A 133617-nucleotide genomic window follows, 5' to 3' on the forward strand; every position below is an offset into this window, starting at 1 on the left:
TTCTGTGTCTCTAAAGACCATGCGCTGGACACCTTCAAGACTTGGAAAGCCCGTGCAGAAAAGGAGACCGGAAGGCCTCTGAAAATCTTCCGATCGGATGGTGGTGGAGAATTTACTTCTCAATCCTTCAAGAATTACTTAGCATCAGAAGGGATCAAACGTGAGGTCACAAACGCGTACACACCTCAAGAAAATGGGGTAGCAGAACGGGCAAATCGAACATTGAACAACCTTGCTCGTTCTATGATTGCCGACGCGAATGAAGTTTTAAAAGCCAAAAACCTTCCAGCAAGCTTTTGGTCATTGGCTGTTCGCCATGCCTGCTGGATCAAAAACCGTACTTTAACACGCGCCCTAGCAGGGGAAATCACTCCCTTCGAAGCTTACTATGGCGCTAAACCCACACTCCTATCCCTCCGTCTATTTGGCTGCCGCGCATTCGCCCATATCCCCGAAAAATACCAGACAAAATATGGTGAACGCGTAATCGAGTGCGTCCATGTCGGTTTTGCAGAGGACAAGAAGGCCTATCTGCTCTATGACCGGGTGAAGCGGCGACTATTTGAGTCGCGCGATGTTACTTTTGAGGAGGAGGATGAGAAGGAGAGGGAAAGGGTGGTGGTAGAAGATGATAGTGATGATGGAGATGAGGGAAGGACTAGTACAAACGCAGGAGATGGTCAGAATGGTGACGATTCAGAGGGTGGATCAAAGGGCGATAAAAATACCAAAAACGACGGCATACCGGTCGAAATCGCCACACAGAATCATCAAGATTCCACTCCCATTGACACTCCCAATCCTAGCCCACCAGATGCTTCGAAATCGACGCCCAAATCGACATCAAACACTCCAGATTCATCAAATCCTCGCAGATCCGCGCGCGCAAATAAAGGAATGCCACCCATCCGCCCAGACCAAGATCCGAAACTGCAGCTAGGCTCCTACTCAAGGAAAAAGGACGATAGGGCTGTTGATACGACCAAATCGACAGCTGCTGCAGTGGGTGGAAGTGGAGAAAGCGGCAATAATGACAGCGCGAGTCCACAAGTTGGAGAAAATGCGGAATCAGCGTTTATTGCAATGGAAGCGCCCCATGACTACCATGAAGCAATGAATCGACGCGATGCGATGGATTGGACAGAGGCGATTGTGGAGGAATATGAGAATCTCCGGCGGAAGGGAGTCTTCATTGAGGTTGATGAACCTAATGATGCGAGGATTCACGACGGGCGCTTAGTCTTTGCTGAGAAAACCGGAGCTGATGGAGAGATAACTAAGAAGAAGGCAAGGGTGGTTGCTAAGGGCTTCACAGAAGTGTTTGGGGAGGATTACTTTCATACCTATTCGCCCACACTTGGCCGCGACACCCTGTTCTCTTGTCTAGCCTACGCTGCCGCGCGCGATCTCGAAATCCACCAACTGGATGCGGTGGCGGCCTATCTCAACAGCGACCTCAGGGAGGAGATATATATGAGACCTCCTATCGGTATACCTGCAGCTCCGAGAAAAGTTTGGCTGCTGAAGAAGGCCCTTTATGGGCTGAAGCAAGCCGCTCTCGAGTGGTACCGCACCCTCCGTGCACACATCATCTCTCTAGGCTACAAACAGTCGGGATATGACCCGTGCCTATACACCCATGACAAGGACCACTTCATCCTTGTGTACGTTGACGATCTTCTGGTCTTTGCGTTGCGAGAGACAGTGGAGAAGAGAAAGAAGGAGATTGCCGGAAGGTACGAAATGAGAGACATGGGAGAAGCCCACTGGTTCCTTCAAATGGAAATCATACGGGATAGAGATAAAAGGACGATCACTATCAGTCAGAAGCAGTATGTGACGAGGATCCTAGAGCGGTTTGGCATGGAAAACTCCAAGCCGGCCATAACACCGATGACCGCTGATCTCAAACTTCCCAAACTCGAATCTCCAGAAGTTAATCCTCGACTCTATCAGTCTATGCTTGGCTCGCTTATGTATGCTGCGATTAGCACTCAACCAGATATCTGCTTTGCTGTCGGTTACTTGGCTCAGCACGCTATTGCCCCGGGTGAAGAGCATCTTATTGCACTTAAGCGCATGTTCCGATATCTTAATGGAACCAGAGACCTTGCGCTAGTATACCATGGGGAGAAATTCGACAAACTGGTCGGATTTTCTGACGCCGACTGGGCTGGAGACCCAAATACCCGCCGATCTGTGTCAGGATATTGTTATATATTCTGTGGCGCAACTATTTCTTGGGCTTCAAAGAAACAACCGACAATTGCGCTCTCAAGTACCGAGGCCGAGTATATGGCCATGACGCATGCTGGGAAAGAAGCGATTTTTCTTCAAAACCTTTATGGAGACGTCGGCATCCCAATCCAACTTCCCCTCTATCTTCTTGTCGACAACCAATCAGCGATTCATATTGCCGAAAACCCGATTTTTCATGCTCGGACAAAGCACATCGAGGTTCGACATCATTGGATTAGGGAGAAAATCGAGGATGAACTTCTAGATATAGAGTACATTCCTACAACGGATCAGGTAGCTGACATTTTTACCAAAGCCTTGGGTGCAGAGAAATTTCTGAAGTTCAGAGATGCCCTTGGTTTGGTTTCAGTGGGTGCGCGCTGAGTGGGTGTGTTGGAAAACAGTGCGCTAGCGCGGCCGTGCGAGTTTTCGTACAGCCACATTCCCACGGCCGAGCGAGGAACTCGCCCGGCCAGCCACATCTATTTATTCATTCTTTTGTATTCATTTCGGACTATCCCGCTCCTAAACTACATGGGAATTACCGCTCATTGAATAACTTTTTCCCTCAGTTCTCTTTCGCATTACTTGCTTGAGACTGAGGTTAGTAACATCATTCCTTCATTTCAATCTACACTTATATACTGTATATTACCTCTAGTTGCCCGCTTTGCTAGGTAATATATTCTGAGTTCTCTTTCGCATTACTTGCTTGAGACTGAGTTGCCCGCTTTGCTAGCAATCTCATATTACTTTAATAAATTACCTACCCCATGAAGTAAAATACCAAACAGGACAATGGTAAACGGTCAGTTTACCATCATTAAACAGTTAAAAAACAACAAAAAGATGCATCTTTTACTCACGCTATTGTGGTAATGGAACCTTGGTAAAACGCTTCACGCTTGATGGTAAAATACTACTCAACTCGTGGTAAAGATAAAGGTATTTTACCATCTTTAAAGTAGTTTTTTACGCTGCTCTAATTCCCTCTGTGTGTTCATCCAGGATCACACACACCAGATTTGGCCATGTCACTCAACAGTTTATATAATGCTCTTTCGGATCTCGGACAGCACTCGGAGGCGCTTCCATTCATTGAAGAAAGCATCAACCTCTACCACCAGTTGGTTGCCATTCACCCAGAATCATACACACCGGATTTGGCCATGTCACTCAACAATCTACGTAATGCTCTTTCCCATCTCGGACGGCACTTGGAGGCGCTTCCATTCATCGAAGAAAGCGTCAAACTCTGCCGCCAGTTAGTTGCTGTTCACCCAGGATCATACACCCCGAATTTGGCCATGTCACTCAACAATCTACATAATGCTCTTTCCCATCTCGAACGGCACTCGGAGGCGCTTCCATTCATCGAAGAAAGTGTCAAACTCTGCCGTCAGTTAGTTGCTGTTCACCCAGGATCATACACACCGGATTTGGCCATGTCACTAAACAATCTATATTTAACTCTTTCGGATCTCGGGCGGCACTCGGAGGCGCTCCCATTCATTGAAGAATGTGTCAAAATCCGGCGCCAGCTAGTCGGCGTTAACCCAGGAGCATACACCACAAAGTTGGTCGATTCACTCGAGAATCTACGTGATGCTCTTTCCAATCTCGGCCGTCATTCCGAGGCACAAATGGTTCACATTTGAGCGTGTTCTCCCCATCATTGTATTTCCTATGTTCCTACTGCACACGACAGGCAAGGCTGAATTGGGTCTTCAGCCCGAGAACACCGACCAATCTGACCTCAATTTTCGACCGACAAGTTCACTGGCCACGCTGCACCCATAACAGATCACAGTCGCATCTTACAATTTTAATATCAAGGGTATTCATTCCCCCCCCCCCAAACACATTTCCCCTCCCATCGTTCATGGTGATGTAGTGGTCCATGCGTGTTTCTGCATACCGCCATAAGCGATGATGTTGAGGTTTGGATGGATGATGAGTGGTGGTGACTTGGGGAAAAACGCAAGAAACCTGATATATACTATTATCCCGCCAAGAAGTACATGTGTCTGTCGAATCGTCGCCATTGCGTTCGAATGGAGCATCAAGTCCGAAGTGGGTTCGTTGTGGTGACGTCAATGTGAGTGTGTCGGATTCGACTCGGCAAACTCGGCGCATTCCCCACAGCCCCTTCAAACCACCTACGTATCACCACCAGCTACAATATATCAATCCCCTCCTTCAAAGACCCACCTGTTCCTGTTTCTTCCCAATCGCTCCTCTTCCTATCCTTAGGAGAGCTAGGGTGTCTATCGCTTTCCTCTGGTCCGATCCTTCCATCGAAGCAATCATCGACGAACGAATCGTCCCTCCACTGCCCCCTTTGCCCTCTGGTTCTCCTTCATCATGCCGTCGTCAACGCTGCATTTCAATTCGTTAGGTCTTTCGTCTACGGCCAAAGTAGGTGGTGGTGGCGGGTTTGGTAGCAGCCAGGAATGAGAAAAGGAGCAGGGAATTTTTACTTTATGGATGACTCGGCGGATGCGGGCAAGGAATCATGTGCATGATTCGACCGATGTGTTGACGGCAAGGGCTAAGACGACGAAATGATAGGAGGCGACGTTTAGTATGGTCCCCCTTGGCATTGCGTGTTTTACCTAATGATTTTCTTCCCTTCCCTGCGTCCTTCGCCACTTCAGCATATTCAACGTAGACGAACAATGCCCTATACTTCCACTCTTGGCCCTTCCTCACTTCTCAGCACTCTCTCGTCTCCTACGACCTAACTCACGCACACGCAAGTCCCCCTTCTTCACACTCGCCGTCACGCGTTCTCAACTCTTACTCTGAATAGCACGCCGGTTGCGTGGTGGATACGTGCAGGCGTACACTCTGCGTGTTCATATTCTCGGGGGGGAGATATCGGCAGTCTAGTAATACTAGGATCCGAGTTGTTTTTATTATTCATTCTAGTATGTGAAATTGGCTCTCACAACTGGCGCAATTACGCTAAAAACCTAAACGCCTCAACGCATCTCGGATATTTTTCTCAGGACTTCGGTTACTGTACATGTACAGTCGCTCCCATCTTACTATAATATTCACCTGAACCGTGACAAGTTGGGTCGGCCGCTTGATTCCCTGGCGTGGGCATTTTGCGCCTGGACCAATCCGTCAAGTCACTAGTCCGATCGCTTATTTTTCGAGTGTCCCTAGTTGCGAGGTGGGGAGGAATGGACTTTTGTTCGGGGAGTAAGTTAACTGTTATAGTATGACGTCAGAGTGCATATAGTCGGAGTGTTTGAGCTATGGGACTTCGTGTTTATGAAGCTATATTGGATCTAGCGGTGCAGACCGTGTAGGTCCGAGGCAAAAAGTGGCTCACACATGTCCACCGTGACCGAGCGGGTGATGATCGTTCGTCTCAGCGCCGCATATGTGCACCATCGTCAATGTCATGTCACGCCTGCTGCGCAGGCTATCCCACTCTGGGGTTATTGAGGAGGTTTAATTTGTCATCTCGTCTGTCATATTCATGCATGGTTGAGACAGGCTAGCTCGAAAGTGACTTGATCACCTCCTCGCGCGCAATTTGAATCCCAGAAAAAGAGAATCCCCCCCCAGCCCGAATCGCATCGAAGCCATACCAAGAACAAATACGCGATGCTTACATTTCTTTCTCGAATCCTTTATATTTACAACAAAGTACAGAGTGTCGGATGCAACGATGATGATGGTACTCAGCATTGGGCACCGTGGCGGCGACTTTGGACTAGCGGAGCAATGCGCGTATGGACATCCTCCTACTTTTGCTAGATAACTACCACTAGTAGTTACTATCGTACGCCTCGTGAGCTTGCTCTCTATATTTGAACGTGCGTCAGTACAAGTCCGCCGATTAATTACCTCCGAAGTAATAAACAACAACAATGATTTTTTTTTTTTTTGGTTATGAAACGTGAAGGACAGACAGCCTGAGGATGTGACACAAGGATGGGCGGGTGGATAGCGGCGAGAAGAGTAACAAGTTGGGCAACAAGCGAAGGGAAGGAACGGAGAACGTACTTGGCGTGACGCTTGGCCTTTTCCCTATCGATGAAATCAAGTCCTCTCGTCTCAACCTCACGATCGACGAAGGCACCAGCAGCGGCCGCACTAGATTGAAGAGGGGGGGGAGGGGATCGAGTTGTTAGTATGATTGTTTCTTTGGGGGGACAAACGATAGCTAAAGATCGGCGCCCGATCCGTTCCCCCCCGAAGCCCTCTCAACGACAAAACGACGTTGTGAAGAGGGAAAAGGAACAGATTTTCAAAAGAAAAATAATCAGCGCTCACATGAACTCCTTGGCCTTGGCATGACTATCAAACTCTCCGTTCGCCTCTTTATGCTTCTCATAAGCTTTAGCAGCTTCAAACGCAGCCGCTCCAGCGATCAGTTCGTGGGACACGCTGGCTTGGTGATGTTCCTGGAGGTTTCCATATTGATCGTAGTATTCACGTTGTTCGGAATCGTGGCTGAAGAAACCCATGATTGTTTAAAACTTTTGGTGTTTGGTTAGGTTGTGTTGGTAAGGTTTAGTGAAGGAGCGGGGGGTGGGCGATCATCGATGGGATGTCTAGGTTTATATACCCAAAGGGGGGGTAATATGTTATCCAAGTTATCACTCACTGCGCAATTCCGTTATCAATAAACGTCATTACGCTATATATATAGTCCACAACCAGTACTACATGCATGGGAGTGTGATAGCAAGATGCTGTGTTATGTACTCACGTCCTCAAACGAGAAAGCCAGATGACCTGTCTCTATGAGGGTGCGACGTCATCACACATACCTAAAATGTAAAGGTGGTTTCCAGGCTAAGAATAGCATCGACTTGATTGTCTGCAGTAAAACACCCTCAGCCTCAATCTCATCCCTACAATCAAGTTTCTTTCGTCTTGGGCCGCAATAACTTCATTTTCATGCCAACTTGCGCAATCTCAATTTCGTGTTAAAAAAAGAAAGTTATGACACATGGGTTCTCACGGAACGGCAGCCTCCTTGCCGTTATTGGATTTGATTTTCCTCGCAATCGTTCTTCGTCCCGCACACTCCTCCTGCCCCTTCTAGTTCCAAAAATCGCATACATAGTACCTTGCATAGTACGTAAAGGCTCGCGCGGAAAAACTAAAAGTAGTATACATATATATTGTTTACTCAACCGATGATGGGCTTTTCTCCATCATGTTTGGGACAAATCCGAAATATGCTGATAGATATGAACCGAACCATCTGATCGTCTGCGTGCTATGGAGCTAGGGTTAGACTTGGCAGTAGTTCTACTAAGTACTACTAGTGTAGACTCGGGGCAAGGAAGATGGTTGCGCGCTCGGCCGGCCGGGGGACTTCTACTCCGTTATCACCGTGTTATGCCTCCTTGCACCATTCTGGGGTATTGGTAGTTTGTCTCTTGGTTGTACGTAGTGCATGTAGGTTGGGTGTCTCGTGGCTTTCAGGATCGCCGTCCCTCCCACTGTTGGGATTCAAGCCAAAAGCATGAACCTCCCACTGAGTCGAATCGTCCCAAGTCCCGGTTATATACACAGTTTGTTTTTTTATTCCTCACAATTTCTTTTTCGAATCCATATATTTACAATGAAAAATCCACAGGGTGTGTGTTGCGAGACGCAAACGATCGATGGCTCGATCCCGGTATATATTGGGGCACCGGCCCCCCGCGGACGACTGTGGCGCAACAACAGGCGTATGGGGGGGAGGAATTCGTCTACCGTCGCAAAAGTTCCTACTCGAACTTCTCACTGTACGCAGCATTGGCTTGCTCTCTATAATCGAACATATGTTAGTAACGAGTCCACGATAATGATGAATAACAGATATTGATTTTTTTTTGATCACGGGTTGGGAAGGGTTAGGGTTGGAACAGGTGGACGGGTGGACAGCGGCGAGAGGGAGCACACACAGTTGTGACAACCAAGTGACAAAAAAAAAACAAGAAAACGAGAACGTACTTAGCGTGGTGCTTGGCCTTTTGCTTATCGATGAAATCCAGTCCTTTCGTCTCAACCTCACGATCGACGAAGGCACCAATCGCGCCCGCACTGATTGAAGGAAAAGAAGGCAGATCGAATGTCAGTAATGATTGTTTCTCTTTCGGAAACAAACGATAGATGAAAGATCGGCACCCCGATCCTTCCCTAGGGACCGCCCCCTTCCGTCCCCCCTTTCTCAACGCGACAACTAACTAGTGGCACACACGACAACTCGAAAAAAGAAGAAGACCCTCAACGTCCAACTCACATGAACGCCTTTGCCTTGGCATGATCGTCAAACTCTCCATTCTTGGCTTTATGGTCGCTGTAGGCTTTAGAAGCTTGATAGGCAGCTGCACCAGCGATCAGTTCGTGCGAAAACTTTGCTTTGTGTTCTACAGGGTTGAGGTCGTTGTACTCATTGTGAGCCTGAGCTTGGTCGGAGTCGTGGTGGAAGAAAGGCATTGGTTTGGTCTGAACTTGGTGTGCTTGCTAGTTGGTGGGTTGTGCTGGGAGGTTGGAAACGAGCCATCATGTCTTAGTTTATATACCCCAGAAGGAAGAGTGATATGTTATTCAAGTTACCATATCACAGGTGCAATTTCTGTTACTAGAGGCGGCGCTGCATGTGGTTGCTGTGCATGTGGAAGCCAAGCCAAGCACAGGACCTTGAACGTGCGTATGGCGTGCTATAGTGCATACACACGCGAATTCGTTCATTCATGCTGTGTACGATAACGCATGGGCTATGCTATGTCTCAAATGGAGTAAAGCAGATGACCCCAGCCTGGGGGTGGCCGAACCTTCGATTGTTTCGATACATACAATGGACTGATGAAATTTCCTAAAATAGCAAGGACTTGGACTGCCGTCGCTCATTACATATGGATCAATAATATTCCAATTTCGCTTATGTATTGAAATCTTTGTTTGAGGAACAGAGCTTCCGTTCAACCCCTATTCGGCGCCGCTAAGATGAAATCTCAGTCACTTGCTGACTTCTCAACTCAACAGTATGTATTGTAGCGGAGTTGGCCGAATATATTTGTCTATTTGTCTATTCGTCGTATCTTTTCATCCGATGGTTGAATAGGAGTGTCCCCCCTGATGATTGGTATGGTTCTTCCAAGTATATGCGCGTGCCGCTAAATCAGGTGGCCGGCGTATCCATGCCCTTGAATCGAGCATCAATACACCAATGCTAGTATAGTTATCTCTACTGTACCAGCATTGCATCCACAACTAATTACTAATATCGATCATGCCGTCAAGTCTAGTACTTGATCGCCTCAAATTGAGACATGTCGGGGAGTGGAGATCGGGGTAATTTACTAGTTACGAATCAATTCCTAGCATGGAAGGAGCTACATGCAGACACGTCGCTGGGAAGAGATCGACTTCTCTGAGGTTCTACCTTTCATTTAAGTGAAGTTCTGACGCCACCTTTTATTTTAGTTGACCACTGGCACTATGCATCCTGTGCATAGACCTTCCACCTCCCCCCCGTTCCCCTCATTCGACGTAGCACCCGTGAAGGTGCATCCGAAGCATGAGACAAACGGGTAAAATCCCCTCGATCGCCAGTGTTTCTTCATTTTGGTTTCAGCGTCGTAAACCTATATAACTCACTGATCACCTCGTGCCGGTTGTCTAAGAACGCAGATAGCTGGAAAGCACTCCACATTTCTTTCGGTTGGTTTGGTGTTGCGACCCTTCTGTTGCAGTGCCTACCGAAAAGCAATATACATACGCGGCATTTTGTACGTTCTCCAGTGATTTGATGGCCCCTTGATGTGATGGAGTGAGCGGGGAAGTGCGACCGGTTCTTCTGAACTCACTTGGGTGGCTTTAGCCCCATTCCTCTATTCCTCCGCTTCGGCGCATCGAAAATTCTCTCACAGTAGGTGGATGGCTGCCTGTCTCAGGAAGAGAGCAAAGATCCTTGATCTATCCTGCCGGGGGCAGTTGAGATATGCGGCAAACCAGAGCCTGGATCAGCTGCGCTGAGATTCGTGGAAATGGCCATGTCATGGATCCGATTCGTAACTCCGACCTGCTTTGGGAGTTAGGTCAATATCCGGCTCTCTCTAAGGTTACGCGGACGCAACCCTGAGGACGAATGATGCTCTGACACCGACCCCAAGTACAACATGCACTTGTGCATACGCATATCGGGCCCAGGCAAAATTTGTACTACATTTTCTAGTTCCGTAAATATAGAGCTGGAGTTGTATGTAAGGTAATTCTGGACGACTAGCATGGGTCCTAATAAATGGAGACAATGGGGAGCAAAAAAAAAGCAGGACCTTGAAAAACACCCCTACGTAAATGGGGGAAGGATTGATGGAGTCGAAGGGGCACGAGCAAATCAACAAGCGCGCTCGTTTTTCAACACAACCCATATTTTCATATGAAGGCAGTGAGTGGCGTAGGCAATTCCCTGAATGCGGCACAGTGCCACGCTTTCCGCTTCGCCCCATAAATAAATCTAAAGCTACAGGGGAAAATGAGCATGGCGTATGTTAGATGCAGATCGATTGCAAGGCAAAGAGTGCAAAACGACAATGGTCATTGGAAGTAGGCTAAAAAAACGCGACGAGTTATCCGGGGGGATTCGGAAGAGGAATCCGGTTGACTCTCGATTGCGTGGGGGTGGACCGTTTGAAAACAGCCAGCCGGTATGTATCAACTACTCGTGTAAAAAGACTCGGACGACCCATGACCAACGACCACGACCAGAAGGTCTATTCGTCTCTTCATTGACAGGACTTCACTAGGTCCCATCATCATCATCATCATCCTTGCTTCGTGGTGGCACATCGGTTCCTTCGTCGCCAAGTCCATCGAAATTTGAGACCGGGAATGGTTTAGACGAAATATCCGTGGCAGGGGGTTCAAACCTGATGCAAGGTACAGGCGAAGGATCGTATACAAGATCTTGAATAGATGACTTCGACTTATCAACGGTCTCCTGGGAGACAGGCTCCTCGGGTGACGTAAGCTCCGCATGGACACTCTTGGCAGGCGACGCCAGCAATGGTGTGCCAAGAGCCGCCTCCAACTCAGCTGGAGGCTCTCTCCGAACAACAGCCGGAGTGGGTGGGTGATGCCGAGCCTTGATAGAGACATCGGAAGCGTCGTCGGGAGTAATTTCTAACACAGTATCAACCTCTGGAAGGGCGGGGGTTTCTTCGATGTCGCTGTCTGCTTCATCGTACTCGTCCTCATCGTCAAGGACAACAGAGTGTCGGCCTTTGAAAGAGTATCCATCAAAAATGTCCACCGCCTCCTCGTTTGTGTCCTGCTGTGAAGCGGTGTTCACTCGACCGGAAAGAGATCCAGAAGGAGTTTTCCCAGAGGATGAAGTATCCGAATCCAGCGGTTCATCTTCCGTACTCTCTCGCTCGGAATCGGTCACAGGTTCTGAGCCATCATCCGGAGTGGGGCTCATGTCAAGGAAGGCATCATCGAAATTCTGGGTGTTACTGGCATTGGATGAGTCAATGGGGGGGATATATGGTGCTAAACACAAATATATTAGACACGGAACTGAAGCCAAGTGGGGCACGCACGAATATAGCGTTTGTAATATACGTGCGACCAATCACTATCATAGAGAGAAATTTAAGACAATTACAACCTATGATTGAGACTGAAGTCCACACACGTCATGGAGAAATAGGAATGTGTCTTTATTCTTGGCTCACGAGTACGTAATGTCGGGTTCCGTTGAAGAAGCTATGGGCAACTTCGCGATCAGATGGAACCGGTAGCGTGTTGAGGTATGCTTACGCCGCGGATAAGAGCCTTTGTATCTTGATCAAAGGCCTTAACTTTTGGGAACTGCAATTCGTCCCGAAGGACACGAACATACATGTCTGAGTGGTTGTCTGCCCAAAATGGAGTCTGATACCGAGGAATCAATCAATGCCGTTCCATCGCTAACCGAAAGTAGAACAGCGGCTCACGACACCGCTGAGCATTTCGTAGAGCATGGTACCAAATGCCCACCAGTCAACCTCGTAACTGTATTGCAGACCCTGGATAACCTCCGGAGCAAGATACTCTGGAGTGCCGCAGAAGGTATCAGTGAAATCCTTGTTCGACAAATCGTCATTTCGCCAGCTGTTTGGACTTTGGTCAGGCGTCATCCATCTGGGCAAGACGGCTCCATCCGTGGCTGTCGAGGATCCCGATAGGTTGAGATATGGCGAAGGGAATTGCTTCGACAGACCGAAGTCAGTGAGGACGAGGTGTCCATCGAAACCGATGAGAACATTTTTTGGTTTCAAGTTGCGATACACGACACCGGCGGCGTGCAAACCCTCCACCCCTTCCACCTGGTGTGATTATAACATTAAAAACAGTAATGGAAGGGTACGCACTGGACTCACAATCTCGGCGGCATAGAAGCGAGCTCGATCGCGGCCCAGTCGACCCCAGCGAGCAAGCTGAATGCCCAAATCTCCGCCTGGATGAAAATCCTGGTGAGTCAGTGAGAAATTAGCACCATTTGGAACAGTCAGGGGAGTAGATCATATGTACCATGACGAGGAAAAGATTTTCCTTGTCGTGAAAACTCCACCATAGTTTGACGACGAATGCATTTTGGCTTTCATCAGTCATTCGTTTCAATACAGCCTGTTCGGTTAGTGTATGTCCAAGCTCTTGTTGAGCAAGTACATCTCGTTTTTTGATAGCTTTCAGGGCATACAAGGAACCAGATGCCTTATGTTTGACCAGAAGAACCTGGAGCGCCTGTTTAGAAGGGGAAATTTCCCAGAGTGGTGTCATGAAGTCATACCTTCCCCGCGGAACTTATTCCAAGCATGCGCATCATCTCGAAATCGCTGACTGTGATTATCCTGGAGGCGCGCTTCTTGTGTGGCTTGATAGGTGTAACGATGCCGGTGTCGGTGGGACGTTCTACATCGGTATCGAAAGTAGCCTCAGCCTCAGTGTCCTGCCCATTCACCTGCTTTGGCTGAGAAGGTTTCCGACTAGAATGTGCGCCGTCTCGCACGGCACCACTACTACTAGCCGAAGCAGAGCGAATATTTCTTGCGTGTTCCGAGGGCTGAGAAGGGTGTGCCTCTCGCGAAGGAGGGGAAGCTAGCGCTCGGGAAGCTGGAGTTAGTGATGATTCAGCCTCGGCGGGAACAGGATCCATTGGGGATTCCGGAGTAGGAGGGGAAACGAAAGTGATATCGACACCAATGGTACCAGGCTGTCTAGTTGTTTCTCCTGCCTGCACCATCTTAAGGGATTTGGCCGAGACATCTTCCAGCAACAGGCCGGGCAACGGCTCCAGCCCAAGGACACCATCTTGAGCTTCAGGGGAAATGGCGACGGACGCTACTTCTTCGGTGTTGAAAAGTTCGGGCGTCATCTTCGGCAACGGCTGAACCTGTTTCTGTTTTTCACCAGAGATCCCATTTTGAAAGTCAGGAGAAACGGAAACAGGAGCCACTTGCCCATCAGCTTTAATTTTAATGGCCGCCTTCTTGAATGACGTTGCGAGTTTCGGATCCGCACGATCTCCACTCAGTGCGGAGAACGAAGCCACCGAGCCGTCGGTGAACCCCGCTGGCGGCAGCAGCTCTGTTTTGAGGTCAGGTATCTCAGAGCTTGAAGATGAGTCTAGCCGAGCACAGGTATCCACGAGCGATCGAAAGACTTCCCCCATCGTCAGTCGCGCATCAGGAGAGACTGCACAGCAACTAGATAGTATTTTCTCCACTGGAGAAGATTGCTTCCAGTCCCAAGGCGATCGACCGGATTTTAAAGCATCAAATAGTTCAGCCTCCTTTTTAAGCGAAGGGAAGGGGCTTTCATCAAAAAGGATCTACTTAAGTTTCAGTAAAGTGCAAGGAAGTCATGCTCGCAAACTATCACGGCTCACCATGGTACAAGTGCAGGCGAAGGAGTAAACATCACTGCATGTCGTCTTGATATCGCTATCAAAGACTTCCGGGGCGCAATAGCGCGAGGTAAACGCAGGTCCCGATGATGTATACCCTGTCGTCAATCCGTCCGCGATCCAAGATAGCCCGAAGTCACACAACTTGGCGCGCTCCGCCTCGCTGATTAATATGTTGAGCTATATGTTGTCAATCACTTTTAAATCAGCTTCCTAGACAATTCACGTTGACCCACAGGTTTGAGATCGCCGTGGATTACAACAGGGTCGTGGTCATGAAGGTAGGTCAGACCACGAGCGACATCAAGAAGCTATTCCATGGTGTGCATCCATTCAGTTCAAAAAGGCCAGTGTTGTCACTAATACCACTCACCAGGGGCAACCGATCGCAGGATGGTTTACGACGCAGGTATTGAACAAGGTTGCCGTTTGAACACCATTCGGACACCAACGCCGCTTCAAGTACTGCACCGCGAACCTCAATCGCGAAACCGATAAATTTCACGATATTTCCATGGTCTAAGTCCTTCCATGCCTTCATCTCTCTCTTCAGGTGCTTGTGCAATACGTGGGTCTTCGATGCTGTCAATCCGGCCGAAACAGTTCCTCACCTTCATGGTTTTCCTTACTTCCTCTATGATAGATGGCATGTCACTGATAGGTGGTTTGAGGACTTTGTAGCAGACCTCCATAGAAGAAATGAATTGAAAGGTCGACATGTCAGTCCAAGAGAACATACATTCACAGGATCCGGAAACCCAGATTGGACCCATTTTGCACAGTAGACCTCGGAATAGCCGCCTCGTGCAACCAGGGTCTTGGTACCAAACTGGTGACTAAGATTCTGAACATCTCGGATTTCGGATAAAGCTTCCATCACGGCTGACGAAGCGGGATCCATTGCGCGATTAACTAGGATAGACAATGACCGCCCCTGGATGTACGGATGCACCAGGATGTGGGTTGAGAGGAGGCTCTTTACAAACAGCGACTGCTACTGAACTCAAGGAAAGCAAAGTTGTAACCGAGATCTCCACGGGGAAACTTTGGACACCTTGCATGCCCAAATACGAACTCATTGGCCGCCTATATGTGTCGGATTCAAACATGAACACGTTTTCTCCATATGACCCATCCACGGGAAAATGCCAGAGGCAAACTCAAAAGGCAACAATATGCGCGCGCACACCGGAAGCACTGCAGATATTGTCTGATTGTACCTTCGCTCTCGTGGTATGCCGTGGTACCCCGGGCGCTTGTTCCCCCTAAAGAGAGGCTGGTCACCCGCCTAGGCGCTTGTGCAGATCCAGCGTCGGACCCATTAATGCGCCTAGTTGGTGAAATCTTATGTAATCAATCGGGAATTTCTCACGTGAATCCCACTGGTTGTCATCCCCGAGAGAAAAAAGTTGTCTCCTGTCTTAGGCGGAGCTCAATACACTCTCGTCCGATTCGGTGCCAGAATAAATCCAACCTCCGCATTTAAACCGCATTCCCAACTCGAAGTGCGCATGTTCCTGTCACGGTTGAGCAGATTAGACGGGGATGAACATCGACATGGAATCTGTGCTAACCCTAGCTGTCACCATCGCTACATCCACAACAGTACTGCCTGCACTCGCGCTACCATCGATCATGATTTCAGGATTAAATTGGGTAGAGGATTCACGAGTTCTTCCATGCTAGCCCTCCCTCAGGTTCCTCACAGTCCTCTAACGTCACAACATGGTCCACGCCTGGTCCTGTACATGGAGACACATTGATAGAAGAGATATCTCATCTCAAGCTCCACTCTCCGAGGCGAGTACCCGCAGCCCAAGTCAATTTGATGCCATCTTCCTCCCGAGTCGACCACTTTTCACCCCGTGCAGTTTTACCTGCCAGCGGCATACCCTTCCCCACAAAAGTCTCATTCCTTACTTCTCTTCTCGCCATCACTTCCGACTCCCACTCAACGCGTCGCTCGTCGCACTGGGCTTAGTACCTTCCATCCATGAAGGAGCATCCTAACCCAGGGACAACCGGGAAAAATCCTCTCGGCCGCCATCGCAATTCGTTTTGGTTTTGGCGTAGACAGTTCTCATTTTAAGCGGGACTTGGTCGACTTCTCACGCCAGTTATCTCCTTGCGGAGGAGTCGGACAGTTTGCAACATCCACTCTTCCCTCAGTTGATCTCTGGCCATTCGATGTTGATCTGTTGCAGTGGCACCGGCGAGCAAATACAGGGGGCACTTTGTCTGGTCTCATGTGGTCTGACGCGCGGCCCCTTGGCATGATAAGGTAAACGTGGAGGTGCAACCGGTTTTTCTAAACCCACTCGTATGGCAACTTATCGCCCTTAAATCATTCTCCGCCCCCTTTTTTACTCGCATTACGCCTCATTGCTCTATGATTTCACTCGCTGCTTGCACATCCAAAACTCTCCCAGTAGGTGGCTGGCCCTTCCGGGAGACGCCCCGATCTTTCACGTTCATTGGTTTATCCTGCCGGGGCAGTTGAGGCATGGGACGGACTAGAACGTCGGCTGCGCTCGGTTCATGAGCTACGTGGAAATGGCCATGTGCAACCCTCGGCCTGTTTTGCAGTGATGTCAGCTCCCGCTCCGCTTTCTGAAGTTATGCGGATGCCGACCCAAGTATAGTAGCGCATTTGTGTAAACATATTGGGTCCAGACAAGGTTTATACTACACTTTCTAATCCCGTGAACATAGTGCTGGAGTTTGGCTACACTGGAGGAGTTGTGCGCAAGGTAATTGTAGGATGGGCCCTAATAAATGGAGACAAACGGGAGTAAAGGACATCGACAACATCACGTACGTACAAGTGGAGTCGAGCAGGCACGAGCAAATCAATAAGCGCCACCCGTTTTGCAGCATGAACTCAGTAGTGAAACTACCAGAGTCATTAGTAACGCCCCTTTTGAGACGTCAATCATGGGAATTTGACTCGAGTGCCCGATCAGACCCGACAGCAATTCAAATTTCCGCTCCGAGATTCGTCCGCGCCAATCGAGCCATCCATTTCCCTGCTTTTCGATATGGCTGGAGACAGCGGCCCTCGTAAGTATCCGCGGATCGATCGATGTACTTTCCTTGACAGCCTTTTGGCTTGAGACATGGACACCGATTCGCGTAAGCCACGCCACCCGAATTTGGTATTTATGGATGAGGAGGGAGGCTTAAGATTCTGGGTTCATCCAAGCCTCCCTGGAAGGCCAGAAATCACTGATCGAATCGAGGTATTTTCCATTAGACAGATCTCTATGATCGGATTTGCCTTATACTCATTCATCCCTCCTGATCGGTCATCCATTCACTTAGCGCCATGGTGGAAAAGTAGTGGATAGCATTCGCCCTGCGTACTTGGCCATCACAGATGACGAGTTCTGCGACAATAAAGAACTACGCGAACATCCTCTCCGCACAATAGGAGTGATGCCGCAATGGGTTCAGGACTCAATTGATGCGTGTAAGATTCAAGACTTTGAGGATTATTTAGTGGTATACCATCGACCCGATACCGAGGAGGGTGCATCGGGAATAGAAAGCTCGCCTGAAAACGAACTCAGAGCAGGAACCGTCATGGAGGTTGACGGAGGTGACGACAACGACTCGGATCCCGATCGCTCTTCCAACGAGGACAGTGACTGGGTGGTTCAAGCAGCGAAAGACTTCTTCTCTGACTCGCCCAGAGCCACCTTGGAAAGCTTCTACCGTTGGTGCGCAAATAAAGTAGGTGTGATTTGTGTTTGTGTTGTTTCGCTACTTCCCGAATTTCTGATATTCCTCACTGTCTGTTATAAGCGGAAGCATCGTTCAGAGGATTATTGGAAAAAATTCATTAGTGAGAAGCCACTTCAAAAGACCGTGGATGGGATCCGTAATCCCTACTCCTTGCGTACACCGTCAGAGAGGAAGTCAGATGAACCTCCCACTACGACGAAACAGAGAGTCAGCAAATTTCCCAGGGGTTGGTCCGAGAAATTACGGGACGAGATGGTGTCGCACATCGCACTGAACCCTGGACTCCGCCCATACACGTTGTGGAGAATCTTTCATGAAAAGGTATGTATGTTGTACTTTGAGGTTAGGAGCAGGTTGGATTCTATTTCTGTGCAGAACCCCGACAAGTCGCTATTCACCTACTGGAATTACCACCAGAAATTCGGCGACTATTTTTCCAGGGCAGTAAGCCTCTACCTTGCGAAACATAAGAAACATCCAGCGAGAATCGAGGTGACGGCACCAGCTCCAAGCCACACCCAGAACAAGCGTCACCCAAGTCCTCGAACGCCCTCTGTTGGCCCCAACTCGAAAGTTGACGAGGACCACCCCACCAATCGAATGCTTCCTTCCGGGGGCCCTGTGGCCCGTAGCATGCGCAACATAGATAAAATACCTTTCGCACTCCATGAACGACGGCAAATGCAAGCATTCTATGCAAAGATGCGAACGAAGTGTCGGTCTGAGTTCCAGGTGTGGAATCTGTTCTCGCAACTGGTGAATAAATTGGATTCATGCTTAGGTGTCCAAAAAGTGTTGCAGTCACTCACCAACATGAACTCTTTTATAGCATCCCTCTAGGAGCCCAGTATCTTATGCCTCACATGCCCGTAGACATCCTGAAATTAAGACTCTCGGTCCCACGAATCATGAAGGAAGTGTAGGTGACAATGAAGAAGACCGAGAAACTCCAGAAAGGACCCAATGCGGAAGGAAATCCCCATCCCACGAGGGTGACATGCCAGATGATTGTGTACAAAAGAACCAACTTTCGACAAGCAATAATAGGTCAGACACGGAGGGTCGCTCCCAGTCACAACTGACTTTCTCGCAAGATGAATGGACTGCGGCGATACAATGGGTCATGACCAGGGGGGGTCCGTTAAGCGTGCATGCGAATGTTGAGAGTTGGCAAGCGTTCAGTGTGAAGGTATGCATCGAGTTTGGCTGCTGTCGATAAACTGCAAATGAACACGGCTCTAACCTAACCCGACCACAGAATCCGTCACATAATGAGCTCGAGTGGATCGGGCTCTACTATGCGTACTACGACTTCTTCCAGGGTATCGAACACCAATTCACTCAGCACGACATGAAGTACTTGTGTTGATGAGCGCAGATCACACCCAGTCCCATCTAGATCTCCCCCCTCACACTCAACCAATGATCTGATCTTGTACGCTAAATGATACATGTAAGAACATCTCAAGATCGAGATTCCTGACTGATGCTACTAATGCTGGAACGCAATTGGACATTGACTCCACAGACCCTTCTGATTTATCTTGACCGCTGTTTAGATAATGCCCATTAGGCACACCTAGTGCTGTAAGGTGTATGCCGGAGCAGGTCTCGAGCTCGTGGAATTCTTCTGTTGTGCGAATAATGATCGCTACACCATGCATGAGGTAGGCAGGTGCTGTTGTTGGTGAAACCTGACTCTGAATACGACATCAATAAGATGTGCGTCGTACTCCTCTATCCGCGAGCCCCTTAAGAAGAAAGAAAGGGCGCTTTGCGCCTAGGCAGGATCCCAGCTTCTACTAAAGTTCGCGCGAGTGCGGCTGCTTAGGTAGCGGATTGCCTTATACGAAAGTCCTACATCATAAGACCAACAGTGTGAGCTGTAAGGCAGACACCGTTAGAGCATGCGAATTAGATCGCGAGAGTCACGCTGGTCGTAACCCGAAGCATGAAAATTCGGCCAGTGGTTAAATAACCCGTTGATTGAGCTCGTCGAGCATGAGTAAATATGTAACTCCATACAAAGTGCATGCATATTGAGCACTGCTCGCTCGGTGCAGAACAAGACCTGTGCAGAGCGAGTCCAGGTTGAGCTCAATTCTGAAGAAAACTCTGCGAACGGGTCGCTCGATCTGTGAATTCGGCCAACTCCGTGCGAATTTTACGTGCTCCGACCCATGGCGCGTACTTAACATATATCTGTTGTTGAATGCCGCGCTAAATCCAAATGATTATTCCTTTGGACAGTGCTTCTTCCCTGTAGGCTCTGTGGATATATCAGCCTCCGTGGTCTTGTTCTTCACTCTGCCCATTGCGCCTGCAGCGGGCGACTTGAGGGACGCGAATACGTGCTTGTTGCCAGTGTGACGCTTTTCAAATGTCTTGCTACTCAAGTACATGGGCTGCTCAAACAACGTCATCTTTGCTAGCCGACAAAGCCAGCTGACCCCATGTTTACAGATTCCTTGTGGCCCAGCCTACAGTGCTCAGGCTGGTCGACCTCCTACGAATGGTGTATGTGATTCCCGAATGCGGCACATGCACAGTCCTATGCTTTCCGCTTCGCCCCACAAGTACATCCAAAGCTACAAGTCAACGTGGGCATGAGCGTGGCGTATGTTGGATGCAGATTACAAGGTAAAGATCGCAAAACAATAATCGATCGTCGCTGGGAGTAGGCTGAGTTGTCCTTTGGAAGCGGGGGATTCGCAGTGTCTCCAGTGAAGCAGTCTACGATTTAGATGACTTTCTCAGCTCCAACCTTTTGTTGAAGTTTTATGGATCTCGTCTGAGGGCTTTAATCTCCTGAGATTCTACCGTGCCGGGGGATGATGTGAGAGACCTAACTGCACAGAAGTCGCGCCTTTATCGAACTTGAACGAGAGGAGCAGTTCGCGCACCGGCGATGCGCTTGGGGTTGGGGACGAACCAATTGGCAATTTTGTCATATCACTCACCACCAGGCTAATATCCAAATCAGGTCGAACACCATGACAATAAGTGGCGGAATTCGGCTATTCGCAAGAAAAGAATTCTTGCATATTTTGTTGCCTGTACCTGGCAACTAAGGATGGGGGTTCCATGCGAGCAACCATCCCGCCTGTCATGAAAAAGGAAATTTCAACGGGCGGGAAAAACTAAAAGTGGACGAGCTTCAATCCATCACCCAGGTCGTCCCTTGGGTCTTGGACCTGAAATTGAAAGCGGGGTTTGCAGAGGGAGGTGATATTATTGTGAGACCTGGAAGGAAGAACCGAGCCAAGTCGAGTCCATTACATTTACATAATCCCGGCATCTTCAAGCCCATTTTGTAGTATCATCTGCGACAGCATACCAAACAAATGATAATATATAAGAACAAATTAACATTTGTCGTATCAGCGGCCTGGGTCACGCTAGAAGACCAACCAAAATCACCCTACATGCATACAAGACCGAACAAAAATTTAGTGAGGATAAAACTCAGCCTCGCCTGCGAAAACTTCCACAAAATAAACTTGGCTGCCTTGTTCATATTCCTCCCACCCGTAGTACTGCTTTACTCTAACGGCTCCCTCAAACCCCTCACACTCCGCATCCTCACCGACCATCCTACCCTCCACACTCCCACTCTGCCTTCTCGCACCACCCGCATCCCCGCCACCCTCTGCTACAGCCTTCCCCACAATCTTCTCCATAAACACTGCACCCTTACTCAGAAAAAGGATGATACTCGTCGAAAAGAACCAGCTCGGATTCACCACGAAATCGAGCAGCACAAGGGACTCCATCTGATTCTGAGTAGGATTCTCCGTCAAGGGGTGATCTTGATCCGATAATGCCACGCAAAAGTGACAGATTCAGAACAGTAATCCGCTTTTTTCACGCTTAGGGCATTGATCGTCCACGTTGAATATGCTGAAGTGGCGAAGGAGGTGAGGAATGGAAGGGGGTAAATCATTATGTAACACACGCAATGCCAAAGGCGGATCATACTAAACTTTGCCTCCCATAATCCCGTCGTCTTGGCCCTCGCCATCAACACATTAGGCACCTGCACCTTCTCCCATTCCTGCTAACAACCTATTATTTGCATCAGTCCGCCACTACTACCATCTATGGAAGTAGAGCCCGCAGACGAAAGACCAGACGAATTGGAATGGAGCGTGGACGACGGCACAGAGGGAGACGATGAGGGGAAATTAGAGGGAAATGGGTTGGGGGGGCGATTCGTTCATCAATGATTGCTTCGGTGGAAGGATCGGACGATAGAGTCTAGCTTTCCGAAGGATAGGAAGAGGAGAGGTTGGGAAGAAACAGGTGGGCCTTTGAAGGAGAGGATTGATATATTGGAGTTGGTGGTGATGCGTAGGTGGTTTGAAGGGGCTGTGGGGACGTGGGGAATGGGAATGGGAATGCGCCGAGTTTGCCGAGTCAAATCCGACACACTCCAGCCAGCCACCATTGACGTCACCATAACTCACCAGACTTCACGCTCCATTCGAACACAATGGCGATGATTCGACAGGCACATGTTACCTCTTGGCAAGATAATCAGCTTGTTGTACCGCTTACGTTTTTCCACCAGAACCTCCACATCATCGATTATGCGGTATGCAGAAACACGCATAAACCAGTACATCAGTGATGGGCGATGGGAGTAAAAATGTGTTAGAGAAAGAATTTGCAATTGAAATTGTAGGATGTGACTGTGATTTGTCATGGGTTTGGTGTGGCCAGTGAACTTTGAGAATATGGCATTAATAGCTTGCAATCAAAAATTGAGTTTAGGTTTGTCGGCGTTCTCGAGCTGAAGATCCAGTTCAATCTTGCCTGGCATGTGTAGTGGCAAAGTGGGAAGCGCAATGATGAGGGGAACACGCTCAAATGGGAACCACTTGTGCCTCGGAATAACGTCCGAGATTGGAAATAACATTACGTAGATTCTCGACTGAATTGACCAATGTTGATGAATGGGGGCGGCCGTCGAGAATGGAAAGAGTATTATGTAAATTGGTGAGTGACATGGCCAAATCCGGTATGTATAATCCTGGGTCAATGGCAACTAAATGGCGGTAGAGTTGGACGCTTTCTTCAATGAATGGGAGCGCCTCCGAGTGCCGTCCAAGATCCAAAAGAGCCACATATAGATTGTTGAGTGACCCGGCCAAATTCAGGGTGTATGATCTTGGGTCAACAGCAACTAACTGGCGGTAGAGTTTGACACTTTCTTCAATGGATGGGAGAGCCTCTGAGTGCCGTCCGAGATTAGAAAGAGCATTATGTAGATTCTGTTTCTCGCCAGAAATCCCATTTTGAAGGTCTGGAGAAGTAGAAACAGGAGCTACTTGTCCAACAACCTCAATGGCCGCGTTCTTGAACAACGTTGCGGGTTTCGGATCCGTACGATCTCCACTCAGTACAAAAGACGAATCCGCCGAGCCATCGGCGAACCCCACTGGCGGCAGCAGCTTTGGTTTAAGGTCTGATATCTCGAAGCTCGAAGATGAGTCTAACTCGGCACACGTATCCACAAGCGATCCAAAAGCCTCCCCCATCGTCGGTCGTGCATCAGGAGAAACGGCACAGCAATTGGATAGTATTTTCTCCACTGAAGATTGCTTCCAGTCCCAAGGCGGTCGACCGGATTTTAACGCATCCAACAGTTGAGCATCATACTTAAGCGAAGGGAACGGGCCTTGATTAAAGAGTATCTGCTCAAATCTCAGTCAAATGCATATGTTGGAGAAGCACAACGGCTCACCGTGGTGCAAATGCAGGCAAAGGAGTAAATATCACCAGACGTCGTCTTGTCACCACTCTCTACAAGTTCCGGGGCACAATAGCGCAACGTGAATGCAGGCCCCGACGATGTATACCCTGTCGTCAATCCGTCCGCAATCAAAGATAGCCCGAAGTCACACAACTTGGCACGCCCAGCCTCGCTGATTAATACGTTAAGCTAAATGGTATCAATTACTTTAAATCGACTTCGTGGACAGTACATGTTGACCTACAGGCTTCAGATCGCCGTGGACTACAACAGGTTTACGTTCGTGGAGGTAGGCCAGACCACGAGCGACATCGAGAAGCTATTCGGTCATATGCATCTTCAGTCCAAAAGACCAGTGTTATCGCTGATACCACTCACCAGGGGAAGCCGACGGCAGGTCGGTTTTTCATCCAGATATTCAACAAGATTCTTGTTTGAGCACCATTCGGACACCAACGCCGCTTCCGGTACTGCACCGCGAACTTCAATCGCAAACCCGATGAATTTCACGATATTTTCATGGTCTAAGTCCTTCCATGCCCTCATCTCTCTCTTCAGATGCTGGAGCAGTACATGAGCCTTCATTGCTATCAATCTAGCTAGGGAAAGGGCCTCACTTTCATGGATTTTCTTATTTCCTCTACGACAGACGGCATGTTGCTGATGGGTGGTTTGAGAACTTTGTAGCAGACCTCAATGGAAGAATTGAAACGAAACAGTCAACATGTCAGTTCAAGAGAACATACATTTGCTGGAGCTTGGGCGCCAGATTGGAACCATTCGGCACGATAGACCTCGGAGTAGCCGCCTCGTGCAATCAGAATCTTGGTACCAAACTGGTGACTAAGATTCTGAACATCCCGGATTGTGGATAGGGCTGCCATCACGACTGACGAAGCGGAATCCATGGCGTAATTGACTAGGTGGGAAAATGACTGTGCCTGGATGTACAGGCGCACCAAGGTGTGTGTTGAGAGTAGGCTCCTTGCAGACTGCTACTGCTAGAGCACCCAGCTATGAGAGCTTCTCGGAAGGAAAGAGCTCGGTTGATGAAGTTGTAATCGAGATGTCCAGCGAGAGGAAGTTGGACAGGCCGCGTGCCCAAATATAATCACATTGGCCGCCCACATGTGTCGGATCCACGTTTTTTCCATGTGGCCCATCCACAGGAAAACGCGAGAGGCAAACCCAAAAGGCAACAATATTGAAAGCTCGTATGCGCGCGCTTACGCCTCGTGCCGCGGTCCGGCATCCGGGGCGTCCGATTATATTTCCTCCCACCGTGAATCGGACTTCCCCTCCCGTGCGAAGGAAGATGCAAATTCTCTCCTGTCTTAGACGCCACTGGATTAGGCAGGACTCCAGCCTCTATGACAAACAAACAATATATAGAAGTACTCGATCGACCCATACTCGTCGGGGATCACATCGGAGGGACCAGAGGATTGCGAGTGCTAGCTCTCCTCAGTGTTGGAGGAACAACTTCGAAGCCTATATTTACTATTATCTGTATCGACTTTCCTAATTCAAGAGTTTGCATGTCGCTCACGATTGATCTTCAACTATTGATCTTCAACTATTGCCTACGCATGATCTGTCACGCGAAATAATTCGAAGAGATCGTCTCATCTCAAGCTTCACTCTTCGAGTGAGACCCGCAGCCCAAGTCAATTTGACGTCACCTTCCACCCGAGTTCACGACCGTCCATCCCGTGTAGTTTTACCCACCAGAACCAGCTTAGCCCCCTCAATTCTCAAGCCTTTGGGGCCGATCGCTCGGCACCACATTCCCCTACAACCACGCAACTTTGGCCAACATCCGACCTGAACCCTTCATTCATACGAGGAGCGCTGGCAATCAGATCGATGACTCGGAGCGACTAGCTTGGCATCGCCCTCCCGGTTATTAAGGACACTTTTGTTTCAAACTACTGCTATGGGGTTCTTACACTGTTTATAATACAAGTGTGAGTGTGAGAAAGGGTTTTGGCCTTTCATCTCTTCACCTTTGCTGCGGCCGCTCCCTGTTAGCTCGTCTCAGTGAGCAAAATCTATTGACTCAGACTGACGCAACGTTCAAGTTATTGCCGCTTGCTGCCCTTGCCAAACGCCATTTGCTATCACACCAGTTCACTGTCAAGCCGGCGCTCTTGGCCGCTGTGTCGCCCCTTTTCCTCCCCCTTAATCTTCACGACGCTCCACCCCTTCTTTGATCTGATTCGTGTTTTGTTGATGGTTGCTTCCCTGTCTCTTTGTTTGCTTCGTTGATTCTACGTTGACTGCTCCACTTGCATCACCAATGACCGCTTGCTCGCTCTCTCCTTGATTCCTGTCTGCTTACCTCGTTGCTAACTGCTTCAGTTATTTGGCTGCTCGTATATTCTCTATTTCCCCCCTATTGCCGCCTGCTCTTCATGCACTCTGTTTGCCTCGCTGTCGACTGGTTTTCCATGTATGCGGGTCACGCATTGCTAGCATCACAATGGCCGTTTTCCGCTAGAAACCTAGTTTCCCCCTCGGTTAGCAAATCTTGTCTCGAATGTGTACCCACATCTTGATAAGAACATACAACGGAATTTGACCTTATAAGTATTGGGTGCCTAAGTAGGTCATACGTACACGCCCAAGTGACCTCAAACGACAATGAACGAAACCGAATCAGTCAAGTCAAAAGCTTGCCAAGAGGATTATCTTAGCAACTAAGATCACCCAAGAAATAACCCATGCGAGTTCCTACATGGATCTCCTCCGCATCGGTTAGGGCAGGATATCCTATTTTAAATAAGGGGGAATGTAGGTTTCTAGCGGAAAACGGCCATGGTGGTGCTAGTGATGCGTGATACGCATACATAGAAAATCAGTCGACAGGGAGGCAAACGAAGAACATGGAGTACGCAGAGGAGCAGGCGACAATAGAAGATACGGAATACGTAGCGGAGCAGCCAACATGAAATAGCAACTGAATTGACAATGAGGTGAGCAGACAGGAGTCAAGGAGAGAGTGACATCGATGAGATAAGCGGAGTAGTCAACATAGAGCAAAGTGAATCAATTAGCAACGAAGCAATCAAAGAGTCAGGCAAAGAGCAGGTAAGCAACCATCGACGAAACACGAATCAGATCAAAGAATCGTGAAGGTTAAGCGGGACGTACGCGAAGGGGCGACACAAGGGCTAAAGCGCCGGCTTAACAGCAAACTGGCGTAATAGTGAATGGCGCTTGGCAAAGGCAGCAGCGGCAATAACTTGGACATTGCGTCAGTCTGAGTCAACCGGTTTCGTTCGATCTCGCTCACTGAGATGAGCCCACAGCGAGCGGCCGCAGCAAAGGCCAAACCCCCTTTATACATGCAGTGTAAGAACCCCATGGCAGTATTTTGAAAAAAAAAAAAGTGTCCTGAATTGAGTACAATAACGGGGAGGGCAATGCCAAGCTAGTCGCTCCGAGTCGGCCAGTACAGCAGAGACGTTTCAAATGAGGACAAGTGGTTTCCAGCCTCGTATGAGTGCAGCGTTGGGGCCGGATGTTGGCCAAAGTTGCGTGGTTGTAGGGGAATGCGGTGCTATCAGCCCAACGGCTTGAGGATTGTGTGCCAAATCGAACAACGACACATTGGGTCGGAGATGGAAGTGATGGTAAGAAGAGAAGAGAGGATGAGACTCAGTGGGGGAAAGTGTATGCTAGTTCTGGCGGGTAAAGCTATGCGGGATGGACGGTGGTGAACTCGAATGGAAGGCGACGTCCCATGGGTACTCACTCGGAGAGTGGAGGCTGAGATGGGACGATCCCTTCACCTGACAGATCATGCGTGGGCCACATTGTGATGTTGGAGAATCGTGAGCTACCTACGGAGAGCCAGCACTCAATCCTCCGATCCTTAGTCCCCGATATGATTGAGTCGATCGAGTACCCAGAGATCTAGTCATGAAGCCCTGATCGATACTAGCACAAGTGTAGGTAGTTGTGGCGATGGCGACGTGATGGTACACTATATAATTCGAAGGCATGTGCTCATCATCAGACGCACAAATCTCATGTGCACTCTGAGTCCGTGGCGCCTAAGACAGGAGAGAATTTGCATCTTCCTTCTCACGGGAAGGGAAGGGCACAATCACTCACGATTGGTCCAACCTTAACAGTCCAAAGTATGGACGGGTTCAGGTGAATATTATGGTAAGACGGGACCGGGCTGTAACCGTATTCTAAGTCCTGAGCAAAACATTCGAGATGTTGGGTATCGCGTTCTCCAAACTGTGAGACGCGTGGACGAGTGTGACATCCAACTTCACATTTTAGAATGAATATAAACAACTCGAAGCTTTTAGTATCACTAGACTGCCGATGTCCCACCCAGCTCGAACAAGATTCAAGGGGCTTGAGCGGACTTCGGGAATTCTTTTGTGTGGATATTTAACGTGCACGTGGAGGCTGCCCGATTAGGGCGCCAAGGGCACGCAGACGCGTGGAGCGTGCCTCTTGATGCTTTGGATCAGGTGGCTATGTCCCGTTTGGGGGGAATGCATATGGTCGCGTGATATAGGAGTGATGGGGTATGAATGTGGTCAAACGGGGGTGGCACTGCCACCACCCACTACACCTGACCTCCGTAGACCTTGCGCAGATTACACCGTTTGGGTTATTGAGGGAAGCGGCCTGGGCCCCACTGTCTCTGCCGACACACACGATTCAGATCCAGGGACATTTCGTTCACATGCCGATTATTTACATTGAAACCCTGACCGTACTTACAATACAAATAGCGGCTCCGATCGCGGCCTGCTCGATGTTCCGGAGCGCCACTTAGAGCTCTTGCACACTGTGTTGGACCGGCGAACAAGTCAAACGGGGTGCTAAAGGGGAAATCGGCCTGTAGTTGGTTGCAGATGGGTGTAGATGTGCAACATTGAGGAAAGGGTCTGAATGTCCAATTTTCCATTTGAATTCTGTGTCTGCTACCTGATACAAGGTTGCAATGTAGACCATGGGTCGAACGGGGTAAAGGCTGGTGAAACGGCGTAGATACAAATTCCTCTCTTCAGGCTTGTTGCTAGATCAAAATTGATAGTTCGGATGCAAATTTGAGGAAAATTTTCCGTTCCCCCCAAACCAAAAATCACTGGTAGAACAAGAAATCACCCCAGAATGCCTTCCCTCCCGCAGAACGCATCTTCAAATGCATTTGACTCATCAATTCTGACCCTTCAGGCCACTTTCTCCAGTGGCATGACCTTGTTGACTACGGCTTCCACTGCCAACAACTTCCTCAGAGCTACAGATGGCCCGTTCGCAGAGTTGAAAGAGCTTATTGCACAACATACTTCCATCGAAGACAGGCCACAATTCCAACCACTTGTCCCCCCGATCAAATTGTGAAGGGGATTGTGCAGAAAATATGGGGTCATTCATCTATTGAGACAGTCGGAGATATTGGCGATATACTGGAGAAGGGACTCGTTACGGATGATTTGAGCCTCGAAGGTGCGTTGGTGTCTTTGTTGCTTACACCGTTTAGAAATACTCAAGGACCCCCTGCAGTTTTTTTAGAAGCTTGCATTGCCGGTTACGCACAGAAAAAGGGGAAGTCCCCCCAAGAAGTCATGAAGAGGTTCCGTTTACACAATCCCACTGAAGCGGGCCAAACGGCTTGGCAAACATGGCTTAAGCTTCACCGTAAGTTAACCACATACTCGCAAGATATTAGGAACTAATCATTTCCTAGCTGGAATTGACAGTCAAGAAGCAGCATGCCTGCGTAAATTACAGCAACAGGATATCGATAGGAAGTACCCTGACCAGGCAGAAGAAGCAAAAGCGTTCTATGATAAAATTCTGATACATTGCGGGGACCTTGTTTTATCGAAGGACGAGAGGGAGGCTCAACCAAATGAAGGCCTTTATCTGTTGCAGAAAATAACGGGAAAATATGCTGCTCAGGTATAGTACAGAATCCAGTAACTATCGCAATCGATTGTACTGAAAAATTTGCTGATAGCTCGCTGCACTCAGCTCCATTCATCCTGTTGGGGTGGCGTTAGTGGGGTTCATAGCAGATGACAAGCTTGCCCCTCAGGATTCGACTATCGCATTTACGAGCTCACCAATGATTGCGGAAATGGTCAAAGCTATGGGCCTACCCCTCACAGAGGATAGTGCCTTAGCCATGAGGAACTTCTACGACGGGATAAAGGCATTCAGGTACAAGGTTTATGCAGGAAAGGCACAAATAACTTACTCATATCCTTCCAGCCCATATCAACCCAACCCGACGCCATTAAAAACAGAGGTGATGGTATGAGCAATTTTGTGCTCCTCCTAGCCCGCATTGGCCTGAAAATAGCGATCCTTGGCTGAAATAGGCGCAGAACCTTTCTTCAACATCTTGGGGCGTTTACGAAACCCCGATAAATCTACCAGCGAGGTGTTTGGTGCCTCAAGCCTCATGAAGACCGTCGTGATGCACATGAAGCAAAGTGTCCATTTCAGCGATGATCTGGACAGGTATTTGGGAAATGGAACGGGAAACACGGCCATCAAATCAGAGGTTGAGGGCGATGCGAACAACGTGGATTACCACACACCCGCATTAAAAAGGAAGGAAGGCCTCGCCTTTGCAGACGAGACCTACGGCTCGCATCCCCAACGCCGCACTGAGTGTGCTGGGCGGCTTAAAGCAATCATTCGTATGTCCTTTTGCCGTGCCGTCTGATTGCTCATCTGACATCTACTTGTAGTGGAGGCAACAGGGATAACTGAGCTTGGGCACAACTGGAGAGTCGCCAACATACTTTCATTCATGCTTGAGCATCGTCTCCGTTTTGTTGGTTGGCATCGTGGTGTCCCACGCTTGAACAAGTCACTACCGTGCGATTGGACCCCACGCGAGTCTGCACGGTGTATAATGCAGCTCACTCACCAGGATCCGGAGCAGACGTTGAGGGTGGAACAAATGACAGATGGTGAGGAAAATGTCAATGAAACTTCAAAAAAACACAGCTCACCGGTTTGGGCTTACCAGACGAGTACCTGACGCGTGAGGTGCTACACTATGCACCAGATGCGAAAGGGAATATTACGAAATACCTATTGCCTGAACACGAGACAAGGAGGGCAATTGCGAGGACAGCGGTCGTCCCCGCACGAACCCAAAAACGTAAGGACAGCACGCCAAACTCCCCAACTGTGGAGATGGAAGGAGATTCGGTTGGTGATAATCAAATATCATCCCCGTCTTCCAAGCGACGCAAGAAGTCCAAAGCCACTCGCGCACGCACCCTCACGAAGGCAAAACCTCCCGTGTGACACCTGGGGGCCACAACCAAATGAAAGAAGCCGCGGTACCAGAGAACGAGGTGAAAGGTCCACAGGACGATGGCATCGTACCCGAGACACCACCTCGCAACTCACCTGAACCGGGCGGGTCTTCATCATCATCAGTAAAGTTAGAGGCAATAAACCTGACAACGTTCCCATCGGGTGTACGCTCAGGCTTCCGGCAAGGGCGTGGACCGCAACTCCCTGATGACCCAGAAAACGACGTCTTCATGGAGCAAGCCGTTCCGGAATCACATACGCCAATGGTCATCCCTCCAATTAGGCTCATCCATCCAACACCGCATAGTACTCCCCTCAAAGTTCAACCAGTGTTGAAGATTAATGGAAGTACGCACCTCACTGTGAACGAAGGTCCAACGTCCCGGGCACCGTCGGAGGCACCGTCATCCGTATCAAGCCTAAGCGGTGAGCCTCCCACCTTTGACACCTTGTTCAGGTGTGCACGAAACTCAGTGTGGCGGGCTGCATCGAAAATGTTGCCGGCGGTTCGTTTGAAGGCGCTAATGGAAGAAAACGTTGAACTCCTAGTCAACATCGACATCATTGCCCTGCACGTTACCGAGAAGGAGCCACCTCCTGAAGTCTTAGATGTCACTCAACACTGGAGAATGATTAGCGCCGTTGGAAACGAGCTTCGTGACAGGGGGGCTGATGTAGGAAAGGTTGCCAGGAGGGTGGTCCAACTGCTTGACGAGTTGGAAGTGAACGACGACGAGGATGTGATAGCTACGTGGATACAGATGTTGCCCAGTTGAGTGACCCAAACATCACAACCGATCATTGGAAGGATACGTAGGTATCTTAAAATGAAAATATTGCACGCGTCATTATTAAACCTATGGGCTGGGCACAAGTGCAAGGCGTAAGCTCAGCAAACGTAAAATACATCGGGAAGTTATATGCTACAAATTATTCTAGAGTATATACAAAGTGAACGGAAAACGGTCACAGACAGCTATTGCGTGATGCTCTCCGACTACTACTTGCCGCTTAACTCTTCTGGAGTCGGCTTGTTTGGGGGAGCAGGAGGGCTCTCTGCAACTTTGAGCGCAAAAAGACCAGTTTTTGGCTGTCAGACATGAGCGAATGGACTCAAACTCTTCTTGAGGCGGGTTTTCCTGATCTCTTCAACATCTCGGTTGATCGGAATTCGATGCCCTCGAAAAGCTGCCTCCCAGAATCGGCAATGAAACGGACAACACGAGGGTAAATAGAGTCTTCGGCAGGGTAGATCCGCTGGCGGAATGCGCGTTTGAAGCGGTGAAGGCGACAGAGAATGAGACAAAAATGAAGGAGGCCAAAGTACTCTTTTTCGCTTAACTCGAATGGCCTACGCAGGCATATTTTTTTTAACACTTCGCATTTGAAGGTCACCTCCACCATATTGAACGGCATACGCCCTCGGCTGGTTGTCGTTGTCATAATCCGGAAGCGATTGTATTCGAAGAGATCCTGTGAATACATGCGCGTCCATAGCTCTGTTGCTTCGGATGGTAATGTGTCGGGGCCCTGAGGGATGAGCGGGGCTGGTGCGTGATCCAGTAGGGTTTTGATTGTAGTTTTGTCAAATCCATGAGAAAAGACTTCACCAGTATATCCAAGCTCATAGACGCCAATGTACCCGCTTGGGGTATAATCCTGCATATTGATATCTCTGAGAAGGGCGTCAGGAAATCTTGCTTGGAGGTACCGCTTAAGGCTTTGGCTTCCTCCTGTGTCTTGCAGAGTAGGTTAAGACAGTGCATCGAACCGTCCCACCTGTCCACTTTCTGATTCACCGTGCAGTCACGCACTTCTCGGTAGGCAAGAACGCCCCGCTGCTTGACCGCTTCCAAGTCATGACGTAGCTCCAGCGTAGGGCCTGACAGGCGTATGGATATGCCTAGCCATGTGTCAGTGGCAGTACAGAGCCGGCCTTGGACAACAAAATAGCACTGGACGTGCCAGTAAAGGGTACGGACTGATTCGACAACGGAAGGGGATGTTGAGGTTGGTAGTACGAGAAAGGGATTTTGATAAACGCCGCCATCAGTGGAGCATGCGCACCGATGGGGAATGGTACTCTCATTTTCTTCCATTTGGCCCCTTCCAAGGCCGTGCTCAAATGCAGGCCCTCCTCGTATTTTAAATCCAGCCAGACTCCTTGAAGCACACCCTTCATTAAGGTAGAGAGGTTTTTGAACGGAGTAGGATCCCCCTCAGGGGCAAGCGCTTTCAGACATTGTTCCATGGCAAAGCGCTGAGTAGGGGGATCATCTTGTGGAGCTGCAAGCAGGAATTGCTGTGGGCGGGAACATGTAACGGTTTCCGTAACAACAAAGTCGAATCCCACAGTGATATCCCCCTTCATGATGCCGTTCGAAGCCTTGGCCTGAGCACGGCTCCGTATCTCCTGTTGAAGGGCATGTTCTGCTGCATGATCATGCAACGGTGAACATGATCGACAGACTGCAAAGCATTTTTCACCATATTCCACCCTCCAATGAGGAACTCCCCACCGTTCCAGAGTGAGGGCAAAAGCCTGAGCAGAAGCACTGAGGGTGGAGTCGTGGACCTCGGTGTGAGTGCCGTCTGAGCCGTCGAAGATGGTCCCAATGGCTAATTTTTGAATTGGCCACGTCGGAAGTTCCATACCACCCAGTATGGCGCATGCATCGAGGGAAACGAGGAGGCAATAACGAAGATAGCCTCGTAGCTCTCCAATCCGACGTTCGATCTCACCAACCGTTTCATGGTGATAGTTCTCGGACTCTGCAATCATCCGGGATTGAAGCAGCTTCTCAAGGTAGACATCTGATTCATGCTTGAGTATCGCCATAGTTTCACGATGTGAAGGGAGGATTTCTGTGCGGCAGAGATGAGAAACGGTAGTCCGAACGTGGCGAAGAAGTTGTTTCAGCAACGAGTTCGTGCCTATAATCCGCTCCCTCCACTCAGACGTTGGGAGCCAATTCAAACCGTCAGGGGAACGTTGCAAGTCAATATTAAGAATAGGCAACGGGATATAATGAAAAGGGGAATGGCATTCGATAAGTGGGAGGTGCAGGTGGAGCGGGTCGAAGCTGACTGGTCTCCGACAAAAGTCCACAAACTGTCAGAGACAGGCCAGACCAGGACCACACTGGAGCCTCTTTGCCAAAAGGCTGACGTTGACTGACCACTCAGTCAACTTGGATCCTGGTATTTATACAGGTGCTAAGATGCCACTTTTGCACTACTGTCACGACCCGTCGTTCCTGTGGTCAGACGACCTCCTCCCTGACCTTCTCCCATGCCCGAACACTCCCTGCACACTCCACTCGCCGCCCGTCGCTGTCTAGCCCTTCCCGCCATCTCTCCTAAATTGTCGTTGAACGACCTGTTGTCCCATGTTTCGCCGCACCTTGTTATCTTGCGGCGAAGGTCATGTTCGACCTTCGCTGTCTTGGACATGTGCTCTTTGTTTGTTTTCCTTCTTCTTTCCTCCGCCCGCAATCTCTGCGAGATCTGGCGACTTATTCCCTATTCAGTCCCTTAGCACTTATATACAGCTTGTAACTAATGCTTGTACTGTAGTTCTAAATCAACTAGAATTCACCCCCTAAGCTTACCTCTGTCCCCCGTGAGACCTCCGACCTTCTGAAGTATCGGGACCGTGTTGAGAACGAGGCACAACGCTCCTCCTCGAGTCATTGAAGCCGAAATCCCGGCTCACTCGCCTAAGTAGCCTCGGCCTCGAGATCGGTGGGGTCTATCCCTCGCTAAAGCTTGGTCGGGTGTAGGACGCCTTTACCACTAGTGGGCAACGCTCGGTTGCCTACAGCTACCATCGGCAAAGATTTGCACGGTTCTGACACAAACTCGCGATATCTTTGAGAGGTGTTAAGGACACTTGTCCTCGTTGAAGGGGTGGCGTTCACCCATGAGGCGTACGATCCATCGTAGGAGCACATAGCATGGGTGTTCACTGCCATGATACGAATCAGCATCTGACGGTAAGCGCGCTTCACGGTGCCACCTAGGACATCCTTTATGTATTAGACTGGGAATGAGGCGATAGCGATCAGCTTATGGGATAATTCTGTTCTCCAATTTTCAACGTGGGCTGCAGCCTCGGGGTGGGGGAAAGTGGCTGAACGGGTCGAAGAGGCGCACCTGGCGAAAACATCACACTGTGTGAGAATAACAATTAAAACATTCCTAGACATACTATGCATACCTCAAATAACCATAGCATCTCTTAGCAAGGACGTTGTCCCTCCATCCTGCACCATGATCTGTTCAACTGAGATGAAGCGTGCGATATCTGGTGGTGGTGCCCTTAGTCTTGGTGGTGGATCGTAGGAGGAGGGCAGGGGGAGTGGACGATGGGGCAGGGATTCTGGATGGTACTGCAAGATGGGGACTGGGGTATGGGCCGATGGGATTTGGGCTTCACTGAACCGAACGTCTTCCATGGATGGGGGAGGGTGACGACGTTCTGGGTCATACAGAGGTGCTGGCGGCTCCGCAGAGGATGGCAAGGGAAGTGAACGAGAAGGCTGGAATTCTGGTCGGTATTGGGGAATGGGAACGGAAGCTTGGGCCAATGGCATTCGGGCTTCATGGAATCGACCTTCCACGGCTGGAGGCGGGGCGTGGTGGCGTGGTGGAGCGTATGGAGGCTTTTCAGGCCCATGGCAATGGCATGCAAAGGTTCCGGATCCTGAACGGTGCGTGAAACGGGAAGAAGGACGAGAGACTTCGTGGGGCGAAGGTGATCTGGAAGACACCAGACATGGACGCTGCTCACCCTCTCGCACCTCAGAGCGATGGTACGAATCTGGTGGGAGACCAGGTGATCCTCTTCTTCGTGCAGGTGAGTGCTGGTGAGGGGAACGGCTTCGTCGATGCCACTGGTGAACGGAGCTTGGCCTCTGAGGGGGGACCTGTGGACGCGGCAAATGCCCCCTAGGCCTTCCACCGTGCTGGGAGCGGAGGCGAGAGGTGCATGATGTTGATAGTACAGGAGAATTATCCCTTTCTGAGGCTGACGCAGAAGGCTCCTCTTCATCCCAGTCTTTCTCACTAAGGAACTCTTCTGGGTTGGATGAAACACCATCATCATCCTCCGGGCGGCGGAATGGATGACCATGGAATCTCAGCAGGATATGTCCATCCTGTGTCAAAGTGTACAGAGAAAAGAACCGAACCGCCCCAGGAGGGTATGTTGGTCCGGCGGGCCTGTAACGGTTGTGATAATGGGTATCATCGAATATTGAGGCCATCTCATGCAATATGCCGAGCGATCCTGATGCTGCATAATCGATATTCTCTATGTAGTGCTGCACGCAGATGCATTCCGCAATACCCTGGTCATTGTCCATTGTTGCCTTCCTCATAGACTTTGTCCACTCGGATGGGTCAAGCCTCTTGAGGAAGACTTCTCCGAAAGTCTTTCCTACAGTCCAGCTGGCTTTACCGTCAGGGTATGCGAAGGGAATAGGCTTGGGCGATGGTATAGGCGGCGGCATAGGATGAACAAAACACTGCAAATACCGTTGCGCTCCATGGGGAAATTGGTTATATTCTGGAGGAAGGAGTGCAGAGTCATTTTGTATACATGAATTAATCGCATTTTGAAGCCACGGTCGGGGAATGAGGATTAAGGATGGAAGGACATATACATCAAACACAGCATGGTAGTAATGCGTTGAGTACGATGGATCCAGTTTACATCTCTGAAACGTTCCATCCAGTGAATGATCCACAACAGGACTAATCACCTCCTCCACCTTCGCAATTCGTTCCGTGCCTGAAAGAAAGCGATCAGGACGCAGTGGGCCGTCCTGTGTGGGTGGCCCAAGTGCACGAATATAGAATACACCCTGATGGTTTACTTTCCAGCCTTGGTGAGCATGCTCAGCATTGGGAACAGGGATAGGCGATGTCACAACAGCTTCAGAACTCATGTTCGCAAATGTGAATGCAGTGCAAGCTGGAGGAAAGTGGCTTTGTGGAGGAAGGGAGTAAGATGGCAGTTGGAAGATCAGCCGTGTGTAAAGCCAGGTGTGGCCTGGTATCAGGCTTCGAGCTAGGGTGCTGGGCGAAAAGGTGCAAAGGCGACAAACACAGAGATATCTATTGTACCCTGGTACAGCAGCATGTAAGCACTCTGCACGACCTGAGTAGTTGGAGACGTGTCGAAAGCCGGGTGTGGCCTACCGGTGGGCTTTGCCCTGGGATGCCGAGCAAAGGGAAGTCAAAGTGATACCGCAGTGGAAAGATCTCTCGCACCCTGGTACAGCAGTGTGTAAACACCCCGCACGACCTGAGTGATTAGAGTGGGCGGGGGCATCTGATGTCTCTGTAATAGCAGCGAGTCGCTAGAACACTCTGCTTTCCAGAAACACCAAACACCGCTAAGCTGCGGCTCCTCTGTTTCAAACGGGAACTGTAGAATATATTAAGTGAGGTTGTTAATTACTTGATGATGCGGCTATACGTCTGGGACCTGACTGAGAGAAAAGATGTGACACTGGCCATGGTGGCAGAGCCACAAGGTGAGGAAGCAAGATGGGGAGAGGTGGAGCGGGCGAACAAAACCACTGGCTTGTGACCTCTATTGAGTTAATCGTGACAATATTGTCATGGACAATCAAGGGGGATGCCACCCACCTCTTCTGATGGTTCTTTAGTAGTGTATTATAGAACAGATGTGCACTAATATTTAACGGCGGGGCTCAGAGGCGATATGCATATTCGAAAAGATAAACAGTGTTGAAAACGGTGTTTGATCTTGCAGGCTCGTGACTTCAATTGGCATGTGAAGTTGTCATAATAATTCTGAAGCTGTCGTGAATACTCATGAGGTGCTACCTGCCTCTTCTGATGACTCTTTAACCGCTGATATAATGTATTATAGGATGGAAGCACCGTATCAGCTGGTGTTGTGGAGAAACGGGGTCGCGGACACCCCCGATTGTACACAACAGCTGATGAGCGCCGGGCAGCTAATACACTGAAACAACGCAATCGTCGTGGAAGACTCAAAGTGTAGGAGACAATCGTGAATGTCAGAAATAGATTGTAGGCTAACATGACGTTGAATAAGAGAGATCGGGCTTGTATCGGAACCCCTGAATGCTGCAACCAAGGTATCCGCTACTCATTCAATGGGAACTCACAAACCTGAGCGGTAAGATGCCTCGCTAATAGGCAAGACTGAATACTAAGGAATACTAAGGCAGGCCAAACCAGCACTACATCCGGTACTGCGAATGGCGCATTCAGGCACGCTAGAAATGGATGACGAATTCTCAGCTATGGAACGTTGGCCTGCCATCGGAGAGAACCCAAAGTGCCCCCACTGCGGTGTCAATGTCAACGAGTATGCATGGCTCGCATCGAGATGCATGGAGCTGGAGGCAGAAGTTACTGCCCAGGTTCCGGGTGTTTGTTGGGGGGAGCTGAAAATACATTATGTTGACACGTTTTAGCCATTATACATCATGTGTGCAAATGGACAGAGCATGGGCCCGGACGTACAACGATAAAAAGAAAGGAAAAACTAACAAGAGGAGATAGGGGAGGGTGGTAGCGCCGATACAGAAGATGTGAAAGCCCAGGTTAGAAAGAGAAGAACCCACTTGTAGATGACAAAAAGGAAGGGCAGTCACAGCACAAACTCATTCGGGGCCCAACTTGCCGAAACCCACCGAAGATAGCGTCTTCACCATTGGCAAGAATGAATGACTTACTGTATCATGTGGTGAAAGGCGAGGTAGGAGAGAAGCAAGCCAACAAAAGAACAACACGCTCTGAGGAAACACGGGAAAAACTAAAAGGTACAAGATTGTCAGGGACAGCTCCGAAAGTGGCGAGGTCCTGGTGCGAGGGACTCGATGGGACAGGTGTCGGCTATGCGTAGCAGCGGTCCCGTCGTGGGGTGAGTGTCCCCGACCACTTAGGCTGAAGTGGGAAGTTGAGTTATCATTAAAAGGGGAAAGCTATGGTACTTACCTGAAGTGGGAAGTTGAGAAGAAGGCTGCTTCTTCTGTTCCCACCCCAGGCACTATTATATACAGGCGGTCAGGGTCACGTGGGAGAAGCCACGTCATCTCCGCACACAGCCGCGCCCCCCGGGTGTCTCTGCGGGAGATCCCGGAGGTGGCCGCTCAGTAGGCAGGAGTGTGTGCGCGGCACGTGCAGCGATCGGGGGAGCGGGGTTAGGTACATAGTGGTACATGGAGAAAAGGGAAATCGACCATAGAATAGAAATAGAGAGAAAAGGGGAAAGTGAGAAAGGAGGGACGGGGGGTGATAGCGGGGAAAGCGGGGTAGGGCAGTATGGCATGGGGTGCGGCACAGGGTCAGGCGGGTGTGCCCTGACATCACCCCCCCCTTAAGCCGCTTCGCCTCGAAGTGGCTGGGCAGTTCTCCTTCTCCCTCCCCGGGGCGTGGGGGTGTGTTCGGTGGAACTCCTCAACTAGGTCGGAGGCGTGGGTCAGGTGGTCGCGCGTGAGCCATTGGTTTTCCGAGTGTGGCCAGCCTGTATACTTTACCAGGTACCGGAGTTTTCGGTGTAGCCACTTAGAGTCCAGGATTTTCTCGACCTCATACTCCTCTTCTCCATCTACGAGGTCTGGGCCCGGGTGGGGGTCAGTGGGGCGTTCTGCGATTTCATCAGGGCAGTGTGGTCTGATGTTCGTCACAGATACAACTGGGTGGATCCCTCTCTGTCGGGCGGTGAGCCGGAGTTTGACGGCGGCGGGGGAGACGACTTTAATGATCGTGAAGGGGCCAGTCCATTTATGGTCTAGCTTCTTGGTTGGGCGATCAGTTGTATAGTTCTGGGTGCTGAGCCAGACCCGGTCACCTTCTTGGTACGTAGGGGCCGCCTCGCGGTTCCGGTCATAGTAGCGGGCCATCTCGTCTGCCGCATGCTCTAGTGCCGCCTTCGCCTCTTCCTGCATCTTCATCATCCTCGATGAGAAGGCGTCAGCGGCTTCTACCTCCGATGTGTGTGTGGGCTCTGTCCCCATCCTGGGGTGTTGGCCAGTATCGAGCTCAAAAGGGGTACAGCGAGTAGAGGAGTGGACGCGGTTGTTATAGGCGAACTCCGCTAGTGGGAGCCAGTCCGCCCAATCGTCTTGGCGGTGGTTGACAAATACCCTAAGGTAGGCTTCCACTTCTTGGTTTACTCGTTCCGTCTGCCCATCTGTTTGGGGGTGGTAGGGGGTTGAAGGGGTGAGCTTGATGCCGAGGAGGTCCGCAAGTTCTTTTGAGAAGCGTGAGACAAAGGCGCTCCCTTTGTCACTGAGGATCTCTTCCAGGAGGCCGTGGTGCTTCCAGACATGTTCGAGGAAGAGCCGCACGATTCCCGCTGAGTCTACCGTTGTCACTGTTGGGACTGCGTGGATGCGTTTGGATAGGCAATCCACTATGACCAGCACAGCATTGTAACCCTTTGACTCGGGGAGTTCTCCAATCATGTCCACTGAGATCACTTGCCAGCGGCAGGTGGGGATCTTGTTCAGGATGAGCTTCCCTACTTTACGGGAGGGGAAGGATTTGACATGGTTGCAGGTGTCGTATCTGCGTATGTACCGCCCGACATACTCCGCCATCCGTGGCCACTGTCAGAAACTGTGTTCGGGATGATCGCGGGAAGCGGAGCGGAGTACGGTGGCGTAAGTGGTTACTTAGCTAGAGAGCTACTCCGTTGCAAGGCGTCGTGGGGGTTGGGACTTCGGCTTCAACGACTTGGCCAGAGGGTTGCGCCACGCGTTCTAGGCTGTCCCATATTTCACGTAAGCGGGAAAGACCTTGCGGTGACGTTGACTTAAGTGGGGATGAAGTTGAGGGGCGAACTTAAGGTGAGGTTACTTGGGGGGAAATTCTAGTCGATATTCGAACTGAGGTACATCGACAGTAGACTACAAGTATAAATACGCAAAGGAGAACAGAGAAGGGGCCGGTCGGCCCGGCACGGGACGGGAGCAGGGTGACAAGTACTAAAAGAGCGATGAGGACCAGGGAAATGGAACAGAAGGAATGAATGGGACAGAGGATGGCAAAGTTGGGAGGCAGAATGGATAGCCCGAATCTAGGCGCCAATATGGTGGCGGATCCGAATGTCAATATACGAATAAATCAGATGTCAATAAAGGAATAACCAAGTGTCAATAAAGAAATAAACCAAATGTCAATAAGGAGCGGATCAGTGGCGAACATATCAACCGCTAGTTAGCTAAGCGAATGAATAGGAATAAAACGGTATCGGCCGAATGGCTGAGGAACCCAAGTGGTGGCGGGAGAACGAAGGAGGCGCTGCTACAGGGCCGTAGAACGGGAATCACTGTCGGCGCCGCTAAGTGATGGATAATGGCGTGAGTAACGGGCACGAGTAACGGGCGCAAGAATGACTTTGCGGGGGCGTGACAGCCACCAGTAGTCGCAGGAGACGAGTTCCAGGGTTTTCCACCGCCCTGGGTGCCCCGTCGCCCACACGTCGTGGTGGAACCGCACCAAGTCATGGCGGAGTTGCGGATCTTTCGGCACGTATACCTTTCCTCTGTACAGAACCAGCTCTCCTTGCCTCTCCCACTCATCTGACCTCAGCGTGCCTTCCCCAAGTTCTCACATCGCCTTCACCACCTTCTCATCTAGGTCTTTTGCCCTGCTGATCCTCTCAAGGATAGTCATCTCTTTGCCTTCCACTAAGACCGCCTCCGCCACGCAGGCCTCGAACCAGGCGGGTTGGAGGAGAGTCAGCCCTTCATTGTCGTCTTTACCTTTTGGGTGGTCAGCACGGCGTGAGAGCACGTCGGGTTTTCCCATGAGTTTCCCGGGGTGGTGGATGAGGGTGAAGTGGAACTGGGAGAAGAAGAGTGACCACCGTGCTTGGCACCGATTCAGCCGTTGCGCAGTGTGGAAATACCCTAGGTTGCAGTGGTCGGTGTAGACATCCACTTTCTCCTCTGCTCCTTGTAGGAAGTGCCACCATTCCTCGAGGGCGCGCACTATTGTGAGCATTTCCTTGTCATACACTTCATAGTTGCGCTCTACATCTGTGAAACTCTTGGACATGAAAGCTACAGGGTGGAACTCCCCGTCTGTTTGGAGCTGGGATAGGACCGCACCAGTTGCAAAGTTAGAGGTGTCGCACTCAAGCTTGAAGCAGCCTGTATCAGTGGGGAAGGCGAGGACCGGGGCGGAGGTGACAGCGTCTTTAAGGGTGCGGAAAGCATGGTCCTTGTCTGGTCCCCAGGCCCACGCTTTGGTTTTGTGGGTCAGCATGTGGAGGGGGCGGGCTGTCTCAGAGAAGTCCTTGATAAACCGGCAATAGAAGTTGACGAATCCCAGGAAGGATTGTACTTCTTTGACCTTGGTCAGGGTTGGCCAGTCAAGAACTCTGCGGACTTTCACGGGATCCATCGCGACGTTTCCCTCGGAGATGATAAGGCCGAGATACTTGATCTGCTTCTGCTCAAACTTACACTTCTCCGGCTTTAAGAAGAGTCTCCGCTTCCACAGCGTCTCTAGGACCTCTCGGACGACCCTCCGGTGCTCCTCTAGGGTGGCTGTGAAGATCAAGATGTCATCCATGTAGCAGATGACGACCTCTCGATCGATGAAGTCTCGGAGGATGTCGTTCATCATTGTCTGAAATGTCGCTGGGGAGTTACACAGGCCGAAGAACATGATGGTGGGCTCGAACAATCCCCTGTTGGTCGAAAACGCCGCTTTCCACTCATCGCCGTCCTTGATGCGGACATTGTTAAATCCCCAGCACAGATCTAGCGCCGAGAAGTATTTGGCATTTCGGAGGTGCGTGAGGACGTCCGAAATGAGTGGGAGGGGGTATGAGTTTTTGACCATGATCTCGTTGAGCTTTCAGTAATCTTGGACTAGGCGCAACGACCCGTCCTTCTTCTTGACGAAGAAGACCGGCGCTCTCATCGGGGATTTGGACGCCCGTATGTGCCCATTCTGCAGGTTCTCATGCAGGAACTCGTCTAGTTCCTTCTGCTCTGGCCGTGACAGGGGGAAGGTCCTTCCTCTTGGGAGCTTGGCATCCGGCACTAGGTCTATTGCATGGTCCCAGGGCTTCCGCAGAGGTAGCTGGTCGAAGGCCTCTTTAGAGAATACGTCTCTGAAGTCCTGGTACTGTTGTGGGACTAGCGCTTCGAACGGTGCCGGGTCCGCTCCTGGCTCGCGTGCCTCCTGGGCCATCCACTGGGATGGCATCGTGGTTGCTCTTAGCTCGTGTCCCCACCCCGGAGGGATGATAGCGGTGTAAATCCCATCCCCAGGTTCCACCACAGGGTCTGGGTCAGCCCGTCCTCGCACCGACTGGCAGGAAGACGGGCACCAGGACATACTGACCTTTTGCCGTGTCCAGTCTACCTCTGGGTTGTGGTGCAGCAACCACGAGTGTCCTATGATGAGGGACTGCTGCCCAAGGTTCGCGACGGCAAAGCGGGCCCACTCTGTGTGCCGCCTGAATGTCAAGAGGGCCTCCAGTTCCTCAGTTATGGCTCCGTTCTCGTTTGGGGTTCCGTCAACATTGCGAACGGGGATGGGCTGGGGGAGCAGGGTCGTCTCGAGCTTATGCTTCCTAATGAACTCAGGGCTTACAAAGTTCCCAGTGGCTCCCGAGTCTAGGAGCGCTGACATGGAGACGGTGGCAAGGGAGGTTAGGGTGGTCAGCTTTACAGCCATGTTGAGGGATCTGGGGGTTGCTTGGACAGCACATAGATGGCGGGTGGCGGGACCGCTACCTTCGGCGCTGTACTTGGGGCTTCTTTGCCCTTACTACTTGAGGACGCGATTTTCCTCTTTTTCTTGGCAATGACTCGGTGGAATTTGGACGTTGGCACTGGCTTAGGTGCCTCACAGTATCTACACGAGCTACTACTATCGCCTACAGGCGGCCGGGGTGCATCCCTCACCGGTCGCCTTCCTGAAAATCCTCTTGGGGCTCTGTCTCTTGCCCGTCTCCTCCATCCGCTTCTGGTTCATCTACCAACTGCCTTCTCAGCCCTTCCATGAGTGCCCTAAGGTCCTCTGGGTGCATTCGCCTGGCTCGGCGGATTTTCGGTTGCGGGCAGTCTCGTGCGACGTGCCCTGGTGCGTTGCAGTTATAGCACAGCCCGTTCCATCTTTGGTCTATCCTCAAGCGGTCGAGGTCCATGGGCTGCGGTCCCCCTCCCGCTGCAGGGCGCACTGCGGGAGGTGGCGGTGTGGCAGTGGCTGAGGGGCGTAGGGGTGGGGGAGCTGGGCGCGCTTGCACGAAGGTAGTAGGGAGCAGGGATCTCGTGGGTGGGAGTTGGGGTCTGACTGGGGGCAAGTGGGGTTGCATTGCCTGGAAGCGCCGCCACTGGTTGTCGAGGAGGGTGGCTTCACGTTTCCACTCGGCCCAGGTAGTCGGCATGGGGCGGAGGCGGTAGATGCTCTCTCGGAGCCGGGAGTTGATCGCTTGCTCGAAGCGGTCTACTAGCCCTACATCTCCTAGCCACGAGGCGGGGCCAAGGATCTCGAACTCTTGGATGACCTTGTCCACAGAGTCGGTGCCTTGTCGCAAGGTGGCCAGCTTCTGCCTGGCCGTGGCTTCGCGGTTTGGGTCTTGAAACATGGCGTCGAGCTCCGTGTTGAACTCGTCCATGGTAAGCCTGGGGGAGCCTGTCGTCAGCAGCGTGATGGTACGCTGCATCGCCCATGCTCCCGCAGTCCCTCCCTTCATGTAAGACAGGACAAAGAGGATCTGGGAGAGGGCATCGGGGAACTCCGCTGCCCGAACATGGAAGTAAATGCCGCATTCAGCCTTGAAGCGGTCAAGGTCTTCGGTTGCTCCAGAGAAGGGGGTAGGAGGGGCAACTTTGGGCGGTTTGGGTCTGGGGGCGGGTGTGGACGCCGGTGTGGGCGCTGGCGCCGGTGTGGGCGCAGCTGGGGGTTGGCTCTGGAGTTGGCTCTCTACGATGGCCTGGAGCTCCTGGAATCGGGACAGCAGCTCGTCATACTGCTCTTCGGTCACCATAGCGGGGGAGATGGGGGAGGCAGGGGAAATGAGGTTAAAGCCTTCTTCTGCTGTCAGGGACAGCTCCGAAAGCGGTGAGGTCCCGGTGCGAGGGACTCGATGGGACAGGTGTCGGCTATGCGTAGCGGAGGTCCCGTCACAGGGTGAGCGTCCCCAACCACTTAGGCTGAAGTGGGAAGTTGAGTTATCATTAAAAGGGGAAAGCTATGGTACTTACCTGAAGTGGGAAGTTGAGAAGAAGGCTGCTTCTTCTGTTCCCACCCCAGGCGCTATTATATACAGGCGGTCAGGGTCACGTGGGAGAAGCCACATCATCTCCGCACACAGCCGCGCCCCCCGGGTGTCTCTGCGGGAGATCCCGGAGGTGGCCGCTCAGTAGGCAGGAGTGTGTGCGCGGCACGTGCGGCAATCAGGGGAGCAGGGTTAGGTACATAGTGGTACATGGAGAAAAGGGAAATCGACCATAGAATAGAAATAGAGAGAAAAGGGGAAAGTGAGAAAGGAGGGACGGGGGGTGATAGCGGGGAAAGCGGGGTAGGGCAGTACGGCGCAGGGTCAGGTGGGTGTGCCCTGACAAAGATGTAAGTTAGCATAATGAACATAAGAGAGAAGTTAAGCCGAAATGTATGGGAGACGCGGGGAGATCGCTGCAACGGGGTTTATGAAGTAGGAAGTTCACCCATTACACGCTTGGTGATGCGAAATGGTCCAGCTAGAGGTTACAGGCTTATATGACGGATGTCACTGCACCTCATGCAGACGTCGAACACCCCAGCTCACTGTTCATGAAACCAGATGGCACACCATTCGAAATTTTGAGCGTTTTGCAGTGAGGATGGTTATGAAGTGTGGTTTCGGGCCGATCTGGATTTTGAGCATGTGGACTGCTCAAAAGCTCCGGAAGGGACGATGTCCTACAGGTGTACACATGTCCATTTCATGCAGTGTTGCAGGAACGAGAGCAGCAAGAAGTCCCCCAATACAGGCAACCTTCTGAATAACTTCACTTAAACGAGCATAGTACCATGTAGCACCACCAAATTTATACTCGCCTACCACTTCCTGCAGTTCAAGTCACCAAAAGACGATTCAGATGGATTGTCTTCCACTTTGCCTGCCTCGATGTGCTTGTGGAGTACTGGAATGTATGTCCGCTTAATTGGGAATGCAAGCTGTTTTCGTACCGATTACAACTGACAGTTCTTCAAAATGACGGAACATAAGCTAAGGAGGTTAAGAGTGCCTCCTGGCGTCCCATGTCATCGTTTCCAGGTTGCTGCTACCTGGCATCGGCCTAGAATGCTTGACTCTTGACTGGTGCATCAAGTATCTTATTAGGAGAGGCTCAACACCGGCATACATAAACTCTGCTAGTCAGTTAAATCTATTTTTTCCTGTTCATTATCTAACACTAAAGGAACGTCCGTATGATCAATTCCAAGCTGGGCATAATCAACAGGAAAGTTTGCGGCCACTTTAGCGGCTCGGCACCGCAGTTCACAAATAAGGTCAGGATTTAGGGTTCTCCAGGTAGGCTGCCAGCTCGGTGTTAACAGAGGAATAGAAAGGATTTGGTGTTTCACCCTATCCCGAAAATCATCGATGTTCGTGTCTTTCGGTGCAGCATCGAGCCCGATGTGTATAGCTTGAATGTCAGCCATGGTCCAAACCCCACAATCATACCCGTTCCATTGGCACTGTTCCATCTAGGACTTGTAATGTATATGATGTTCATACAGCAAGATGGCACACCTACAGTGATTACTCTGGTGGACCAATTGGACCAGTTGTATCCATGCTCATCATCAGGGTGAATGAACAACCAGATGGCATTAACTAGGCCTCGAAGTATCTGAAGAAAGCGGTAACATTAAGACTGGAATGTAGGCTAGAATTAGGAAACGCACTGTAAACACCCACTGTGGACCGTGGCGATTGATATGGGCGCTTTGTTGTAGAGGTATGCTGTCAAGATAGCACAGCTCTCGTTGTTCGAAGTTGACAACACCGAGCAGCCAGTGACCATGCCTCCTTGAGTAACACGGAATCGTCCAACTGGTTGCATCGAAAAGATCGGTTCGGACTTTCTTTGTCGCTCGCTAAAATATTGGTCAGTACAGATTCCATCGGTGTATTCCCACATACATCCAACAGGTGAACTGCCATACAATGTCTCATTCCTTCACACTGGGTAGGAAACATAATCACACAGGGATGAGTGGTCTTGAGTATGTCCCACAGCTTTTCGTCTGTAAGGTCTTTCAGCATCTCAACATAGGCATCGATTATTGCTCCATGTATCAGCCACCAGCGATTGACTGTTGGTAGTGCATCAGGGAAGATCGCAATATGTTTGTAATATCTTGCTTTGTCTCTGGTCTTGCTGTCGTTCACTATCTAATGAGACATCAGTGGCGTCAGTCACAGGGGAACTTGGAAACATTCTTACTTTTTCAGTCTCTTGAGGTAAATGCAACTCCGTTATTTCCTTCCAGATTTTTGTTGGCTTTTGTTGTTGGGTAGACTGGGTGGGTGAGTGGATGGCATCGAAGATTGTTCTAATTGGAGGAAGGCTTTGGGGACGAGGGTTCTCATTCCAGAACCTCTCCTCAATATCCTCGTCACAGCTGGGACTATCCACATCTCCGAACCCACTAGGAGGGACCAAGTCGGTAAGAGGCTCAGCATGTGTTTCGACATTGTCTGTGGGGTCCATTGTCTCATCTGGTCATGTCTCAGGTTCGCTATCTGGAAGGTTTACCGGCATCTCAGGGCCGAGAGTATCGCCTGGGCCACTGCCACTGTCGGTAGACAGGTAGGGCTCAACATGCTCATCGTCATCAGCTACACCCAGCTCTGGGCTCATCCTGATAAGTCCATCAAGTGCGCTTAGCTCATTTCTAACTTGAGAATCATCTTCGGGGTCTATGCCGTTGGTTCCTGAGGCCAGAGTGGCAGAACCGGGGGGGGGAAGGTGGAAAGAAGAATACTCCACGGTACTCAGTGCAGCTTGGGAGTCTGTCAGGGCACACACCCTGACTAGCCCGGACCCGGACCCGTGTCCGGACCCGCTTCCACCCACCGCGCTTCCCGCATGCGCGCACGCTCCGCGCGCCGCATGCTCCGGGCCCGGTTCTACTCCTTCATGTGACTTCCGGGTATCCCCGGAAGTTTTGCTGATATTGTGGCCACTGTGGGAAGATGAGAAGTTAGCTTCCTTCTCATCTTCTTACCCACAGTAGGCAAGTGTATATACTTGCCCTTCTTTTATACCATCTTCTTACCCACAGTAGGATTGTGCCCTGGATAGGGCTGGCCAGACCCGAGGCTGTGGGCCATAGGGGAGGGTCATGGGGACCCGGGAGTCGTCCCCTGACAGAGTCTGGACGTTCTAGGTTTGCTAGCAGATAGTGCAGTGATGCATGCCATAGATTGACATGAGGAAACGATCTGTTCACGATCGTATCACGGCATTTGAGTAATGACTTTAGGCGGAGTTGCCATTGATATTTAAACAGGGCTGGGATCAAGGACAAATCAGCACATTGGTAATGTGGAATTTGTAGGACATACAATGAATATCGTCCATGATCCGAATCAACAAGTCTACCGATTGGACAATCCAGGTGCGCGCATTAAGTTCCTCTCGAGCAAGCCTAAGCTTTTCCTCCTCAATATGAGCGAGCGATAGCACCGCTACTATGCCATGGCGAACCTGTTGGTCGATGATAAAAGCTGGTGGTTTCTCATCCAAGTTCCAGTTGGAATCCCACAGGCTCTCCCACATCTTTGTCCACTGTTCATCACTGGGATCCATGTTAAGCAGCTCCTTGACATTCATTTTGGCGTGTTTTAAAGAGTCCGGGAGCCAGGATGGCCTAACAGAACACTCAAGGCAGTCGACAAGCTTGTTATATTGCACAACATGGGTGGAAATAATACAGGCACGGTCATTTGCGCTATTGAACACTGAGACCATTTTCAAATATCCTCAAAGTACCGGATGAATTTTCGAGCACATCAGAATTCGCCTCAAATGGGGTATGCTTACCGACTTTTGTAACCAGCCATCCTCCACGCCGTTGTGAGCTCTGAATAGGGTTAATCTCGTCCTGGTACTTGGCTAAGCGGATAAGGATGGCATGTTTGCAGAATCAGGCCAGAATGTACTTCTCCATGTAGTCCCTTTCTGTGCTAGACGGATTTTGCGGAAGTTTCAAATCGGACAGGCCAATTTGAGCTGTCAGATCGCGTAGGCATTCTTGAGATTTATCATGCAACGATCATACACGCTGAGCAGCTTGGAAATGCTCCGTGAGGTCGATAGGACTATGGGACAGTGTTCGTGCCAAGCTGATTCGGTCCAGCTCCTTCTTTACGGCGTCCAATGCATCCGAATGTGCCTGGGCTGATCGTTCAGCTTCCAAAAGTTTGGCGAACTTTTTCATTCCGGCTTGATCATTGTCTAGGGCATAACAGCATAAGTCAATGCCGAACATGAGATCGGGAATGGGCATACAGGCTCGAACAGAGAGCTGCAAAGACTTTTGCTCTTCCCACTGGGATTGAAGGAAAGGAGTTGTGAATCCCCTCTTACTCTTCAAATCTTGCAGGAGGTTGGTTAGAAGCGCCTCCTCATGAACAATGGCGGCCAATTTGGACCTAGCCAATGAAGCAAAGCGGTCTCGGCCACGGCATGCGATCATCTTGATTTTGTTGTCGATAGTTGTGATTCGTTTTGCCGGCTATAGTTTTGGGACAACATTGCATAAGAGAGGGTTGTCAACCGAACAGTGTTGGGACTCACACTCATTATGCATTCAGGCGCAATTGTATCAACAATCAAGGACCATAATCGCTCATTTCCTTCCCTGTTTGACTTTCCGAACCCATTTCATTTCCAGGGGTGAAATGTGATTTGACAACAGAATTGATGTGCGTAGGCATGGAAGACTGAAATGGCGATGCTCAATCTAGGAGCGATTTCGGGGATAAGATTGTACTTTGTTCAAATATCAGAGGTTGTAGTTGCAGACCATGCGAGGCCATACCTTGGCAATCGATCGATCAAGAACACACCCAACATCATACATTAATCCAATAGTGGCATTTGAGGGTAGTTGGCGGCTAAGTGCAAGGAGCATGGCAATCGAAAAGTGCTGCTGTTCACCCAGAGTGCATACATCGCAGAGGAAAAGGGGGATGTCATGACGGCATATGGTTGCCATCAGGCCCTTCGAACGGAAGGTATCCGTTTTTGAGGCTGACTGCTTTCCACATTTTGTGGCTCTGTGTGATTCTTCGCATTCATCAATAGCACCATCTGGTACAAGGGATGAGGGACGAGATACTTCCGAACAGCCTCTAGATGCAGCTCGTGCATCAGAGATATGGCGGGCAGCTTCCTCGATTTCGGCATCGGTGAGGAATGTGCAAGTTTCATTCCAGGGAAGAATCATCTCTCCTCCAACGAACATGTATTGCTTATGTTGCATATTACCATCCATGGCGATGATGACATCAGGATATCTAGGGAATCGCTTAGTATACCTGTTCCCGAAGCATATGTATGAGAGGACTAACTTGTTGGCTGAATTGCCCCACATCGAGCCTCCAAAACATTGCGGGCATCTCGTGCGGAGGTATGGACTTGCGCTGCTGTCGGATGGGTTGCGAATCAGCTTTGTTTGCTCATGGACCATCGATGGAAGGTCCGGTGACGTCCCTATGGAGGTTGGGATGCCGTGGTTAACGGTCATCACGCCATGGGATGCAGTGACCGATGGATCGCCGTTGTGGGCAGGAGCAACATGGGTAAACGCAGCGGACTCGACTGGCGCGGAACAACATAGCGGTGCATCGGGTGCCGCAGGGGATGTGGGTAGGAGAAACTCTCTCTCCGTTTCAACCTCTACCGAGTCATGTAGGGCTTGAAACCATGTTATCGCCTCGCTAAACGACTGCAGAAAGGGGTCCTATATGCGTGCCGGATCATGAAGGTGCCAATTCCCGACATGCAACAAATAGATCTTACGTTGTGGGTGAATTCGTAACCGTTCTCTCGTAACATGGCAAACAAAGCGGCATGAAAGGAGGCAATCGGGGTGTACAAGTCCACATGCAAAGCTGAATACAGCAAAAGGACGTTGAAATGAAAGGCAACTTGGGGCGTTACAGGTGACCCTGGAAAGTAGCCAGACTGGATGATGCTAAGCGGGAGAGTATTGGACGGACATTTGCAATATTCGAACGTCCACCGTGTGGCACCTGGCTCGGGGTCATTGGGACACTGCTAAGGGAGGTCAGAACGCAAACGTACCTGAGAATGTGATCGTCATGAGTGAATGAAACTGGAAAGATGTATTGCAGTGGGAGCACAGCGATGCTGCTGGTGTTTGCAGTTTTCCGTTTCTATCATACGATGTCTCGCTGGGGGCGGCAAGGGGCACGCATCCTGCCTTCTTCGCCTCTAGACCTAGATAGATTTCCACCGCTTTGTGTATTACATTGTGGCACCAATGGAGCCATGCAACTTGCTTTTGTGGATTTCGTAATGCTCTCTTGGCCCGCTTTCGGGAAGCTGACCGCAACAGTGTAGGGGACAGAGCAGTGTCTGGGCCCGAAGGAGTGGGCTCTGCGATATTTTCCAGCCAACCCTGAGGGGATGCTTCCCATATTGGTGATTCCTTTTTTAGAGCTGGCGTTGAAGGGGGAGTCAAAACATTGCTGGCATCCATTGACATTGCATTTCCTACGTGATTGTGGCGATTTGGCACCTGCCACCAATGCGTAGGCTCAATGCCAGGCCCCCAGCGTTGCATCATCACGGTGCTGCTGGCGTTTGCTATCTCAACACGTTGTGACACCTGGGAAATAGGGACTTCAGCGGCTGGGACGTGCTTATGTCCTTTCTTTTTGGACGTTGAGGGTTCGGATTCAGGTGCGGATTGGGGGCCAAGGAAATCGGCATATTTTTTAGGTCTTTTTAAATTATATGGCTGATATTTTTTCACAGGCAAAGTAGTAAGGGGTGGAATTACAGGCTTATGCCTCGGCATGGGAGTAGCTGCTAAAGAAACTAATGGGTTCGGGTCAAAGGAGCAGAACAGGATAGGTCTCCCCCAACAAGTGTGGGTATATCGGCCGAGTTACGCCGGTAGCCAACCTGTAAGAGAGACATGCACTCAGCTGCATATTCATGTGTGTAGCTGTAGTACATACCAATAGGAACGGACACCAAACAGGGCGATTTGCGGCGAAGAAGGGTGATTACTGGTGCTCGCTCGGCGCTGAGGAATATATGTATAGCACGGGCACTGGTCTTATAAAGGTCTTTGGGTATTGGATATTCAGCGGCAGGCAGTGGCGAGGGCACACATCGGGTTGAAGTCCCAGCCCAACTGTGCCGTTTCTGACATCGCTTTAGCGCCAATTGAGGGGTGCATGGTTGCTGGACAGCGGATATGAATACGGTCCCACTGATACGGATTGGACAAGAGGATAGTGCGCGATACGAGAGTGTAGAGGATCGTGGCGAACACCCAACAATTCTGAGATCTTTTGATGACAAAAGACAATGCACACAGCGTTTGTCGCCGTTTTAGGGATGTATGAGCGCAGATGGCGAGATCTGAGGGTCAGTGCGCAAGCAAGCAGGGAGGGGAATCGCGTGTCAGTGCGTAATGCAATACACCATTTGGGTAAGATGTTCTGATGGGGGCCTAGGAAGGTGTGTGTATGATACGACTGGACAGTGGACAGCGAATATGAATACGGTCCCACTGATACGGATTGGACAAGGGGATAGCGCGTAATACGAGGGTGTAGAGGATCGTGGCGAACACCCAACAGTTCTGCTCGCTGAGATCTTTTGCACCCGTTCGATAACAAAAGACGACACACAGAGCGTTTTAGGGTGTATAAGCACAAACAGCGAGATCTGAGGGTCGGTGTGCAAGCAAGCAGGGAGGGGAATTGCGTGTCGGTGCGACCGTTTGGGTAAAAGATTTTGATGGGGGCCTAGGAAGGTGTATAGCTGTCGATGTATGGCACGAAATCGGAGCGGGGGATCGGTTTTTGCGGCGGGTGGCCCAGACGAACCAAACAACCGTGAGTACCAGCGGTGCTAGGTGCAACCTCCGGCCCTCTGCAGGTGTCTCCACGGACAAGCCCCAAATCCTCGCGCAGAATATACAGAACGGCCTGGAGAAACCGTTACTCTATGTAGACGGTGTACTCAGAGGGCTGGGTTGATTGGGGGGATCCCTGTTGTTAACCGTGGTGCACTAGCAACGCGCTAAGCACCTCCAGTGGATTTCAGTTAAATACAAAGAGTGGTCCTTTTTAATGATATCTATAACGAGATTGGAGGTGAACGTAGTGCGTTCTGTTAGGTGCAGGGCTGGGAATGATGCCAATGACGGATTTCGAGCTTACCGAATATGCCACTTATGGCAATAAATAGGAAGTAGGACACCCAAGGAGTAGAGGACGGGTCTGTAGTGCAACGTACGGTTATCCTGATGTTGAGGACGTCGATCGACGCGCCTTACCTACAACGACGTTCACGGTTTGTGAATGAAACGGCTGGCCCGGCTTTGGCCGAGAGCCCGTTTCGGGGACATGCATACCCCACGATTGAATTGGTTCTCACGGGGATGAAGGTGGTCAAACGGGTCAATATTTAGTGGGTCCACATATATATCTCGCAACTACCAATGGATGTGGTAATCATTTCGGATACTCTCGTAAGGGCGTTTTCCAAGGAAATAGGCGAGATCCCAATTACCAGTCGGTACATAGAAAGCGCGGAATACCTGTGACGATGTACACCCGAAGGAAGAACCCCGGGCTGCGCCAGAACTTCTGGAGGGGTGTATCTTAAGGGCGCATAGTGTGCGTCTTCCATCTTAAGGTTGACGAAATCATTGGTGAGGATTCCCCGCCGATTCGAGGAACGGGTTGCCTGTCACCGACATTGTAGTCGACGTGGACGTTGCTCTGAGAGATTCTTTACCATGCGTTTTTGCAATGAGCTGGTCAGATCATACGAACCGGATTAAGATTACCATGAACGATCTCGTTAGAATGCAGATATGAAAGCCCTCGACACACTCCAAGAACCTAAAGAAGGAGCTTAGGATGGCCAGTACATGCTGAAGGCACCGATGGCAGATCCCACCAACTAAACCTCGGAGTGAGCAACTGGGAAGGAGTCCCACCTGCCTACCACCCATCCCTCCATCAAAATTATGTTACGACTTCCCAAAGATCAGGCCAGATCAGGATGTATGGTATCACAATGCTTAGGAGGGGGGATTGGCGCTAGCAAAATTATTCCATGGGGAAACGGGGGGGGATGGAAAGGACCAAATTCAAGCCAGGGTTATAGCACCTAGCTATTGCCAGTCAGGAACCTTCAGCTTCGGGGGCGAAACACCAGATTCTGATGTCTCCATCATCGCTACCAGAAAAGATTTTATCATCGGTGAGTTTAAGACACGTTACAGCAGCTTGATGCCCAACAAGAGTATGCTTGCATAGCGCCTCTTTGCGATCCCAGATCTATTGTATCGTCAGAGAGGATATTCGCGTTAGTTCTGAATGGTATCGAATAAGCATTTGAAACCCACTTTGATTGTTCGATCATGACTAGCCGATACTAGATGTCTCCTATCTACATCAACAGCCCACAAGCCCTCGGTATGCCCAAAATATGTTTTCAGGCAGGTTGCGGACTCTATGTCCCACATCTTCATCGTGTTGTCCAAGCTTCCCGACATCAGAACAGCATAGGGGCCACGTTTCCGTGGGGAAATGTGTTCCCCGACAGTAGTGGAGGTAGGGGATGCAGATCCCCCCTCGTTCAGATGCGCTGCGGCCCTTTCCTCCCAATGAGTAACAGGGCGGGTAACGGGAGGGCCAAGATGAAGACTGCTAATCGATCCGCTCTCGGACCCACCGTCGTCGTCAACATATGCGAGTTTGATACATTGCACTTGCGCCATATGACCGGTAAATTCCCTAATGCATTCCCCCGTCGACAGGTCCCATAAGCGGATGGTTCTATCATCCGAAGCACTAAAAAGCAATTTCTTCGAATCGATATCGGGCACATCGCACTGATCGCCAGGGGTTGGAGCAGATTTCCCATCCCAAAGCACAACGGCATTAATCCAGTCCCGATGTCCATGAAAGGTATGGGACCCTTCGGTTCGGAAATCCCAAATTCTCACTGTAGCATTAACACTCCCGCTCACAAGCACATCATTATCGAAAGTCAGGCAGGTAACCCCCTCCCCATGCCCTTCAAGGGTGCGTATGCATTCTCCGGTTCGCCAGTTCCAGATTTTCAGCGTCTTATCCATGGATCCGGTGATGAGTTTCACTTCGTCAAACTGTAACGCGCGAATCGCCCTTTGATGACCACGAAGACATCCGATCTCTCGACCCGTCTCTACATCCCATATGCGAACAGTCCGATCGAACGATCCCGTCATCAGGATTGGGAAATTTGGATGGTTGAGCGTTTCGCTGTACTGCAGACACATAACGCCATTCGTGTGCCCCTTTAGGGTCCACGCGAAGTGACGCCAAACTTTTTCCCGCTCGCTATACACCTCCTTCCAGGGTCTTTTCGGAGTGTCTTGGATAGCGGAGATGCACGCTGCTGGGCTCGATTGTGGCGCGAGATCTGGAGACTCAGATAGTTTGCATCGTTTGGTTGAAGGCGAACCATCTGACGCCGGCCCATCTCCACCACAAGACTGACACTTTTCGAACCCGGGAGAGGGCGAACTTGAGGCTTGTATTTTCCACGACTTGAGTCGCTTTCTCTCGAGCAAAGGTAGTCCCCAACCGCACCGTTTGCAGGTCTGTTGTTCGCACATGTTTCTCCACAAAATGTCGTCATACGCAATAGATTTCCAGAGTTTCGACACCCGGGCAGCGCGTGTGAGTGAAGTGGCGTCAAGATACTTCAGCACTTGTAAAGAGACCTCTCGTGGAAAAGCGAGAAATGGGTCGATACAAAGTAATTGCGGAACTTGTTCGTTAAGAAGAGAGAGTTGACTTGAGCAACATATGGTGAGTAACCCCTGTAGGATGATCTCCCGGTGTGCGTGGGTCAAAGAACTGAACATGGACCATAAGGTACTGACGGTTTCCCGCTCCGAGACAGGCAGGGCATCAAGAAACTGTCCGTTAAGCAGCAAGGCGGTTGCAAAATTTTCCATAAGCAAGGCATTCCAGTGAGCACTTAACCCCCCACTCGATTCAAGAATCAACAAACCCTCACCTTTTGAAGCTTCAGATTCACCCCTTCGCCACCCATTCCTTTGTGCCTAACACAAAGCTGGCGTGGAGGTGGTCGATTGAAAAGCCCAGAAGCAATACTAGTAGCCGCCGTAGTGGAATGAGTATTGTCACCATGAGGTCGGTTTTCGCCATGAAGAGGTGAGTTGTCCCGTTTGCTACTGCTTGCTTCCTCCGGCTGAGGGACAAGCGAGCGTGGCCCGAACCTACCTGGTCGGGCAGCATGAGGGAGATTAGAGGGAAAGGGCAGTGTATTACAGGAAAGCTGTTGTTGAATGTCTTCCATGTGGCCAGGGAACGCGCCTGCAACCGTATAGTCATCTCCAGTTCTATCTCCAATTTGGAATCTATCCGTCAGATTGCGTTCATTCACTTCGAGAGGCTGGGGTTCGTATTCTGGAGGAGCGACGACCAATCTAGTACCGAATTCCAGGTTCACTCTAAACGATGAAGGAAGGGGCCTACGGCTTACTCTAAACGTTTGGCGATGTCACTGGAGGTGGTACGTCGAGAAGGGTCATGCACGAGGCAACTCCGAAGTACCTCATAGAAAGAATCCACAGAGTCCCACGCATAGGGGTCCACATGTCTCGCGACTACCGATGGAATGTGGTAATCATTTCGGATACTCTCGTAAGGGCGTTTTCCAAGGAGCATCTGAAATAGGTGAAATCCCAATTGCCAGTCGGTACATAGAAAGCATGCAATACCTGTGACGATGTACATCCGAAAGACCAAATGTCACCTTCCTGGCTGCACAGAACTCCCGGCTGCGCCAGGACTTCTGGGGGGGTGTATCTTAAGGGCGCATAGTGTGTGTCTTCCATTTTAAGGTTGGCGAGATCATTGGTGACGACGTAAGAGGATTCAAACCCGCTAATTCGAGGAACGGGTTGCCTGTCACCGGCATTGTGGTCGACATGGACGTTGCTCTGAGAGATTCTTTACCGTGCGGTTTTGCAATGAGCTAGTCAGATCGTACGAACCGGATTGAGATTACCATGAACGATTTTGTTAGAATGAAGATATGAAAGCCCTCGACAAACTCCAAGAACCTAAAGAAGGGCGAGCTTAGGATGGCCGGGCACATGCGGAGGGCACCGATGACAAAACCCACCAAGTTCCGACGATCTGCATCTGAATTGGCGTTGAGATAAGCCATGACTCTCCCTCCTTCACAACCCGCATGGACAGCTTTCGCGCGAAGCCAAGATTCATCTTCGAGCTTCACCATCCATCCTTGAAATCGAGCAATGTTGGGGTGATGTAAACCGCGAAGCATTTCTAATTGATGCCCAACGCGCTATTACAAAAGAAGATTCAGCTGGCTCACCGATGCCAACGACTTAACCGCAAACCTGAAAAAAGCGCTCCTCCGCCTCCTTCGAGTCCTCCTTAAAGAGATCGACCTCGTGCAAGACTTCGATGAGAACGTCGTTCTGGTCCAGCGCTTCCCCCTAAACGTGACACAAGACTCTGAGGGAAACTCGACCGAAGTGACCACATTATTCTTACCCCATGGATGGTCGGGTCTAGCTCACTCCTGGGAATGAACTCGATCGTGCCTTGCAGATTGTGTGGGTCAGCAGTAGAGTCGCGTACCATAGTCAATCTGGATATCATGTCCGACATCTTTGCCGGCATACAATGTGGAGGAATGGCACAAGAGCGAGATGTAGTCTGGAAGAAAGTAGTATATTTCGGAGCAGCCCTTATGTGAGCTACAATTCGTTGGCGTTGGATCCGAAATATGCATTTGAAACTTATTTGGGAGGTCAAGACCAACTATGACGGAGGACACGTTCATGATATTTCAGATTCGGGCACTTGGGGCCATTTGGTAAGAGTCTCGTTATACAGACCCACATGCATTATGTATTGAACTGAATCGAGCTCTATTGACCTGTGACCTCTGGCCTTACAAGATAAGAATATTCTATTCCCCCACACACGGCACAGCACTATCCCCTTCACCTCACGCAGAGTGTGGAAGCCATGTCCCTCAGCAACCAAGCGGAATCCTCACGACAAGCTGTCATCCAGAGGCTGGAGCAAGTTGACTCTCGGAACCTTGACGGAAAAATCAAAAATATTCGGTGGACCCAAAAATGGGGAGGGTTTGGAGTAATATTCAGGGGTTTGTACAACGGAGTTCGTGTCTCTTCGCGAGCGCTTCGAAATCATCGTTCATGCTTTCGTGGCTTCCCCCTATCTCTAGAGTGTGGTTTGCATCAAGGCATTCAAGAATATCGATATTGACCATGCTGACAGCGCCTTCCTTAAAGTAAGTTGGCTGGGACGTGATGGTCATTTCACTGTCATTCACTCGTAATCCAAGCGACTGGCCCGTGAAATGACAGTGTGGCGCAAGTTGACGCACGAACATGTGGTTTGGCTTCACGGTTGGATACCTTATGTCGAGAGCCCGGAAAATTTATGCCCGAGTTTGGTGTCAGACTGGTGCGACGAAGGGGATGTTACAACATTTCTAAAACGCAGTCCTCACGCTGATCGCGAGGCCCTGGTATATAAATCCTCCTTCTCAAGCACCCTGTGAATCATTACTCATTGGCGTGGGGTTGGCATTTTAGGTTTGCGGAATAGCTCATGGTCTGGAATATCTTCATTCGGAGGAAATTGTGCATGGCGATATGAAGCCCGTGAGTCGTTTTCATGTTACACGTCGGTATGATCAGCAACTTCTTATGGATACGAACTCACCGTTAGGACAATGTGGTCGTAAGTGGTGGGAGAACCCCGCAGTTGTGCGATTTTGGACTTTCGTTCATTGTATCGGACACGTCAACATACATCCATGCATCGAGTCTACTCGGAACAGCGCGATACGTAGCGCCAGAAGTGTTTGAGTCTGAGGAGCCTTTTCGAAACAAAAAAACCGACGTCTGGGCATTCGGATGTACAGCTATGGAGGTATGAACTCCAATTTTGAAAGCATGTTTGAGGCTAGCAGCCGACCGACAGTTATGCCCAGATCCTTCGCAGCGAGCCACCATATCCCACGATTAGGAACGACCTCGCCGTTTTCAAAGTTATCGGGACGATACTGCCGTTTAATCCTTCAGCAACCCAGCCTACCGAGGAGACTCTTGTCCGCTGCTTCGATCTTGATCCTGAGGGTCGAATCAATATGGGAGACGTCATAAAATGCCTGAAGCAGAATGCATCCACTCTGACAATTTCGTAGCGAACACAATCTTTCAGTCATACACTTCGATTTCCCAGCGCTGCAATTCTCAGTACCACATGAGCGAGGTCTGTTTGCTCGATCTTGCGCTGTGGGTACACGGATCAGAAGTGCGGACACACATTGTCTGGGGGGTCGATTACGTTTACACGCCGGTGAATCTCTACTCTAAGTTACAATCCAAGGCGACTACCAGGAGTGTTGCCAAAATTAGAGCGAGGTCGTCGAGGGAAGGGGATGGAAATGCATACGTCGGAGCGGCTGGCACAGTACATCATCCTGGACTGGAGGGCTCATTGTGTAATGGGAGATATCAATGTAGCACAGATATATCATCACCCTTGCTCACATGAACGAAGAGGCGTTTGATAGTAGATATTGCTGCATTTAGGAAGCACCTCATGGAAAGGTCTGTAGAGTCCCACGAATAGGGAGAAACATGTTTCGCGACTGCGGACGCAATATGTGTGGACTTGTTTGTCTTCGGTACAGTGGCTCTCTAGTGCGTTTGAAAATGCCTGAGATTCCATATACAAGTAATCAAAGCGCCACTGATCCGAGGAACGGGATGCCTGTTATCGACGTCATAATCGATGTGAGTGACGTTGCCCTAGAAAAATCTCTAACGTGGGGTTTCGTAATAACGTCATACACACCAAAGAATGCAAACTATAAGCAAAACTGAGGCACCGATGAACCCATCAAGTTCAGACAATCCGCATGTGCATTACCGCTGAAAGAGGCCGGCCGTAGTAACATCCCCTTCCCCGCGACTGGTATAATAAACTTTCGCATGATGTCAAGTTTCATCCTCCGCCATCCATGATCCTTGAGCAAAGCCACAACGCGAAGCATTTACAATAGGCCTCACCAATGCGCTGTTACGTGCCGAGGAAGATTCAGCTGACGTACTGCTTGCCCGATTGAACCACAAACCTGAACAAAGTGCTTGCACCACCGGCTCTGAGAGTTGAACTTCGCGTACGACTCTTCGCCTTAAATATGAGGGAAACAAATCGCGCATTATGCATACTCCATCACAAGGATAAATGAGGGGTTTGGGTCGCTCCCGAGATCGAACACGTCAATCCTTCTTTCTGGCTAGAGTGCCACGTAGGTCCGAGTGCATGCCATCGCTGCTAGCTCTCTCGAGTCAGCTTTGTCATCTCGGCTGGATCCTGCAACCCTGACAGTAACTTTGAAGGGTATTCTACGTAACATCCTAGGGCACGACTCCTCGTAATTATCCTGAGACATTAGAAGCAAAAAAAAATTCCAATGGAGGAGTGTTGGGGGGACTCGGACCTAAACTCTAAGCATTAATCCATTCAGCCATCAGCCATCGTGAGTTATGCATCGGTCGTATGAGATATCCTTTGCTTGCTTACCGAGGGACTAGGCTTGGTACATGAGATACCACTTGTGGAGAAAAACATCTGTATACGCCTCATGACCCATCCACTATTCACTTTGCGGAATGTATTCGTGCGTCGATTTTCGCGTAATAGTAATAAAGAAGGTTCATCGTGTTGGTTCCTATTCGACGTCTGGATACTGTGTATGGATGCGTATGTGTTTTGTGACTTTAACTGCCCCTCGTGTTCAACCAATTCAGGACGCGGCCAACGCACGGCTTTACCTTGGCGCAGTTCCGTGGATGCTCGAAAAAACTTAGTTACAAATAGGGCTCCACAGCACGCAGAGTCACACAAGGACCAAGCTATTCAGGACGCAATGAGAGAAATGGGAAGGAAGCCCAGAACTCTAAAATTAAGATAGAGAGACGTAGTGAGACGAAATGGAGAACACCTACAACATCATGAACTGGAATTCAGAAATTAGTTTCCATCTCGGATCAAGCTGAGACCATGTGCGAACAAATTAATTTGAGCAGTGAAATTAGGGATAACGTAGTGAGGCACCATAACTCGGTTGTCAGAATCCGAATCCAGCCCCAACTTGCATCTGCAGCACCTCGCGGGCTTCATTTGTGGAGAGGCGTTCACTGAGATCCTGGTGGTTAGAACGATTCGAGGACGCTTCGTACATCCTTTCGCGAAGAAATTCATGATAAAACTCAGGGACATTGGTTTCCGGAGAAGCGAGAAGGGGCTGTTGAAGCACCTGCTTCAAATTTTGATAAAACAACTTGCAAGCCTCCCAGTTGATCGTGGCAACATCATCCCGGATGGCGTGGAACACCGGTACAAGTCGTCGCAATCGGTGGTCTAGATGGTCTTTTAGCCTGTGGTACTAGAGGGGAGTTGCTGACAAACCTAACGGAGGAACTTTTGCCGGGACTGTGTCGGGGGGTTCGGGGGGTTCGGAAAGGCGTTGCAGTGCCTCACGAAGCATTTCTGAGCCTCCTGCTGACTTCTCAGCAGGACCCCGAATAAAATTAAATTTCCGAATGTATTCCCCACGAAGAGCACAGGCGATGGCCTGGGAACTTGCAAGATTCCCTAGCTTTTCGCATTCCTGCTCAGAAAAATATTAGGGGATTCTCATACCACGAAAATATTTGGAGGGGGAGCAACTTACACATGCCAGAAGGTAGAACAATTGGAAGGCCTTCTGCCGAGCCGAGTAGCGTTTATTCAGGCACTCTTCATTCACCCAGTCTTGTATCTGAATGCAGAATGGCTCTCAGACTGTTTAGGGCTGTCGGAAAAGTCCCAAATTACCTTTTCAGCCAAGGGAGAGAATGGCTTAGAATCCAGCGTTATTTGTTCGTCCCGCCTTGCTGACAGGGACTTGACAACATAAGCCATGGTAAGATCTCCCCAATTGTCCATTTCCACTTCGAGCAGAGCCCTTGCTAACTCGGTCAGATCTTTTGGCATAATTTCCACGATGGTCCTCTGCCTGGTTTTCCGTTGGCCGCTTGAAGTGGACGAACCAGTGATGGCGGATCCGCTCGATGTTTCGGCTCGGTACCTTACAGTGGGAAGACGCCGTGCCGGTCTTTGCAGTGCGGCTTGAATCTCTTGAAGTTGGCGAGAGAACAGAGAGTTGCCTAAGTGTTCATGCGCAAAACACATGACCCCCGAATGGAGGGAAACGTCGAGGAGTCTGCTCGACACCCATATTTCCAAAAATCTGACAACCCCCTCCCTGATGTGTGCTTGACCATCACCATCCGCATCCTCGAAGATTGTCTTCAAGATCCAGAACAATTCCGTCGAAGGAATGGCAGACTTATGTCCAACAATCAATACATTGTAATCATCGACCCTATGGGTCGCCACAACGCGCTGCACCAGATTGACGTTTACAGGGTTTCTTGGTGCCGTGGTGGAAGACGTTGGTTCTGTGATAAGAGGTGGATGAATAGAGCCATGCTCAGAGTGAGTTTCTGTCGACTCAGACGGCAGAATCTGGATGCAGCCTGACGAGTCCATAATCGCCGAGCCTTCAACTGTGCCCCACTGCAGCAAGGAATGAGAAGGTGCCAAAGTACTTTGACTAAACTCACATGAACTCCGTGGATGGCTGCAGAGGATTGAGGGTCATACTGGTTCATCGGATTAATCGAAGGGGGTACCGGACGAACCCGGTGGATGGCTGCAGAGGATTGAGGGTCATACTGGTTCATCGGATAAATCGAAGGGGGTACTGGATAATACGACGTGCTGGTATCGTAAGGAGCACTTGACATATTGTAAGGGGCACTTGACATATCGTAAGAGGCACCTGTCGATTCGTCGATTCGTGCCTGATAGGCGTGCGGGACTGCTAGAGACGGGGGCTGCTCTGCAGCAGCCGTAGCATGAGAGGTGTGCTCCGTCAGTACGGAAGCACCACGGGGCTTGGCAGGGAACTTGGCAAGGAGAGGAGAGGACCCGGCCTCTCTCCACAGGACAGGCTTGACCGAAAGTCGACTGGCCCCACCAAATTCCTCTAGGAGTTCCGCACTGCGTAACGACGGGGACGTGAATGGGGCAGAGAACAAGCCTGAAACCGGCCGACTTTGCGATGAGGTAGCTTTCTCCGAGGACTTCTGCTTGACTTCCTTCAAATCATCATGGATCCCTTCATGTCTGCGCTCACTCAATTCGAGAAGCCGGGGCTCGGATTTCGGAGTGACGGCCCGTCTACCGAATTTCAGCTTCACTCTGCATGATGAGCGAAGGGGCCTACAACTTACTCTAAACGTTTGGCGACGTTACTGGAGGTGGCACGTAGAGAAGGGTCATGCACGAGGCAACTCCGAAGCATCTCATGGAAAAGATCCGCAGAGTCCCACACATAGGGGTCCACGTGTCTCGCGACTACCGATGGAATGTGGTAATCATTCCGGATACCTCCGTAAGGGCGTTTGCCAAGGAGCATCTGAAAAAAGCGAGATCTCAATTGTCAGTCGGTACATAGAAAGCGTGGAATACCTGTGACGATGTACATCCGAAGGACCAAACGTCACCTTTCTGGCCACACAGAAATCCGAGCTGCGCCATAACTTCTGGGGCAATGTATCTCAAGGGTGCAGAGCACGCGCCCTCCATTTTAAGGTTGACGGAATCATCATCTGTGATCGTGTACGAAGATTCGAAGCCGCTGATTCGGGGGACAGGACGCCTTTGGACGTCATAGTCGATGTGCACGTTGCTCTGGGAGAAACTTTATCATGAGGTTTCGCAATGAGCGGTTCAAAGCACGCGAACCGGATTGAGATTCCCATGGACTATTCCCTTAGAATGAAGATATGAAAGCCCTCGAGAAACACCAACAACCTATGGGTGGGCTCGGGATAACTGGCACACACTGAGAGCGCCGATGGCAGAACTCACCAAGTCCCGGCGATCCGCATTGGCATTGATGCTGAGGTAGGCCATGACTTTCCCTCCCTCACATCCTGCATGGACTGCTTTCGCGCGAAGCCAAGATTCATCTTCAAGCATCACCATCCATCCTTGGAATTCAGCAACGTTGACATGAGCTAGACCACGAAGCATTTTCAATTGACGCTCTACGCGCTATTACGAACGAAGATTCAGCAGCTCGCCGATGCCAACGAATCGACCGCAAACCTGAAAGAAACGACCCTCCACCTCCGAGTCCTCCTCAAAGAGATCGACCTCGTGTAGGACTTCTATGAGAACATTGTTCTGGTCCAGCGCCTCGCCCTAACCATGACACTAGATGAGCGAAATCCAACCAAAGTGACCGCATCATTCTTACTGCATCACAATCGGAGGCCGGTGGGTCTGGGTTATGCCCCCGATCAAACGTGATCCTCCCCTCCAGATTGTGTGGGTCAGTGGTAGGGTTGTGTGCCATAGTTGATCCAGCGATGTTTGGGGAGGTCTTTGTGAGCTGTAAGCTCTAGACTCATACTAAACTTATTTGGGAGGTCGAAGACCAATGAGAAAAACACGTTCACCCATGCTGCGTAAGCAGCTTCCAGGAGAATGGTCCTAATTATATTGGTTTTGGATCGGCTATTTGTCAATGTTTCCGAATCGAGCCAGGGGCCCTAGCAGTGACCGCTGACCTTACGAGATAAAGAATATGCTGTTCCCTCATATGCGGCACGGTACCCCCTCTTTTTCGCCTCACAAGAATGTCGCCCGATGAAGTGGAATCCTTACGACGAACCATCGTGCAGAAGCTGGAGCAAGTTGATGATCGGAACCTCGACGGAATAATCGATATCGGAACCATTCAGCGTACCCCAAAACAAGGGTCATTTGGGGTAATATACAAGGGAGTCTACAACACGGCTCGTATCTCTTCGCGCGCGCTCCGCATTGTTGTTCATGCTCATGTCCTCCCCCCTCTCTCTAGACCAAGGTTTGCATCAAGGCTTTCAAGGATATCGAGAGCGATGTTTCGCGTCCCGAATTCCTTAGAGTAAGTTGACCCAGGCATGATGGACATTTCGCCGCCATTTACTCCCAATTCAAGCGCCTAGTTCGTGAAATGAAAGTGTGGTGTGAGTTGGCGCATACACACGTAGTTCAGCTTCACGGTTGGATATCGTACCTCGAAAGCAAGCAAAATTTATGTCCGAGCTTGGTGTCAAACTGGTGCGGTGAAGGGGACGTTGAAGCTTTTCTAAGGCGCTGTCCTGAAGCTGATCGCCGAGCCCTGGTACATGAATCTAACTTGCGCGTTGTGAATCACTACTTATCTGCATGGGGGTGGCATTTTAGGTTTGCGGAATAGCTCATGGTCTGGAGTATCTTCATTCGAAGGAGATAGTGCATGCCGATATGAAGCCCGTGAGTTATTCCTATGTTGTAAATGGAGATGATTCTCATGAATCCGCATTCATCGCTAGCAAAACGTCGTCGTGAGTGATGAGAGAACGCCGCAGTTGTGTGATTTTGGACTTTCGTTTATTATATGGGACACGTCAACCCATATCAACCCGTCGAGCCTGGCTGGGACATTGCGATACATAGCGCCAGAAGTGTGCCACAAGGAGGAGCCATTTCGAGACAAAAGAACTGACGTCTGGGCATTCGGATGTACAGCCATGGAGGTACGAATAACTGGACTGAATGCATGTTCGAGACTTGGGGCCGACGGCCGTGTTTTAGATACTCCGCAATACGCGACCATATGGCACCATTAAAAACGAATTCGCCGTCCACGGAGCTATTGGAGGTTCCGTGCCGCCGTTTGCTCTTCCAGCGGCTCAGCCTATCGAGGAAATTCTTCTCCTTTGCCTCGAGCCTACTCCTGAGCACCGGATTAATATGCAAACGGTTACCGAACGCCTTGGGCAGAATCATTCCGGTGGTGGGCAAGCTGACAATTCCTCAGCGACACAATCTTTCAGTCATTCGCATCAATTCCTCAACACTGCAATTCTTAGCAGCACATGAGCCCTAGAAGAGCTTCTGCGCAATCTTAAACTGTGAATCGTGCGAGGAATATTTTGTCTGGGTTTTTTTGGTAATTTATTGGGGTTACGCATCGGAAAGTCTCAAGTATGATCCAAGGTGGCTTCAAGGGATGCAACCGATAATTAGAGCGAGGTCCGCCAAAAGAAGGGGGCTAAACTGCATGCACCGGCCAGAGGGATGGCAAAGAGTGGGTTACAGCACGACGTCTCGGAATGGAAGCGGCGACATGGGAGTGATGCGGCAATGGCGAGTTGTATATGTAGCGCAATATATCATTGCAAGTTTTACTGTAGTACCGAAAATGGAGGCCAATAAAAGCATTCATTAGCAATCCAGTAATCGGTGGCTGGCGCAAGCTTGCGCAATCTCGATCCCCTCGCCCCGCAGCACATCTTAGTAGCACTTGGTTGCCGATAAATGCCCGCGCTGGAAGTGTAACAGAAGCTGCACTGGTCATCGCCCTATATATCATAGAATGTGGTTACAAGGCAATCTGGACATTGTCAATATTTCACCCATAAGAATAAAATTCCCCTCGACCTTTGGAAATTAGCCAGAGGTCTGCACAGAGTACAGAAAAACACAGAGTGGGACACGGATGAATGGACATCAGAAACGAAATGCACAGTTCCAGGCCGCTTTGATATTCGAGCACGGTCTCAGAAACATTGTTTAAACCGCGAGCCGAGGAAGATGGAGTAGTATGTGGAATACGACAGGACCAGGACTGACGTAGGTCTGGTGATACCAGGTAGGTTCTTGGACAATAGGATACTTTCCTGCCTCCATCTCGAGCGCAGCCTTAACGCCTGGCATCCAGCAAAGCAAATAAGTGGTACATGTAAGAGAAGCTCGAGAGACCACAGAATGAGGTGATATCCCGAGGAAAACGTTGTCGTAAGTAGTGAGAATATCGCAGTTGCGCACCATCCATTTCATGGGATGCATCGACAAGCTTGTATGGGGTGTTTAGGACTGAGAGACCCTTTCACAATGGAGGAGCGGGAATGTGCAGACATAAGAGGGATGACCGAATATGATAAACTACTGAGTTCAGATGCCGTCAATACAGAGCGGGGAGGCAACTGAACTAGCAGCAATGAACACTGATTATTGCAGCAGGGGCCTTGGAAAGGGTACGCCTGCCAGCGAAGTTGGTGATATTGTACCTGAGGGCTAGTGAGTCCTTTCCTAGGAGACGCCTCGTTGCTGTATCCACATGCAGCAGCCATAAATTAGCCTAGAATTTCGAGTGGGCATTACCGACTCGTCTGCGTTCTCGTTTGCATTTGACACTAAGATAGATACGGGGCTTCACAATAAGCGAGACACCTTAGTAGCATTCCTCGCGACCGGTATAGTTAGTTCTGGCACTGAGCCGGGTTTCATCTTCCGCCTCGGACAAATAGACGAATAAATTCGGCCATCGAGCCATCCGTCAGCGGTCACCTGACCACTACCGCCTCAAAGAGATGAACACCAACTGGGATGTTGATCTGAGCCAGCACTTCACCCTAAATATAACGCCAGACGAGGAAAATCCAACTGAGCCAATCACGTATTATGCTTATCGAGATTCAATTTAATCCGGGTCCCGGTCGGTCATGCAGTTGTGCAAGCGAAGCTTCTTGAGCCTGCTGAGGTCACTAACTTAGCTTGGTCCTGGTGCCATTCGAGCCATACCTCTTCGGTCACAAAAAGTCGCCCAATCTATTCTTCGTCAACAGATCCGTTTTTTTTTTCCGGCATGGTTATTCGTTCAAACCGGGGGCCGGTGAGCGAAATTGCAAAGTTGTCAACACCAACGATGGCATGCCTCTTTTCCAAACCACGATCGCTAGCCTCATTTTTTTTTCCTACTTTCGCACTCTCCTTCTGACCATGTCGAGCTGCACCCCTTCCAACCAAAACTTGGCTGGTAATTCGTCTCCTCAGCTGATTGCCCGAAAGTCATCTCACCAAGCGGCACTATAACGTACTCACCCATAGACCTATCCTATCTCTTGTCAATTTTTTTCACTACCATTGCTATTGTTTCTGCCGCTCCGTAGCGGGTCTTGCAAACAAATTCTTGCGAAACTTTATAGCAAATCCTATTGAGTTGTCCCCAGTAGGACATGAACCTCATTTCTCCTTCCCTCTAATCCACCAATTGAAGCTACGTCCCTTGAATAAAAGCCACCCGTATTGGGGGAGTTTCACTGTTTTACTATGAGAAGAACACACTCCAAACCCGCCCGTTCTCGTTCCTCCCTTCACCAATAATCCGTGCCTTCACCAATGTGATTCGATTTTGTTTCCTTTCGCCTGAGCTTACCGACCCCGCAAGCGTCTGTGCACCCCTGCTTCGCGTGATCTACTTTGCTTCGCTTCCACTCCGCACCTCATTTGCTTTATCTTTGGCTCATTATTACGGTGTTCCACCGGAAAGCTCATAAAGGCGCGGACGGATGACGTCTAAAATATTGGCATTCGAGCGAGAAACAGTGGGAAGCACACATGGTAGTCATCAAGAGTCCAAAGCTGTGTTGCCGCGCTCGGTTTGTGTGGATAACATCCGGCGCCGTCCGTACATCTTGAAAACTCGTTTGGGGAGGTCCAAAACAATAGCAGAAGATGCGCTTGCAACAGCTCAATGCCATCTACTTGAGAGGTCAATTTAATCACAGACAGGATTCTCGTCGTGTGTTATTATACTTACAATGATTAAGTAGATGACGCATCTCTGCCAAGATGTTGACATCTGTTAGCTGTGGTTGAGGCTAATGCATCTAACTTCTCAGCTATACAACGTTGCGTAGTAAGCATGGACGGGTTTTTTAGTATGAATATGCATTTCCAAATCAGGCAAGAACGATAGCTTATCGAATGAAGGTGGGCTATTCTTTGCACGCGCAGTTACACCAGCATTGATTCGCTCCACCACCCTCTTTGGCGTTTGCTTCTCAACTATCTCCGTCCCTTGCGTCTCATAGATTGAAGCCCATGGAGCCCGCCGACAAATCCTGGCAACAAGAGCTTGAGGAGAGGATGCTGCAAATTGACCCTCGGAACCTCAACGGGGTAATCGACACAGACCCCCAGCGTGCCAGAGAGCAAGGATGTTTTGGGACAATATACAAGGGAATCTACAACAACGTTCGTGTCTCCTCGCGGGCACTCGGAATCATTTAGCTACCTTCCCTCGCATCTTTCCAGCGCAAGGTTTGCGTAAAGGTTGTCGGGGGTTTCAGCCGGTCCTTTGAGGTAAGGAGACTCGGACATGATGGGCATTCCACACCCGTTCACTCTCAATCCAAGCACTTGATTCGTGAGATGAGGGTGTGGTGCCAGTTGACGCACCCACACATAGTTCAGCTTTATGGCTGGATATCATATATCAAGGAAGATTTCCGACCGAGCTTGGTGTCAAATTGGTGTGACGGAGGGAATGTGAGGGGTTTTTTAGAGCGGCATCCTAATGCCGATCGTCGGGCCTTGGTGAATCCAACTTCGCGTCGTGTTCATCGCTACTCATCTGTTGACACCCTAGATTTACGGAATTGCTCATGGCGTAGAGTATCTTCATTCAGAGGATGTAGTGCATGGCGATATTACACCCGTGAATCATTTTCATTTTACATGTTAGTGCAATCAGCCCTTCTTATGGGACCATCTTCATCGTCAGGCGAATGTCGTCATGAATGGGAATATACCGCAGTTGTGCGATTTTGGGACATCGTTCCTTATATGGGACACGACAACACGTCCCGGTCCGACGGTCGTGGGATACGGGATGGTCTTGAGATACACAGCGCCGGAGGTGACGGTTGGTGAGTCTGGTTCAACCAAGGAAAGTGATGTGTGGGGATTCGGATGTACAGCCATGGAGGTATGAGCACATATTTGTTAAGGTTAAGTATGACAGCTGTACACAGATACTTCGCAACGAGCAACCATACTCCACCACAACCATACTTGTTGATATGCACAACCCTGCGGCTCTTGCACAGTCCAAGCCACCATTTACCCCTCCTTCAACACAGACTGAGAAAACTCTCGCCCCCTGCCTTGAATTTAACCCTAAGAATCGAATCGATATGGGGACCGTTATCGTATCGCTCAATGGTTGATTGGAACTGCACGCTGTGAGCGCCCTATTTGTCGCATATATGATTCATAGCTTAAGGAATGTAACCTACAATATTTTAGAGGGGGATCTCTCGAAGGAAGGGATCAAAACTCAGGCACCAAACCAGACAAAGAGGAGTGGGCTTGCAGGCGCACGCGCAGCTCTGCACCGCCCTCTGCTACGATCATGGCATGCATTGTTCTCGTTGCATGTATATATGTATGGTTTGAGACGGAAATTTTCTGCACCCCTTTCCAACATGACATGACAACCGAACTCCATGCTCAAAAGCCTATTATTTGTGCAGTATGCACAGAAATAAGTTTCTAAAAAACCAAGAAAGAACCAGAAAAAGTAATCAAGCTGAGATGTGACCCGAGGGATTGGCGACCTCATTGAACGAAATAAATTCCGGATCCTGAGTAATCTTGGGGCATCACACATTGTCTAGTCCCTTTGTCTTGGGAGAGGCTCTGATTGCTTGAATAGCCAGAGAATTAACTTCGCTACCTCCTACGAGCAGTTCTAATCCATTTGCGGTTCATCTTCCCACGCGGTTGCTAGACATTGATTACAAAATCGTGATATGTTGTATAGTACGCAGTGCTCCATGAGACGTGAGTACACTCAAGCTTGAGAACCAAAAACGGAGGGGAATAAGAAATAGCAAGCTTCATAGGGATACTAAACAACTTCGCTGATATCCACAACGATTGGAGCTTTCGTCCGGCCCTGGAGCAGAAATCGAGTCCCATCCCTGCTGGACGAAGGACGGTAGGAGTATGTGAGATCATCGGGCACTCGATCCCCATACCAGCTGACCCTGCTTTTGGCGTTGTTCTGGATCGGTTGATAGTTTCCTGGGACTACGAGCTCCCTCTCACCATTAAACCATATTCCGGACGTCATCCCAACCGATTGTAACAGTGGAGTTCTGCCTGTTGCAAATGAACGGACATCATTGTGCATGACCTCTCTCATGCTCGGTAAGAGGTCGTAGAATGGGCGCTTGATCCAAGACTCGTCCGCGTTGAGCCCTGAGTCCGTCTCTACGTCCACAGTATCATCTCTCAAAGGAAGCGCAGGTCCGGTGGACATGGGATCTGAGATGGAATATGGACAAAGGGGGGCGGTGCCGGGATTGAGAATCCAATACTCTAAAGCCGTAACGTGATAACGTGCAATGAACTCGCGTGACTCTGTTGACCAGACGCAGGCGCTGATCCCATCAAAAGCGGCAACATATCGTGCTCCTGGAGAGAAACCGATCGTACGACGGTGGGGGATGGCTAACTTGGAATCAGGTTGGGAGGATGGTGTGGAGGTGTCAGAAGGGGGAGAGGCGAGAGGTTGAACAGACAGGTCATCCGAAACATATAGGAGTGACATGTAGTCGTACCAATTCCTCCCAAGATCCTGCTGAATTCGTGCTATTAACAATCCATTGTCTGACACTGCAGTGACAGGTGGATAGCGCCCACTGGGGAGAGTGCTAAGCCTCATGGCTCGTATATCACGGCTGAAAATGGTGATATTCCCCTCACTATCCTCTGTAGCGATTCGGTGGTTGTCATGAACGAACTCGACCCAAATTAGAAGACGAGGTGGATCGCATTCAAACCGAGTGACCGTGCGCTGCTGGTCGATGTCGGCAATCTCGACAATACCACTACCAAAGGCAAGTGCAATGTGGTGGCCATCTCGAGAGAGCGCAGCGCACGTCACAACACCATTCCGAACATCAAGTTCACGTAACTCAGCTTCATAATTTACCCATTCATTATCCCATACACCCATCTCTGGCAATGGACTTAGCTTCGCCTCCATGAGCCCTCGAGCACTGAGAGCTTCGTCGCTTAATGGGATCGTGCGACTAGAAAACTCGCCAGAAGCACTGAAGATGCGAACAGGGTCAGAAAAATGGCCATACAATTTGTAAAGGGGTGATGAGGGCGGAGCGAAAGGAAGGAGCGATCGGTAGAGATGCCAGGGAGTGAACTGGACTCTGAAATGATTTGCCTTTCCAACTTCTTTCAGAAGCTCAGTTGAAATGCGATTCTGCAAAGCAACGTCATATCATTCAAATAAGCGTTGCATGTGAACAACCATTTGGAGTCTTACTCACAGTACTGGGCTGAAGCAATTCACTCGGCACTTCAGTTCCAACAGGGGACAACACGATGAACGCAAGAAAGTTTTGTGTAAGGAAGTCGTTAAACTCTTTCTGCAACTCATTGGGTTGCTCTGAAAAGAGTTGAGAGGGGTCCAGGTGGAAGAGCAAGTTGTTAATCTCATAATTGACAAGCCGGGGACGGTCACGTCTCTTCCTCAAAAAATTATCCCACTTGTTTTGGTCTCCCAGAGGAGGATTAGTGGGTATCCCAAACACACCCTTCTGACATCTGTCGTTAAAAGATCTAAGCAGCGGTAATCCAAGGAAATGCCCCTTCGGATCATCTACAAAGAACACTTCGTCAAGTTCGTCTCCAATTGGCCTGCCAGTAATAAATTCTTTCGCCGTCGCGTGGTAGAAGTTGGGGCTCCCGGTGTTCTCCGAGGGAAAGTTGACTATTGAACTGATTGGTTCCAATATTGCATGCGCCTCGAGCTTAGTAATCTTCATCAGTCGCCACATGTCTTGCGCGCTGAGTGACTCGTGTGCTATAATGATTGACCCAACAATGTCACGATACTTCCTGGCTGTCTCCGGGGTAACCCCACGGTACTTTTTGGCTATCTCTGGGGGTACCTCACGATAGCTCTTAGCTATCTCTGGAGGAACCCCAGGAAAGTACGCACGTTGGAGAATGCGCAAGTACTCCTCGTTGACATCAGCGGGAGCATCAACGAGATTGCAAAAGTATTTAAACTCGGATTTAAGTGTTACGCCACGACGAGTTCGTGAGCGCACATCCCGAATTCGGATCGAGGCAATAATGGTCAGTTCACGACAAGCGGAAGCAAAGGAGTTGAGTTCTGCTTCCGATGGTTTCCACTTGGATTGTTGGATGCGATCCTCGAGCCCTTCCTCCACCATGTGACGAATCGTAGAGAGAGTTTCACGTTTTGGAATCTTATCCATATCTTCGGATGTTACGGGATGACCCAGATCGAGAGCTTCAGTCCAAGCTAACTCGACTTCTAGGTCTGGCCGAGAACTGACTAGTATGGCAAATGGGGCTGGCAGCTCATGAAGTGCAAGTACCAGCTTCATTAGTGCCTCGAGTACCTCTTGGCTTCCACACTCATCTAAGCCATCCAGAATAATGAAGAAACGATCGCCGCTCGAGGATAGTAACTCCTTGAGATCACTCATCGGCTCGATGATTAGAGCCTTTATCTGTTCTTTCAGAGGGAGTTTATGGATGAATTCAAGATCTGCGCGCTTGAGGCGTTTGATGAGCGATCTCTTGAAGGCATTGTTGAAGCGTGCAAGCTGATGGGCAAGTGTAGACGGAAACCGCTCGATAGAGTCCAGCCCGGATCCCTTTTGGTTCTTGTCCCAAAAAAATGATGCCGCGAGGGTACCCTGCTCCTTAAGAACGGATGTGATGCTTAAACATATTGCGGTCTTCCCAGTACCTGGTGAACCACATAGCCAGACAAATCGGTTCTTGGCTTCACGTAAGTGATAGAGAAGGGATTCTTGCATCTCCTTTCGAGTCTCTGGGTGGCACTTCGACTTGCTTGTTACGTAAATGTGCTCAGCAGCGACATGCCCAAGCTTATCGAGGAGGGCTACAAGTGCAGTCAATAAGGTCCCTAACAGCACGCACAAAGTGACATACATTGAGTTGATGACTTGATTGCGTTGAGAAGTGCCAAAAGTTGTGTCCCTGCCTGTCGAAACGTTTAATCAGCTAGGAAACCGCCTTGCGTGTAGTTGGAAACGAACAGAGAACGAGGCAATGGCCTTGTTGATGCACGCCCTCACATCGCTTATATTCTGAGTCACATCTGCTGATAGGATTTTTTGTAGGAGGTTTTGACTCTTGAGTAATTCGATCTGCCCAGACTGTTTCTCCAAGTCCCTGTCGTGGGTTATTGAGATAAAGTGAACGATTGACAAAGATTATGCACGCACGAATGCAGTGCCTTGACTAGAGATTCAATTTCAGAAGGGATCTGGTCCTCCCACATTTGGAGCGGGACCAAGATGTCGGTGTAGGCCGTTCGGATGTCGTCATCTAGACCTCTGAGATTCTCCTCATTCCCGTCAACACTCTACATGTGATCAGGCACAGATGGGATGAACGTGAGCTGACATGAAGGATTTCGAATTCAAAACTGGAGTCCAACCTCGTAAACTTCAAGTAGTCCCAGAAGCAGATCCGTGACCTTATCAAGATACGGAACGGGAATGACCTTGAGACCAAAGGCCGCAGCGAGGAGAACACCACGTGAACCTTTGATGAACTTTTTCTTCATATCACTGGCTGAAGCTGAGGAAGACTTCGTCGGCTCCAACAAAGAATCATCTAATTCCACACCCACGCGTTTTAGTTGTGCCCGAAAGTTCGCAGGATTACTGGAGGCCGCGTTTGAGCCGGGCGTCGCACGAGGAATATCAATTTTGATATCAGAGGTAGAAAGGGATGAAGATGGTCGCGATTCATCAGGGTACGACTGGAGGGGGGTAGCGGGAATGGGCTGTTCCAGATGGGACACACTTGACTTGTTGCCCTGATTAGGACCGGGGCTTGGGCTTCTCCAAAACCGCGCAGATATACTGCTTCGAAAGGAGGATCCGTTTTTTGATTCTCTAGCGCCGCTGCCGATAGAAGACGGAGTTGCTGCGGAGGTAATAGGAGGCTCGAGAAGAGATCCGAGAAGAGATTGCGCGGATCTGTCATGATCTCTACAAATCGTTCCTTCGATCAAAGTAGGGGAAGCGGTGATCTTGATCCCGGGAGTCGGGGAGGCGGAGGTCCGTGACGAATCATTGGGGTGTCCAGAAGGTTCCTGCCTAGAAAATGGCGACAAAAGCCTGGAGGGTCCAGGTTTGCCGAACATCGTGCGAGTGCAACTGGCGATCACGCTAGAGCGAACGTTTGGCGGATCGCTCGGCCTCACATGACAATAGCTGAAAATGGCTTTGTCACGCAAAAAGCAACAATGAATTGGCAGCACAAGTACTTGCCAAAGTATAACCATTAGAGTCCTACCTTGTTTAGAAACTGTTCTCTATGTACGATTGTTTACATGAGGTGGCGATGTCCTTGCGATCGACAATTGAGGGGCGGCAAGCTAGGGTGCGCCAAACATATATTACGTTGCCGTTGTGGCACATCATTTAGTTTCACCGCGATTTGGATGGATGATACAAGCGCTGGTAAACGGTCAATCGTGATTATTGGGTAAGTGATGGCCAGTGGCGAGAACCACTTACACTGGCTCGCAACTTGCGCAATCTTGATCTCCTGCGCCGACACATGCATCATAGCGGGGGCATCATAGGTACATCGATAGCATACTACCTGTCTCGCCATCCAAACGTTCGTGCATCAGTTCCACTCAAAGATGACGATTTCCTGGAAGACACGCCTGCATACCGATTTATCTCGTTTTACTAGATAGGAAATACTGCAATTCATCTTATCGAAGCATCATCGATCGCGGCTGGAGCGTCAGGAAAAGGCGGTGGCTTTATTGCTAAGGATTGGCACGCTGAGCCAACTGCTTCGTTGGGCGAACTCTCTTTTCGACTACACGAGGAGCTTGCCGATGAACATAATGGGCAAGAGAAATGGGGTTACCGAAAGCTTACTACCTTGGGTATAGACAGAATCATTGGGAAAGAGCAGGAGGATGGTGGGAGCAGGAGAGTCGCAGTGAATGGACTTGAGGTTGAGTGGCTTAAGGATGCCGATAGCCTCGTCCTTGGTGGAGAGCATAGTACCGCCCAAGTTCACCCTCTCCTAATGTCTGAGTCTTTGATCGAATTAGCGATGGAGACGGGACGAGTCAAAGTGACCATGGGGGAAGTGAACGGTATCGAATCTATCAGCCTGGGTTCAAACATCGTCAATGTCCGCTTACAAAGTGGAGAGGTAACTGAACTAGGAGCGACGGATGTCGTCTTTGCCGCAGGACCTTGGACAGGCAAACTGGCGAAGAAATTACTTGGAAGAAAGGCTGATGCTGCTGGTGACATTGTATCTAGGCGAGTCTCTTCTCAAAAATATTTTGTGACACTGTTACTGACATTCACAACCAGCAATCTGTCAACATCAATAGTTCTCTCACCACCATCATCTCATAGATTTTCTCCACATGCGCTATTTTGCACGCTTGTGCTTCCAAACGGCCAAATTGCACAGCCAGAATTCTACCCTCGCCCCGACAATACGCTCTACGTATGTGGTGCGGGGCTCACAGACAAGACTCCACTTCCTCTCAGCTGCGCAGACGTCAAGTATAACAGCGAAGGCGAAGAGCGACTGAAAGAACGTGTTCGACAAGTGGTCAAGGATGAGTGGATCGAGGGTGCATTTGACCGCTCAGATTTTATCGTTCAGGCCTGCTACAGGCCTGACTCGAGTAAGACCGGTGCCCCGATCATCGGTAAGGTTAGCGAAGGGCGAGTGCATGTTTGTAACCTTTTTTCTTGGCCTGCTCTTATCTGGGTTGGCAGAATCTGGATAGCAAGTGGGCACCAAGTTTGGGGTATTTGCTTAGGCAAGTAAAATGTCTTCTCGCAAGGTCGCTGAGAAGTGATACTGGGAAATCCACAGCTCCGGGGACTGGGAAGGTGATGGTGCGTTTCCAGCTCCAATTCATCAGGCCAACGGCCAATATCAACCAAAGGCAGAGCTGATGATCGACGGGGAAGCCATCTCTTCCGACATAGAATTGCTGAGGCCTTACTGAACAAGTGCTCCACGAGGTTGGAATAGTACCTCGTTATTAAACGGTTGGAATTCAAGTACAGTCCTCCCTATAGAAAGTTCAAAGGAGGCGGTAGCACTGCACGACGTTGCATGCAAATGCACATTCCTTCTGTACAATACAAATCAGAAGAGAATGTTCACGAATGTGAGTGGGTTGACGAACCCCTTGATTCTTGCAGGATTCCCTATGCGATCTTGGGATTAGCCACTGTGAACCGCGTGCACTGGGTAGGCATCAGACACCACATAAGCTCGGGTCCATGGAAGCAAGCATCACAAATCGCCATGCCTCGGTCGTCAAATTGAACTATCGTAGCAGTCATGTGGTCACAGGAAGGTCATTGACATTTCTCCGTAGTTGAGAGCTTCTTGGCAGCTGGGCCATTGTTCATGACACCTGAGAAGCTCTTTTGTCGACCGTGCTACTCTTATCTGTCCCGAACATCATATTCGGCCATTGGCACGCATCCAACACCTCGAATAGCTCGACATTTTCACGCGTTCAGGGGAGGTCAAAACCTCTCAGCACGCTTCTCTCATGCGCCATGCCCTTCACAAACGGAAGAATCGTCAATAGATGTGGGAGTTTCGAAGCTTAGTGACCAAGGACTGGCCAACGAAAGCACTAAGGCTGCTGCGTCAAGGCTAGTTAGAGGTGGTCAGGAGTACACGTCATTCCATGGTGTCAAAGTTCCGAAGAAGCCAACCCCTCCTACTGCGGACGGTCAGTTGCGTCTTTATTCCACAGTGTTGAATGTTCCTCAATGAATGTCTCCTTGCAGAATGTTGGCAAGTACTGGTTTCCGTTATCCGTGTTTGTACCCTAATTACTCTTGTTCCCAAAAGCATGTCAGGCTGCGCTGTATGCGTATACGACATCTACATGGACGCAAAAAAGTCTTTCCGTATTAACCTCACCTCGGCACTCGCTAAACTCGAGTCTTTACCGCAGTCACAGGCATGGCAGGAACATGAATGGCCCGATGAACTCCGCAAACTTCGTGAGCAGCGGAGAAAGACCAAAGAACGGACGAAGATGTCTTCTATGGTGGGAGGAGGCTCCGAAAAGCTCACCGTTCCGCTGATCGACGATCTGGAAGATGCACAAGAGACGGCGATTGATGCGAGCATGAAGGCCTTTGCAGCTCTGGAAAGGAGCCTGAAACACAAGGGATAATTCGCTGCTGTCATTGGAGGATTCCCTGCGAAATGGGGCTACTCAGGAAGCCTAGGATAAACGCAATGTTTTAAAGGCCTGTTTCCCCAGTTTTTCCCCAACGCTACCTCGCGTGCAACTCCAGCATAACGCGGTCGAGGGGGCTCCGACCGGACGATGTTGTGGGTGAGAATTAAGAGTTCATTGTTGTGCTCTATCGCCGTGATCAGCCGCAACGTGCATGTTGAATGTCCCGACCAAAAGCACTAGCACTCTCTACTCAGTTTCACTAATTTTGACATGCTGATCGATCTGATTGCTGCGCCCTCTACGTCTTGGTACGCGCATGCATCGTCTGCGGGGTTTCAACCTGGCTGCTTCACCAGAACTTCTACGAGCTACATGTGTGCACCACGGTACTCAATTAGGGTGCGAACGACAAACCCCTTCGGGGAGGATGTTCAGGTGGTGCTCCAGTTTACGGCACCATTTTTCGGGTCCTGGTGCAAATGAGTGTTCACTTGTATTTGATAGATGAAGAACGCATACCTACCAAAGCAACGAGGAATGCTGCCTGTAACTCCATTGACACGCCTCCGGCGTCAGATCCTCACGACACCCGTCGCTCCAACGGTTTGGCACGACGACCCGCTTCAATGGATCAGAGGTGCGACGCGTGGAGTTGTTCGGTTCCTCCATCTGCTGGGGCGGAAGTTATGCTGGTGCATCATCATTTGTCAGCAGCAGGCATTGATACGCCATATGTCCCTAATTTCTTCCTGCGCTCCTTCACTGATGGGAGGCACATCTACGCCTGCCGGTATCGAAATGCGGGCGTATCCCCATTTATGCTTCATACATCGCGATTCTACTGGCCAGGAACCTCTCCCCTCACAAATTGCCAACACCGTTGAACTTCACGCCAAAATGGAGGACATGGGAAGTGGTCCTAAAAGGGAGAGAACTCACCCAGCTTAGGGATGAACAATAGTGACTTCAGTCTATTGGGGAACCGCTGATCCTGCTCTAGCAAACGGTTGTATGGTTATTGTTGAGGCGAATTACTGTGTCATTTCGCTTACTTTTTAAGCCATTTGGACAGGACTCATCGTGCAACGCTTGGTCAACATGATCGCTATATCCAGCGAACTTTTGGATGGCTAAAGGCCAATTGTCTTGGCTCCTGAGGTTGAGTCCACCCAGTGTGCGAATGTCGTTTATAGTTCCGGCAGAGTGAACTTAGCGCGAGGCGGTTCAGGATGTGAATGAGCAGCGCAAAAGCCACACGAAGATGCACACTTGCCTTTTGCAGTCGAGACCGTACACGTGCCAAGGCGGTGCGCTCTACTTACCAACACACAAGCGATCAGCCTTAAGGTAAGTCAGATGAAGCACTTCCACTCATTTGCTGATCATTGGCGCATTAGATGGCATCTGGAGGCCATCACGTAGTCTTGGACCTAGGAGCCCCCAGCAAACCGCCAAAGAGCCTGAGGGATATGCCCTGTGAGGACTCGTGTATGGGGTATATTTTCCGTGAGCTCGGGTATGCACTGATCTTGTCAGATAGGTTTGCTGCCGACAAATGGAATGAACTATGTCGACATAACGAAAGATCGCAGTATCACTGGCAATTGGCTGATCGATCCTCACGTGTCGCGACCCAAATTCTACAATGGTGTACCGCGACCTAGACCTAGTGGACCAGAGTATGTAGAAATCAATCAACTCTCTTGCCTTCCACGTCTCATACGCTACTACGCCACTACAAACCAGATCTGATGGACAATGGATTGCAGAAATCCATGAGTGGTTCCCTCGGACCGGAATAAGATACAACCTCAAGCTCCAGTCAGCATCTTATATCGATGCTTCCTTGCAGATTGGTTCCAGTCGACCTTACGGGAATGTCTGCACCCAGGAGTCTGGAGGAGGTATCCGTCATGATCACGTTACGGTTTTTTCCATAGCACAAAAAGATATCATTCTTCACTTGGTAAGTAGTCACTTTGTTGTTCTTCGCATCGAGTACATTGTTACATCGTTACCTTAGAGCAGGAGAGATGAGCATGCCGTGCGACTATTTGCGTCCAGCAAATATGGTGATGTACAAGTGTATCTCCCTGACAACTTCAGCGGCGTAGTTGTGCACCAAATGCTCAGCAATGTTGACATTCATGAAACTTGTTCATCTCGAGTGGTGGAGAGCCTATATGAATACGAAATCCAATCCACAGGATTAACGAAAAGCTGGCTAGGGGATCGTGACAGCGATAGGAGAGAGGACGAGTTATATATCTTTGCGCCGAATGGCAGAGTACACATTCTCTATCATGGGGAGTCGATCCTCACTTCTTATCTTCTTGCCTGGAAAATTCAACAATGCCTCGTGGAGTACGTCGGCCCACTGTTTGCTTTTCTCCTGTTCTTTGGGTGCTGTCAGAACCATGCTTCATCATCTTTACTTCCATTGTCAGGTGGATCTTTGTATAGAAACCGATTGTTACTCGGAATGTTTACAACCCACAGTAGCACATTAGAATGGCCCTGTCGGATCGTACTGCAACGTGGCTGACAGGACAGCGGGGTAACTACCATCATCTCCTTATGACATTTTCACCCGAATATCACGTTTCTGCTTGCTGCAGATCACTAATGAATGCGAGAAAAGCTGCTCGACCAAGCATTCTGTGATCGAGAGACGCAAATCGATTTTTTAAGGACTGACCACAAATCTTTGTGGAATCAAGGTGTGTACGAGGTGGGGACTGATCAGCTAGGGAATGAACTGAAAGTTGGTTATCCGGATAAGTTATCCAGTTTGTCGTTGGGCTCAGACAGGCAGGGAGAAATGACAGAGGGTCAAAGCTCGGTTCAGGTCTTTGCTGCGATGATGGGGAGTCAACCGCTATATGTAGGCGCCCCTCTACTGGTATGAGAGAGGCCGAAAGGGTTTGCTGTGTTAAGTTGCGGCATGTGCTAAGCCCGTCAAATAGGTTGACTAATGATGAACAGAACGAACTATGTGCATGGACTGGCATGAAATGACTCGCAGCATCACTGACAGTTGGCTGATTGATCCCCACTCGTCACGATCTAGAGTCGGTCAACGAGGGCGTATAGTTAGAGTGCAGAATCCTTACGCCTCATAGCCCAAATTTCACAATGGTATACCACGAGCCAGATCTGGTGAACAAGGACGTGTAGTACTGGTTGATGAGGGGCTTCGTTGGGACTAGATAACCTACAACCTGAAGCTCCGGTCAGCCTTATGGGGGAGCTTGCGACGAGGGGCCGTCACAAGGGAATCGTGATCTTATGCAATGCAGGCGAAGGTACCATCCTCCAACTTGTAAGTCCCCTTCTTTGTTGTGACGTGAATTCTTCACTTCGAGATCCCACACTATGACTTAGATCGAGCATGCTGTACGATTGTTCATCTTCAGTAAATATGGTGATGCTGTAGTGTAGTGTACCTCCCGGACAACTTTTGTGGCAAAAACTACGCACCAAATGCTCAGCGGCGTTGACGTGCACGAGATCTTGTCATCCCGAGTAAAGGAGAGCCTCGAGGTACAGGATTTACCCTGCGGCATTGACGAATAGTTTGCTAGGAGATCGCAACGGAAAGGGGGCGATGAATTATGCATCTTCGCGTCGAATGACAGAGTATACATTCTCTATCACAGAGAGTGGATCCCTACTTCTGTGTTGGGGGGGGGGCATTGAGGTTGGTCTCACCAGGAAGGCTCAACAGTGCATGGAGTGGAATGGGTTCCCACTGTTTGCTTTGACCTGCGCACCATCGTTTTTCTGGTGAGGTCAGTACTAAGGTGGTTGACAGAGCTTGGGACTCGTTTTGCGTATTGTGGCGGCAGTGGTTCTACAGCACCTTGCTGGCCTTGTCGCATTGCAAAGCGACTACCCCGTCTGACGGCCCTGCCATTTACACGTGTATTTTGTGATCGGGAGACGCAAACTGATTCGTAAGGACATGCACGACGGTTGATCCGAATCCCAGAATTATTTTCATCCGTCCAAGGTGTATGCCAGTGGAGGTGAGGTCCGATCAGCTAAGGAATGAACTAAAGTTGGTGGTCATTTTCGAAAACCCTTGAGTCAGGATAAATCATCGGGCCTATCATTGGAGCTCATTAAATGCTCAAAGCTGGTTCAACCTTTGTTGTTAAACGCTGGGTACGAGCACCGTATAAATGATATGACAGCATTAAGAAGAGGCCGAAAGTCAGGAAGATTGTTCATCCATCTGGGTCATGGGTGGTGGTCGAAAGGCTTTAATGGGCAGACCATGCACCACTTATCGGCCAGATTTGCTAATCAACGCAGAAGTGGAGACGCCAATAGTCGTGCATAGACCAGATTCCAATCTTCAGTATAGTGTTGAGATCGTACAGCTTCCTAGCCAACGAGCATACATCATGGTACGAAGGTCGAGCCCAACAGCCATTGTACATAACCCCATCTGCTAAGGGAGACAAAACCAATGAAGATGGTAACTTGCAAGTTGTTCTACCATTCATCCATTCCCCCTGATGAAGCAGCGATGTTGTAGTCGGTCCAGAATCAAGAGTGCGGGTGTCGTTACAGGGATTCAACCTGTTCAGCTACTCTAGGTCCAAGTCTAGCTGCTCGGTCGAAGGGCCAAGCTCAGGGCTCTTCATATAAATGCAAGGCAGTAAGATCAGGAAGAGAATCAACCTAAAGCCTGTGCGCTCGCCCGAGTACACAGAGCCTGATTATATCACGGATCTAAGTCTTTATTTATAAATCGCGCTTTCATGCATGGCTGAAAGCATGACCAGATCCAGAATATCACTTGGCCGAGGAGACCATATGCTATTTTACCCTTATTTTTGGGTTTGTGTGCCGTGGTACAATTTTCGGGAAAAACGGTGACAACAGCGACCTTGCTTGCTGCTGTCGAAAGGAGGTGGGATGTAATTTTAGCCGCATACGACAGATGCCAATTCTTCCTTAGTTCTCACTTGTTTGGTCATTTCCTGCCGAAATGCCGAAAAAGTTGGTGACTGCCAAATTTCACCTACCCCTTCTGTCGTGAGAAGTTTCGATCATGATAGCGGTCACTGGCAAAGGGTGTGTTCAGGCACACTCTGCGGTATGTACCATATTGGTAGCCGCGTTGGGTTTGCGCCACGTGCCACGTTTGGTGTGTCGTGAATCGAATTCGGTACCATATCCTCACAGGGGATGGTGGCGCCCCTGCCTAGCCCTAGCTATATTGTTACGAAGCCATAGAGGCTGGAGCCCTACTGTCTAGCCACACTGGTTTCTCTGCTTTGTTACTGGTTACGCGCTAATACAGCGATACAGCCATTTGACTGCCGGAAGCGACTTGGTGTTGGTTGGGTGTCGGACCCGCCAGACTCGTGCCAATCGACAAGCCTCTGTCGTGATCATGTCAAAGCCAGTACGATGTGTCTTATAACCCGTGCGATGCTGTAACTCGTCGATTGAAAATGTGGCAGCCTTCCTCCACTAGGCAGATTACCAGCCTCTATTCGCTCCACTCCACACAATTCGCTTCCGGTCCGGGCGTGTGGATAGCTTCGAAGACCTCCTGTAGTTTAACGCCCTGACCAATTCATTTTGGGCAAACCATGATCATGTCGGTCAGCGCCCGAATGAATGTTGGGAGTGTATGAATGGCGAGCACTAGATAATAGATATTATGTACCTGGTCAGACATTGATTTCGACGTCTGGCCTTTGCTCTCGTATCACCCACACGGGCAGAGGAACCACCAACACGTCGGACAACTCCGCCAAGGCGTGACCTTACTTGGTTCGATTACATCTTCAAGCGCTATAACACTATTTGATTTATTGGCCCCTGAGGGGTCTTATCGGGCAATCCAAGTCATCTTGCCTTGACCCTGTCCCAGCCGCGAGCACAGATCTAATGAGTGAAGTATGTCAATGTCGTTCTTTATCTGCACCTGTCTCCAACTACTAAGGCAACTGTAGGTGGTATCTGAAATGCAAGACACGTCCTCTTCGAGGCCTTCTTCCGAGGAACTCGATCGCGAGCCTAACGACGAAGGTATTGGATGCGTTAATTGTTGAACCATCTTTCGGCATGTGCTGATTCCACTGATAGCTTCCTCAATGTGGAACGGGGTCAATTACATTCACATTGAGACGACTCGACGTATCGCTGGGAAATGGTTGATCGATCCACACATTTCACGACCTGTCTTTTCCCCTGGGGTAAGGCGAGCCAGTGGACTGGAACGACTACGAAGTGAAGCGGAGGGGATCCTGTCAGATGAGGGCGGCGCTCCTTTGGATGGAATCAACCTGAATCTCCAGTCTGCATCCCAAATTGATGCCACTGTGGGAATTGGCACCAGTCGACCCAGTGGAGAGGCCTGCCAGCCCGAAGGTACCCATCATGAATCGGCTGCGATCTTCTGTGCTGCGGAGAAGGATACAGTCCTTCGGATTGTAAGTATTCTTGAACAAGTTGGTTGCTCCTCATCGATTAACACACCTTGGAATTCTGTTCGTCTCAGAGCAGCAGAGATGAGCACGCCGTACGAATGCTCTTATTCAGCAAATACGGTGACGTGCAAGTATATCTCCCCGATGATTTCCAAGGCCCCATTGTGTATCGCATGGGGAGCGACGTTGATCCCAGGACCACTTTTTCACCCCGAATAATGAAGAAGCTGGAGATATACGACGTCAGAGGGTCAACGTACGGCTGGCTGGGAAAGCATGATGGACCCGGGGGACGGCACGACGAGTTATATGCGTTCGCTTTGAGTGGCAGAGTCTATATCCAGTATCACGGAGAGACGATCCTCCCCTCCAAGCTATTGGTTTGGAGGGTTCAACAGTCATTCAGACTCTTCGCAAGGACCGCTCAACTGTACCTTGGGTCGCATCGTTCCCCGATATTTGCATTATTCGCGTCTCTTCCCTTACTTTATACGACACTTTGGGTATTCCAAACATTGGCATGGCTCCTGTCGCGGATATTATTGTGGGTGGAAAGACTTTCATTTGTCCAGTTGATTTTCATCTTTGTTTTTCTTTTGGCGCTTGGATTGTCTCCGAACCCAACGAGGCAGCTACATTAGTATCGTGCCTTTCATTGGCCTCTGTAGACTGGTATTGCCACTTGTGACTTGTGATGTCTAGAACTCAAGTTGATCAAATCTATGATCGAGGGAATACAATCAATTTTGTTGAGAGCATGCGAGGGTTTATAAACGAGCGTCATGTTAAAAGGATCGTCGTCGGTCGGAGGTATTTTGAGTAAAATTCTAAGCAAGAAACCTTTTCTTTCCAAATTCCGGAGTAAAGAATAAGACGTTGTAAGAGTAAGGTTGGGATTATGGTGGAGCGTGAAGAATAAGTTCAGTCAGGCTTGAGCTGACAGGGTCGCTTGGAGTATAACAAAACCCACACAAGAACCGGCAAATAAGAGAGGGTGTGCGTGCGGACACTCACGAACGAGAAAGCTGTGGCGGCCGCAACTGAATCCATTCAATGGACAAAGAAAGCAACTGTCAAGGTGAGGCGATAATAAATAAAGGAATCAAAGCCTTGGGGAAAACAGACTGATAAAATAGATACACGATCGAATGCCACTGCGATGATTGAAGGTAAAGGCGAGAACGGGTGCGTTCTATAACAAAAGGACAAATGGCGCCCCCACCACCAAGTTTCGAAAAACGAGTGGATGCCAGCTGGCAGCGAGATAACGTTAGAAAGTATGGCATATTTCTGATGCGGGACTTGGAGGAGAGGTCACAGCCTGCAAAGGGAGCGTGTCAGTAATCTCCCATTCAGGACTAGATGAAGCTTGATATACTCACGCTGTGCCCGGCAGCACGTCCGCGTCCGCATAAGCACTTCCACCTCCGGAGACTACAGAATGACCACAAGACCCAGCGGTGCTTCTGGGACTGGGTCCGTCCATCAAACAATTCACAGGGACAAACCCTCTCCTGACTAACCCGGTGTCAGGTTCCGTCTTCTTCACAAAGGCCCACCCTCCCCCGGTGTCCTGACCAAATGGACTTCCACGCCCGAGGGTCGAATGGCAACTGATAACACGTACACTTTCACCACAACTTACAGCTATCTCCTCTGGAGCTGTGGGGCTCCAGGGGCGTACAACTTGTGCATTGGAAGAGCCGTTTCTCGAACTCGACATCCCTGGTCCAATAATAGCTCGGTGAACACTGGTCGGCAGGGAAGTGGAAGAATGGTTAGCCATGACACCGTTGCCAAACATTGATCGTTCAGTTGAAGAAGGTATAGGCGAAGGCATTGCATTGGGATAATCAGCGAATGGATCCTCGTGAACCGATACACCTTCATGCGTTCGAGGGATGGGTGCCAATCCATCAGATCCCAATTCTGATGAACCCTGAGAACGACAATATGACGGTCTCTCACCACCTTGGCTTCTAGGCGTCATTCCAAGGGTAACAGAACCAGGGGGTGTGGGAAACGCCGTCAAATCCCCAAATTCAAACGACATAGGGGAAACAGTGCTCCCATCATCGCTGCGTCTATCGTGTGGACGGTCAGCGAAAGGGTCTCCATGAAGAAGCCCCCCAGTAGCGGGGAACAGCGAAGTAGGAGAGAGCGTCAAATCAGCAGTACGACACCTCCCAGGAGTCAACGAACTAGAAGCAGGAGGTGGAATCTGGATCATCTCGGGTGAACCAGATCTCGCGCCTTCTACTGTCGATAACTGCTCTCGTCGCTGTTCAAGTTGAGACGCCCTCCTCTCACCAGCGCTCATGCCAAACCCAGCGGCATCAAACGAGGTCCGGCTCAAGATAGAGGAACTGATCTTTGACAAAGGGGGTCGGACAGACGAACAGACGGAGGTGGAGCCAAACTCTGCATGGAGTCTCTTGCCCAAACTCCTCGAATGACACTTTGTTCGGGCGTCGAGAAACTATCCTGGCTTAGATGTCTTCCACCCTCAATACCTCTGCTCCTCTTTTTCCCTCCCACCACCGCACCCGCGGCATAAACCTGTGGGCCACCTTCAATCCCCCTCTCAACACCCTCCGTCCACCCAGAAGCAGCACTCCACTCTCGAATCCTGGCCTGACGCTGTCTGGCATACATTTTCCTCTTCAGAACCAACCCAAGGAATGTCAAAAGGAAAACCAGCGCAATAGCAATGACAGACCAAATGACAGGATTAAGCCCCCTCTTCGACGTTGACATGCTGCCCGTACCTCCTCGGCCCGGACCCGTGGTACCACCCCCATCTGTAGGGAAGGGTCCCCAAATCCCGCCTGTACTATCAGTAGAATAGTACATACTTCCGGTATACGACGTGGTATCCGTTTGCCTGCCCAATTGAGGCATCACACTGACAGACGATGGACTTCCAGGGAGTATGGTGGGAATCGTGAGGACCTTCGTGCCGGAGGTAGAAACGATCCACGAGATCGATTCCGAAAGTGCGGTAGGAACTGTAATTACAGATCCATCGCTCGTTGCTGTTACGATCGAAAGAGGGACTGTGATCCCGTTAGAGACAGTGTAGGACACCCCCGAAGAGATAGACATGATGGTCGTAGGAGTCGAAGAACTGGGGGTCTCTCTACCTCTGGAGGCGGATGTTGTGGTGGCAGGATGAGGTTTCACATCCCAAGTGGTAGTATCAGGAGGCGAGGGACGGGCAAGATAAGGGGTATGATTCGGAGTAGAACCACTAATGGACGATCCTTCAAGGCCGTTCGTGGTACTGCTGCCTCCATGATGATGATTGTCATCACCATTCGAGGTACTGCGTCCACCCCACTTGGAGGTTTCACCATCACTAGGGTTTGACGTTTGAGGTGAAGGAGGCGGCCTATGGTTAGATATCCTTGAAGTAGATCCTGGTAGCACACGAAAAAAATTCAGGATGAAAAATATGGAATCGCAAACGAAAGAGAAAACGTCCCATAAAAAGACAGATGAAAAGTTTTCGAGTCAGAAAAGAGAAATGGGATAGCATCAAGGAAATGTAAATACCGACCTCCAAGAGCACTAGTGGGTTGAGGAACAGGAGGCGTCAAAGCGGGGCTGTTTGAAGTAGCAGTAGCGGATCCATGCAAACTACTATCGGTCCCACCTCCGACCTTATCACTCACAACCGACTTAATCGTTTTGCCTGTGTCATCAACGACTTTGGTTACAACTCCCTTTCCATGGCCTTGTCCTTCATCCGATTTTGTTTTTGTTTCTGACGGGGCTTCCGATGGTGCAGAGGGAGTGGGAATGGGAGCACTAGTTAAATTACCGTCGACTTTCCCCTTGCCCTTGAAAGGCGGCGGAGTTGGAGAAGGGTTAAGACTGTCGAGCACCTTATCCTTCCCATGGCCTTTCCCGTTATCGGTTTGTGTTTCCAACAGGGCGTCAGTCGATGCGGAGGGAGTAGGAATGAGAGCACTAGATAAATTACCGTCGACTTTCCCCTTGCCCTTGGAAGTTGGAGTCGGAGAAGGGCCAAGACTGTCGAGCACTTTATCCTTCCCATGGCCTTTCCCGTTATCGATCTTTGTTGCCAACGGGACGTCAGTCGATACGGAGGGAAGGGAAATGAGAGCACTAGTTAAATTATCGTCGACTTTCCCCTTGCCCTTGAAAGGTGGAGTCGGAGAAGGGCCAAGACTGTCAAGCACCTTATCCTTCCCATGACCTTTCCCGTTATCGGTCTTTGTTGCCAACGGGACGTCAGTCGATACGGAGGGAAGGGAAACGAGAGCACTAGTTAAATTATCGTCGACTTTCCCCTTGCCCTTGAAAGGTGGAGTCGGAGAAGGGCCAAGACTGTCGAGCACCTTATCCTTCCCATGACCTTTCCCGTTATCAGTCTTTGTTTCCAACAGGGCGTCAGTCGATGGAGTGGGCATGAGAATACTAGTTAGATTATCGAGGAGTTTTCCTAGGTTTCCCTTGCCTTTGGAAGGTAGAGAAATCGTTGAAGAAGAATCGACGCTGTCGACGACCTTACCCTTCCCATGGCCTTTTCCCTTATCGGTTCCTGTGTTTAACGGGATTTCAAGTGGGACGGAGGGAGTGGGAATAAGATCACTCGTTGCGGTGTGTCCCTGCTTTCCTTGGCCTTTGGGAGGCAGAGAAGGGATTGAAGAAAGACCGAGGTTGTCGAGGACTTTCCCGTGGCCTTTTCCTTTATCAGTCTTTGTTGTTGACGGATCTTGAGGTGAGGCAGAGGGAGTGGAAACAGGATCGCTAGTCAGATTATCGACTACTGTTCCTAGCTTTCCTTTGCCTTTGGAAGGTAGAGAAGCGGTCGAAGAAGGACCAATATTATCAAGGACTTTACCCTTCCCATGGCCTTTTCCATCAGTTGTCGTTTCCGACGGAGGATCAGATGAGGCGGAGGGAGGCGTGAAAGACGTTAGAATAGGAGTGGGAGCACTGGTTGAATCATCCACAACTTTTCCTAGCTTTCCCTTGCCCTTGGAAGGCGGAGAAGAGGTTGGAGAGAGATCGAGATTGACAGAGGTTGTATCCAGAGGACCAGTCCCATGACCTCCCCTATCCCCTGTTTTCGACGGGGCTTCAGATGAGTCGGAGGGAGGGGCGAAAGAAGTGGGGATGGGAGTATTGGTTAAATCCCCGACAAGCGAAGTCCCTACGTTGTTGTCGAGCTTTCCCTTGCCCTTGGAAGCTGGAGGAGAAGGATCTGGACTGGCCTTTGAATGGCCTGGGTTTTTGTCTGATGTCGAAGTGGCGTCTGACAGAACCTGGGATGCGGGAGTGGAAATGAGAACACTAGTTGAATCTTGGACAACTTTTCCAATGTCGCCAGCTAGCTTCCCTTTGCCTTTGGAAGGCGGAGAAGAGGTTGGAGAAGAGGCTGGAGAAGACGTCGGAGGAGGGGTCGGAGAAGGGGTCGGAGAAGGAGTTGGAGAGGAATTGAAATTACCAGGGACTTTATCTGATGGACCTTTACCATGACCCGGTGTCTGGTTGGGGCTCGACAGATCTAAAGTCGGGGATGAAGACGTAGGAGACGTGGAAGTGGGGGAGGGATCAGTGGTCACGACGGTTTTGTTTCCTCCTTTAAGGGGATTTCCCCCTTCTTTGGAAGATGAAGGGGAGGGCGAAGGAAGAGGAGCGGGGATTGGGGCTGGAGTTGAAGGATCGAGTATAACCGTTGCTTGGGTGCTTGGAGTGCTTTTATCATGGCCGTGACCCTCCAGCGAAGTAGGCGGAAGCGTAGTAGGCGAAGGCGTTGAGCTGGGAGACGGAGGTGAGGATGAGGAAGAAGGGGGCGCAGATGAAGGGGAGGGCGCAGATGAGGAGGGAGACGAAGATGGGGAGGAAGATGAAGGAGGTTGGAGAAGCAAGGAACTTGTCTGACCACCATGAACGTTGCCCACGCCTCTATTGTACGGGTATCCTGTCCTGCGCCCCACTCGACCGCGCTTAGCCGCAAGGTGAGCATTGGAGACACCTGCATGTGGCGCTCTAAGCAACCCTATAACCTTGCGCATCTCGCTCCCTCAAGGGATCACGAATCGTTGGAGAGAAAGCACGCTCACGCGTCAAGATTGTACCTAAGCACAATATCCACGTTGGCAATTGTTGTTTTCAATTGGGCTGCGATGTAAAGAGCCCACACGGTGAAAACCCTTAGTTGAGCAAAGAGAGCGCGAAGCCAAAACTTAGTTGAGTAAAGAGTGTGTGTGCAAGCCAAATATTCGATCAAGCAAGAGAACGAGCAAGCTATCAAAGCAGAGAATCCAGGGTTGATACTAAGGGAAGGGAAAGGCTGAATATGATGGCAGAAAGCGTGGCCCTGAGGTACTCCGATCTTTGCTTTCTTCCCGTCTGTCGGGGTCCAGCGGAGAGTTGAAGAGACGAAAGGAGGGGAAGGGGAACGAGAGACGAAAGTGGGCTTGTGAACGCGAAAGAGCAAAGAAGGATACATGTTGAAATTCCTAATAACTCAGTGATAGAGGTTGACAACCGGGGACACCGAACGGGAAATGTCTGTATCTATGTGTATTTGCATAGAGTGTGCGATGCCGTTGTGCCTCGCGACCAAATGAAAAGATACTTTCCATAATCGACTTGGAGGTTGTTTGAGCGTGGGATGTGACCCTGTCGCATGTGTCTAACAGAAAATCAATATAGTTCCAGCGCTTGCGCTTCCTCGGTTCACACAGACTCTGGCATCATGTCAAGGTGATTGCTGTGTGTTAAGCACATTAGGCTCTCGGCAAGCGTCAAAATCAAATTACAACTTGATGAAAATTCTGTTATTCATCACAGTTCCCCTCTGGTATGTGCGGATAACCGTAGCTGTTGTGACGAACGAGTGGAATTTGTGTCGAAAGGTAGCGCTTAATGTTGCTAACCACCTCCCGATAATGGAAGGGAAACTGGAACCTGTCAATCACATCGAGGTTTCTGACGGATGGGGAGAAGGTGAAAGCATTCCTGATCGTCCGTGCACGTTGACTCTGTCGAGGACGAGAGCAGTTGCCTTGACAATGCAAGCTTGGGAGTTGTGACGTGAGACAATGCATAGCTGGCAATGCACAATACTAGTGTAAATCTAAGCAGAACCCAGGCCTTCTCTCATCGTAGCCGCGCGAGCTCGTTGGACAACCCATAATATAGTGGTGGGATCCCGACGAAACCTACCTCGGATTCCCAGGAGTTTCCATATGAATGTCTTCCTGGGAATCCATTACATAAGTCACTTGACCCTTCAGGAACGAGCGCGCCGTGCCTGGGCTCTCGGATAATGACTACTGCTAGCCGGTCAGTGCTAGTGGTTCCCCGCTAGCGCAAGCTCCCATGCTATTAGTAAGATGGCTCGCAGGGCTTAATGACAATGATACATAAGCTTGCCTCCCAATCCAACAATATCTGAATGTCCCTCGGTTAAAGATAATGTCATAGATGCATGTGGGAGAAATGTTTTTGCATGAGCTCCCTTCGACTATGTCCCAAAGGTCCTTCAGTCGTTTGTTTGTTTTGTTTCTGTGACATGGCAGGATTTAGAGGGAATAGAGACAACGGTCGATGTCTTGAACATCAAGGAAATTTCTAGCCCATCGATTGATCCGCCACGACCAAACGTAAATGCCCGTTGCCTACTCCTGTTTTTATCCTAGGTACATAATGCCTTTACTGGAAAGACTCTCAGTTCTTCCCATTAGCTGCAAGCGATATTATGTGCGAAATTATTAATTTTCGCATCATATGAGACCAACTAAGAGGAGCTGCCAAGGGTGCGTGCGATTCCTCCCCTGCCCGCCACTTAGCCGCCGAAGCGTCGACAATGGACGTCTTCCATTGCATAGCGTCTGCCAAACCCTAAAGGAAGGTTCCTCTAAGCTCTGATCGGCACAATGTGTGATTGGAGATAGCGTGTTTAGGGCTCCTAGCGGATCGGATTACCCTTAATTCTCACAGTGTGTGCAGACTTGGACTGGGGGTAAAAGTGAGGCCAAACCAATGGATTGTGACCTGATGTGATCCACTTGGATGTTGCACATTCAGATCGCCCCCTCAACCTGCACACTTTCGAGGAATCCCCAGTCCGGATGGATCCGAATCCGATCCACTAGGCGCCCTAAGCGTGTTCCCACTTACCTTTCCGTGGGCGGCTTCAAGCTTCACGAGGGAAACGGACCTGTGGACGAACTCAAATGAATCCGTTGTTCTCCAAAAGATCTTCCGAACTATTGAGATCGAACCCTTAACTTCCTCGGCACATGTCGTCAATGGGTGCTCGGCATACAGTCATCGGTCATTCAAATTACGTTCGAAGCCAGCAGGAGGGGTTATGGTTATCCAGCCGTGCCTTGCGAGCGTGTGGGTTGTCCACCTTAGTCTCAAAAACGTCATTTGGGGTAGCAACTGAAGCAGGAAATGAAGCATGCCCCGGACGAGCCTCCGCATACGAAGCAGCATCGCACTCCCTGACCTACCATTTCTGATAACTGGTGCCCTGCAGCAACTCAGAAATCGCGCTTTTCGGGTCGGCGTAAGGGCGATTTGAGGGTCATAACAAACTTAGTTATCTTCCGTGGCGATTTAGGTTGTGACCTGGCTTGAGCCTCACGTTGCCTATCGCCAGACTTGACCTACTTTCGGCCACGGCATGTCGCAAAAACCACGCAACCCCGAACGGGACTCGACTATTTCACGTACTGTAGCCGCCATGTTGCAAAATCATCTAGCATGAGATGTTGCTGAAGGAAAGGTACACATTGTATATGATGTTACATAAGAAATTGGAGGTAGGCTTGCGCCGCGCTCATCTGCGAGTTGTGGCCACAGCTCCGAGGGTGTATTCATGCGCGGAGATAGCGACGGAGAGGTCCATGTCTCAGGCTAGCCAAATCACCTCCCAAGACTCGCAGGCTCAGTAGAAGTTGGAAGCCGAGCCCTGATTCTTCTTTCCCGCCTTCTTGGCTTCCTTTTGAAGTTTCTGGATTTGCTTCTTCCATCTGGGAAGAAACATCCGGTTAGATAAGGACACCAGTGGGGTGAAAACGGGGAGGGACGAACCCGAAACATTGAGGACACTCTGGCAGTGCGAACCGAGACGATTGGGCGCGGATGATATCGAGTGTGGTCAGTTGCCGAAATGGAAGGTACTGACGAATCACTTACTTGGGTTAGAATGCTTCTTACATCTGCGAGTCCCGCAAACAGACAGTTACGGGCCAATGTGACTGTGTCAGTTCTCTATTAAACTGTGGCCGCATTAGACGTGACGTACTGATAGACCCCTATGACAAGAGAAACGTCGCATCAAAAGTAGAAATGGTGAGTCATTGCTGAGGCTTACCTTCTTTGTTAGTTGAGGCGTTAGGGATGTTCAAAGGATCCCGATCTATCGTATCCAGCTATGAATAATTGACACAGCCAGGCGTTGGCAAGAAGAACCGAATTCGAGTGATGATATAAGTGTCATTGTTGGAACGGCGGATGAACACGAGCGCTTAAGATCGCGATAACACTGATCGGCATGAATCGAGTTTCACGTACCCCAAAGAAGGCATCGTTATCCTCCCGCCCATCATAATCGCAGTCCGCACACTACAAGCACGAAGAAAGAAACCCCGATCGGCAGGACACGTTAACTCCCACGACGCACTCGGGGGGATCACGATAAGACTTACAACTTCCTGCAAATGCGCCGCGCAAACCATGCAATCATGAATCTCAACGGTCTGAGCAGCCTGAGTCTCGACTTCAGCCATGACGATTAATGATCGGCTTGCGGGGATTGTCGGTCGTTTAGTGAGGTGCTGATGAAGGAGCTCCCGGATTTAAGTAATCTTCCACCACGGAAGTGCAAGCTATGGAGGATTTCAATCTTAGTCCTTGCTTCTATACAACCTAAACGGCCTAAACTCAACCAGTCAACCAACTCAAAAGTGAGAAAGAGGGGTTAGGAGTTTACGATATCACAGCAAGCAGCCTTTTATACATGCCGACGATTCAGGTCACTGGGTCAGGTTCCGTTAATATTAAATTTGTGGGGTTGGCTGATTCAGCGGCCCCACGGGACGATTCCATATAAAGTAATCTTGCTTCATTTAGCCACATCAGCATATAATTGGGACGCGAGAGGCCGGAGCGTGGGATGCAATGATCGAAGACAGATCGTAAAAAGCCAGGTCCTCCTCCGGTTTGGCGTCTGCAAACGAACTGTCAGATCAAAACGGCCGAGCGCATGATAAGTCTCATATCAGCGTTTGAAGGGGTGCTTCGTTAATCAGCGACAGAATGGCTCGTACTCAACCTCGACGCCCGTACAGGCTTAGAGGTCTTGGTGGTAATCGGCAGACGTGGTCCGCATCCAAGCTTAGGGGCGACACTTTGGACGGGGCCCCAAGCTAGATCGCCAAGTCGAAACTCCCCTATTGTGGGGGCGTTGGCGTTCAGCTCGCCATACTTGAGGCTATGCAAACGATCGGGACTCTTTCTGGAGGGATCCTCGGTGGTTGCATGAATCTGAGTAGATGACAGATACATACTTTGGTTGTCCCGAATTTCTGTCCTCTATCTACAACCCATCGCTTAGCCTGTCTTTGTCTAACGAAAATGTAGCTCGCTGGTAAACTTACCTCAAGTCCTGCATCCCCTTCAGGCTTTCTTATTTTGAAGAGACCTCTTGCCCGAATGTACTCCACTCTGGCCTTTATACTGGCCTTGATGGCACCGACGTCGGCGTTTGCTTTCTGCTTACGCCCTACAAGATTGCGATGGAATCGGATGGACCTTCATTGAGAAGAGAAATAATGTTACCTATGATCGCCCTATTCTTCGTACTGGGTATCCGTAATGCCTCAGTTTCAATGACGAACCCACACTCTTCCGACAACGTGGCCAGCCACAACACATACGCTGCAGCAACCACGATCGCCAATCAGCTTATCTCCGGCATCCAGTAGAATAAATGGGAGACACTCACAAGCATACAAGCTCATCTTCCCATCCTTTTCATCAAACCTCAATTTCCTCTCCAACTCCACCTCCTCCGGTGGTCGGACTGCTGAAGAACTATCCGCACCTTCATTAAGAGCATCTGGATCCGCGCCGTCCCCTTCGTCATTAGCTTCCGTCTTCTGGCCTTTCGTCCCACCACCATGCCTTTTCTTCAGTTGAAACCTCTTGTCAAATTCCCAGGTACAACACGGAATACTCAAATACTCCGCGCTTGTCAAGGCAGCAAGTAAAGGAACCCATGGTTGCAACTCGTCTGCGTGATTCCCAATAATGAATCTTCCCTTTCCTGATTTCGTCTTAGGAAACATATCTCGCTCAATGGTGTCAGGACCATCGGTATGGTCATCTTTTTTGTGATGGCTGTCTGTGGAAGCGGGAGGGATGGGAACGCGGAGACAAGAGATCGTGGGGTTGAAAGCATGGACGAATAGGCGATCGCGTGTCGTGGATGGGTAGTGGGGCCATGATTTGCGCGCCCGCAGGTCCACCCCTAGACCTTCATATCCACATTCGATAAGGATATGAACTAGGAGGCCGTTGCCACACCTGTGAAATAAATGAGGGTCCGTCATAATCCACAGCGATCGTCGCTAACCCCAAGTCAAGAAACCCTTCCGGTGGTCTTCCCCACGAATACCATGGCTCGTGCGGGTTGGATGAAGTCGAACTGGTATATGGGGAGGCTGGGTAGGTGTACTTCCATAGCAGCATTAGAAATGTCGCTATGGATATATCCTTGAGTGACAGAAGGAATAGCTCGGACATGCAAACAAGAACAGAAGGGAGAGAATCGCACCTCAAAGACGTGCTTAGAGGCGTCGGTAGCCTCATGCCAAGTATCAGCAATGCTTTTAAACTTTTCTCGCATAATTAGATACAGATCTTGATATTCTTCTCGTGGAACGAGAGTCTTAAAAAACCCGATCAATCTTGTGCAACGAATGAAGGGCGAAGTTCGCACATCATGAATAACACGTTTCTTATATCCTGTCATCTTGCCCCTACCATACTTGAATATAGTCTCAAGAAGACTAACGCATGTCCGATATAGACGTGAAGTTGTGTCCACGCCTCCATTATCAGTCAAGCCTATAGAGGTCCCCGCAGCTGAATCCAAAGGGATTATCTCAATCCTCAGCGACGCCTCTCCGCTGTCGTTGGTGGTATAGCGAAAAGCAAGGTGTCGCACACGTGGATGATACCATGGGAGCGTGATTTCCTTCCCGTCTTCGGGATCGATCTCAATCCTGGGGCTCAGAATGACCAGAGACACGTCCTCTGCTCCATCTTCATGCTCCATACTGTGAGCATCAGCCACGAGGAACGTGCAATCCTGATCGACACCTCGATCTCTCTGTGGCATTCGCGGAATCAGCCGTCTCACCATGTTGCGAACGGCCTTCATTTCACTGATGGAGGATAAAATTTTGGGAGCACTAAGGGGTTTCCCATCGGAGAGCACCTCAGTTCGTAGAATAAGGGAGGTGTTGCGTTCAGGGTGAAGTAAAATCTCGAGAATCGCTGGGGTGAACTGTAAGAAAGTGATGTCAAATGCTTGATGCATGCAATAAGGTGGACTTGGAGTGGGCACTCACGTACTGAATGGGGAATCGAGCGGGCGCTTCGACGACGGATACCCATCTGAGTGAGGATTGGATATCCGGTCGGAAGTTTAGCACATCAGTTTGCTCGGTGCACGCGTGAGGAGAAAATTTAACGGGGAGAGAAAAATGGTCGACCTCGACTGGAGGCCCTCCCTCACGCATCGCAGCAAATGACAGATCTCATGTGGTTTCACTTGCCACGGTGGCAGTGTTGTTGTTGAAACAAGGTCTAGACTTGATCGACATCTTGTTATTTAATGGAGGTACGAGATTAAATTAGACTTGTGTGTGGTCGGTCTAAAAACGCGCTCTCTGTTTTTCTTTCGCGTCTGGCACAATCCCTGGTGATGCTTCATCTTATGCGCCGTACCCGCTGTCGGCCTTACGCATACTGTGCCTTCCGAGGTTGCAGTCATGCCGATTCAGGTTAATTGCCGCTGCATTCCTGGATCGATTTCTTTGGACGAATTCTGTACGTGTTGTTCATCCGCCTATGCTACTGGGCTCTAGCCCACTTTACCTCGACCTCTGCTGAAGATGTTTTTATTTCTTAGTCTTGTTCTCTTTGGCCTGCAAGCTGTTTTTGGTTGAAGTTTTTTGCTTGTCTTCTTGTTTCCGGTAAGCTTTTCGGTCTCGCTGAGGGGAAGGTGTTGTGACCTTCGGTTACTTGGTGGGTGGGATCCTGATTGCTTATTCAGGTTTTTTCCTAGGTTTCGTTACCTTCGGTTGTTTCCTTGCTCTTTGTAACCTCTGCTCTTCTCCCTCTTGTTCCTCGTTATCCTTGTTTTTCGTGTTACCCTCCTCCGTCCCCAGTCTCCTGCCTGTTGTAATTTAGCCAGGTCGTCTTCAATTTTAAGAGGTTCTGGCATTAGCCGGGACTGTTGCCATGCTATCTCATTGTGTCTCCTCCGGCATGCACACAAGCACCACTTGTTTGAGCACTTTGCTGCCCCTTCTGGAAGGTGCCCTCTGGTATTCTTGGCTGCGAACGGTCTGGTGGGCCCTTGTAATGAAATAGGAGCTATCGTGCATAACTCAGTCTTGAAATGGAGAACTAGGTATTAAGATTTTTTACCTATCACATTGTCAGGGATCGGCCCCTGACCCCGCTGTCAGGGCACCCAACCACACCCCAGAACCACCTTCCCAGACCTCCCCATCCCTACATACCTCTCACAACTTCAGCCCGCATGTGAGCCCGCGGGAAAAATCACGTGGGTTAAGGCGAGCAACTCGCCTTAACCCATGTGACACCTTTTCCGAGTCGCGGGAACATGCTCGGCTTCTACCCGGAGTCACGTTATGAACTGTACAGTACACTTCCTTTTTATAGTAGCCAAGCGGGGAATAGGGAAACTTACCCTTCTTCTCAACTCAATCCCCGCTTAGGCAAGTTGTAGTTACCCTCTGTAATACATGACAACTCAATCCCCGCTTAGTCCCTTCAGTGAGTTTGAGGAGCTAAGGACCGGGTCTAGCGCCCAACCACCCGGAACACCGCACACACCTAGGCCTGAGGTCGGGCTGTCCCTGATCGAGGACCGAGCCCTGACACACATGTAACTATAACATGAAAATACAATGAGTTGTGCGCAAACACAGATAGGAAAGAAATGGTATCACCTCAGTCTCGAAATGGAGAACTGAGGGAGGGAGAAAAATTACGGCGTCCAGCGTAACTTATACGACTGGAGCCAATATCGCTTAAAGCGATTGCCAGTGACAACTGGCGATATAAGACAAAGTAAATTGGGAGTGTGTGGTACCGTGACTCTGAAACAAAAAGGTATAGTCGTTGTTAGTCACGACGATATTAAGTTAAAATAAAAACTCCCCAATCCACACTGCAGCTCGGCTGTTATCGATGAGTGTTGATATTCCAACACCTTGCTCATAATTCGGTTCCTCCAATCACTGGTGGCCCAACACTCGAGAGATTGCTACTTGCACATGCAGAGAGTGGACCAGCCACGAACTCATGCTTTATTTACATAACAAGGCATCACTGCACTCCTAGGAACACTTTCCATAAGCTGCAGCATTCTTCACGATGCACCACCATGTCAGGGGACGGACCCCGGATCCCCATGACCCCTCTCTCTATAGCCCACAGCCCTGTGTGTGAACAGCCTATCCTAAGGCACAACCTACTGTGGGTAAGAAAGTGTAATAGATAGAAAGGCAAGTAAGGTACACTTGCCTACTGTGGGTAAGAAAGTGAGAAGAAGGTTAACTTCTCACTTTCCCACAGTGGCCCAATATGGCGAAAACTTCCAGGGATACCTGGAAGTCACATGAAGAGTGGGAACTGGGCCCGGAGCATGTGGCACATGGAGCATGCGGGGCAGAGCACACAAGCGGGTGCAGGTCCGGGTCTGGATGCGGGTCCGGGTCCGGGCTAGTCAGGGTGTGTGCCCTGACACACCATGCGTCATGATTTATTAAAATTAAAAGCTTCTCCCATCTTCAAAATCCGTGCTTGCAATAAAACTGACATTCAACCTTGCTCTTTGAAGCCCTGGATCAATCTCGTTGGGTGCTCTCTGTAAGCCTTATGAGACTACTAGTGTTGGACAAACAAGCCACAACAATGTGCCGGTTATGCATATCATGCTCAGATCAGTTATTGATATGATTTCTTTGTCTGATATCCCATTACTCTGGCCACTTACACCACTGCGCGGTTACAATGAGTTTGTATTCCCTGGCATGCGGTTTGGCAGTAGGCGACGGATTTCCAACAAAATATTCAGATGAAGCAGTGTGACGATTGCATCTGTGATTGATTTTGTTATTTTTCCAATATGGGTTGGATACTGGAACCTCATATATAATGTCCGATGTTGTGCCCTCCTCTACTCCTCCTCACCACTTGCCACTTGCGCTCGGGATTGAGGTTAGTACTTGTTGATCAATGCTGGTTATTATGGATATAGTTGCTCATGTCATATACACTACTGGTTAGTGGTAGCAATTTCTAGATGCCATAATGCGATTCTATAGTTTCTTTGCCCTAATTGTTCTGCTTCCCATTGTCGCAGCTGATTTCCATATGGTGAAGAACCCAACCAAAATGTCAATTACGATGTCATGGTCCCTTCGAACAATGGTAGCCGAAACCTGGGGGTGAAATTTGCTCATGCTCATGCTTAACCATTCTTTGCTCAATAGACACTTGCGATAACGCAGTGGCCTTGCACCACTCCAGTCAGGGCATTGAATATGCGCCAGGATTGATCACCACCGAACTTTGTGGCATTCAGGTTACGGTTATCACCGAATTCAATATGTGGACGAGTCTGAATATCAGAGTCGGATCATGTTTCAAGACTAGTTCCCGCCGCAGTCCCTCAACATGCAGGTGGGATGACCAACTATGGTGCGCTGCGAACATATGTTAGAAAAGTACCAGAGATTGGCGAAGCCAGCTTGAGTTTTCATGTTTTGAAGATTGTAACCCATGTAGATAGCTCAGCGAAGCACAAATGGAGGTTATTGAGACCATCAAGGCTGAGTACGAGCCTGCAAGTCCTTCCGTTGAGCCTAAGGCAGTAATTGAAATTTGTCAGGGGACGGACCCTGGGTCCCCATGACCCCTCTCTCTATAGCCCACAGCCCAACCCGTAACAGCCTACTGTGGGTAAGAAAGTGATATAAACAAAGGGGCAAGTAGATACACTTGCCTACTGTGGGTAAGAAAGTGAGAAGAAGGTTAGCTTCTCACTTTCCCACAGTGGCCCCAATATGGCGAAAACTTCCGGGGATACCCGGAAGTCACATGAGGTGGGATCCGGGGTCGGATCATGCGGCGCACGGAGCATGCGGCGCAGGAAGTGCGCGGGAAGTGGAGCGGGTCCGGACGCGGGTCCGGGTCCAGGCTAAGTCAGGGTATGTGCCCTGACAAAATTATCCAGAATGTAATTTCTGGGGAGGAAACAATTGATGGGAAATCTATGCATGTCTTAAATTGTGACATGGCCTACCATGTGCCAGATAATTCCTCTCAACACTCAGACAGAATGGAGTACTCCTACCAGACCTGTCATGAAGACAGCCGTGAAAGAGATCGTTCAGAAACTCCTGTTTTCAGGAGCGGAAGAGGAGGATTCAGAGGAGGGGCACGCAGGGGAATGCCTTCCCAGTGGCCAAGTACCAATAAGCGCCCCAGATCTCCTTCTCCACCACCAAAAAGAGTTAAAACTGACACCTACTGCTTCGAAGAGTTAGAATCCAAAATGAAATGCATGGAGGCGGCAATGAAGTCCAAGCCCCCCCTGCGCTTTGATAGGTTGGATCGCACTGTAAGTGGCTTAGCGACTGGGTATGGACCTCCTCTAGCATGGACCAAGGGTAAAACCTCCAAGTCCTGTAACAAAGAAGAGGAATCTTTGGAGCACCACTCTGCCAAGCCTTGCGGACAGCCTCATCATACCCCCTCCCCTTCACCTGAGCCAGAGCCTACGGAAGACTTCACTAGGATTTCTGAAAGATTAGACAGCCTCTTGGCAAACGGCTGAGTCTTCAGAAACCAGGCTAGTCAGCCAATTAACCCACCCTATCAAGGGGTGTTTTTTACGCTTCAAATAGGGCCTAAACGGCCTATTTCAATGTGGACATCCTGGGACGTCCTGGTGATGCGGCTTGCTGCCAAAAATGGACTGTGGGAAAATCTGAGGACATCCTGATAACTATGTGCCCTGCGATGTTAGGGGAAGTTGTACATATGGCTATTTACATACATAAATAGTAGACAGGAAAATGGAAAGATAAATCAAAATTATCGAAATTAGGGCTGAGGTGGGGGAATGGGCAATGTGTCAGAACACATCAAAGAGGGAATGGGCATGTCTGGACCTTTCCCCGGAAGGGAGGCCGGAGGTAGAGGATGAGCGGAGGGACCGTGGCCTCAGCGACTCAGAGAGGAGTGCTGTGCCAACGTTCAGTAACGCTAGTGTTGGGTCCTTAACTTCAGAACGGGGGGGTGTGGACTCTGGGGGATCTAGTCGTCAATTTTGCACTGAAGTGCCATCAACTAGGGGTGCTGTGGTTCTCAGAGAACCGGTTCGAACTGGGACCGAACTGAGAACCAAACTGTGCTGGAACCGAACCGTGGTTTGGTTTTGACCCAGTTCTCTGATGGTTTGGTTTTGGTTCTCTAAGTTAGGGGGAAATGTGAACCAGTTCTGAACCGAACTGAACCATAGAACTGTAGGAATGTTGTCATGCTCCAAACCTTACTAGTATCTTATGTCACACAAATGAAAAATGAGAGTGTGTGCAACATTGTGAGTCGTGCCATTCATCTCCCAGAGTGTTGATTGTCACAGACTATTACCAGTTTCTTGAGTATCATTCCATATATGCAACCTGGTCTGCTGCCTTCAATACAGCTGGAAAAAAACAGGGCGAGGGTGTATATGCACTGCCAGTTGCCACTTCAGCTGATGAAGTTTCTGGTCTCTCCCACCGTCTCGCAGCCAGCCAAGCTTGACAGGCCCAGGAAGTATCAAGCGATGCTCCTTGTGGGGAACTTGAATGCTATCTCAACGACCCATTTGAACTGCCTGGAATGGACATCCTCGACTTTTGGATGGTGAGCGGCACCAGTATTTTGTCTCAACTATGCTTTAACTTCAAACTTATCTATACTAATTTTCAGAAAAAAGGCACTACATATCCTGTCTTAGCCTCCATTGCCTGAGATCTGCTCTCGGTCCCAGCATTCTCTATTCCATGTGAAAGGGCATTTTCTGCCACTAAACACACTGACACTGACAGTCAGAACCGTCTCACTCCCAAGCATCTCGTGGCTATTCAAATCGTGAAGGCTGATATGCAGTGTAACTACTTCAAGGAGAGGGAGGCAAGGAAGGCATTAGATGCAGCAAAGGTCTGAGAGTGGCAGGGTTATGAGGCAAATCTCATGATAGAACGCGCAGAGCAGGTGGGCCTCATTATGGACACTTAGAATGTTCTGCTGAAAATATAATATTTCATTGAAATTATCACATTTAACAAAGTTGGTTTGAACCATTCCAGAACTGAACTGAACCGCAAGAGAACCAAATAATGGTTCAGTTCAGTTCACATACTGGTTCGGTTCTGGTTCGGCATTATCATCAAATTTTGAACCAGTTCCGGTTCCGGTTCTCAAAAAATCGCTCCAGAACCGAACTGAACCGAACTGTGGCACCCCTACCATCAACTACGGTACATGACTTATATACATAAGAACAAAGGGAAAACCCAAGATGGACTTACCCACTTGCCAGGTTGATGAGCTTGTGAGAGAATCGCCTTATTGAGCATTGTGGAGTGGGTAACTGAAGGGTGGGATTAGCGACAGCTATTGGATTAATGGGAAAACCTTTGCAGGGTTGGCAGAGGTCCTACATCAGGAAACCCCTGAGGCCGATTGAAGTGGTTGAGAGCAATTCAATCACTCAATCTGCCCAATCTGCCCAATCGACTACTCTCAATCATCTCAATCACCACAACCACACATGGATACGTCCATGTGTGTGAGTCCATCATTTGCATCCAGGTGCTGTACAGTTTCAAATGAATGGGTTTGCAACTTAGAAGTTTTTTCTTTGCTCCAACTCATGCACTCCACTACTCCACTCCACTCTCTCTTCACATGCAACACCAAATCAACAACTCACAATACCCAAACAAACTGAGCTGTGGGAACTGCATGAACAAACATGATGATGCATGTCTCTTTTTTCTTTTTTTTTTTTCCAGTTGCATTCACAACACAATGTTTTTTACTCCACCCCAGATGTTTCTTACTTGAAAAAGAAAGAATGAGGGTGGGTTTGCCACCCAAATGTTGTATGTCAAGTCATAAGTATGGCGGTTCACTGTGTTTGTTGCTAAACTGACCATGTAATCACCCTCTTGTGCTTGTTTACATGAGCCACCATTCCACAATTGCCTGACCCTTCCCCAATACCCTCTGATACATTCCCCTCCCCTCCAACCAAACTTCTCATGTGCGACACTATCCCCAACTTCTTACCACATGTACTCGACAACCACTCATCCGTTTCCGACGATCTTAGGCTTGTTCGATAGAAGACAACTAGCTCTACCTTTATGCCGGGTTTGGTGCCAAACAATTCAGTGGTCGAGGCGCGCGTCTGCTTTCTTTGATTACATTGTATTTTCACCCACTTTCCTCTTCTCTTTATTTTGTGTTTCATTTTGCATTACATTGTGTTTGGGTACTACCGTAATAACTTGTATCTGGGTTCTTTTCCCAAGTATGTACGCAACATAATGTTCAAATATAATAACTTTATTGATAAACTTCAATGTGGGAGAGAATGTGATAGCGTGCCAATACAACCAACTGTACAATCACTGAATCAGCTCAATCACCCCTGTAATTGGTGTGATTACAATCAGGGGACCCAGTTGAAGTGATTGTAAATCATGTGAGGTTGAAATGATCTCAACCACCTCAATCGGCCTCAGGGGTTTCCTGATGTAGGAGGTCTGTAGTAATGTTGGGTAGGTAGAAATATTAATAAACTTCTATGATGAGGATAAGGGGTACTGGAGATCGGAGGCAGAGGTGGACCAGAGGTATACTGGAGGATATGGTGGAGGTGAGGGAGAGGATGAACCGGAGGTGAACCGGAATGGTGGTGGAGTAGGTCAGAGGTTGGGCGGAGTTGGTATGGATATGACATGGACCCTTCTAATAACACTCCCATGGGTATTCATGGGTGTTCATGGGTGTTCATGGCCCCCCATGAAAACCCATGGAGCCCATGGGAGATATTACACTTTTCAGATGTTCTTGTTTATTACACATCTCTGACCCACAGTAGGATTGTGCCCTGGATAGGGCTGGCTAGACTTGAGGCTGTGGGCCATAGGGGAGGGTCATGGGGACCTGGGAGTCGTCCCCTGACAGGCTCCCAAGAAAGATCCAGCAGATATAAGGATGTGGACAAAGGAGGACATCATTGATCAGTCCGATGATGATGTGGAGCTGATGGAGCAGAAGCAAGTGGAGAGGTTGCAGCATCGCAGGGCTGAGATTGCATGTCGTGAGGCCCAACAACAAGAGGAGGTGGCCAGGGCTTGAGCTGAGGCTGCACACCTCACTGCTGAGGAAGTGTCAGGGCACACCTGCCCAACCCGGCTCCACCTGCCCTCACCTGGTATCCTACTTATCTTTATTCCTCACCCTTCATCACTGTTCTTCATTTCTTGTTCTTCCTTCCTTTTGTTCTTTTGTTCTTTCTTCTATTTCTATCTACATGGATGACCTTTCTCCATATCTATGTATTATTGACCTGCCTGCGATGTGCACATGACACACCTAGCCCCAGATGACCTGGATGGCTTCACAGTGCAACCCAGCATGTGTGCATGCAGCACACACCCTTGGGGACACCCAGTGTCAGGGCCTGGCCTCTGTCTGGGGGCGGCCCTACCTCAGAGCTGGACACTTGCAGTGTCCCAGGCAGCCAGGTGCTGGATCCTATCCCAAGCTCCTCAAACTCACTAAGCAGGGATTGAGTTGAGAAGAAGGGTAAGTTTCCCTATTCCCCGCTTGGCTGCTATAAAAGGGAAATGTACTGTACAGTTCATAACGTGACTATGGGTAGAAGCTGAGCATGTTCCCGCGATGCAGAAAAGGTGTCACATGGGTTTGCATGCAGGCTGTAGTTGTGAGAGGTATGTAAGGATGGGAGGATGAGGGAAGTGGGGGGAGGTCAGGGAAGGTGGTTCTGGGGTTGTATGGTCAGGTGTGGTTGCCCTGACATCACCCCCCTCTATGCCACTTTGCTGTCAGGGCACAGCCCCTGACCCCACACACCCTCAGGTACCCTTCCCCCATTTTCTCCTATTTTTCCCTTCACTGTTCCACAACCCCGCATGCATGCAGACCGTGGGAACGTTCTGGGCGAGTAACTCGCCCAGAAACCATCACAGCCACAACCGTGGGAACTTTCTGGGCGAGCAGCTCGCCCAGAATCTTCCCACGGGGGGGTGCCAATTATGGAAAGTCGGCAAAGAGCCGAAAACTGTATAGTTCCCAGCTCCCATTTGTAGCGGCTTCACAGGAGGTTGAGAAGGTTACCCTTCTTCTCAACTCATTTCCTGTGAAGGCAAGTGTAACTAAGCTACTCCCTAAATGTGTAGCAACTCATTTCCTGTGAAGGCTGGGGCTAGCCCCCTCAGTGAGTTTGAAGACCTCGGACTGGGACTAGATACCCCAGCGACTCGGAGGATCCCCTTAGGCCCGTCACGGAACGAGGGCCGGGCCCTGACATTCGCCTCGGAGTGGCTGGGTGTCTTGGCTGGTGGGTTCTATTGGACCTTTCTTGTCTCGGGGCATTGGGGTGGGATCGATGGAACTCTTCTATGAGCTCTTGAGAGTGCTCTAAGTTTTTGTGGGGGAGCCATTCATTTTCCGAGTTTGGCCAGCCCGAGAATTTAACAAAATACCAGAGTTTTTCGTATCTGTACTTGGAGTTTAGGATCTTCTCTACTTTGTATTCTTCTTCTCCATCAATAACTTCTGGGCTGGGGCAGGGGTCTGCTGTGCACTCAGCGATCTCATCTGGGAGGTAGGGGTGGATGTTGGTGACCAAGACTACAGGGTGGATGCCCTCAAGGGGTGTCATTTCGGGAAATGCCAAACACAGGGTACAGGGGGGGGGTTCATGAGAGAGGGCAAAACCTATTTTCAGATGACATTTTAGATTAAGTTATGTACAGTGAGAAATCGATTGTTAAGTGAAGAGTGTATGTTATGAGAAGGAATGTTGGAATACAAGTCACATGATTAGACTAAACCGCATAAGCGCTGGGCATAGAAGAGCCTGGAATGTTATTGAGGAGTATAAATATGGGCACTGGAGTGCCATGTGTATTTTAGTTATATTTCTTTCTATATTACATCTGGACTGCAAGTGAACTGCTGAAGCGGGTTGCCATATTTGGAATGCCACATTTACAAGGGTGGGTTGGAGTGAAGGGTTGGTCAGCAGAAAAAGGTCAGTCAGCAGCAAAGGGCCAGTTGAAGGCAAGAGGCTGGACAGCAGAAAAGGGTTGGCTGGTGGCGAAGGTCTGATTGGTTAGGTAATTATCAATTACATCATAGTTACATCGTAGTTCATGTACTTTAAACTGGGTGCTTATATGTGGCTAGTTCATAATTTCAATACACTTTACTGGGACATTTCCACATGTGTTCATTTGAGATGGAGTGCTTGCTGGGCCCATATGAGAATTTAAGAAGTTTTGGAGTATTTTGGATGAATTGGGATTTCAATTCTTGCTCCATACCAAATTCCTAAATTTGGGAACCGGCATCTCCTGAAATGATGGATACTGCCGATTGAATTGAAAGGGGGGGGGGGTCTCACACATTGCCCTAATCCTAAAAAGGGACATGATGTTTAGGATTTCCATAACTGACCCCCCTTGGATGCCCTTCAGTCACTCCAGAATCATAACAATCGATTGCATGACTGATGAATTGGCTCCGATAATGTGCCTTGAAGCAGCGAATGATCCCAGCATCCATTGGCTGCACATGCGCTGTTAGATTTGGTGCGAAAAATTCACATTGTATGTTGGTAAGATCATCTTGTATGGTGTGACCTGAGAAGTTGTCATGCAGATAGATAACATGCTGTCCTTGAGTGCGAAGTTCTGCATCCCATTGTCTAAGGTACATTGAGTAGATTGCTGAAGTCATCCAGGCCTTGGTGTTGTTCTTGTAGTCAAAGCCAAGCTCATGGCCACTTTAGCAACAAAAAAGTAGGTCAACCGCACTTTATTTCCCCTTAATCCAGGGATTGAGCCTTTACTTAAGCCCTTGTCTGGTGGCATACTGAGAATCATTTCTGGTTGAGTGACTGCTGGGAGAGGGTCCAGTTTGGCAACTCATGAGTAATAAAGTCCCATCTCATCACCATTGAAGATATCCCCAAGGGAATACCCAGACAAAAGTTCCTACAAGCATGCCCGTTCGGCAGTGACAGCTTCAGGGCTAGCTGAACTGGCTTCACCATGGTGTACATGTAAGCGGAGGCCAGGCCTGTTCTTAATGGATTCCAGCCACCCATGCTCAGCTTGAGCTGATTCTCACATGCAATACTGGCATGGTCAGAAAATTGCTGAAATTTAGCTCGGAGTATGTCTCCAGTGAGGACCACCCCTCTCTCCTCTGCAGCTGTGGCCCATAGCTCCAACATATCCATGACCATAGGGAACGTTGTATGCTGGGTCTGCTTGAACTTTGTGGCTGTGTCTGACCTCTGGTATTCCTTGCGAAGTTTGGCCTCATTTTTCACCCAAGAAGAGATGAGAGGCTGCTTGACCCTGAGATTGGGGTATATCGGCTCAAAATGCTTGGCTGTTTTGGATTGGTTGGTCCCATTCTTGTGATACCAATCAAGAATCTCGATGCATTGCCAGAGCATGGCAATCTCTTTATGAGTGAAGACTGGTCCCTTCTTTGCCAAGGGTATGGCTCCTAGTGGATCGGATCGGATCGGATCCGGATCAGAATCCGCGGATTTTTAGAGGTTTGAAATAAAATCCATATCCAGCAGTTAGAAATCTGCAGATATGCGGATCAACTGCGGATTGTAGATAAAATGTTCCAAAGTTGCATTTCGTCAGAATTGTCCTTGACAAGAGCTTTCTAACAATCCCAAATTTGTCCATATTGGTGGAGAACTGATGGAAATATGGGGAGAATGGTGGTGTAAGGAGTGGTAACCCCACCCCTTATTTCCCACTACATTATTGTATAATTGTCTTGTAATAAACATGTATATGCAAAGTACATACAATAGTGTGGGAAAGTGGAAAGAGCAACTGAGCCTTTCCTCCCATACTGTTGCAAATAATAACTTCATACAAGTTACTTTTGTTGGCAGCCTGAGGAACTAGGCTAACCAGGGTTGGCACCTACACCAACCCCTTACAGGTGGAAAACTTGGAGGTCAAATGCCTAATTTGGGAATAACAGGCCTGGGTGGTCAAATAAGACTTGAAAAAATTGGAAGAAAATATAGAAACATAGGAGGGGTATCTAGAACAGTAGCGACAATAGATCCGCAGATTAGAAACTGCGGATATTATCCTGTCAAAAGCCAAATCCGCATCCGCGGATTTTTGGATAAATCTGTGGATATCCGAGTGTTATCCGATCCACTAGGAGCCCTAGCCAAGGGCTCTTCAGTTGTATTTGTAACATATTTTCGAGAGCCTGGGCATCCTTTCAATGTACAGTTCTCCAACCATCATGTTGCACACTCATGCTTCAAGTTTGGGTTGAATTTACACTCAGTCTCCGGTGCGGCATTGGCAACTCTCTCCAAATTTTGATTTTTTAGGAGTGCTTGCAGTTTGCAGGCACTGAGAAATTGCCCTCTGGCTGGCTGAAAGCAATCCAAATCCACTCTGAAAGTCCCCCGCATCCTGAAGCTCAGCAATGAGCATGGCCTCATCAGTGAAATTTGCGTTGCGATCCAGCCATGCTTCCTCTTCATCAGTGATGTCATATCCGTGCATACCCGACCCCGACCCGACTTCCGGACCTCCACCCTCTTCACCTCCGGAGTCATAACCTACCGCTGCCTTTCCGATACTCACCTTCGGTCTCGGCAACACACCCCTCCTCTTACCTCTCCGACCCCTTCTCCGTCCGTTCCGATACTCATCTCGGACCGAACATCTCCCTACTCGCCACCCTTCCTACAACTCCGCTCCCCCCTCACCACACCTCCACCCTCCCGTCATCCCCTACGCTATCTCCGTCCGTTCCGATATCCACCTTCGGACCTGACTACTCTTCCTTACCTTCCCCTCTCTCATTCCTCCGCCACCCTTCCACCAAGTTACGACCATCCACCGCTGTTCCGTACTTCACACTCGGACACCGTTCGTACCTTACTCCGAGCCTCCGTCATAGTCCATACCTCGGACTTTGACTCCACCTCGGTCTTAGTCCATTGCATTGGTGACCTCATACTACGTGAACACCATTGCCAATATTCCTCGGACTTCCAACCCCGCCTCTGTAACCTCCGTAAGCTCCGCAACCCCCGAGCTTCGCGGACCGCCTCCGGCACTCTCGCCGTTTGTAATGTATTTCTCGCAATTCCCCCTCATCCCTATTTGGACTACTGCTTCTTTCTATTCTAGCCAGTTAGTCATCACCCCCACTTCCCCTCATCCTCCTGCCCCTCTGGGCCTCGCCCACTCTACCTCCTTTCGGATGTATCACAGGTCTTGCCCTATGACCTTCGGTACCGCTCCGCTCCCTCTAACCCTTTGTTCCCGTTCGGACGTCTTCGTTCCGATTCGGTCACCCTTTGTTTCTCCTTGTGCTTTTGCCCCTTCCTTATATATCGGCGCTTGTACATACTCGTCTGTTTTCAGTCCGAAATCGACCTGAAATGCCCCCAAGAGACTTCCTGCTCACCTACTGTGAAATTAAGGACCAAATGGACAAACAGCAATGGCACAGCGCTCCGCTTGAGTCGCTGAGGCCAAGGTCCCTCCACGCTAAGTCTCCGATTCCACTCCGGAGTCGTCCGTTTCCGCCCATCTCTAACAAGTGATTGGTATCCTGGAGGGAGGTACTCTCCAAAAGTGTAATCCTGCATCATGAAATCATGAGGAGTCATGACATATCACAAAATTTCATGACCCCTCATGACATGTCATGACAATTGAATTGAATCAGACATTTTTTACATTCAAAAATTTGGATTTCATGACAGTCTGTGACAAATTATGAACTGTCACCAAATTTCATGAACCGTCATGAACTGTCATGTGCTGACAAGGTTCATGACAGCTGGTGACACAATTTGACATGATGCCTCATGGAGGTTCATGAGTGGTCATGATATTCATGAATGTTCATGACCCGTCATGATGGGTCATGGAGTGTCATATGTTTATTTTGACCTTTCCTCATCATGTAAAATCCTATAATGTTCCATGATGCATCATGGACATTCATGATGCTCCATGAACATGTATGATGGGTCATGAGCATGCATGAATATGCATGAGATGTCACAAGCGCTTATGAACTGTCATGTGACATCATGTGGCTGTGTTAAACTTTCGCGCTTGCTACCACCTCACACTCACACAACTATCACTGCACCCTACTGTGCTTTATTTGAGCTTGAATATCAATCACCTCTCATGGCTCACCCTTTTAGTCAACAATCAGAGACTGGGCAGTGTAGGAGCACCAGGATTCATGACAAAGGGGCTCCTCAAGCCCCTAAACCCACCCCGGCCACAGGCAGCCAGAAGAAGGCCCAGGATTCAACCTTGGCTAGTGGCTCTAAGCGACAAAACACTAAGAAGACCTCTGCAGCTGCTAAGACTGGGACTGGGACTGTGGCTGAATGTGATAATGATAATGACCCGGCACTGGGCCCCTCCATTGCCCCTCCAGGTCGAACTCACAAACGGGCTGCAAGCCCAGAACCAAAAGTCCCTACTGCACCTTCCTCTACAGTCCAGGCAGCTAAAGCAGGAAGAAAGAGGGCAAAACAAGATGTGAGCCAATTTTTCTTTGCAAAAATAACTTTAAAAAATCAACTCCCAACCCTTTCAGATAGGATTCCAAAGGGAAGGGTGCTACTCAGCAAACACACTTTGCTGAGGGAGTCACTGCAATTTCTGACTCCATGTCTGAATCAGCAAAGTCCAAATCAACTCTTCAAATTTCAGTAAGTTTTAACTTACTTAATACATACTTGAGAGTAAACTATTATTACAGGATACTGCTCCAAGTGCAGTGGACACTGGAAGCAGAGATGATGCAACTGGTGACTTTGAAGAGTTCAATATCCCCAGCAGTGATGAGGATGTTGATGAAGACAGAAACAAACAGGACGAAGATAACAAAGAACAAGATACTATTCAGCTTTTGAGTGGTATGTTAAATGTTAATAAATGCTCCCATTATCCAGGAATTAACTCTCCCATTATTAGGATTGAAAGTTACAATCCAATTCATTGGTCCTGGGTCATCTCCATGGAACAATGTAATTTCCCCCTATAGCCATGCCGCTTGGCCATCCACTCAGGTTGAAGTGGATGGATGGAGTGTCTTGATGCAGGATATTCTTTCCACTGCCCAGGAGTATCTAGGTACTGATTGGATTACAAGTGAGTTTCTATCTCTAGCTGTCATAAACCCAAAGTTTCATTTTTTTCCCAATGATTTACTCAGTCTCGTATCTCATACCTGGATGGCGAAGACACTATTCAACTTGGAAAAGTTGAGAGTGACTCTTGCAGGACATATTGTATCCATATTCTTTGTGAACATTGAAGGATTATTTACGTTTATAACTCAACATCCACTCTTACCCAAACTACTCAGCTTGGCCCCTCTATTCCTCACCCCAATCCAATGAATCCCACTATCCCATATACACCACCTACTGAACCAGCCCCTTCTGCCACAATTGGAAAGGCTTCCCTTGGGGAACTCAGTAACCTCTGGAAGGTGTGGCAAACTATGGAGAAGCAGGCCCAATTCAATGCTTTGAAGGACTCTCACCGTACAACAGCTTGCAGCATTTATGAGATGCTAGCAATTGTGAAGGAGTTCACTCAATCTGTTCCAATTATCCCTGCTTCCTTTCCTGGACATGGAAAGGCTGTCCCCCTCCGAGAGCTCTATATTGCTGTGACTTCCTGTAGTGACAGTACTGTTGCTCACCATCTTATCATCTACAGTACCTACATGGAGTTCCAGAACAACCCTCAGGCACGTCATCTTGAATCAGTATGGGACAATGAACCAGTCAAGGACCTCAAGTATGCATATGATGATCCAAACTCTGAGACAAAGGTTCATAGCCTCCAAGAAATCATCACATATCTCAAGTATCTCAAGGCAAATGGGGTGGAGCCAAACCAGAATAAGTAATTCTCAGTTTGTCATTTCTCAATCAAATTTTTGAGCAGAATGATTGTAACATTAGGAAATCCAATGTGTACCTACCTTTCAAATTGAGGAATGTTTTCAATGTCTTTGTACTCCTGTGTTTCCTGCCTATGGTGTATGCTTCAACTGCAATGGGCCTTGCAGAGACATTCACCTCAGCAACTCCAAGGATCATGGGCTATGCTATGGCTGTTATTCTTTTTTTCATCCTGCACAATGGGGAATATCTCCATCACCATTATCTCCAATCCCAAGCAACCCTTAATCCCAACTTTCCATCTTCATGGATACGTCATCTCAGTGCCCACCTATTCTCCCAGGACTCACTTGCCCTTCCTCAACTGGACCAAAAGACCCAGAACTATCTTATCCTTGAAGCTGAAAATGGACTTGGGCTTTCACATGAATTCCTTTCAGACCCACACCTCATTCATCCACAACCAACCCTGTTAGGACCCAGTTATTTTGACTGCCAAGTGTGTGGTGGATGGTTGAAGCAAACTAGACAATGTGTGGATATATGGATTTTGGAGGATAATGGTGTCTACATTGGCCAGCTTGCACAGGGAAACTGCCAGTCCTGCAATACATCTCACTTTCCAGATCACTATCACACTTCCATCAATGGGAAACTTACCAATATCTTTAATCCTGATGCAGCTTATCTCCGCATTGGAGGTAATATCTGGATTAATCGGCAAGTTGCTCAAACCCAGTCCAATCTACGTTATACTGCACATATGTCATCTGAGGGCTTTGCATCATTCTATTCACAGTGTCAGGGACGCGTCCGGGGTCGAGAGGGCCTGGGGGTAATGCCCGGCACTGAGGCCGTCGCGGGGTGTGGAGCGGGCATGTGTACTGGCGGGCCCGATCCGGGACAATGGTCCCTGGCCACTCAGACTGAAGTGGGAACTGTGAGTTGTTATTAAAAGGGGAGGCTATGCTACTTACCTGAAGTGGGAACTGTGAGAAGAAGGTTACTTTGGTTCCCACCCCAGGTACCTTTATGTACATGCAGCTTGGTGTCAGGGCACACCCCCCTGACCTGGCCCCACCCGGCCCCACTTCACCTGGTACCCCGCCACCCAGCCTTCTCCTACCTCCTACCTCCTTCCTCTTTCTTTCTTTCTCCATTTCACTTCCTCTTCATTTATTTCACTTTCTCTTTATTTTCTCTTTATTCTACACAGACGACCTTTCCTTGTATCAATGTACCATTGACCCACCTGCAGCGTGCTCACGACACGCCCAGCCCAGGTGCCCTGGGTGACCCCTGCTACGTCCAGCTCGCGCGTTCACAGCGGACGCCCTCGGGATCCCCCATGGGGACACCTGGGTGACTATGGCTGTATGCGAGGATGACGTGGCACCCATCATGTGACCCAAGCCGCATGTATATAAACATACCTGAAATGGGAACCGAAGAAGTAGCCTTCTTCTCATCCTTTTCCACTTCAGTCTGAGTGGCCAGGGACTGTCTCCTGAGCTGGGCCCACCAGTACGCACGCCTGCTCCACACCCTGCAAGACTTCTAGTGTCGGGCGTCTCACCTGGGCCTCCTCTACCCTGGACGCGTCCCTGACACTTGGGTCACATGAGGTTTGCCACGTCACCCCGCATACAGCCGCAGTCATCTGGGTGTCCCCGTGGGGGATCCCAAGGGCATGTGCAGCACGTGCGCGTGCTGGGTTGCACCGCGAGGCCGTCTGGGTCATCCGGGGCTGGGTGTGTCATGCACGTGTTGCGGGCGGGTCAATAATACATAGGTATGGGGAAAGGTCGTCCATGTAGATAAAGATAGGAGAAAGAACAAAGGAATAAAAGAACAAAAGGGTAGAAAGAAGAACAGGAGTTGAGGAACCGTGATGAGGGGTGGGGAGTAGAGGTGAGCAGGATACCGGGTCAGGGTGGGTGGAGCCGGGTCAGGCGGGTGTGCCCTGACACACAGCGATATGGGAAGGATAAGATTTCCCTCCTTCCAAAGCATGCATGGAAGTTATTTGTCTTACATGAGTCCCTCAAGTTGTGCAAAGCTGTCATATCCGTGCATACCCGACCCCGACCCGACTTCCGGACCTCCACCCTCCTCACCTCCGGAGTCATAACCTACCGCTGCCGTTCCGATACTCACCCTCGGTCCTGGCAACACACCTCCTCCTTACCTCTCTGACCCTATCTCCGTCTGCTCCGATACTCATCTCGGACCGAACACCGCCCCTCTCGCCACCCTCCTACTACTCCGCTCCCCCTTCACAACACCTCCACCCTCCCGTCATCCTCCTACGCTTCCCCCGTCCGCTCCGATACTCACCTTCGGACCTGACTACTCCCCTTTCCGCCACCCCTTCTCCCCTACCTTTCCCCTCTCTCCTCCCTCTGTTACTCCTCCGCCACCCTTCCGCCAAGTTACGACCTTCCACCGCTGTTCCGTACTTCGCACTCGGACACCGCTTGTACCTTGTTCCGAGCCTCCGTCATAGTCCCTACCTCGGACTTTGACTCCACCTCAGTCTTAGTCCATTGCATTGGTGACCTCATACTACGTAAACACCATTGCCAATATCCCTCGGACTTTCAACCCCGCCTCCGTAAGCTCCGTAAGCTCCACAACCCCCGAGCTTCGCGGATCGCCTTCGGCACCCTCGCCGCTTGTAATGTATTTCTCGCGTTTTCCCCTCATCCCTATTTGGACTATTGCTTCTTCCTATTCTAGCCGGTTAGTCATCATCCCCACTTCCCCTCATCCTCCTGCCCCTCTGGGCCTCGCCCTCCCTACCTCCTTTCGGATGTATCACAGGTCCTGCCTTATGACCTTCGGTACCGCTCCGCTCCTTCTACCCTTTGTTCCCGTTCGGACGTCTTCGTTCCGATTCGGTTACCCTTTGTTTTCCTTGTGCTTTTGCCCCTTCCATTATATATATTGGCGCTTGTACATACTCGTTTTGGTTTAGTCCGAAATCGACCTGAAATGCCCCCTAGAGACTTCCTGCTCACCTACTGTGAAATTAAGGACCAAATGGAGAAACAGCAATGGCACAGCGCTCTGCTTGAGTCGCTGAGGCCAAGGTCCCTCCACGCTAAGTCTCTGATTCCACTCCGGAGTCGTCTGTTTCCGCCTGGCTCTAACAAAAGCTACCAATCATGAGCTTGTTCTTCCATCACACACAAGCATCACAGCTTTGGCTTCAAAGATGCAAGAAAAAATTTTCCCTGGAGCTGTCAAGACAATCCAAGGTGCACTTGCTCATCAGTGTGCTCAGTGCTTCCACCCATACCGATCCCTGCAAGAGGGAACTGCAGTATGTGATCTACTTACTATTTTTACTTCTGTTAGAACTGGGCAAGGGCAGATGATTCCGGAGGGGAACCAGAGACTTAGCAAGGAGGGACCTTGGCCTCAGCGACTCAAGCGGAGCGCTGTGCCATTGCTGTTTCTCCATTTGGTCCTTAATTTCATAGGTGGCAAGCAGGAAGTCTCTAGGGGGCATTTCAGGTCGATTTTAGACTAAAGGCCTAAAACGAGTATACCATAGGCTCGAACAGCCCTCGGTTGGGTGCAAATGCTGCCTTCCACTCGTCCCCATTGTCAAGTACACAGCGAGGAGGGGCAGTGTCCCTGGACCTTTCCCCAGAAGGAGGCTGGAGGTAGAGAATGAACAGGAGGACTGTGGCCTCAGCGACTTGGAGAGGAGTGCTGTGCCTACATTCAGTAATGCTTAGGAGCTTGGTCCTTAACTTCAGAATGAGGGGCACGAACTCTGGGGATAGTCTTGTTGATTTTGCACTGAGGTGCCATGTTAGAATGGGCAGATTCGGACGACTCCGGAGTGGAATCGGAGACTTAGCATGGAAGGACCTCGGCCTCAGCGACTCAGGTGGAGCGCTGTGCCATTACTGGTTGTCCTGGGGGTCCCTAATTTCGGATCTAGCAGAGGGAAAGTCTCTTGGGGGCATTTCAAGTCGATTTTGGACTGAGGTTACAAGTTACTAGGTACATTGTATATAAGGAGGTGTCAGGGCACACACCCTGACTAGCCCGGACCCGGACCCGCATCCGGACCCGGACCTGCACCCGCTTGTGCGCTCTGCCCTGCATGCTCCATGTGCCACATGCTCCGGGCCCGGTTCCCACTCTTCATGTGACTTCCGGGTATCCCCGGAAGTTTTTGCCATATTGGGCCACTGTGGGAAAGTGAGAAGTTAACCTTCTTCTCACTTTCTTACCCACAGTAGGTTATGCCTTAGGATAGGCTGTTTACACACAGGGCTGTGGGCTATAGAGAGAGGGGTCATGGGGGCCCGGGGTCTGTCCCCTGACAGGAGGGGCCCGGAATCAAAAGGAACAAGGGTAGGACAAAGGGAGATGGAAAGAGGAACAACACCGAGGGTCAAGGGTTTGACTCAATGGTGTTTCTCAAAGGAGGAATGAAGGGCCAAGGCCCAAGGAGGAAGGAAGGAGGATGGGAGTGGGGAATGGCCAGCTGACTGAATAGAAAGGAAGCAGCAGCCCAAATAGGAATGAGGGAGTATAGCGGAATTGAATGGAGCAATGCAATAGTTGCAAGGTCCGACATAAGTCCGGAAAGTCCGAACTCGGAAGTTAAACTCCGGAATATTGGCAAACGTAATTAAATGGAATGAGCTAACCAATACAATGGGTATAAGCGGAGGTGGGGTCAAAGTCCGAGGTCGGAGCTAAGACCGGAGGTTCCGGAGATGGAGATGCAAACGGGATTCCGGAGCGGAGGTCCGGAGTCGGGAGCATAGGTGTTGCATGCTCATCTGGAAGGTGTTGAGGATGAGGTCGGACCCAGAATGTTCCGGAGTCGGACCGAAGGTGGTGTTGGAGCCGGAGGTGGGATAACCTCTTGGAAGTCAGGTTCAGAGTTCCGGGAGCCCGGAACGGAGGTCGGGATTGTATGGATATGACAGAGGTGGCAGAAGGGAAGTAGGACTCTGGAAGTCAGGTTCGGAGTTCCGGGAGCCTGGAGCGGAGGTTGGGATTGTATAGATATGACATGCCATCAACTACAGTACAGGACTTATATACATAATAGAAGACAAATGGGAACAAAGGGGAAAACCCAAGGGGGACTTACCCACTTGCTGGGTTGGTGAGCTCATGAGAGAATCGCCTTATCGAGCATTGTGGAGTGGGTAGGTGAAGGGTGGAATTAGCGACAGCTACTGGAGGGTGGGAAAACCTTTGCAGGGGTGGTGGAGGTCCTAGGAGGTCTGTAGTAATATTGAGTAGATAGAAATATTAATAAACGTTTAAGGTGAGGATAAGGGGTACCAGAGAAGGTACCAGAGATCGGAGGCAGAGGTGAACCGGAGATGAACCAGAGGGTATGGCGGAGGTGTGGGGGGAGGATGGACCAGAGGTGGACCGGAGCGGTGGCGGAGTAGAGCGGAGGTGAGGTGGAGTTGGTATGGATATGACACCCATCCTTGATCTGGACATTGTTAAACCCCCAGCACAAGTCCAGGGCAGAGAAGTATTTGGCATTCCGGAAGTGTGCGAGGATGTCCGAGATAAGTGGGAGTGGGTACAAGTTCTTTACAGTGATCTTGTTCAGCTTCCGGTAGTCCTGTACTAGGCGTAGTGATCCATCTTTCTTCTTGACAAAGAAGACTGGTGCCCCCATCGGAGACTTAGACAGTTGTATCTGCCCATTCTGCAGGTTTTTGCACAGGAACTTGTCCAGTTCTCTCTGCTCTGGCTGAGAGAGGGGGAAGGTCTTTCCTCTGGGCAGTTTGGCATCTGGTACCAGACCTACAGCATGATCCCAGGGCTTCTGGGGGGGCAGCTGGTCGAAGGCTTCTTTCGAGAACACGTCCCGGAAGTCCTGGTAGTGCTCTGGCACCAGCATCTCGAATGATGCGGGTTCTGCATCCAGGTCACGGGCCTCCTGGGCCATCCGCTGAGAGGGGGTCATGGTGGCCCTCAGGTCGTGTCCCCAGCCAGGGGGGATGATTGCAGTGTAGATCCCATCCCCTGGCTCTAGTGCAGGGTCCTGGTCATCTCGTGCCCACGGCTGTCTACAGGAGGACGGGCAACAGGACATGACAACTTTCTGTCATGCCCAGTCTACCTCTGGGTTGTGGTGTAGCAGCCATGAGTGCCCTATGATGAGGGACTGTCATTGTCAGGGACCGACCCGGGGTCGAGAGCATCTGGGTATATCACCCGGGGCTGAGGGCCCGGTAGGGTGCAGCGCGGGCGTGCGTAACAATGGGCCCGAAGTGTTAGATACTGATCCGGGGTCGGGCACCGAAGGTCGCCGATGCGGACCGCTAAGGGCCGCGATGGCCGCGATGCCTCAGACAAGGCCCGAGGGTAGGGCATTTGGCCTCAGCAACTCTAAAGGGAGTGCTGTGCCCCCTAGTTGTCTCTTGGCCCTCATTTCAAACTTACTGGGGCTGCCTTGTTGGGGTCAGGGCTTGGGGTCGTGGTCAAGTTGATATTAGAGCTAAGGTACTATAATGTAGTATACAGGATATATATATGAAGGTGAAATGAATAGAAGCGGACCCGGGCCGAAGGCCGAAGGGTCCGGAAGCAAATAGGAACAAAGAGCGGGTTGGCCGCACTGCGGCCGGCAATGACCGAGGGTCAAAACAAACAATAACAGATAAATAAACGAAGGGGTGTAGGGCCGCGATAGCGGCGATGGTATCATAGCGGAGTAGGCGATGTCGCGGAGTCACGCTAGGTCGGTACCAGAGGCGGACTCGGGGCAGGGAGGTCGGTGTGGCTGTGGGGGAGTCGGCCAGGTGCAGGGGAGCCTAGGGGCAAGCAGGGAAGTGAGCAGGGGGTCCTCAGGGAGGATAGGGCTGAGGTCGGGGCTCGCGCTCACGCTCGCATAGCGGTAACGGGCTCGGGCGGCATCGGGACGGGCGGCTAATGGGCCGGAATGCACGGCCGTGACACGAAGCAGGCAAGGGTCCTTGGCCACTTAGGCTAAAGTGGGAAGTGTGTTATTATTATTAGCAGGGGAATGTAAGCTACTTGCCTAAAGTGGGAAGTGTGAGAAGAAGGTTACTTCTCAGTTCCCACTTAGGCTGTGTTTATGTACATGTGGTTGGAGGTCATGTGGGGAGTGCCACATCATCTATGCGCACAGCCGTGTCCGCCCAGGCATCTCCGTAAGAGGTCTCAGGGGCATCCGGTGTGTAGGGCGTCACCCGGTGTGTCCGGGTCCGGGTGTGTTGCGCAGTCTGGTTAATGGTACATCGAGCAAGGAAGTCGTCCGTGTAATAGAAAAGGAAAGAAGGAGAAAGAAAGGAAAGAAGGGGAAAGGAGAGGGAGAGAAGGGAGGAGAGAGGATGGGGGCAGCGGGTGAGGGTAGTGGAATCGGGTGGGGTCGGACCGGATGGAGTGGGGTCAGGCAGGTGTGCCCTGACAGTCATCCAAGGTTTGCAACTGCAAAGCAGGCGTGCTCTGTGTGCCGCCCAAATGTCAGGAGGGCTTCCAGCTCCTCAGTTATGGCTCCATTCTCATTTGGGGTTCCATCGACATTACGGACAGGAATGGGCTGCAGGAGAGGGGTTGTCTCGAGCTTGTGCTTCTGGACAAACTCAGGGCTCATGAAGTTCCCAGTGCTCCTGAATCTAGGAGGGCTGATACAGACACTGATGCAAGGGAGGTCAGGGCAGTTAGTTTCACTGTAAGGTTGAGGGATCTGGGAGATAGCTTGGAGAGGACATAGATGGTGGGTGGGGATACTGCCACTTTGGGTGCCACCTCTATGGTTCCCTTACTCTCACAGGCTGAGGATGCGTTTTTTCTCCTCTTCTTTGCAATAACTCAGTGAAGTTTTGGCACTGGCATTGACTCACGCACACTGCAGTATTTACACGAGCTATCTTCTACAGGCAGCTGGGATGCATCCCTCACCAGTTGCCTTCCTGAAAATCCCCCTGAGCCTCTGTCTCCGGCTCTGTTCCTTCTGTCTCTGGCTCCTCAGTCAGCTGCCTCTTCAGCCCTTCCATCAACGCTTGAAGATCCTCAGGGTGGAGATGTCACACCCAGCGGACTTTGGGGTGTGGGCAGTCTCATAGGATGTGCCCCTGGGTGTTACAGTTGTAGCATTGTCTTTGGTCAGTCCTCGAGCAGTTGAGGTCCATCGGTTGTGGGCCCGTCCCTGTCATGGGGCGGGCTGCTGGGGTGGAGGGTGGAGGCACTGGTGCGGGTTGTGGAGGCCCGGGTGTGGGTCATGCGTGAGGTGGGGTCACAATCGACAGGGGTTGAGTTGGCGGGAGCATGGGTTTGGGTGGGAACGTGCATGGTTGGGTGGCCTGGAAGCGTCGCCACTGGTTGTCCAGGAGCATGGCTTTGCGTTTCCACTCGGCCCAAGTAGTGGGCATGGGACGGAGCCGGTATATGCTCTCCCAGAGGCGGGAGTTGATCACCTGCTCAAAACGGTCAACCAGTCCTACATTGCCCAGCCTTGAGGTGGGTCCCAGTATCTCGAACTCTTGGATAACTTTGTCCACAGAGTTGCTTCCCTGGCAGATGGCTGCCAGCTTCTGTCTGGCTGTGGCTTCCCGGTTCAGGTCCTGGAACATGGCATCGAGTTCTGTGTTGAACTTGTCCATGGTGAGGGAGGGGGAGCCGGCCATCAGCAGCATGATCGTGCGTTGTGTGGCCTATGCCCCTGCAGGTCCTCCTGTCATGTAAGACAACATGAAAAGGATCTGGGAGAGGGTGGTGGGGAACTCAGCCGCACGAACGTGAAAGTAAATCCCGCACTTGGCCTTAAAATGGTCAAGGTCCTTGCTGGCTCCTGAGAAGGGAGTGGGGGGGGCAACCTTGGGTGGTTTGGGTCTGGGTGCGGGTGCTGGTGCAGGGGTAGGCACAGGGGTGGGTGCTGGTGCTGGTGCAGGTGGGGGATGGTTGCAGGCCTGGCTCTCCACAATGGCTTGGAGCCCTTGGAAGCGAGCCAGCAGCTCCTCATACTGCTCTTCTGACACCATGGCTGGGGAGGCAGGGGAGATGGGGGAGGTGGGGGAGACGAGGTTGAAACCTTCTTCTGCTGTCAGGGACGCGTCCAGGGTAGAGGGGGTCTGGATGTAGTGCCCAGCAGAGGGGCCCTCATGGGGTGTAAATTGGGCGTGCATACTGGTGGGCCCGGAATGGGACAGCAGTCCCTGGCCACTCAGACTGAAGTGGAAAAGGTGAGAAGAAGGTTACTTCTTTGGTTCCCACTTCAGGTACATTTATGTACATGCGGCTTGAGTCACATGACAGGTGCCACGTCATCCTCAGAGACAGCCACAGCCATCCAGGTGTCCCCGTGGGGGATCCCGAGAGTGTCCACTGCAGGCACGCTGTCCAGGGTGTCTGGGCTGGACAGGTCAATAGTACATTGATACAAAGGAAAGTGGTCCATGTAGATAGAAGGAATAAACAGGAAGAGAATGATGGGAAGAATGGAATAAAGAAAAGAGAAGAAAGAGAGAAAAGAAAGAAAGAAAGAGGGAGGAGGAAGGAGAGGGATGGGCAGCGGGGCAGTGGGGCAGTGGGTGAGGTGTGGCCAGGTGGGTCCGGGTGGACCCAGGTCAGGTGGGTGTGCCCTGACACCATAACCCATAGGAATTTCCAGGAACCACTACGGTTCCTATCAAAAACCAGACCCTAACCCATAAACCTGCCATCCCCCATAACCCATAACATGAATGGGAATTTTTATATTGAAATTTGATCCATAACCCATAGTATAAGCGTCACTGACATGTAATATTGAAAGGTTAATAACAGTTAATAATCATGGAATGATGGGGAATGGCAGGGAAAATATTACGAAAAATGCGCACCTATCCCCCAACAGCACACTATGCCAAACCCCATGTTGTCCTCTCTTGAGAATGGTCTTGCCACTCTTAGGAATGATGCTCAGCTGCTCATTGACAAGCTAAAAGCCAAACTTGCCTCCAGGCAGTAACTTGCAAAAAGTGTAATGGCGGTTCATGAACCGTGGAAGTCATGACATTTCATGAATGGTCACCAAACTTCATGAAGCAGCATGAAGTGTCATACACAGTCATGCTGGTTCATGACAAACTGTCATGGAATTTCATGATATGTCATGAACCTGCATGGGGGGTCATGATTGCCCATGACTTAAGTGGTTCTTCCAGGCAGGTTTTGAGTAGTTACATGCAACCTCATGAGGTGTCATGAGCCTTCATGAGCCTTCATGGGATATCATGTCCTTCATGAACCACCATGAGCCTCTATATGAGTGATTATGAAGCAGGCTTTGAGTGGTTAAATGCCTGTATATGAAGTGTCATGAAGTGTCATGAGCCTTCATGGGGCTTCATAAAGGATCATGGAGCCTCATGGACCTTCATGAATCACTATGAGTCTTCCCATGAATCATTATGATTGATCATAAATTTGGATTCTTGGTAGGTACAACAATGACAGTTGTGGGCATAATGGTGTAATTACATGTTACCCTTAACTTCAAAGTGATATGAAAGCATCACATGCACAAGAAAATCATGATTGGCTGGATGCATATGACTTAGCTGTGAAGCATAGCCTCCAAACCAAGCATTCAACTGCTCTGCAGCCTCTGTATTGAAAGCATGCTGAAACCGAGCTTGTTGACTATTTCCATCTTGAATAGGAAGAACCAAATTTGGGTCATCTTTGACTTGAGGGGTTGGATTGCAATATTTCTGGCATGTAGGGTCATTGTGGTGGTTCCTGAAATGGAAAGCATCAACCAGAAAACAGGATGTTTGAAACCATCTGTGATGCTGTCCTTGGCTCATCAGTGTAGCCAGGATTCTACATGCCTTATCAATCACAATGTATGATGGCCAGGAGTCTGGGCCTGGAAAGACTTCTTCAAGTGTATGAAGAATATTGGTTGGGCTTTCAGACACCATATATTTGGTCCAAGCCACAATACAACCACATGGACAGGTGAGAGTTTCAAGGCAATATACATGTCTATATTGCCATGTGTGCTGCACACATGGAGTGGATTGGGATGATGCACTTGGAGATGGTGCCTCACCATCACGATGATGATGTGGAATGACTTGCTCAGGATCCTCTGGAGCAGGTAGGGCTTGCTGAGCAATGCGATGAGCATTCATAACCCATTCCTCTGTTGGTGTCAAAAACCCCGGATCGTAGGGAAAATGCGTGAGTCCGAATGCAGGCGGGGCTCAACTAGAGGGGATCCGAGAGCTCCGGTAGTGAACCGAAGCTTCTCCAGGAAGCCTGGTTCTGCTGGGTGGTACAAGAGGCTCTAAGGAGGATGTGGCCTCAGCGACTCAGAGGGAGTGCTGTGCCTCTGTTACGTCTCAGTTAGTCCTTGTATTTCTTATGTCTGAGATATCTTGTAGAAAGGGGTCAGGATTCACTCAGAGGGACTTGGGGTAACATTTTAGTCGAGATTAGAACTGAGGAACTACAGGTTCTAATCTACAGGTCTTTATATGGAGGGATAGAAAGGACTTTAGTCAAAGTCCGAATAATAATAGAAAAACACCGAAAAGTGCTGAATGATACCGAGAGGTACCAAAAGGTCCCAAACGATATCCTTAATGGGGAACCGAGGTGTCAGGTCAAGGAGGGCGGAGTAAGAGGCCAGAAAATGAATGGGAATGAGAAATGGGTAAGAGGGGGTTAGCCGACTGAATGGTAAGAAGAAGATAGTCGTGCTATGAATGGAAGGTGACTAATAAGTGATGACGTGAGTGGGGTCACCGAAGGATGCGGGTAGCTCCGAAAGCGGAGTTATGTATCCGAAGGATGTTGGGTGACTCCAATAAATGAAATGGGTGGGGAAATGGTTTAGGGGTATGTCATGGGATGTCAGAGGTCCGTCGGGATATCGGAGCAAATTTGGAGTCTCCGAATGTTCCGACTCGGGACCGAGCTTCCAGGATGGGAGTGGCCAAGGTTCGGTGTGCCACAACCAGGCCGGGGCTGAGACAGTTAGGAAGGAAGGTGAGTTGGGGAGTGGGGAGTCATGGTGTAGGGGATGGTGAAGTTGTTAGGAAGGTGTGGTGTGGTGGGAGAGCGTGGGGTTGGGATTCTGGGATATGACAGTTGGGGATGAAACTCCAAGAAGGCCTTGTCCTTGTTGGTTCCGTATGACCCTGCGATATGCTCCATATGACTCCTTATCATGTGTTCTAGAGAATGCCTCCCAGTGTTGTTGATGGTCAGGGAGACTACAAGCACCAGAGTTCAAGGGGGCTGTTACACATGGATTCTGACAAGAGACTATGCCACATAAATGGCCCCTACTGTCATATCCGTGCATGCCCGACCCCGACCCGACTTCCGGACCTCCACCCTCTTCACCTCCGGAGTCATAACCTACCGCTGCCGTTCTGATACTCACCCTCGGTCCTGGCAACACACCTCCTCCTTACCTCTCCGACCCTATCTCCGTCCGCTCCGATACTCATCTCGGACCGAACACCGCCCCTCTCGCCGCCCTCCTGCTACTCCACTCCCCCTTCACAACACCTCCACCCTCCCGTCATCCTCCTACGCTTCCCCCGTCCGCTCCGATACTCACCTTCGGACCTGACTACTCTCCTTTCCGCCACTCCTTCTCCCTTACCTTTCCCCTCTCTCCTCCCTCTGTTACTCCTCCGCCACCCTTCCGCCAAGTTACGACCTTCCACCGCTGTCCCGTACTTCGCACTCGGACACCGCTCGTACCTTGCTCCGAGCCTCTGTCATAGTCCCTACCTCGGACTTTGACTCCACCTCGGTCTTAGTCCATTGCATTGGTGACCTCATACTACGTAAACACCATTGCCAATATCCCTCGGACTTTCAACCCCGCCTCCGTAACCTCCGTAACCTCCGCAACCCCCGAGCTTCGCGGATCGCCTTCGGCACTCTCGCCGCTTGTAATGTATTTCTCGCGTTTTCCCCTCATCCCTATTTGGACTACTGCTTCTTCCTATTCTAGCCAGTTAGTCATCATCCCCACTTCCCCTCATCCTCCTGCCCCTCTGGGCCTCGCCCTCCCTACCTCCTTTCGGACATATCACAGGTCCTGCCTTATGACCTTCGGTACCGCTCCGCTCCTTCTACCCTTTGTTCCCGTTCGGACGTCTTCGTTCCGATTCGGTTACCCTTTGTTCTCCTTGTGCTTTTGCCCCTTCCATTATATATATCGGCGCTTGTACATACTCGTTTTGGTTTAGTCCAAAATCGACCTGAAATGCCCCTAGAGACTTCCTGCTCACCTACTGTGAAATTAAGGACCAAATGGACAAACAGCAATGGCACAGCGCTCCGCTTGAGTCGCTGAGGCCAAGGTCCCTCCATGCTAAGTCTCCGATTCCACTCCGGAGTCGTCTGTTTCCGCCCGGTTCTAACACCTACTCCTTTCATGTTCTGCACAGAGTTTCTTTGAGTGAAAATTAAGTGGAAGGTTAGGGCATTTAGGCATTGCACAAAGGCGATGTCCCATGCAAATGCCATCCACCACAACCATATCAACCTCCTGATCATCATTAATTGTCACTTGCTGGTAGGAAGGAGTTAGCAAGGGAAAGTGTCATATCTGTTGTAGGAGAAATAACGGTCACACTATGGAAACCCATTATGGAAATATGCCAGATAAATCACAAAACCCCATACGACAAGTAGATATGAGGTAATAGAAGAACCTGAATTTTTACGAAATTTTACGAATTATTACGACTACATACAATAAAATGGAAGAAAGAAAATTAGCAAAAATACTTCAAGCTTAGCATCAACAAGACGGAATTCTCGGGGGAATTTATAGCAAATATTAAACCTAGAATTAGGACAATCGACCAAGATTTGACTATCAAAACAGCCAGAGAACCTCCATGGAAACTACTTTCCCACGTCTGCACACGTAGCCGAGGATGGAAGTACCACGGAACAAGGATTCCTCAGGAACTAATGCAAAATTCAAAGTTGTCTTTATAATGGGAAATGTAGATGTACCCCAAACGGACCCAATGAAAGTAATTACAGGGAAAACTACCCATAAATGACGGAGATATGACTGAAACCCCCGGAAAACGAGGACAACGTTTAAAAAGCAAGCGCGAAGAACAACCAGTAACGACCGAGACGAGCTTGATAGCCCATTAGAAAGGAAGGGATCTAATCTTAATCCACCCAAATTTTCATAATAAAAGGATCACGCATTAATGAGATATCCAATAACGGGAATAGTGACATCAAAAGTCCGGGCTCAGGGAAAAGACGATGTTTACGTAGGATCCATAATTAAAACATACAACGAAATTTACACGGAAATTATGAAGAATAGGGAACTATAGTTATGCAAATTTTCAGCCCAAACGGTCTAGCTGTTGTGAAGTTATACCAACGACAGGAACATAGAAATCCGCATCATGTTTAATGACACATGAGGGTGGCAATGCGAAGGGAACCAGCCATCAGAACTGAGATCTGCACTTTGGCAGATTGTGAAGACCAATTTCCGTCCAAATAAGGAAGAGCCCGGTCAAAACAAAGCACAGAAAGTGCAAAACAACCTTAGATCATGAGGGAAAAATCTGAAATAAATCACGGAAGCCCATATGAAGGATACAAACACCCGCACATACCATAAATCCTGAACAATTAAACAGAAATGGCGCCCGCATACGAATGACTATGGGAATGACGCACGTGATTACCAAATGTGCGTGCAAACTTTTGCTAACTCGACGAATACCAGGAAATAGAACACAACGTTAGTACCATTGGAAAGGTGGGAATAAATGAAAATTTATGATGACAAGAACGTGAAAAACCATCCAGAAATGAATGAGATACAAGGACATGAAGTTAGAAACCTGAAAAACGTGCAGGAAGACAGCTTCAAGAGGTCCAGAGCCCTAAATAAGATACATAAAAATATGATATCTTTGAGGACGACCTACTATAACAACGAACAATACATATGGAGGATTAGGATGTGATAATACAAAGGGGAATCAGGGAGATGAACAAAATCCACGAAATCCACTAAACTACAACGGACCATGGTGGGAATTTTAGGGAACAATATTCTAATGAAGTGGAGAGCTATAATACATTCGTTTGAGTAATTCTTGACTACTAGCAACTTTTTCTTTCGGTTTTAAACCTGAATAATTCACTCATTTACCATTTCAAGTCTCATTTTAACTAAATGTTGCTGGATAAAAATGGAATAAATCAGTTGAAGGTCTCAGTGCAGCTGTACACATAGTAATGCGAAGTTTGAATTCAGAATCACCAAGCCATAGCGATTTTAATGGTAAATATGAGGAATTTGAAATAGGAAACTGCGACAAATGCAGCAGTCAAGTTCTAATTAACCATTAAAATAGTTTAGGTGAGGAAGGACAATAAGGATTCTAGGCGCAGTAGAACTATAGCGTGAAAGTTTCATTTTTTATTCAGTTTGAGAAAAATACACTGTAAATAAATCCTGTAAATACAAGGTAGAGCGTGAAAAAGGAAGGCAACCCAAGGAGTATAAAAGGGAGACCCTTTCTGCGACTTTTCGCCCCCCCTCAGAGAAGTAAGAAAATAGAGTATTATTTTTCTCAAGCATTTCTGGTTGTCACTCCAGTGCGAAAAAGTGATATACAGTTAAGATTGCCACTGTAGTAAAAGGCAGCAATTAAGGAGAGAAATATTAAGTAGATATTTCAACAGGAGAGCTGGTTAACACTCCAGATTTCAAAGTGTAAACACAAAACAGTTATTTTGCTACTGTTAAAACAAGCAATAAAATAAGACAAAAATAAAACAAACTCAAGGGATACTCCAGACACAATCTAAATCCATTAACTGAGTAGAATCTTTGAAACTTCACCAAGGAGAAGATTTAATTCAAGTTAAAATCCAAAATTAAACAACTCTACACAGAATTACACCCAGACAAATTAAGAAATTACAATAGAGGAACAGCTCCACAGGGCTTGGTTTATCTGTAAGTCAATTCCCAGAAACTCTTAGACTAACCCATAAAAATAGAATTAGCCAAAACACTCGGATTGGTACTATAATTACAACAAATATTACTAGTACACTTCCCCATCCTAACTAAAGAACCAGGGAACAGCTTGGTGGTGGTCTCGTTTGAACCTCCCAACTGACCTTCCTTCATTCTCTCCTTCACCGTACATACTCGATCCCAAACCGACTCCCGGACCTCCATCTTCACCACCTCCGGAGTCCTACCCTACTGCTGTCCGTTCTGATATTCACCTTTGGTCCTGACACCACACCTGACACCACACCTCCCCTCACCCCTCATGCCACCTCCACCCTCCCATCCTTCTCCTACCCTATCTCCATTCGCTCCGATACTCATCTCGGACCGAACATCACTCCTCTCACTCCTCCTCCTACTCCTCCTCACGACACCTCCACCCTTCCGTCACTCTCCTACCCTTCTCCTGTCCACTCCGACACTCACCTTCAGACCTGACACCTTTCCTCTCCTCCACTCCTCACCCCTTTCCTCTCTCCTCTCTCTTCCCTCTGACCCTCTTCCACCGACCCTCCGCCAAGTTACAACCTTTTGCCGCTGCCCTGTACCCCGTACTCGGACACCGCTCATACCTTTGCTCCGAGACTCCATCATAGTTCCTACCTCAGACTTTGACTCCACCTCGGCTTTAGTCCGTTGCATTGGTGACTTCATACTACATAAACACCATTGCCAATATTCCTCGGACTTTCAACCCCACCTCCATAACCTCCGTAACCTCCGCAACCTCCAAGCTCCACAGATCATCTTCGGCATTTTCGCCGCTTGTAATGTATCTTTCGCATTTTCCCCTCATCCCTTTTTGGACTGCTGCTTCTTCCCATTCTAGCCAGTTAGTCATCATCCCCACTTCCCCTCATCCTCCTGCCCCTCTGGGCTTCGCCCTCCTTACCTCCTTTCGGATGTACCACAGGTTCTGCCCTATGACCTTCGGTACTGCTCCGCTTCTGTCATCCCTTTGTTCCCGTTCAGATGCCTTCGTTCCGATTCGGACCCCCTTTGTTTCCTTGTGCTTTCGCCCTCTCCATTATATATATCGGCACTTGTACAATGTTCTTTGGGTTGTGTAACTCCCCCATGACTTTCCTGACCATGATGAATGACATCCTTAGGGACTTCATCGACTGGGAAGTCGTTATCTGCTACATGGACGACATTCTTATCTTCATGGCCACCCTGGAGGAACATCGGAGGGTCGTCCGAGAAGTCCTGGAGACGCTGCAGAAGAGGAGGCTCTTCCTGAAGCCAGAAAAGTGCAAGTTCGAGTGGACCTGGATCAAGTACCTCAGCCTCATCATCTCGGAGGGTAGCATTGCAATGGACCCCATAAAGGTCCGTGGAGTCCTCGACTGGCCAACCCCAACCAAAGTGAAGGAGGTGCAGTCCTTCCTGGGGTTTGTGAACTTCTATCACTGGTTCATCAAGGACTTCTCTGAGAAGGCACGCCCACTCCACAAGTTGACCCGAAAGGCCCAAACCTGGAACTGGGGCATGAATGAAGACGACGCCTTCCGTGCCCTCAAGGAAGCTGTCACTACTGCCCCAGTTCTCTCCTTCCCCTCTGACTCCGGCCGCTTCAAGCTCGAGTGCGATGCCTCCAATTTCACAACCGGTGCGGTCCTCTCCCAGCTCTAACCTGACAGGGAGTTCCACCCAGTGGCATTCATGTCCAAGAGCCTTACAGACATGGAACGTAACTATGAAGTGTACAACAAAGAGATGCTTGTGATTGTCCGAGCTCTTGAGGAATGGTGACACTTCTTAGAGGGTGCTGAAGAGAAGGTCGAGGTGTACACCAACCACCGCAACCTGGGGTACTTCCGGATGGCCCAGAGGCTAAATCGATGCCAGGCTCGATGGTCCCTCTTCCTCTCCTGCTTCCACTTCACCCTTGTCCACTGTCCTGGGAAGCTTATGGGAAAACTGGATGCGCTCTCCTGTCATGCTGACCACCCGAAAGGGAAAGATGACAACAAAGGGTTAACCCTCCTCCAACTGGCCTGGTTTGAGGCCCGTGCAACAGAGGCATTCTCGGTAGAAGGTGAGGAGGTAGGCATCTTAGATTGGATACGCAGGGCAAAAGATCACGATGAGAGGGTAGTAAAAGCCATGCGAGAGCTGGGAGAGGGGACGCTAAGGTCGGATGAATGGGAAAGGCAAGGCGAGCTGGTCCTGTACCAGGGGAGGGTATATGTCCCAAAAGACCCCCAACTCTGCCACAACCTAGTACAGCTACACCATGACGCATGGGCGACAGGGCACCCAGGGCGGTGGAAAACCCTGGAACTTGTCTCCCACGACTACTGGTGGCCCTGGATGGGAGAGTATGTCAGGCAGTATGTACATGGGTGCGACACCTGTAACCATGTCAAATCCTTCCCCTCACGAAAAGTTGGGAAGCTTACCCCGAACAAAGTCCCTACCCGTTGCTGGCAGGTGATTTCAGTGGATATGGTGGGAGAACTCCCAGAGTCCAAGGGCTATAACGCCATCCTGGTGGTAGTGGACTGCCTGTCCAAACCTGTCCACATGGTCTGTCATATCCCGGATCTTCTGCCTCCCTCCACCCTATTCCTATACGACTCCTATGACCTCCACCAGCCCTCCCAATCTCTCTCTGCTGCCTCCAGTCGATGCCAACGGCCCTAGGACTACCTCCTCCTTCAACTCTCTCCCATCTGCCTCCCATCTATGTCCGCATCACCTCCAGACCTCCACCACCATACCTCCACCACCTTGGACCCCTTGTTTAAAGGAGATAGACCTGCTCGTTGTTGATAAACCTCAACTTGCCTATCCACCCTCCTTCCTACCTCCGGTCTCTGCACCTTGTCAGGGCTCGGTCCTCGATCAGGGACAGCCTGGCCTCAGGCCTAGGTGTGTGTGATGTTCCAAGTGGCTGGGTGCTAGACCCTGTCCTCAGCTCCTCAAACTCACTGAAGGGACTAAGCGGGGATTGAGTTGAGAAGATGGGTAAGTTTCCCGATTCCCCACTTGGCTGCTATAAAAGGGAAGTGTACTGTATAGTTCATAACGTGACTCTGGGTAGAAGCTGAGCATGTTCCCACGACTCAGAAAAGGTGTCACATGGGTTAAGGTGAGTTGCTCGCCTTGACCCACATGATTTTTCCTGCGGGCTCACATGCGGGCTGTAGTTGTGAGAGATATGTAGGGATGGGGAGGTCAGGGAGGGTGGTTCTGGGGTGTGGTTGGGTGCCCTGACAGCGGGGTCAGGGGCCAATCCCTGACACACCTCCGGTACCTCCAGTCTTGATAATCTTCATTGTTTTATCATTTAATATTTTCTACAACCCCAACCTTCCGGGCTACAACTTCCGGGCTCCGGACCTCCCCAGATGTCTTTCTCTGTAGTCCCCTGCTCATACATAGACATTTCCAGACCTTGCCATTCAGTTGGCTTTTAATTCTCTCACTCCACAAACCTCAGACATAATTTGGGCTTTTCGCCTATTCCTTATTTGTCATGTGGATTCTTTTCTATTTACTTCCCCTTCCCCTTGGTAACCTTTGTTTACCTTCGGATCCAATTGTTTCCGCTATATGTACATGTGTACCCCTCTAGTAAATAGTTCCCCCAGTTATAATATAAACAGTCTTGAGTCCTCCAAACCCTCTAGGATGTCTATCACGTCCCACTCATCTGCTGCTCTACCCTAGAACTAAGAACTGAGTAACAGGCGCGTCTAGAGACACCTTGGTATAAAACCCAAATGAATCGTGTGATGAACGATTGACCCTCGCTAACGCCTCCATCGTTAAGTAGTGAGGGGGGGCTTCTGGTCCCCTTCTGCTGGTGGCCTCGGTTCCCCCATCGCCAGCTCCCCTGACAAATTGGGGACAATGAGAACATACTGGGCGCAGCACTCTGTTCTGAGTCACTGAAGCCGAGTCCCTTCAACACCCCATCGCCCTCAGAGCTCCGCTCCACCTCCGGTCTGTCTCCGACCCACCGTTGGACGACCCGGAACACCGA

The 133617-nt window shown here is 49.8% G+C and overlaps 31 protein-coding genes across 31 annotated transcripts; 13 read left to right on the forward strand and 18 right to left on the reverse strand.

Annotated features, from left to right (window-relative positions):
- Positions 1 to 3146: 3146 nt before the first annotated feature.
- Positions 3147 to 3896, forward strand: EI90DRAFT_3021323 (uncharacterized protein; the record flags this gene model as incomplete). The annotated part of the gene is made up of 2 exons (XM_039057634.1): positions 3147 to 3183; positions 3247 to 3896. 2 exons carry the CDS (start codon positions 3147 to 3149, stop codon positions 3894 to 3896), a joined length of 687 nt encoding a protein of 228 aa, XP_038909452.1.
- Positions 3897 to 6022: 2126 nt separating this feature from the next.
- On the reverse strand, positions 6023 to 6725 carry EI90DRAFT_3021324 (putative phosphoglycerate mutase family protein; the record flags this gene model as incomplete). Its single annotated transcript, XM_039057635.1, has 3 exons — positions 6023 to 6059; positions 6262 to 6351; positions 6532 to 6725. The coding sequence occupies 3 exons, from the start codon at positions 6723 to 6725 to the stop codon at positions 6023 to 6025; spliced, it is 321 nt and encodes a 106-aa protein (XP_038909453.1).
- A 1383-nt stretch (positions 6726 to 8108) lies between these two features.
- On the reverse strand, positions 8109 to 8694 carry EI90DRAFT_2943281 (uncharacterized protein; the record flags this gene model as incomplete). The annotated part of the gene is made up of 2 exons (XM_039055292.1): positions 8109 to 8298; positions 8498 to 8694. The coding sequence occupies 2 exons, from the start codon at positions 8692 to 8694 to the stop codon at positions 8109 to 8111; spliced, it is 387 nt and encodes a 128-aa protein (XP_038909454.1).
- Positions 8695 to 10528: 1834 nt separating this feature from the next.
- EI90DRAFT_3085128 (kinase-like domain-containing protein) lies at positions 10529 to 15010 on the reverse strand. Its single transcript, XM_039062114.1, is given in 15 exon segments — positions 10529 to 10548; positions 10563 to 10582; positions 10593 to 11751; positions 11802 to 11836; positions 11897 to 11967; positions 12022 to 12135; positions 12198 to 12569; positions 12624 to 12713; positions 12775 to 12978; positions 13034 to 14074; positions 14132 to 14329; positions 14386 to 14460; positions 14523 to 14705; positions 14761 to 14835; positions 14889 to 15010. 12 exon segments carry the CDS (start codon positions 14797 to 14799, stop codon positions 11003 to 11005), a joined length of 3171 nt encoding a protein of 1056 aa, XP_038909455.1. The 5' UTR covers positions 14800 to 14835; positions 14889 to 15010; the 3' UTR covers positions 10529 to 10548; positions 10563 to 10582; positions 10593 to 11002.
- Positions 15011 to 16891: 1881 nt separating this feature from the next.
- On the forward strand, positions 16892 to 18198 carry EI90DRAFT_146920 (uncharacterized protein). Its single transcript, XM_039051817.1, has 5 exons — positions 16892 to 16963; positions 17024 to 17209; positions 17264 to 17388; positions 17471 to 17881; positions 17943 to 18198. The coding sequence occupies exons 2-5, from the start codon at positions 17188 to 17190 to the stop codon at positions 18165 to 18167; spliced, it is 783 nt and encodes a 260-aa protein (XP_038909456.1). The 5' UTR covers positions 16892 to 16963; positions 17024 to 17187; the 3' UTR covers positions 18168 to 18198.
- A 68-nt stretch (positions 18199 to 18266) lies between these two features.
- On the forward strand, positions 18267 to 19509 carry EI90DRAFT_3085144 (uncharacterized protein). Its single transcript, XM_039062115.1, has 3 exons — positions 18267 to 18649; positions 18723 to 19082; positions 19152 to 19509. Exons 1-3 carry the CDS (start codon positions 18494 to 18496, stop codon positions 19260 to 19262), a joined length of 627 nt encoding a protein of 208 aa, XP_038909457.1. The 5' UTR covers positions 18267 to 18493; the 3' UTR covers positions 19263 to 19509.
- Positions 19510 to 21166: 1657 nt separating this feature from the next.
- EI90DRAFT_3085147 (uncharacterized protein) lies at positions 21167 to 21793 on the forward strand. Its single transcript, XM_039062116.1, has one exon. It carries the CDS (start codon positions 21238 to 21240, stop codon positions 21712 to 21714), a length of 477 nt encoding a protein of 158 aa, XP_038909458.1. The 5' UTR covers positions 21167 to 21237; the 3' UTR covers positions 21715 to 21793.
- A 725-nt stretch (positions 21794 to 22518) lies between these two features.
- EI90DRAFT_3168191 (kinase-like domain-containing protein) lies at positions 22519 to 24556 on the reverse strand (the record flags this gene model as incomplete). The annotated part of the gene is made up of 6 exons (XM_039066307.1): positions 22519 to 23589; positions 23640 to 23837; positions 23893 to 23967; positions 24027 to 24209; positions 24266 to 24340; positions 24395 to 24556. The coding sequence occupies 6 exons, from the start codon at positions 24554 to 24556 to the stop codon at positions 22759 to 22761; spliced, it is 1524 nt and encodes a 507-aa protein (XP_038909459.1). The 3' UTR covers positions 22519 to 22758.
- EI90DRAFT_2979133 (uncharacterized protein) lies at positions 24323 to 24912 on the reverse strand (the record flags this gene model as incomplete). The annotated part of the gene is made up of 1 exon (XM_039055964.1): positions 24323 to 24912. A coding segment is annotated over one exon (250 nt), but the record flags the coding sequence as incomplete, so codon positions are not given.
- Positions 24913 to 26226: 1314 nt separating this feature from the next.
- Positions 26227 to 27487, reverse strand: EI90DRAFT_3085154 (uncharacterized protein). The gene is made up of 4 exons (XM_039062117.1): positions 27406 to 27487; positions 26944 to 27347; positions 26802 to 26892; positions 26227 to 26607 (listed from the first exon to the last, which is right to left on the reverse strand). Exons 2-4 carry the CDS (start codon positions 27013 to 27015, stop codon positions 26450 to 26452), a joined length of 321 nt encoding a protein of 106 aa, XP_038909461.1. The 5' UTR covers positions 27016 to 27347; positions 27406 to 27487; the 3' UTR covers positions 26227 to 26449.
- Positions 27488 to 28790: 1303 nt separating this feature from the next.
- On the forward strand, positions 28791 to 31735 carry EI90DRAFT_3133849 (uncharacterized protein; the record flags this gene model as incomplete). Its single annotated transcript, XM_039064602.1, has 10 exons — positions 28791 to 28930; positions 28978 to 29126; positions 29193 to 29318; positions 29368 to 29582; positions 29641 to 29850; positions 29895 to 29937; positions 30005 to 30328; positions 30380 to 30604; positions 30664 to 30941; positions 31013 to 31735. The coding sequence occupies 10 exons, from the start codon at positions 28791 to 28793 to the stop codon at positions 31733 to 31735; spliced, it is 2433 nt and encodes an 810-aa protein (XP_038909462.1).
- A 14614-nt stretch (positions 31736 to 46349) lies between these two features.
- EI90DRAFT_3133855 (uncharacterized protein) lies at positions 46350 to 48820 on the reverse strand (the record flags this gene model as incomplete). The annotated part of the gene is made up of 8 exons (XM_039064603.1): positions 46350 to 46685; positions 46736 to 46831; positions 46887 to 47078; positions 47125 to 47376; positions 47429 to 47698; positions 47741 to 48170; positions 48268 to 48499; positions 48553 to 48820. The coding sequence occupies 8 exons, from the start codon at positions 48818 to 48820 to the stop codon at positions 46350 to 46352; spliced, it is 2076 nt and encodes a 691-aa protein (XP_038909463.1).
- A 1053-nt stretch (positions 48821 to 49873) lies between these two features.
- On the reverse strand, positions 49874 to 50309 carry EI90DRAFT_2839332 (uncharacterized protein; the record flags this gene model as incomplete). The annotated part of the gene is made up of 2 exons (XM_039053678.1): positions 49874 to 49981; positions 50031 to 50309. Coding segments are annotated over 2 exons (387 nt in total), but the record flags the coding sequence as incomplete, so codon positions are not given.
- Positions 50310 to 53771: 3462 nt separating this feature from the next.
- Positions 53772 to 54301, reverse strand: EI90DRAFT_148177 (uncharacterized protein). The gene is made up of 2 exons (XM_039051831.1): positions 54034 to 54301; positions 53772 to 53977 (listed from the first exon to the last, which is right to left on the reverse strand). The coding sequence occupies exons 1-2, from the start codon at positions 54213 to 54215 to the stop codon at positions 53860 to 53862; spliced, it is 300 nt and encodes a 99-aa protein (XP_038909465.1). The 5' UTR covers positions 54216 to 54301; the 3' UTR covers positions 53772 to 53859.
- Positions 54302 to 54387: 86 nt separating this feature from the next.
- EI90DRAFT_2943382 (WD40-repeat-containing domain protein) lies at positions 54388 to 56578 on the reverse strand (the record flags this gene model as incomplete). The annotated part of the gene is made up of 3 exons (XM_039055293.1): positions 54388 to 54543; positions 54612 to 56174; positions 56276 to 56578. 3 exons carry the CDS (start codon positions 56576 to 56578, stop codon positions 54388 to 54390), a joined length of 2022 nt encoding a protein of 673 aa, XP_038909466.1.
- Positions 56562 to 57724, reverse strand: EI90DRAFT_147762 (kinase-like domain-containing protein). The gene is made up of 4 exons (XM_039051824.1): positions 57410 to 57724; positions 57279 to 57347; positions 57003 to 57224; positions 56562 to 56949 (listed from the first exon to the last, which is right to left on the reverse strand). The coding sequence occupies exons 1-4, from the start codon at positions 57572 to 57574 to the stop codon at positions 56761 to 56763; spliced, it is 645 nt and encodes a 214-aa protein (XP_038909467.1). The 5' UTR covers positions 57575 to 57724; the 3' UTR covers positions 56562 to 56760.
- An 857-nt stretch (positions 57725 to 58581) lies between these two features.
- On the forward strand, positions 58582 to 59717 carry EI90DRAFT_147867 (kinase-like domain-containing protein). The gene is made up of 4 exons (XM_039051826.1): positions 58582 to 58816; positions 58884 to 58952; positions 59020 to 59223; positions 59285 to 59717. Exons 1-4 carry the CDS (start codon positions 58646 to 58648, stop codon positions 59495 to 59497), a joined length of 657 nt encoding a protein of 218 aa, XP_038909468.1. The 5' UTR covers positions 58582 to 58645; the 3' UTR covers positions 59498 to 59717.
- A 4009-nt stretch (positions 59718 to 63726) lies between these two features.
- EI90DRAFT_3085175 (kinase-like domain-containing protein) lies at positions 63727 to 64784 on the reverse strand. The gene is made up of 5 exons (XM_039062118.1): positions 64676 to 64784; positions 64525 to 64620; positions 64285 to 64470; positions 64159 to 64227; positions 63727 to 64104 (listed from the first exon to the last, which is right to left on the reverse strand). The coding sequence occupies exons 1-5, from the start codon at positions 64772 to 64774 to the stop codon at positions 63847 to 63849; spliced, it is 708 nt and encodes a 235-aa protein (XP_038909469.1). The 5' UTR covers positions 64775 to 64784; the 3' UTR covers positions 63727 to 63846.
- A 199-nt stretch (positions 64785 to 64983) lies between these two features.
- On the forward strand, positions 64984 to 66612 carry EI90DRAFT_3085179 (kinase-like domain-containing protein). The gene is made up of 6 exons (XM_039062119.1): positions 64984 to 65204; positions 65282 to 65347; positions 65402 to 65587; positions 65650 to 65718; positions 65778 to 65981; positions 66040 to 66612. The coding sequence occupies exons 1-6, from the start codon at positions 65058 to 65060 to the stop codon at positions 66325 to 66327; spliced, it is 960 nt and encodes a 319-aa protein (XP_038909470.1). The 5' UTR covers positions 64984 to 65057; the 3' UTR covers positions 66328 to 66612.
- A 1548-nt stretch (positions 66613 to 68160) lies between these two features.
- Positions 68161 to 68918, forward strand: EI90DRAFT_3085185 (uncharacterized protein; the record flags this gene model as incomplete). The annotated part of the gene is given in 3 exon segments (XM_039062120.1): positions 68161 to 68297; positions 68338 to 68448; positions 68468 to 68918. Coding segments are annotated over 2 exon segments (248 nt in total), but the record flags the coding sequence as incomplete, so codon positions are not given.
- Positions 68919 to 69333: 415 nt separating this feature from the next.
- On the forward strand, positions 69334 to 70731 carry EI90DRAFT_3158734 (kinase-like domain-containing protein; the record flags this gene model as incomplete). Its single annotated transcript, XM_039066187.1, has 7 exons — positions 69334 to 69486; positions 69547 to 69594; positions 69649 to 69828; positions 69881 to 69949; positions 70016 to 70219; positions 70266 to 70475; positions 70540 to 70731. The coding sequence occupies 6 exons, from the start codon at positions 69334 to 69336 to the stop codon at positions 70458 to 70460; spliced, it is 849 nt and encodes a 282-aa protein (XP_038909472.1). The 3' UTR covers positions 70461 to 70475; positions 70540 to 70731.
- A 377-nt stretch (positions 70732 to 71108) lies between these two features.
- On the reverse strand, positions 71109 to 73010 carry EI90DRAFT_148739 (uncharacterized protein). Its single transcript, XM_039051840.1, has 2 exons — positions 72585 to 73010; positions 71109 to 72353 (listed from the first exon to the last, which is right to left on the reverse strand). Exons 1-2 carry the CDS (start codon positions 72752 to 72754, stop codon positions 71144 to 71146), a joined length of 1380 nt encoding a protein of 459 aa, XP_038909473.1. The 5' UTR covers positions 72755 to 73010; the 3' UTR covers positions 71109 to 71143.
- A 1873-nt stretch (positions 73011 to 74883) lies between these two features.
- On the reverse strand, positions 74884 to 75581 carry EI90DRAFT_3085191 (uncharacterized protein; the record flags this gene model as incomplete). Its single annotated transcript, XM_039062121.1, has 2 exons — positions 74954 to 75581; positions 74884 to 74895 (listed from the first exon to the last, which is right to left on the reverse strand). Exons 1-2 carry the CDS (start codon positions 75470 to 75472, stop codon positions 74884 to 74886), a joined length of 531 nt encoding a protein of 176 aa, XP_038909474.1. The 5' UTR covers positions 75473 to 75581.
- A 310-nt stretch (positions 75582 to 75891) lies between these two features.
- Positions 75892 to 77397, forward strand: EI90DRAFT_2979148 (FAD dependent oxidoreductase; the record flags this gene model as incomplete). Its single annotated transcript, XM_039055965.1, has 4 exons — positions 75892 to 75966; positions 76033 to 76622; positions 76677 to 77137; positions 77194 to 77397. The coding sequence occupies 4 exons, from the start codon at positions 75892 to 75894 to the stop codon at positions 77274 to 77276; spliced, it is 1209 nt and encodes a 402-aa protein (XP_038909475.1). The 3' UTR covers positions 77277 to 77397.
- Positions 77398 to 80028: 2631 nt separating this feature from the next.
- EI90DRAFT_148491 (uncharacterized protein) lies at positions 80029 to 81144 on the forward strand. Its single transcript, XM_039051836.1, has 3 exons — positions 80029 to 80214; positions 80282 to 80501; positions 80559 to 81144. Exons 1-3 carry the CDS (start codon positions 80096 to 80098, stop codon positions 81078 to 81080), a joined length of 861 nt encoding a protein of 286 aa, XP_038909476.1. The 5' UTR covers positions 80029 to 80095; the 3' UTR covers positions 81081 to 81144.
- A 2981-nt stretch (positions 81145 to 84125) lies between these two features.
- Positions 84126 to 85357, forward strand: EI90DRAFT_149595 (uncharacterized protein). The gene is made up of 3 exons (XM_039051851.1): positions 84126 to 84454; positions 84511 to 84586; positions 84644 to 85357. The coding sequence occupies exons 1-3, from the start codon at positions 84446 to 84448 to the stop codon at positions 85204 to 85206; spliced, it is 648 nt and encodes a 215-aa protein (XP_038909477.1). The 5' UTR covers positions 84126 to 84445; the 3' UTR covers positions 85207 to 85357.
- Positions 85358 to 85837: 480 nt separating this feature from the next.
- Positions 85838 to 91045, reverse strand: EI90DRAFT_3293504 (uncharacterized protein). The gene is made up of 6 exons (XM_039067382.1): positions 88547 to 91045; positions 87843 to 88406; positions 87388 to 87815; positions 86633 to 87358; positions 86370 to 86560; positions 85838 to 86308 (listed from the first exon to the last, which is right to left on the reverse strand). Exons 1-6 carry the CDS (start codon positions 91032 to 91034, stop codon positions 86302 to 86304), a joined length of 4404 nt encoding a protein of 1467 aa, XP_038909478.1. The 5' UTR covers positions 91035 to 91045; the 3' UTR covers positions 85838 to 86301.
- A 2865-nt stretch (positions 91046 to 93910) lies between these two features.
- Positions 93911 to 94729, reverse strand: EI90DRAFT_3085210 (uncharacterized protein). The gene is made up of 7 exons (XM_039062122.1): positions 94686 to 94729; positions 94552 to 94602; positions 94352 to 94409; positions 94283 to 94292; positions 94174 to 94196; positions 94069 to 94087; positions 93911 to 94007 (listed from the first exon to the last, which is right to left on the reverse strand). Exons 1-7 carry the CDS (start codon positions 94713 to 94715, stop codon positions 93923 to 93925), a joined length of 276 nt encoding a protein of 91 aa, XP_038909479.1. The 5' UTR covers positions 94716 to 94729; the 3' UTR covers positions 93911 to 93922.
- A 286-nt stretch (positions 94730 to 95015) lies between these two features.
- Positions 95016 to 97729, reverse strand: EI90DRAFT_3085214 (uncharacterized protein; the record flags this gene model as incomplete). Its single annotated transcript, XM_039062123.1, has 9 exons — positions 97614 to 97729; positions 96980 to 97549; positions 96815 to 96928; positions 96614 to 96753; positions 95984 to 96564; positions 95818 to 95916; positions 95637 to 95761; positions 95547 to 95575; positions 95016 to 95494 (listed from the first exon to the last, which is right to left on the reverse strand). Coding segments are annotated over exons 2-9 (1742 nt in total), but the record flags the coding sequence as incomplete, so codon positions are not given.
- Positions 97730 to 111827: 14098 nt separating this feature from the next.
- On the forward strand, positions 111828 to 116094 carry EI90DRAFT_3133870 (uncharacterized protein; the record flags this gene model as incomplete). Its single annotated transcript, XM_039064604.1, has 7 exons — positions 111828 to 112190; positions 112253 to 112363; positions 112414 to 112570; positions 112629 to 112960; positions 113023 to 113570; positions 113630 to 114270; positions 115619 to 116094. The coding sequence occupies 7 exons, from the start codon at positions 111828 to 111830 to the stop codon at positions 116092 to 116094; spliced, it is 2628 nt and encodes an 875-aa protein (XP_038909481.1).
- A 7980-nt stretch (positions 116095 to 124074) lies between these two features.
- Positions 124075 to 124557, reverse strand: EI90DRAFT_2868736 (uncharacterized protein; the record flags this gene model as incomplete). The annotated part of the gene is made up of 1 exon (XM_039053842.1): positions 124075 to 124557. A coding segment is annotated over one exon (483 nt), but the record flags the coding sequence as incomplete, so codon positions are not given.
- Positions 124558 to 133617: the final 9060 nt, after the last annotated feature.

The sequence above is a fragment of the Cantharellus anzutake genome, assembly GCF_015039405.1.
Source record: "Cantharellus anzutake strain C23 chromosome Unknown EI90scaffold_109, whole genome shotgun sequence".
NCBI classification, from domain to species: Eukaryota; Fungi; Basidiomycota; class Agaricomycetes; order Cantharellales; family Hydnaceae; genus Cantharellus; species Cantharellus anzutake.

Bases quoted from the DNA above. Each gene is read 5' to 3' on its own strand.
- EI90DRAFT_149595 (XM_039051851.1), top strand. The intron at 84,587-84,643 runs GTATTGGATGCG...TTCCACTGATAG, and splicing joins TCGCGAGCCTAACGACGAAG to CTTCCTCAATGTGGAACGGG.
- EI90DRAFT_3085210 (XM_039062122.1), bottom strand. From the start codon at position 94,715: ATGGTTTGCGCGGCGCATTTGCAGGAAGTT. The intron at 94,603-94,685 runs GTAAGTCTTATC...TCGTGCTTGTAG, and splicing joins CGGCGCATTTGCAGGAAGTT to TGTGCGGACTGCGATTATGA. The intron at 94,410-94,551 runs GTACGTGAAACT...AATTATTCATAG, and splicing joins ATAACGATGCCTTCTTTGGG to CTGGATACGATAGATCGGGA.
- EI90DRAFT_148177 (XM_039051831.1), bottom strand. From the start codon at position 54,215: ATGGGTGGTAGGCAGGTGGGACTCCTTCCCAGTTGCTCACTCCGAGGT. The intron at 53,978-54,033 runs GTTCGTATGATC...AATCTCTCAGAG, and splicing joins TTCATGGTAATCTTAATCCG to CAACGTCCACGTCGACTACA.
- EI90DRAFT_147762 (XM_039051824.1), bottom strand. From the start codon at position 57,574: ATGCTTCGCGGTTTACATCACCCCAACATTGCTCGATTTCAAGGATGG. The intron at 57,225-57,278 runs GTTCGTACGATC...AGAATCTCTCAG, and splicing joins TTCATGGTAATCTCAATCCG to AGCAACGTCCATGTCGACCA. The intron at 56,950-57,002 runs GTATTGCATGCT...CACCTATTTCAG, and splicing joins TCGGATGTACATCGTCACAG to ATGCTCCTTGGAAAACGCCC.
- EI90DRAFT_148491 (XM_039051836.1), top strand. From the start codon at position 80,096: ATGAACTATGTCGACATAACGAAAGATCGCAGTATCACTGGCAATTGG. The intron at 80,215-80,281 runs GTATGTAGAAAT...ACTACAAACCAG, and splicing joins CCTAGACCTAGTGGACCAGA to ATCTGATGGACAATGGATTG. The intron at 80,502-80,558 runs GTAAGTAGTCAC...TCGTTACCTTAG, and splicing joins AAGATATCATTCTTCACTTG to AGCAGGAGAGATGAGCATGC.
- EI90DRAFT_3085154 (XM_039062117.1), bottom strand. From the start codon at position 27,015: ATGGGGTTCTTACACTGCATGTATAAAGGGGGTTTGGCCTTTGCTGCG. The intron at 26,893-26,943 runs GTGAGCGAGATC...GCAATGTCCAAG, and splicing joins CTCGCTGTGGGCTCATCTCA to TTATTGCCGCTGCTGCCTTT. The intron at 26,608-26,801 runs GTACGTCCCGCT...TTGTCAATTCAG, and splicing joins CCCTTGTGTCGCCCCTTCGC to TTGCTATTTCATGTTGGCTG.
- EI90DRAFT_3085175 (XM_039062118.1), bottom strand. From the start codon at position 64,774: ATGGCACACAACCCTACCACTGACCCACACAATCTGGAGGGGAGGATC. The intron at 64,228-64,284 runs GTGAGTTCTGCC...GCCCACCCATAG, and splicing joins ATGCGGATCGCCGGGACTTG to GTTGTTGGTGTTTCTCGAGG. The intron at 64,105-64,158 runs GTTCGCGTGCTT...AGTTTCTCCCAG, and splicing joins TCCATGGGAATCTCAATCCG to AGCAACGTGCACATCGACTA.
- EI90DRAFT_148739 (XM_039051840.1), bottom strand. From the start codon at position 72,754: ATGAGATTAACAACTTGCTCTTCCACCTGGACCCCTCTCAACTCTTTT. The intron at 72,354-72,584 runs GTGAGTAAGACT...TCGCATCTTCAG, and splicing joins AATTGCTTCAGCCCAGTACT to TGCTTCTGGCGAGTTTTCTA.
- EI90DRAFT_3293504 (XM_039067382.1), bottom strand. From the start codon at position 91,034: ATGCGCAAGGTTATAGGGTTGCTTAGAGCGCCACATGCAGGTGTCTCC. The intron at 88,407-88,546 runs GTCGGTATTTAC...GTGTGCTACCAG, and splicing joins ACCCACTAGTGCTCTTGGAG to GATCTACTTCAAGGATATCT. The intron at 87,359-87,387 runs GTTCGTCTGTCC...CCTTTGTCAAAG, and splicing joins GTTTGGCTCCACCTCCGTCT to ATCAGTTCCTCTATCTTGAG.
- EI90DRAFT_146920 (XM_039051817.1), top strand. From the start codon at position 17,188: ATGGCTGGAGACAGCGGCCCTC. The intron at 17,389-17,470 runs GTATTTTCCATT...CCATTCACTTAG, and splicing joins AAATCACTGATCGAATCGAG to CGCCATGGTGGAAAAGTAGT. The intron at 17,882-17,942 runs GTAGGTGTGATT...TATTCCTCACTG, and splicing joins ACCGTTGGTGCGCAAATAAA to TCTGTTATAAGCGGAAGCAT.
- EI90DRAFT_147867 (XM_039051826.1), top strand. From the start codon at position 58,646: ATGACAGTGTGGCGCAAGTTGACGCACGAACATGTGGTTTGGCTTCAC. The intron at 58,817-58,883 runs GTATATAAATCC...TTGGCATTTTAG, and splicing joins ACGCTGATCGCGAGGCCCTG to GTTTGCGGAATAGCTCATGG. The intron at 58,953-59,019 runs GTGAGTCGTTTT...ACTCACCGTTAG, and splicing joins TGCATGGCGATATGAAGCCC to GACAATGTGGTCGTAAGTGG.
- EI90DRAFT_3085147 (XM_039062116.1), top strand. From the start codon at position 21,238: ATGATAATATATAAGAACAAATTAACATTTGTCGTATCAGCGGCCTGG.
- EI90DRAFT_3085128 (XM_039062114.1), bottom strand. From the start codon at position 14,799: ATGCCATCTATCATAGAGGAAGTAAGGAAAACCATGAAG. The intron at 14,330-14,385 runs GTGGGTCAACGT...GACAACATATAG, and splicing joins TCCACGGCGATCTCAAACCT to CTCAACATATTAATCAGCGA. The intron at 11,968-12,021 runs GTAAGCATACCT...AGTTGCCCATAG, and splicing joins CAAAGGCTCTTATCCGCGGC to CTTCTTCAACGGAACCCGAC.
- EI90DRAFT_3085144 (XM_039062115.1), top strand. From the start codon at position 18,494: ATGCTTCCTTCCGGGGGCCCTGTGGCCCGTAGCATGCGCAACATAGAT. The intron at 18,650-18,722 runs GTGAATAAATTG...ACTCTTTTATAG, and splicing joins GGAATCTGTTCTCGCAACTG to CATCCCTCTAGGAGCCCAGT. The intron at 19,083-19,151 runs GTATGCATCGAG...ACCCGACCACAG, and splicing joins GGCAAGCGTTCAGTGTGAAG to AATCCGTCACATAATGAGCT.
- EI90DRAFT_3085179 (XM_039062119.1), top strand. From the start codon at position 65,058: ATGTCGCCCGATGAAGTGGAATCCTTACGACGAACCATCGTGCAGAAG. The intron at 65,205-65,281 runs GTCTACAACACG...CCCTCTCTCTAG, and splicing joins TTGGGGTAATATACAAGGGA to ACCAAGGTTTGCATCAAGGC. The intron at 65,719-65,777 runs GTGAGTTATTCC...ATTCATCGCTAG, and splicing joins TGCATGCCGATATGAAGCCC to CAAAACGTCGTCGTGAGTGA.